This window comes from Onychostruthus taczanowskii, unplaced genomic scaffold (genome assembly GCF_017590055.1).
Source record: "Onychostruthus taczanowskii isolate IOZ18803 unplaced genomic scaffold, ASM1759005v1 scaffold84, whole genome shotgun sequence".
NCBI classification, from domain to species: Eukaryota; Metazoa; Chordata; class Aves; order Passeriformes; family Passeridae; genus Onychostruthus; species Onychostruthus taczanowskii.
Genome location: NW_024506332.1, coordinates 2,860,371 through 2,993,095, shown reverse-complemented (window position 1 = coordinate 2,993,095; position 132,725 = coordinate 2,860,371). Strand labels below are relative to the sequence as shown.

Genomic DNA, 132,725 nt, shown 5'->3' with positions numbered 1-132,725 from the left:
CCAACCCCTCCCCAGGCAAAACACCCGGGAGAGGTCGGGGAGGGACAAAATCACCCCCCTGCTTCCCCCAAGGGCACCTTGAAGCCCCCCCAGTGTCAGCAGCATCACGCGGGGGTGGATTTTGCTACGGGGGACACACAGAAGGCCACCCCGGAGGGCAGCAGCAGCCCCGGGGCCTGGGGACAGCGGGGTGTCCCCGTGGGCGGCCGGGGGGCCGGGGGGGGGGCCCGGTGTGCGCATCGGCACCGGGAGATGCCGGCACCGGTGCAGGGGGAGAGGGGTGGGCGACACCTCGGGGGTGGTATCCCCGGAGCACCCACCCTACGAAAGCCAGCCAGCTTTGGGGATCCCGTGCGCAGCCCCCTGCCCCAAGGACACAGAAATGCAGTACCTCTCCCCAGGGATCTCATACCACACCCCAAGGACTCCAAAATCTAGCCCCCCACCCTGGGATTCCACATTCCAGCATCCCCACACCCAAGGAACCCATAAACCCGGCCCTCCCCGGGGTATCCTATACCTAGCCCCTCCCAGGGATCTCAAAACTCACGCCCTCCACCCCCAGGAATCCTACATCCACACCCTGAAGGACCCCCAAATTCTACTCTCCCCATATGCACCACAACACCCACCCCGGTGTTGGAGCCCGTGCTGGCAGACACAGACAGACAGACACCCCAGGCACGGTGTCCCTGTCCTTGTCCCCTAAGCAAGGTGACGATGGAGAATGGGGCACACTCAATCCCCTGGGTGGCACCGAATCACTCACAAGCCCCACGGTGACATGTGTTTATTGCAGACAGGGGTGGGGGGTGGGCAACCGGACAAGGCGATGGCCGGGGACCCCCAGCCCGCACACCCCAGGGTGGGGGGCTGGTGGGAAGCTGTGAGAGCCAGGCTGGGCTTGCTGGGGCCTCCCCTCCCAGGCAGTCCCCACTCTCAGACCCCTAAGTACCATGCCAGGGAAACCCGTATGTTTCAGGGGCTCATGCCCAGCTGCTGGCCATGAGGGGTGGGCCTGCAGCCCCCCCAAATGCCAGGGCTATGGGGAGCACCCCTGCTGCTCCCTGACACAGGGGGTGCAAACCCCAGGGGATGGCTGTGGTCTCTGCCCGCTCCCAGGTGTCCTCACAACCCCCCAGTGAGGAGGTGAAGGAGGGGGAAGCCAGGAAACCCCCCCTCCAAGGGCTGGGCAGAGGGCAGGGGCAGCACAGCCCCCTGGGGATACCCTGGAGTGGGGCTGGTGAGAGGATTTGGGGGTGCCAGGTGGGCAGGGTGCTGGCAGAGGCAGGCAGGGGCAGGCTTCCCCATCCCCACTGCCCATCCCCAGCACCCATCTCCACCTGTGAGGGGCAAAGCTGCCCAGTGCTAGGGCAGGGAGAGCTCCACATCCCCAGAAACCCCAGAAGCAGTATCCTCCTCCACCAAAAACAGTAATTATGTCACCCAACGCGACCCAACACGCTCCCTCTATTCCAGAAAAACACGGAGCACCGGCAGCTCGAGGTGAGGGGAGGGGAGAGGAGGGGAGGAGAGGGGTCCTGGTGCCCGGGTTGCCGTGGTGACAGGATGTAAATCTGCCCACTTCCTCAGGCTTCCCCACACAGCACGGATGGGTGCCGGCAGCGTGGATCACTGAGTCCCGGGCACTGGCGCTGGCTGTGAGGATCCTGGTGGGCATCCAGGGGCCGGGAGGTCGCCTCTCCCTGCTTTATTTTTCAGTTGTTTTTGCCACTGTCAAAACTGGACGGCGCCGGGGGAGATGTTGAACATGGAGGGGTCGAATTTCTGGCCGCGGAATGGCGAGCCCTCGGTGTCCCAGCCCTTCTTTAACATCTCATGCACCTTCTGCAAAGAGGCCGCAGCTTCTGTCAGCCCGGGGTGAGGCCACGCTGCTCCCCACACCCCTGCTCTGCCCTGCAGCTCATCCCACGGGCCTTGGGGCTGCATGGCCACCTGACCCATGGGAAGGGGTGTGGGCAGCAGTCCCCCTTCCTCCCTGGCTGGCAGTGGTCATTGCTAAGGGCACACAGCACTTCTGTGCCTGGGAAAGGGCAGACAGCACCCAGGGCAGCACCAGGCAGCGCCATGTGGGTCCAGCCCTGAGCAGGGCCAGCTTGGGAGAAGGGCAGGGATGTGGGGCCCATCCCTGGTACAGGGGGTCTGGGCTTACAGGCACCTGCCAGGGTGCCAGGAAGGGGAAGACAGGAGTGCATGGCAAAAGACTGACCAGCAGAACCTCACCCCCCAAATGTTAGTGTGGGGGGACACGTGAGGAGGAGCTCTGAGATGGAGCAGAGCCATGGGGCTCCTTCTCCTGGGGATGGGACTCTTGAAAGGCAGGTGGGTGGGCCAGGCTGGGCTGGTGGCACAAGGTAGCCAGCACCTACCAGCTCATGGCTCTGGGGCTTGCCCTGCAGCTTCTGGTGGTAGTCAAAGGTGAGGCGATCCAGCACGGCATGCTCCTCCTCGTCCACCGTGGCCATGGAGCGCTCCTTGTTGATCTTGTCAATGTCGATCTGCTCCTCACCCTCCAGGATGGCATTCCACCAGTACTCATCCCCCTTGTTCAGGCTGATCTGGGGACAAGGTGTGGGTCAGCGAAGGGGGAGAGGAGCCCCTGTCCTGCCCAGGAGGTGGTACCCCTGCCCACCTCACAGCTCCGTGGCAGGGATGCAGAGCTCTGACAGCAGCGTGGCGCTTGCCCACGAGTGGAAGTCAAGCTCATACTAAGCCTCACAGCTGGCAGAGGGGGAGGGATGCTTGTGCCTCCCTCCCTCAGCAGCCAAAGGCTTTGCACAACCCTGCTGTGGGCCCCCACAGCCCCAGCTCAAGCCCTGAGGAGGAAATCTCAGCCCACGCTACGGCTCTAAGACAGGACCAGTGTCCCCAGCAGTGCCTGCCTGGGGGTGACACTGGCCTGGGGCCACACGGCTGACACAGCAGCAGTGACAGAGGCCAGGACTGTCGGATGAGGAGGCTGTGTCCAGTGCAGTGTGGGGCCAGGGCTCCTGCTGTGGCAGTGCAGCCATCTTGCCTTTCCCTAACCTAGAGGGAACCTCGGCCTCCCCTGGCTCTGGCTGGGTGGGTGACAAAGGAGGCAAGGACATCACCTGCTGCCCTGTGCCACCCCTGCTGACTGCCAGCACCTGCTTCCCGTGGTGCCACAGCTCAGCAGCAGTCCTGGAGGGACAAGGACAGGGATGTCTCCCTGCTCCAGCCAACATCCTCACTGGGAAAAGCCTCCTGCTGTAGTCACAGGCATCCTGATGGCAGTGCCATGGACAGAGCTGGCTGGGCAGCAGGGCTGTGCTGGGCCAGCATGGGGCATCCTGCAACGGGAACTCCAACTTGCTTTTAGCTTTTCCAGGAAGAGTGGGCTGCTTCCTCCCATGTTATTTTAGCACTAATCCCAGCAGCAGGGCAGATTTATGGCATTCGTCGGCCCCTGCAAAATCATCAATAAAGGCAGACAATACAATTTGCTCAAACCTCCCAGGAAGCTCAATAGCTCCGGAGGGGAGAACACGGACAGCCATTCCTGTTACGGAGCCAAGCTTCTCTGTGGTGTGAAGAAAAGGAACCAATTAATACAGGAGGGGGTGGCTGGGGTTTAATCCTTCTGGGAGAGCAGAGCCGGTAAAATATTCCAGCTTGGGGAAGGCGTTAGTTTTTCCAGCTAGACAGGCATGCTTGTTCTCTTTTTAATTGCACAGTTCCACTTTGGAGGGGAGGGAGAGCCACCACCGAGGGTTTGCTCCTGGGCTTCCCAACCCTGGGTGGGCAGGTGGGGGAGTGGAGGAGCCCCCAGAACATCACCCTAAGGCAGAAAGCAAAGGGAGGGGTGGCAGTCCCAACTGTCCACCCTTGCAGCAGGAGCACCCTTCAGGCTCCTCAGGTTTGGAACATGAGGGATGACCCTGTGGTGCTGCTGGCAATCTGTGAACTTCCCCAGCTCTGCCTGGTGGGTCCCAATGGGGTAAAAGCCCAGCTGGGTCTTTTGGGGTACACAAGGAGGCAGGAACAGCCTCTGCAACAGTGGCCTGAGGAGAGGGAGGCTTGCAGGAGGCATACCCCCCTGCTGTATCTGAGGCAGTGTCCTCGTGCCACAGCCAGTGCCCAAGATATGAGCTCTCAGCCACTCCAGGATGGGCCGTTCCCTGGAAAAACACCAGGGTAATGATGGAGTGCAAGGAGGATTGCTGCAGGAACAATGGGACACTCGGCAGGAGAGACCCTCCAGCAGGTGACAGGCATCACTGGCATGGACACAGCGTCACGTCCCATCTGCACACCCCACTGGGAAGGTCACACCCCTCATTGTCAGTGCTGGGCTTCACAGTAGCACAAGGTTTCCTCTTTGATGCCAAATACCTTGTCAAACCTGGAGAGATGCTGCCAAGGGGTGTAAGTAGGTCTTGGGAGGACAACCTCTACCTGCTGGCTTTCCTGTTGGAACCACAGCAGCCAAAGTCACCTCCAAAGTCACTGTGAGGTGTTTAGGGGGACAGAGGAGGCAGCAATGCCATTCTCAGCAGTGGGGAAGGGCAGGGCTGAGCACCACTGAACTGCATCCCCTCAGCCTCATGGCTCACACGATGGCAAGCAAGACTGCAATAAATGTTCAAGGCAGGACTTGCTGACAAAAGCCCAAGCGTGGAAAACAAAGGCTGAGAGGAAGAGAAAAAGAGAAGGAATGGGAGAAAAATCCTCCACAACGAAAATAATACCAAAAGGAGTTGTGCACAACACCCAGTGGGGATTGCTAAAAACAGCGAGGTTATTTTAATCTCACTTTCAACAAGCAAGCGGGTGTGACAGAGAAGGGAGAGCACAGGGATGACACCCAGGACCAGGGTAGCGTGCAGCATGCCACAGGCAGGGACACGATCCTGGGACAAAATCCTGAGCAGGAGGAATGGACAGGCCCCCACCCCACGTCACCAGAGCACTGAGGAACAATGCCAGCTGGATTCTGCCGCCGTGCACACGGGTGTGCCAAAGGATGAGATGAGAAACATGTTGGTGTCAGGCTGGGCTCCAGCTGGGAGAGCTCCATGGAGCAGGAGGCGGAAGGCAGAGTGGTCTCTGAATGCTGGTGAGGGGAGTTCTGGGGCTGCTGGAGTGCCAGTGACATAATGAAGATGATATATGAATAAGAACACCGGGCAGGATGGGGGAAGCAGAACTAGGATGGGTTGTAAGGCAAAAAAATCTTCCCAGGATAAGAGCTGGAGGAGAAGGGAGTCTGCTCGTGGCACGCCCATGGATGGCATCCCAGAAGGGAGCCGGGAGGAGGCCAGGGAGGTTGAGGACAGTGAAAAAGCTGTTACTGCAGCCACCTAAATAATCTGGGGATCTTGAAAGTCCCTGACATGTGCTGCAAGAGGACACAGGACTCAACAGCCTCTCTGCATGGAACTGAGACCTTTTCAGACAGACAGGACCAAGAAAGAGAGATTCCACCTCCTTGGCACCAAGACCCAAGTTCTGCTGCAGGGATCACCTCAATTCACAGACCATGAACATGCAGCACGGACAGGGCCACCAAGGTGTCCCAAGAAGTCCCCAAGGCAGGCAGGATCTCCTTGGACGCCAGCACTGGTAATGGGTGAGTTCAGCTTTGGCTACTACATCCACACCCTGCCAGAGAATGCCACCCCTGGTCCCACAGGGAGGGCAGGTGGCACCTTGCAGCATCTTGCAGGAGGGGGACAGCCCAACTGCTGCATTTGGAGCTCACGGAGAGCAATGCACAAACTGGGGCACAGACAGGGTCCATACACCCCATAAGCTCCAAATAAACCCCAATGGCCCCATCCAGGCACTGAATGAAGCAATGCATTGCCACAGGGTGGGTGTCCCCTGATGAATGAATCGGGAGGAGGCGCAAACCACTCCTGGCTACTCAGCACACGGAAAAAGGAGATGCTCTTGGGCGAGGATTACTCACTCTGCTCCAGTTACCTTACAATTCTTCAAGCGAGATCTCATCCCACCATCAATATGCTGGCAGCCAGCTGGAGATCCTCACAAGCCTGGGCTCGTGCTATTCGAGGCAAGACCCAGCTCTGGGCTTGGGGGTGAAGGGAGCACTCTGCTCCCCACGCTGCCCGCGGCCACTCCAGGAGGTACCCAGCCTCGCTCCACCCGCGCCGTTCCCAGCCTCTGACGGGTGCTGCAGAGACACTGCCTCCCTTGCTGATGCTGGGAACACCCACCAGGGACTTCCAGACTTCCATCCACACCGTGGAGCAGCCACCCATTGGGCCACCTCCTCTTCAACGGGTTTATGCCTTTCCCGGATTGTTTCTTTGTCCCAGATAAGTTAATTTTCAAGATTTTTATGAATATTTACAAAATGCAGGTTAAGGATGTCACTATCACATCCCTTCAATGGCCTAGCAGCATTGGAGAAGCTCCTCTCCCTTGCAGGGACCTCACTCAACCCTTTGGCACCAGCCTGTTAGTCAAGGTACATCCCTGCGGATCAGCAGGGGTCGAGTGGCACTGTGCAGCCTCCCCATGCACAGGATTCCTGACTGACAGCACATTTCCACTCCATTTCCACTGTCAGGGCTTGGATTTGGGTGCTCATCTGCTGCCACTCTTGTGCCATAGGGAGAAAGGCTTAGAGCCAGCTCACTCCCTCCCAGGAGCCAGCATGCGTCCCCTCCTGGGTCTCACAACAGCTTTGGGACTCCTGAAATTCTGCTGGAAAAGTCTCTGGGTGGAAAAGAATAGGGCAAAGATGGTCACAGGCAGCAAAATCCTGCTCCTAGCACAATCCTGGCCCCCAAAGTGGCACATAAACTTTGGAAACTGTTTGACTCTCAAGATCCCAGGGTGAAGAGCAGAACTCCTGCAGCAGCTCCAGCTGTGAACACAGCTGAACTCACACCCTCAGCCTGAACATCTGGAGCGCTTCAGAAATGAGGCTTGGGGCTGGGAACCCACCAATAATACACAGCTGGGCATCAGCTGCCCTGAGACCTCCTCAACAGGGATGATTTGGGACAACAGGCACACAGCAAACCACAGGCCTGCTGTGGCAGTGGAGCCACAGTGTCCACCTCAAACAGGGCAAGTAGGAATCCCATGACAGGACAGGAAGGAATGGTGGGGAACAGGCACCTGCCAAGATGGTCAGAGTGGGGCCAGGAGAATTGGCAAGCAGAGTCAGCAAGGGCAGGTGTGCAGGACCAGCCCTGCAGTGCAGGGCCCCGTGCTGGGACTGAGGACAGGGACAACCCTCAAGTGACAGCTGTGCTGTCCCCTCAGCTGGAGCTGGGGACCCCTTTGCCCAGCCTGACAGTCATGCTGACAGGCAAGTCAGGAGCAGGAGGCAAGGGCACCTCAGCTGGAGCTGGGGACCCCTTTGCCCAGCCTGACAGTCGTGCTGCCCAGCCCACACCCTGAAAGGCAAGTCAGAAGCAGAAGGCAAGGGCGGCATGAGCCAGACGTTGGACAGGCAAAGGCAGACACATCTAGAGCTGCCTCAAACTTCCAGCTGCTCCAGTTTCCTAGGTTAAGCATGGCAGAGCTGCGAGCCAAGGAGACACAGCTGGTGTGGACCACCCTTACCAAAATACACTTGCCAGGCTCCAGGCTCCACAGGGAACTCTCCGTGTTGATCTTGTGGGTGAGTTTCCCTTCCATGAGGACGCGTTGGCTGCTTCCATCCAGCACTGCTACACGAATTGCACCACTGCTGATATCCACAGACACCTGGAAACAAAGACAGACACAATAACCCCAAAGGCTCCTGCTTCCCTTCTCACTCTGCAAGCTGGGGTCTGGGGTCAAGTGCACTTGCAGGGGATGAGAGAGAGAAGAGCTTCCAGCCCTGCCTGTAGCAGCAGGGTGAGAATCCTGCTGTTCTCTCATAGCAAAAAGCGACAGTTTGGAGGAGAGAGGGAACCTCTTCAGGGAAGGAAAAGCAGTACAGCCCTGCAACTGGGGGGACCCCTGAAGGTTCAAGGCAGCTGGTTCTACCCCATGCCTCAGTTTCCCCTCAAAGAAGACCAGTAATGCTACAGGCCTCCAAACAGCATTCAAAGGCTGGACATCTACTCGCTGTGAGAGAGCTCTTTAGGGGTGTGCTGTCACTGTGACAAGCTGGGCACGAGTGTGTGTGATCCTGGTAGCTGAGCAGGGGCTGACAGAGTATGGGTTCCTACCCTAGGGCTGCAGCAGGTCATCCCCTGTTTGCTGCACCATGCTGAAATTCGCTCCTTGGCTCTGCTTCTGCTGCTGGAGCCAGCACTGGGCTCAGCCCAGGCCTCCCATCGGGTGTGTGAGGAGGGGCCTCCTGTGTGCAGGAGGAATGCTGCAGCACGCTTTCCTGGCTCCCTGCTACAGGGGCAGCTCCGTCCCCAGGAACGGGGCCAGCTCCCGCCCACAGCAGCCATATGGGGAACCCTGCTCCGACCTGCCATGCAGGTGACACGGCTGTCCCCTGGGGAGACAGAGGCAGGCTGTGAGAGGCACGCAGTACCCTTGGTCTCTGTAGAGACCATATGTTCTCTCTTGTCCCCTCCAGCCCTGAGGTGCCGCCAGCAGAGCCCGTGCCAAGCCAGGGGATGTAGGGAGGACCTGGCTGGGAAGGGGCAGGTTTGTGGCCCCCAGCGCTGGCCCGAGAGGAGGAGACTGCAGTGAGATTTGCCTGCATTCTCTCCCAGAGTTCCCCCAGATCTTCCTCCTGCTCTGCAGATCTCATTTGAAATGTTATTACATTATCCATTACCTAGGAGACTTCCAGCAGCTCACTAGCTCCACGCAGGCAGAAGGCAGGCAGAGCTGCTCCAGCCAGGCAGGGCACGGCGGCTGTGTGTGACTGATGTCACCAGGGCACAGCCCCCTGCCTGCTGTGTGCTCCGGCAGGAGCAGGGCAGGCCCAGCACACACTGCACAGCCTGACGTGGGACTGAGCTCCAGTGGGAGCTGGGAGCAGGACCCTGCTCACAGGGGATCGGGGAAGGGACGTGAGGATGGCACAGGACAGCAGGCTGTCAGCTGGCATGTGGCTGTGGCCAGCCTCTGCAAGAGCAGCTGCCCTGGGATGAAGACACCTCCAGAGGAGGTGCTCCCTCCATGGAGCAGCTCCCTCCAGCCCAGTGCTGAACCTCACTGCAGAGAGGAGCCATGGGGATGAGGCTCTGCCCTCCACCACCACCATCTGCTCAGGTTCTGGGGAGCAGGGACAGAGCTACTGAAGCTGGGCTCTCAGCACGGTACAGAGCCTGCCCAGAAAGCACCAAGGGGAAAAAGGCAAGGTGACTCCTAAGCTGGAGACCTGGAAAGCACAGGTCTGTGCCAGGCATCGTGTCTGTGGGTTCTGCATGGACAAGAACAACCAAATGTGAGAGGGTTTTATTCACAGGTGGCTGCACAGGGTATCTGGTGGGGCCAAGGGACACCTTTTATGTATGCTCTGGGACCAGCAATGCATTGGGAGAGGGAGCAGAGAAACCCAAACAGAAGAGATACAGTCTGGAAAGACTTCACCTGGCCACTTTGCTGTGCAAGTAGACAACACGAGAAGCAATTGCAACACCTGCTTCTACCTGCACCTAGCAAGAAGGTCCCACCCAGCACACCAGCCTCCCAGGAGTAGGGACAGGGACAGCACATGCCCTGCTGGAGAGCCCTGCCCCTCTGTGCATGGAGGGACATGTCTGAGGAGACTCACATGTGCACAAGGACCATGGACAGCCCACACCTCAGGGAAGGCCAAGAGCAACCCACAGTGCTCTGGCAGCTCTGAAGCTTCTTGTCCCTCCCCCTGTGCTCCCTGTGAGCACCTCTGCTCCCCAGATCACCTGGCTGCCCACAGGGAAAGCTGGCTCTCGTTTGTGTGCTGTGGCCTTCTCACCACAGTGATTTCTGTGCACTCTGCACACCCACGCAGCTCAAACAAGCAAATACAAACTCAGAGAGGAATCGAGCTTGTCTCCTTTTGAGTTCAGCAGAGAGAGGCCTGGAGTCATCATCTCCATCTGAGTGCTCAGATCCTCGGGCCTCTGTTGTGCCCACAGCACATCAGAGAGGGGGGGAGCATGGAGGAAGATGCTCTCACCCAATCAATCACCCATTCCTGCTCCAAGGACACCTGAGCTCCATACAAGGAAACCTTAAGCTTACCAGAGCAAAATGTGCCATAGCAACAGCCTGAAACCCAAAAAGTGTCATAAGGAAGACTGTGAGCAGTATTAGAGTTGGGTGCACTCTAAGCCCAGGGACCAAATGGGGAAATTTTTAATCTTGCCTTGGCAGGCAGAAGCCAAAAACCTGGTAATTTTTTCAAAATATGAAGTTGTCTGAATGCAAGAGAATGTTGCTCTTGTGCAAGTACCCATGAACAACGTGTCCAAAGTACATGGAGCTTCTAAATTGCTCTGAGTCCTTCTGCTCTGGCCCAAGACCCAGCTTGTCTGTTCTCATTCCCCCAAGGCTGGGAATACACAGAATCATTTGGAAATGGAAACTCAGCTGCCAACAGGAGCCCCAAGATGGACAGATGAACAAAACACCAAGAAAAAGAGTGCAAGGAGAAGGGAAGTCCAGCATGTGAACAACCAATTGCTTCAAGAGGCAGCGTGGGCAAGTACTGGGCAAGGGTAGGCAGAGCCATGCCATGGGCACTGCCATGGGCAGGGGGTGTCTTGAAGCCCCTTTGCCCCCTCTGAGGGGCAGGGACTCTTCCACAGTGATGGCACCTTCTTGAACCAAGGAAAGGTCAGGAAACCATATCCTGTCTCCACTGCTGTGAGCTCCTGCAGGCTCCTGAACCTCTCATGGCCAAGGATGGAGCAGACAGAGCCCTGTGCGGGGTTTTTGGCAAGAACACAACTTCCCTGGCATGGAGGAAACTTCCCTAGTCAGGGAGAGGAATCGTGATCAAAGTTTGAGGCGGAGGGATGGAATATCCATCTGGACACCCCAGAATCCTTTCAAGAAACAGTCTGGGTTTGCTTTAGAGACCCACTGGGAGAGATGCATCTTCCTGGCGCCCTGCTGTGCCTGTGACAGCCGTGTGCCCCCTCACCCCTCTGGCCCGGGCTGCTGCTGCTGCTGCCAGTGACATTCCTTGGCATGCTGAGGAGCTGTGTAGGCTGAAGCCAGTGACAAACTCCAGCGTGCTCCTTTCAGCCATCCTGGAAGCAGAGGAGAGCAGGAGGTGGGGGAGCACAGGCTTCCCAAATGGAAAAGTACAGAGGGAAGGGCAGCACTTGGGAAAGAGCTCTCAGTCCAACCAAGGCCAGCCATGGGCACACTCCTTCTGGGTCCCTGACCAGGAGGGAACAGAAATGGTGCAGGAAAAACAATGTGACCACAAGCAGAAAAGGGAAGTTCCTGCCTGAGCCAAAGAGAGAGGCAGACCTCTCTGTGCAGGAAGGCAGCCAGGGGGAGGGGCTGGCCCGCAGCCTCCACCCCAGGCCGGCTCCCTTCCATCTAGAGCAGGTCAAGCCACACAGGGGCTGTGCCTGATCCAGCTCCCCAGTGCCAGAGGAGCCGTTCCAGCAGCTCCTGTTCCAAACAGAAGGCAGAAGACACTCAGAGCCAGAGGAACAACTGAGGAAGGGCATCCATCCCCAGCCAGGCTCCGAAACACACGTGTGAGCATGCAGGTAGTGGAAGCAGAAAGAAAAAGCACAGAAAGGGTGAGGCAGTGGCAGGAAACCTAGCTGAGATGCAGCAGAGGACACTGCAGCACAACAGGAACACGGACACGCTGTGATCTCAGTCCTCACTAGACTCACACTGTGGAATAAGGCACAACCACATCTTGGTCCTTCAATACAAAACACAGCCTCCCAGGAAAGCTGTGCACCCCAATGGAAATGCTAAAGAGATGCCACTCACATCACTTTACCTGTTTGCCTTTGACAATGTGCTTGGGCACAGGCACTTTAATTTCCAGGTCACTGTAATCTTGGGACCAGGTGTAATTCTCTCGCACAGCTCCATTGTAGCTGTCAGGGTTGGTCTGGAACTGCTCCTGTCTCCTGGTGGGGGGAGAAAGGGGAGACAGGTTAAATGTCAGGAAGATCAGAGCCTGGAGAGAGCAGGAAGCCTGAGAACAGGATGCAAGAAACCACAAGGGAGGGCATAGCCTCTGCTTGGTCCTCCTACAGCATCTCAAGGGTGGGTTCCTGCCCAGTCTCTCCTCCACTGCTGGCTCTGTGGAAGGCAGCAGGTCCAAGTAAGCAGCCACAGGACAGAGGGACCCCAGCCACCCTGCCCACTGTGGGTGATCCATAGTTCCATCTCCACAGTCTGCTGCAGCAACAGTCAGGAGGCTGAAAGGACAACTGGGTGAGACACACGATGGTTTGGCTGCCCAAAGGGTGCAGAGTCGGCCCCCAGTGGGCCCAAGGTGCCTTCCTGGCCACCTCTGCTCCAGGGCAGAGTTCCTCGTTCCCTCCACTTCCCATCACAGCTGGAGCAGGGACACTGGCACGTGTTGGGTGTGAGCTGTCCCACAAGCCACTGTCATGGCTGCAGAGGTGGTGGCCTGTGGTTGTAACCTGAAAACACAGCACTGGTTCTCCTCACCCTGATTTTAACATTTGGGAAAAGCACCAGCTGTTATGAGCAGGGCAACTGTTCACATGGAGGTGATGGAGGTGATGGAGCTGGGGCCCAGGATGCCTCAAGAGCCATCCCAGAGTGCCTGGACATCACTCTGAGCACAACACTGCCCCTCCCACCTGTGGAAATGCCAGAAAAGCTGAGGAGATGCCTGCAGGGGTAAGAAGGAGTTTATCAGATCAATAAGCAATAATCAATACAGTGTTTCCAGCCAAGGAAGGAGATCACCTATAGCCCTTTAAACTGCTGGGCTGGGGAGCTATTCCACCGAACCCTCACAGAGAGGGCTTTCAAACAAAATCAAATCTCTTCTAAAGATAGCTGTGGTGCTAACAAAAGGCAGAGTTATTTTAAAATGTTTTGATACCCACCTAGGCTTCAATGTAGAGCTGGATAAACATGGGGCTCAGGGACTTACATAAAGGGGGGGCTGGAGAAGAGCAGCCCCAGGGCACAGAGAGCCCTGGGGAGCCTATGTTCCTGTGCCCCACTGCCTTCCTGGCACCCCCACTCCGGGGGGCCCTCACTAGTATGGGGTGGGGCTGGCTCCAGCAGCACAGTGCCCTGAGGGTTATGTAAGAGCCATCTATTTAAATTAAATTAGGCTGTAAGACAGCCGGAGGGGGCTGTCGACGTGGCTGCGCGCACCTCCCCATTTTTTTTCTCCGTGTTTTTTTTTTTTGCTCCGGGGGCACCAAGGGCTCCACCTGCCCAGCTCCACCTGTGCACCGGGTGCTTCTGATCCGCTCCCAGGCACCCAAGGCTCTGCTGGGACTGGCGGCGTTCACAGGCTCCCAGCCTCCAGCTGGCCATTTCAGGGGGCATCGCATCATTTTTCGGGCATGTTGGCCTTGCCTGGCAGTCGCCCATTGGGTGCCCATTGCCATGGAAACAGGGTTGGCATGGCAGCAGCACCGGGCTGGTGCGTTGGCTCCAGCTGTCGCTTCCCAGCCGCCCCCGGATTGTAGGAGTCAGGCAGGCTGGAGGGCGAGAAGCCGATGGTGCAGCGACCAGGGGCTGTGCCGACAGGGTCTGCAGGGCCAGGGCTCACCCCCGTGGGAAGCCAACGTGCAGGGGCACGGCCCCAGGCACCGTCTCATGTGTCCCCTGGTCCCCACCTAGGAACAGCCCCGTGGGGGCACCCAGCTCGGCTCTCAAGGCACAGCTGTCTCAGAGACCACCCTGCATCAGCCCCTGGCAGGGAGGAGGCTCTGTGTGCAGCCCGGGACAGCCTGGCTGGTTAAATGCCCTCACTAGATGTTTACCCATGCTGTGGCATCTGCCCAGGCACGGCACAGCTTCGTGGGACTCCTTCCCTCCAGCCCAGCTTGGCCACAAGGCCACACGGTGAACCAGAGGACAAATCTGACCAGATTTTAAACCCAGCTGGGTTTTTTTTTCCTTCTAAGAAAGTGTTTCCTTCTAAGCAGTGTGGGCCACTTTCTGTTCTTCTGTGACCTTCAGGGGCAGCAGCATGGAGGGGGTTTTGACACCCCACAGTCCTTCCTGCACCACCCTTCAGTTCCCTGCAGCCTCTCTCCATGAGAAGCCCAGTTTTCTGGCCAAGGCAGAGCTCCTCCCAAACCTGCCAGCAAGTCACCTGGAGGAAGCTGGGAATTTCCATTCCAGCAATCACAAAAGAACCAGACAAGAACCATCAAACACCTGTTTCCCCTGGCCTGTTCCCCTCCCAGCCTCTCCTGGGAAAAACTCAACAGGGAGCAGGAGGAGGCAGTGGCCTTGTGCCCAGCCAAGGCTCATGAGACCAGATGCAGATCATCAAAGATGGGAGAAATCCACTGGTACAAAGGCACACACGGTGAGATGCCAGCTGCAAACGCCACACAGGCTCAGCATGGATAAATACAGCAATCCCTCACTGCCACAAAGCCACCAGGTCTGCCCTGGATGTGCCTTTTCCTCCTCAGGAGGAGAGCACCAGGGCAGGGCAGATCCCATCCAGGCAGTTCTGGATGTTTTAGCCCCACTCAGAGATTACCAAACACAATCTCACTGCCTGTGAGGGCACGAGTGGACTCACCAGCCCCACAGCCAGTGTTAGCTGTGCAACAGGGAAACTGAGGCAGGCCTTGCTCTGCAGGGACTTTGCCCAATGTCTCTCTGCACAGCACAGGGACTGCACAGGTGACAGCAGCCTTACTCCCAGCCCAAGTGTCTGTCCTTCTCCAGAGCTGCTACTGTGCCAAAACTGGAGCACAGCCAGTTGAAGGAGGGACGTGTCACTGCCACCTCTGCCACCACGTGCAGCTCACTGGACAAGCTCAGCCCCACTGCCTCGGCCCTGCAGCCCCTCATCCAGCTTTAGGGGGAGAAGTTCCCCCTTGTGCCCAAACCTCCCTCCAGCCATGGCTGCTCATCCTGGGGATGTGAGTTCCAGTGTCATCACTTCTCCACTCCTCTCCTCCCCAACAAACAGTCCAAATCCCTCCAGATGTTTGCCAAGACACCACCAACCTCTGCTTCAGCTCTGTTTCCAATGTCAAAATTCCATGCAATGGGCTTTGTACCCCTGAACAGGATCACTGGAGGACTCACGAAGCCTGGATAATTTCACTGCCAGTGTAACTGCCAGCTCTGGAGCCATGGAGGATCCAGGGTGGTGAAGGCAGGCCGCAGCCTTGTTAGGCACTGCTGACAAATGGCTGACAGCTCTACCACCTCCTGGAGCAACTCTTCCTTTCCTGGACGTTTTCCAACCAGATCTCTGCCTGGTCCAACTGTGCTTAGCACACACCAGTGGCACTCCAGAATTGGACCCTGCTCCTTGGCTGGGAGGCAGCTTCCCTCACCATTCACAGGAGACAGCTCTGGCTCACAGCAGGCTGGGCCAAGCCATGCCACCACGCTGGAGGTGGCTCTCCTGGCCAAAGGCATCTGTCACGTTGTCTCAAGAGCACTCTGTGCAGAGGGTGAGAGAACCTCTGCACCAACATCACAGTTCCTGCTCCCATCCCCAGACCCAGCAGCTGAAGAGAAAGGTCAGGTGCAGCCCACAGCGTGGGTTGGGTGGTGATTGTCCCAGCAGAATGGCTGCTCCTGGTGTGATGGTCACTCACCAGACTGCCTGGGGCAGCTGGTGGCAGGACTGAGGGAAGGGAGGGTGACAAAGCACCAGCTTTTAAACCCAAGGGTTTGGCACTGCGTGCACTTGGCTGCCGGGTGGTGGGGATGGTGGGGGTGGGTCTATGTGTTCTGTCTTGTTCTATTTTTGCTCGCAATGTGTCATTTTGGGGGAGGTGAAACCTTTAACAATGCACCGTCGAGAAGCAGCCGATCTGTTTCCCACTCCTCAGAGCCACATGGCGCAGCCGCTGCGCTGTCCCTGGAGCCACTCCCTCCCTACACACGGCGAGACCCTCGGCAGCCACGCAAGGGGACAAGGCTCCCTGAGAGGTGGTGGTGCTGTCCCCGTGGGCATGCTGGATGGCTGAGGATTGAGCTGTATGTCAAACCCCATACAGAGATTTCTGGGCATTTCTTACTCCGGGATTCCCAGCTCCGTGGGTTGGTGACGCACGATGGATGAGCTGAGCAATGTGGAAATGGCAGCAGCAATCCTCGCTCTGTGGACAGTCAGCTGAACACGTTTCTGTCCTTGGAGCTCAACAGCTGCAGCACCAACTCTGTCAACACAGTGCTGGACACAAACGAAGAGCAGGAACCAAACACACCAAAGGATCTGTGGTTGAGCTGAGAAGAAGCAGGGCAGCTCACCGAGTTCCTCTTCACTGAGGAGTTTTGGTGCAAGCACGCAAAAGTTGAGGAAAAGACACCCAAAGTGCCTCAAGCACCAGGAAGGTCTGTGCACCCCAAAAAGCTGCTACCAAGCTTCAGCCAAAGCTAAAAAAAAACAGCTTCTAAGATGATTTTGAAGAGGGTAAAGTGTACCCTCTGCTCCTCAGGGCTCCAATGTGGGTGCTGTAGCAACAAGTAGGGAAGCCAGAGGTTTAACCGCATCAGAAAGCTGCATTCCCAAAGCTGCAGGGACCGTGTGCACGGAAAATCCCAGCTTTGCACTCCTTCTGCAAGCAAGCTGCAAAGGAGCCTCCCCCCCCAACCTCCAGATTTAACATCTTTTGGCATCAAAACATCAGGACAGTTGCACTTTCTGTCTCTGGGTTCTGCCTGGGAAGTGCCAGGGTTGGAAAACGTAGACTGCAGCTCCCAGACCTTCGCTGGGGTCCAGGAGGCACCCAGGGCTCCACAAAGGCTTCTTTGTACCAGCACTTCAACTAATGAGGGTTCTGGCACAGCACTAAGCAAGCTGAATGCCAAATCCCTTCCTTTACAGTTCAAGTCACACTGCAGTCAATAAGCTTCAGGATCCACTCTGATCCCCTGTGATCCATCTCTGACACTCCCTGTCCAGCAGCAAGCTCCAGCCCTGAGCAGCAGTGGTCCAGGGCCCTCCCAGAGTCACACTGCAGTCAATAAGCTTCAGGATCCACTCTGATCCCCTGTGATCCATCTCTGACACTCCTTGTCCAGCAGCAAGCCCTCCCAATCCTCAGGATTTCTTCCAATCCAAGTGTGTTTGGTCTGCTGGAGAACCACCCAAATCCCGTTTTGGAAAGTCTTCTTCACCCCCAAAGTGGGTAGAAGTCTGCCAACAGTTGCCCATAGCCCATTATCCCTGGGGTCCTCAGCACACACCTCCAGGACTGCACTGTGCAGTTTGGTGATCCTGCTCTCAAAAACAGAAAGTGAAAAATGCAAACCAGTGCATTCCCCCTCACTTTGAAACCTGAGGCACAGCCCAGCCAGGAAGTGCAGCCCAGGCTCAAGCCTGCAGTGCCCACCATCAGCCTTACAAGGATCACAGAACCATGGAATTATTTCAGTTGGAAAAACCCTCTGAGACCATCAAGTCCAATTGTGTCCCCAGACCGTCAAGGCCACCACTAACTCACGTACACAAGTGTCAAATCTGCACGTTTGTTAAACTCCCCAGGGATAAGTACTCCATCATTGCCCTGGGCAGCCTGTGCCAGGGCTAGACAGCCCTTTCCATGAAAGAATCTTTCCAATATCCAGCCTAAACCTCCCCTGGCACAACTTGAGGCTGTTTCCTGTTGTGCAGTCCCTTGTTGTCTAGGAGCAGAGCCAGATCCCCACCTGGCTCCTCGCTCCTGTCAGACAGCTGTCAAGAGTAAGAAGGTTCCCCCTGAGCCTCCTTTTCTCCAGGATAAGCCCCTCCAGCTCTCTCAGCTGCTCCTCATATGACTGGTACTCCACAGAGTACAGTTCCTTCAGGAAGCCTCAGAGCTTCAACTTACCACCAGGATGGGACTAACAACCAAAATTCAAGCCCATCAAGACACATTCCCCTAGATGCCATTGTGTCACCAAGCTCGGGTGACACAGTGGGAAGGGGTCAAGGCTCCTGGGTGCCAGGTGCCCCAGACACCACCCACATGATGCCTTTGCTGCTGTACCCAGCAGCCAACCAACAAATCCACCCACCTCCTCTGCATGTGGAGCCCCCACCAGCCCCACCGAGATGCTCTGCCCCCCTCCCTGCTGGGGGACAGCCTTGCTCTTTTCCAAGCTCGCTCACTCCAGGAGAGCTTTTAGCCTTCCCTTTTGCGTCCCGAGTTATTTACAGAGCTGTTCCACAGCGCCAGCTTACTGACATCAGGCAAGTGGAAATGCCACCACCGGCTCGCACAAGAGTGCTGGAGTGCCAGCACCAGGGGGCTAAATTTCACTGCTGCTGGGATATTTAGGTCAAGGACAGCAGGACATGCCACTGTCTGGAAAAGACCCCTGGGATCTTCATTGTTTGCACAGAGCTTATACAACCTTGGGCTTCGGAGATCTCCTGAGAGAGAGACCTACACGCAGCCAGCCAGGCTGCCCTGGGAAACGGGGAGAAGGCCAAAGGAAGCCAGTGGGACTGAGCTGTGGGAATGGAGGACAAGGTGGCCTCTCAGACCCCTGCACCACCAACATAACCTGGCCCAATCCAGGTAGTTTCCCACGTTAGGCCCCTTTTGGTGAACACTGCAATATTAAACCAAGCATACAGTGATTGCTTTTTTACCTAAGAATTGGGCACATGCTGTCCCTTGGTTTCCAGCCCTGGGATTTTCTGCTTGTTGAGAGAAAAATTTATAGGTTTTAATTTAGTTATTTTTGGTCCCAGGACCTAATTTTGGAGCTCAGTACCTTGGTAGGGCAACCAAAAGCCTTGGCAGTTCAGTGCAGCACAGGGAAGCTGGCACTCTGCTGCTGATCTCAGCTACCCAACCGGAGGGGCCTGGTGCTCCAGGAGAACACTGGAAAATTGGACCCTGACTGTTCCTCATCATCTGTAAAAGGCCTGAGTGACAAGGGCTGCGCCAGAAAGGGCTAAGGGATTTCACCCTCAGCTCAAGTGTTTCAGCCCTTTGAAAGGAGGCTTCCTGAGCAGTTAAGTTCCCACCACCATGGGAGAAAGCATATGGATTAAAATAATTCTCCCAGCAGGAATGGCTTCTCTCCATTGCAAGAAAGACTCCACTTAGCAAAGATGACTTAAGTTACATTTCCCTGCTTCCCTCAGCATTACTTGGATACATTCCTCCCAGAAACCAAACACAAGAGCACTGTGAGTGCAGTGCTGCAGACCCTGAGGGCCAAAGACAAGGACACACTGGGGTGTGTCAGCAGAAGAAGTCTCACCAACACAGAGCTCCTGTGAAGCTGTTGCTCCCACCTGAGAACACTGCCAGCATTGGAGAGAGCTGGGAAGGGAGGAAAAGGGGTTGGAGTGATGTCACTTTACTGTGAGAGGTACCATGTGGCTGGGAGAGGATTTCCTGGCCTCGCTGCAAAAGCAGAACAGGCAAGGAGAAAAGAAACACCAGTGGGTCCACATACAAGCATGGGGATGGCCCTCAGAACACTGGAGAATCGTGTAGGAGCACAAGGATGCTCAAGTGAGAAACAAGCATGGAAATGATGACCCTTCAGCCCAAAAACAGACTAAAAGGGGGAAATGGACATGATAGAAAAACCCCACAGAGGGCAGAGAAGGGGACTGGGGACCCACTCAATGCCACTTCATCTGCACAGAGAAAACAGCCCCACATGGCAGTGCTGCACAGCAGGGACCTGCTGCAGGATGCTGTTGCAGAGTCCCCCAACATGGGAGGGCTGAAATTCAGAAAGAAAAGGGAAAATAATCCCCCCAAAGGGCTGAAGGACCAAGTGCTTAGAAAGCCGCTGAGCCACTATGTATCAGGGTAGGGTGAAAGCACAGAGAAAGTATCACTGCACTGCTCATTCTGTTCTTCTCCTCTTCCCCCAGCATCTGCTGCTGATGGAGACAGGATATGGGGCCAGATGGAGCTCGGCTGTATCAGGTCAGGCCGTTCTCCGAGCTCTGTCTGACTCCTGCTCGTGACAGGCCTTGGCCGTGCTGGAGGAATTCCCTGTGCACAGCCCCACGTGCATAAGAGGAATCGGAACCAGGACAGATTCTCCTTAAATATGGATCAAGATCAACTCCTTTCTAGGTCAGGCTGGAAAAACAGCACGGACTCCGAGGTGAGCTCATCAGGAAAGTCCATAGGGGCAGTGGGGAAGGAAACCAGTTTAACTGGCTTCTGGTCTGGACAGTCCCAGACAAAACTGCTGAGCACCTAAGGGTTCCCCTCCCTTCTGAATGGAAAAGGCTTGAGAGGGGAAACCTTGGGACAACACAGTCTCTGAGTCAAACAAAACCAGCCTTGACTTCAGCAGCAACAGCTCCTCTTCATAGCCCTGCTCCTCCACAGAGGGTGACCAGCAGTGAAATTCCTGTCCTCGGCACCTCAAGGAGGATGCAGCCATGCCAGGAAGCCCATCCTGCAGGCACCTCACAACAAAATGCCATCTGGGCTTCCAGCAAAGCCAAGCCGTTGCTAAGTTGAGTTAGATTCACACAGGCGCCTCATGGAAATTTCCCAGAGCACTGCTGTGTCATCCCAGGGATGCTCCCAGCGCGGCTCACAAAGGGTTAACTCCAGGTCGCCAGGGGCTCTGGGAATGGGAGTGCTGGGTCTCAGGAGAGAGCTGGAATGTTAAGAGTCAGCTCACCAGTTCAATCCAGCCAGCAAGCCAGGGAGTACCCCAGGGATTTTTGTAGGTCACTGCTGAGCCCCATCACCACAGGGATGGCAGAGCAGTGCCAGGGACACCAGACTGGTGGGGGCTCACCTGGACCAGGTGAGTGGGGCACTCGGCGTGGCCAGGCCCTGCTGCTCAGCAGCAGCCTGTCTGCCCCTTCCTTGGCACACTGTGTGCATGGGGTGAGTGGAGCCCCTTCCCCAGTCACAGAGTCCAGAACACTTGAAGGGTCTCCTTCAAGGCCCCACAAAGTGAGGAGCCATGAAGAGCCCCCTCCTCACCTCAGCCCACTCCTCTTTCCTCTCCACAGCACAGAAGGTGAATGGCTGAGGCCACAGAGACCCCAGGGTTTCATTCTGCCCTGCATGTTGCTGTGTCCAGCAGCAGCCAAAGGCTTCCTCAGGAACGAGGCACTGGCATATCCTGCTGGGCCCACCTGGCACGGTGTTCCGTGCCCCAGTGGCCCTGCTTCCAGCCCTGGCTGTGCTGTCCACACCCAAAGATCCTCCTCTCAGAGACATCAGTTGCCCAGATGATCTCCAAGGTACAGACCAGAACTGCCCCATCCTGAGCACACCTGGCTGGAGCATCTGGGAGAGACACAAAAGCTGGAGGGAGAAACACATGAAGGTGAGACATTCACCATCATGCACAGGCTTCCAGGACTGCCCTTCCCAGCCTCCTGCACTACCTCCTGCCCATACACAGAGTAAGAGAAGGGACTCACAGGACAGGGGGATGAGAGCTTCTCCCCCAGTTCACACTGGGAGAAAGCAAGGAGCAGAGGGAAGCCAGGAACCAAAGTCATAAAGCACAAGCACAGGCCGGGCTGCGCAGTGCCACACGTGGGCTGCCAGGCTCTATTTTAAATGCTGTGTGGCAAATATATGCAGGATGGAATCCAAGCTGGGGGAAGGGGAGGGTGCTGGGCAGCAGAGGTGTTCAAAATTAGGAGCTGAGCTCAGGCAAGGATGGCTTCTGGGAGCAGATGGGGGAAGAGCCAGAGCTGGGACTGTGCAGCTGCAACGCGAGGAAGAACAGCCCCGTGGTGAGGTGTGAGGAAGGCTGTGCCCTGCTACCCTCCTGGCAAGGCAGGGACTGCAAGAGAGCTGCAACAACTGGGGTAGCTGCAAGAAGAGCCTGGCTTCTTCTGTGGCACAGAGACCTCTGTCCCAGCTCCTGGCACGAGAGTCACCCCAAAGACACCTCAGTGCTCAGTGTATTTACAGCAGCTGCTGCTGGCTGATCTGGCACAGCAACAAAGAGGAATTGATTCACCTGCCTTTCCCAAGTGGGGAAGGTGAGGGAGTTGGGGAGACCTGGCAGAGCCCCAGGCTGAGCCCTGAAAACCTCCACACCTGTAAAACAGGCTTGATTCATCTGGATCGACCCTGAAAAAGCTGCTACCATCTCCCTGTGCTTCGTAAGATGTTCCCAACCAACACCCCAGCATGCGGGCGCAGCGCGAGGCTCTGATGGGAGCTGGCAGATCTGGGATGGTACCTGCCCTACATTTCCAGAGCCGTCAGGTTGACAGAATGAGCAAGTTTTTATATAGATTCTAGTGGCAGCGGTTTTCTTCACCAGCGGCTGGAGGGGCGGGGGGAAGGAAAGGAGATGGAAAATATTTTTGTTTAAGCTCTTTTCTGCATTCCTGCTGCCAGAGTTGTGCATTACTCATGCGCCCCTCGTACCCAGGCTGGTAGCTCTGGGTTTTGCTCAGAAGGAAGGGGCTGTGGAGAATTAAGCAGTTGGTTAAATTATTAATAGTCTGTCGGGGGGTGCCCGCCCGGCCCCCACTGCCTTTCCGGGGGCTCCAGTGCCCCCCAGAGGCATTGAAACCAACTACAGCGCCCTGACAGACCCGCGGGCTCCTCTGCCCTACTTCAAGCCCGCAGACACCCCACTCTCCTGGCCTGGAAACCACCAGACTCCTGCCACTGGGACGGGGCCTGCAGCACCTGGCCTCACCCACCACGAGTCTGAACTGGGCAGGCACTGGGGGCTGCAGGTGTTCCACCCCACCAGCGAGTGTGGGGTGGTGGGAGCAGTAAGAGAAGAGGGAGAAGAGCCCATTGGGGAGGGCAGAAGTTGCAGTGGCAGCTCTGTGCAGCAGAAGGCACCTTCTATTCGTGGCAGCACCCAGGGGAGAGCTGCCACGCATGGCTTGGTGCTCAATGCCAAGGCTGCAGGCTGTGAAACAGCACCTGAGTGTCTGAGGTCTGACAGGGGCCAAGCTGCAGCAGTGCCAGGACACACTCAGAGGGTGGCGCATGCAAGGGTTGAGTTTTAACCAGGCTCTCACCAGACACAGCAGAAACCATCCCTCTTGGCTCCACCACACTTGCTGTCAGACCAATCCTGCTCTCACACGAGCTCCCACCTTCCTTCCTGATCCCTCCAGTTTCCTCCCTGCAGCCCTGACGTTTGTTTCAAGCAGCTGAACTCTCCTCACATCAGCTGCTGCCCCACAACCAAAGTCCTGAGGTGAAACTCCTCGGGGCAAACCACAGCAAACGTGGCCTGCACAGGGACATGAGCAGCTGGCACTCAGCCCAGCCCAGCTCCCTCTGCTCACAGCTTCATCTCCAACCTCTCCCTCTCTTCTCCACTGGGAGAGAGCTGGGCTGGACACACCCAGGCCTCTCTGTGCACTCTGGCACTTGCAATTTTGCTTGCTAATTTTGACTTGCTAATTTTGCTCAGGGATCGGGGTCAGACTGGCAGCCCCAGAGACAATCCACCTTTACCAAGGGAGCTCCACCACACACATTGCAGATTATTTCATTTTTGCCTTCTGGCTTATCTTTATCCCGTGGGATACACATCAGTTACACATAAGTCCTTTCTCCTCCTCCCACTGGGCCATGTGACTCCCCAGGCACCTTGCTGGTCCCGTTTCCCCCTCCCCTAATGGTGCCCACCCCAAGGCTCTTCCCCAACACAGAGCTCAGGCTCTCCTCCAACACGGCCTCCAGCCAAGGCTGCAGACCCTGACTCCACCATTGTCCTAGAATAATGGAATCGTGGAATACCCTGAGCTGGAAGGCACCCACGAGGATCACTGAGTCCAGCTCCTGCCCTTGCACAGGACAACCTCAACAATGCCACCATTTGCCCGAGAGCATTGTCCAAATGCTCCTTGAGCTCTGGCAGCCTTGAAGCCGTGACCATGGAGCCTGTTTGAGTGCCCAACCACCTCCTGGGAGAAGAACCAAACCTCTCCACTCCTGCCACTTATCATTCCACTGTTCCCAAGATTTTGTTCACCACACTGTCCTTTCCATATGCCAAGGCATATGGAATATGCCCCAAAGTCTGAGCTCTGAATTCTCTCTGCCCCTCAGGGGCATCAGCCATCCCAGTCCTTACAGGATTTGGGGTTCTTCCAGTGGTCCACTTCTTCTGGCAGCTTGCTCTTCCCAAAGACATGTCCAAAACTGGCTGGGAGGAGGGATCACCAGCCCAAGCTTCCCTCTCACCAAGCAGTGGGACAGCAGGACAAGGCACAGCAAAGCCCCACGTATGGTCAGGATTGTGGTGGTGATCAGAGAGGGTCAGCACAGCCATCACAAGGCTCTGACCACAAAACACACCAGGGAGGGGAGCAGGAGATGGGATCTGCACAGCCAGCTCACAGCATCGCTCCCCCGACCTGGTCAGCAAAGAAACACAGGAGTTTGAGCCTCAGTGAGGCATCAGGACCCTGAGTAAGGGCTGGGCAGCTCTGACTTGGCTCAGGTCAAGGTGATGCCAGGGAAGGATGAGTGAAGCCTGTCCAGGACCTGCATTCAGGTACACGGTTCAGAGAGGCCATGCTGGCCCTCCACAGCTCACACCTTGCTGCTCAGCAGAGCCAGACTGCAAGTGTCCCAGGAGCTGTGGAAGGACTTTGACACAAAGACATCACTGCACAAATGGAGGCTGCTTGGCACTGCTGGAAAGCCACCAAGCCCAGCTAAAGAGAAAACTCTGCAGCACTTGCTTGTTCTTCAAAGCTGGCCCTGCTCTGAGCCAAGGGCTGGGCCAGAGAGCTCCAGAGGGCTCCAAACTCCTTTGGCTGCTGCAGGCCCCTGTCACACAGGCAGTTCTGCCAGCACCACCTCACAGGTACTGCAGGTACCTGTGCACACTCCCAGGTGTTGCAGGTACCTATGCACACTCCCAGCACCAACTCCCAGGTGTTGCAGGTACCTGTGCACACTCCCAGCACCAAATCACAGGTACTGCAGGTACCTGTGCACACTCCCAGGTGTTGCAGGTACCTGTGCACACTCCCATACAGCTTCTGGGATGTCTCCCAGCATGCCAGGGAGTCCAGCACTAACAAAAAGGTTGCAGGCTGGTGCCAGGACTTCCTCGTGAGCTTTAGCAGGTGCCAGAAAAGGGACAGTGCACACCATAACCAGTTTGTGGAGGAGCTGCATGGCCCAGCCCCGCTCTGTTGGGCCACATACAGGATATGTCACTTCCCCTGCTCAGAGCAGAGTGGGAAACCCTGAACCACCCACAGGACAACAACTGCTGCCCTCCTGTGGGGAGCCACACAACGCCTGCAAGGGAAATCCTCACAGCCTCCTGAAGGAAGTGCCTGCAGAGGAAGGCCAAAACCCAAAAAGGGCTGTGCAGGGAACAGTGGATACCCTGCCCACGGCTTTGCCTCCCCTCCCCAGGAGCACGAAGAAAGTGAGAGACCCTTACGTGGGCAGCTCTGCGGGGGCAGCAGCCCCTGGAGGCTCCACTGACTCTGGGCTGGGGGCTGCAGCACCGGGGGCTGCAGCAGATTCCTGCGTGCCCGCAGCTTCCCCGGCATCTGCGGCTGGGATGTGCTCCGTTGTCTCCACCTCAATCTCCTGAGCTGCAGGACACAGCTTCACCCTCTCAGCGGCTGCGGCTGCCTCCTCCTCCTCCTCCTTCTTCCTCAGCTTGGCCTCCAGCTCGCGGCGCCTCTTCTCGTCGTCCTGCCTGGCCATGCGTTCGAACACCCGGAATGCCTGCCAGGGAAAGAGCACGGCCAGTCAGTGTTGTGGTGCAGGATTCATTTGGTGTGTTCTGTTACCCCCTAAAGCTATAATGGTTCGGTCCTGGGATCCCCCTCTCCCCCTCCCCTGGAACCTCTCTCTCTGAGGGTGTCAATTCGTTCTCTCCTCCCCTGTTTCCCTGGTTACCTTCTGTCAATCCCTCCCCAAGTTCCTGTCCATCACCCACTATCTCCTTCCCTTATTCCAGAAAGGTCTCCTTTCTTCGGTGGGTGATTGGATCGGGAACAAGGGTCCCTCCCTGTCACATTCCCTACTGGCTAGCCGGCATGTTTCTCACGAGTTTGTTCACTCCCCAATTCTCTTTCATTGGTCGATGTGTTGTGTTCCCACCCCCTTTATAAGCTGCTGTTTTCCCTGACTCGTGGTCCCTGCTCGGCTGGTGCACTGGAGTAATAAAAGGCTCTGGATTTTACCCCCATGGAGGGACCCTCCCTTCTTTCTTCTACTTCGCCTGCCTGCTGCTCCCTGCTGCCCCTTGCTGAGGCGCTCCCGGGACGCCCCGGCGCATCTAGGGAGTGCCCCCCCCGGCTGTCGGCTGCCGTGCCTTCAGCTCAGCCGGTGCGCCCGCCTCCCTGCCCGGGGGAGGAGAGAAACTCGGACAGCAGCACAGCAAGTCAGCAGCACCCCAGCTCTGCCACAGCAGCAAAGGAGCAGCACAGCACCCTTGGGCACCTGCTGCTTCCTGCCCTTCCTCTCTGCGCCACGCAGCTGCCCCGAGCTGCTCCAGTCACCGCAAAAACAGCTGATGACTCCCAACGGCTGCGTCAGGCGCACCTCAGAAACGCCTGGGAGCACTTTGGAATTGTTTCTAGCATTGTGTTCTCAGAGCCAACCTCAGCCCAGCCTGGGAAGAGGGCTGGTTACTCCAGGGAAAAGCAGAGTGGTGAGATTCAGCTCTTGGCTGGGAGGGGGTTCTGAGACAGCCCCTCCTTACCCCACATTGCGCAGGGCTCACCCAGGGACCATCCGCAAGCCTGGACTCAGACAAAGCCTCCAGCAGGCAAGCAGGATGAGCTGCCCCAGGAGAAGCTGCAGGACAGCTGAGCTGGCACTGGCTGTGCCCAAAGAGACAGGTGCAGGAGAAGATGTGATCCCAGGAGATGCAATCCTACCCCTCACCTTGGCCTCCAGCCAAGCCTGTCCAGTGCAGGCTGCAGGTCAGGCGTGAAGCCCACAGCTGCAGCGAGGGGTGATGGCCACTCACACCCTGCATCCTCTTCCTCAACGGGCTGCCACCCCACTGCCAGGCTCTGGCACTCCAAACATGCTCCAAAAAGTGTGCAAGCAGCCAACACAGCCCTCCTTCACTTCCCAGGAATGTTTTGGAGGCAGATTTAGTGCTTCCAGCAGTGGACTGGCACAGCTGCCCCATTTGAGTCTTGCCCAGGGTCCAGGAAGGGCAGGACAAAGGACATGGCCCAGGGAGGGCTCCTGCCAGCACAGCCACAACAGGACAGGAGCCACTCACCCCACTGTCCTCCCCACGCAGTGAGCACAGGGCAGGGCGTGGCAGAGGTGAGTACCTGCGTGGATCACACAAAACAACACCTCACAACTGTGTCAGCTGCAGCTGAGCGAGGATGAGGAGGAAAGAGCCCCTTCCACACCGTCCCCACCCTCTGGGTGCCTCCGGTGGCAGCCACGAGGCCGCCCTAACGCCTTCCCATGGCAGGAACGCTGCGCCTCCTGCACTGTGCCCAGCGCCAAAGCTCTCGAGGGGACACCGGACAGGAACCCGAGCTCGGGCAAGCTCCGAGCGGATGTCACAGCCCGGCTCTTCCCTCTCCTCATCTCCTTACGCGGGTGGCGCTTTCCCCCGCTTCAAGGGACCTCTCCTGCCTTCCTCTGCGCTCCTCCAGGCAGCGCCGGTGCCCCGGGGGCTGCTGCGCTGCCCCCCCGCTCCGCCCGGTGCTAACCCCGCCGCCGGCGCCACACGAACACCGCCCAGCCGGGGAGACACGGCCCGTGCGGCTCGGCCCCGCGGCAGCGACAGCCCGGGCCGCCGGCGAGGCCAGGCCGCGCCATCCCCCCGGGCGCCGCAGGGCCATGGCCTGCGCCGCGCCGGGCGGGAAGCCCAGGCGGTCCCCGGGCCGCAGAAGGAGCCGATAGAAGTCGGTCTTGCGGTAGAGGAAGCCGAAGAGGATGCGCAGGAACTCCTCCACGTTGCCGACATGCTGCAGGATGCCCAGCAGCGCCTGGTCGTACATGTCAGTGAGCGCGGCCTCCATGGCGGCCCGGGGCCCGCTGTCACGGCAACGGGTTCGACCGCACTTCCGGTCCGCCCGGAACCCGCCTCGCGCACTTCTATTCCGGCCGCCCGGGAGGCCCCTCCCGCCCGCCGAGCGTTCCAAGGCCCTCCCGGCCCCCCGGTGGCTCCGCTGCGGCCTCCAGGCGCCTCCCGGCAGCAGCAGCGCACGCCCAGACCCCGCGCCCGCGCGTCCCCGGTGTCCCACTGCCCGGACCCTCCGTGTCCCCCGTGCCCCGGCCTCCCCCTCCCCTCGCCATTCCCCGCTCTGCCCCGCGGGGGGCGGCTGCCGCTCCCGCTCCGCGCCTGCAGGTGGCGCCCGAGCCACGCCGCCGCCGCTCGGGGGCGGGGACAGGACCGGGCGCGGCACCGGAAGCGGCACCGGAAGCGGAAGCGGCCCCGGCGGCTCTCGGGCGCTGCGTTCGGGGCTGGGGGAGCTCCCGAGTCGTCCTCGCTCCGGCCCCGCTCTCTGGCGCGGTGACCCCGGCCGCTGTGCCCCCCGGGCCGCTCCTCGGCTGTGCACGCAGCTCCTGGGGCGCACCGTGCCGGAGCTCCCCGCGCCAGCAGCGATCCCATCGGCTGCGCCCCGTGGCCGGCTCGGTCGGGGCTGCGGCCCTGCAGTGACCCCGCGCTGCAGCGTCCCCCGCCAGTCCCCTCTCGGTGCCGTGCCCGGATGGTGCCAGCCCTTTGTCGCCGGTCGCACGAGGTCGGTCAGGCAGGAGCTGCCCCGGTGAAGCTGTCCCGGGTCACTGGTGCCCTGCCGGGCCCTCAGCAGAGCTCCCGGGAGCTGTTCCCTCATCTCCCCAGGCCTGGGGCTGAGCTGGCAGTTCCCAGAGCCAGAAAAGAAATCCCGGTCATTCAGTCGTTATTTTTCAGCCATAGATCCTGTTCACGAACATTTTAATGTCTGTAGTAACGCTGGAACAGCATACTTTGCTATGTGCTGCAGATGATTTTCAGGTTATTTACAAGTTTAGCAGAGGGTAGCCCTCAGCAGAGCTCCCAGGAGGAGCTGTTCCCTCATCTCCCCAGGTGAGGGGCTGAGCTGGCAGTTCCCAGAGCCTAGACATTTATTTTCAGTCACAGAAAAGAAATCCCAGTCATTCTTCTTCAGGCATAGATCCTGCCGTGAACATTTTAATATCTGTAGTAACGCTGCAACAGCATACTTTGTGCTGCGTTTACAACCCTGCAGGCGATTTTCAGGTTGTTTATAAGTTCAGCAGAGGGTAGCCCAGGGCAGTGGCACGGTGGGCAGCAAAGGTGGGTGGTGAAGGAGCAGCTGCACGGTGCCCCCAGCCCTGGGGGTGGGTCTGTGCTGGGCAGGGGGAGCTCGGGGGTCCCCACAGAGCTGGCCTGCACTGCAGACCTGTAGCCATGATATTTTATGAAAAATCCTTTGCTGGGATTTTTCCCCTCCTGAGGAGCTGAGGGCCTCAGGAAAGAAATGAAAACAATAACTGTCTGCTGCTGTGGAATGCAACAGGTGCAGCTGTGTTTGGTGCATATTGGTTGTTTCTAATTAAGAGCCAACCACAGATGCAGCTGCATCGGACTCTGAGAGTCACAAGATTTTGTTATGCATTCTATTCTTGTTCTTTCTAGCCTTCTGATCAATCTTTTCTCTCTGTTCTTTTAGTAGAATTTTAATGTAGTATTTTAATATAATATAATAATAAACCAACTTTCTGAGAATGGAGTCAAGCCTGGTGTCTGCACACGTGGGGTGTTCTCAGCACAGACCCCCAGCCCTGTGCCAGCCTGGGGTGCTGGGCCAGGCACGGCTGCCGTGGGTGCTGCTGGGCCGGGGGGTGGGCAGCACATCAGGCAGGACACCAGGGCAGAGGCAGCCCCAGGGAATTCTCTGTGCCTGCAGGGAGGAGGTGCACTAAAATCTGGGAGGGGGAATGGCTGTGCCAGCTGAGCTGGCCAAGGGGACACTCTGTGCCATGAGCCTCGTGCCCAGTGTGGGGAGTCACCCAGGGCTCTGGGGGCTGGCTTGGCATTGGTGCTGAGCAGCTGTAAGGTGCATCACTTGTTTTCTTTGTGTTCTCTCCCTCTCACCAAGTCCTTTATTATTATCATCATTATTATCATAATCATCATTATTATTATTAAATAATAATATTGTTAATATTTGTTGGTTATTATTATTGGTTGTTATTAATGGGGGGGTTGTTTTGGGGTTTTTTTTCGTTTTTTTTGGGTTTTTTTTTGTTTTGGTTTTTTGGGGTTTTTGTTTTGTTTTGTTTTTTATTTTTTGGGTGTTTTTGTTTGTTTTTTGGTTTTTGGGTTTGGTTTTTTTTTTGTTTTGGTTTGGGTTTTTTTTTTTTTTTTTTGTTGTTTTTTTTTTTTTTTTTGTTTGTTTGGTTTGGGTTTTTTTTACTGTATTTCAATTATTAAACTGTGTTAATCTCAGCCCACAAGTTCTGTTTCCTTTGTTTTCCTGGCTGTGCTCCTTACTCCACGAGGGGCAAAGTGAGCGAACAGCTTCACGTGCCAGCTGTCAGTCCTTTCTGATGACTGCTGTGGGGCACCAGGGGTTTGAGATGATTCCCAGCTGCCGGCTCCTGACTCCTCCAAGGGAACTCTGGAAGCCTTTGGTCCATGCTCAGGGCAGGTCCACACCAGCCTGATACCCTCAGGAGCACTGGGATTTGCTCTGGGCACAGGTGAAGTCCTAGGGAATCTCTGCAGAGTTTTCCAAACCCTGCCTGTGCTGGGGAATCCTGAATCTGGTGGCTCTGCCTGGCAGCTGGGGAGCATTCGTGCCCGCCGTGGAGATGGCAGAATGTGCTGGCAGAAGCCCCATGAGGTCACAAAGACCCTGTGGAGCTGCAGAGGCAGGCCCTGCAGCGCTGCAGTGCAGCTTGCTGTCACGGCTGCAGCATGGGCCAGGCGCGCTGGGCCCTGACTCTCGCCCTGCTCCTGGCGGCCCTGCCAGCCCGGCGCGCTGGGGCTGCTCCGTGGCACGCACAGGCCCTGGGTGGGTGGCAGCTGGATCTGTGGAGCCCCACGAGCAGCAGTGGCACAGAATGGCCCTGGCACTGTCAGGCCACAGCTGTCTGCCAGTGGCTCAGAATTCTCCTGCCTCTCCCTCAGGCCACAGCTGCTCTGCCAGTGGCTCAGAATTCTCCTGACTCTCCCTCAGGCCACAGCTGCTCTGCCAGTGCTCAGAATTCTCCTGACTCTCCTTCAAGTCACAGCTGCTCTGTGGAGCCCCATGAGCAGCAGTGGCTCAGAATTGCCCTGGCACTGTCAGGCCACAGCTGCTCTGCCAGTGGCTCAGGATTCTCCTGACTCTCCCTCAGGCCACAGCTGTCTGCCAGTGGCTCAGAATTCTCTTGACTCTCCTTCAAGTCACAGCTGCTCTGTGGAGCCCCATGAGCCGCAGTGGCTCAGAATTGCCCTGGCACTGTCAGGCCACAGCTGCTCTGCCAGTGGCTCAGGATTCTCCTGACTCTCCTTCAGGCCACAGCTGCTCTGTGGAACCCCATGAGGCCACAGCTGCTCTGCCAGTGGCTCAGGATTCTCCTGACTCTCCTGCTCTGCCAGTGGCTCAGGATTCTCCTGACTCTCCCTCAGGCCACAGCTGCTCTGTGGATCCCCATGAGTAGCAGTGGCTCAGGGTTCCACTTACACTCCCTCAGGCCACAGCTGCTCTGCCAGAGGCTCAGGATTCTCCTGACTCTTCCTCAGGCCACAGCTGCTCTGCCAGAGGCTCAGGATTCTCCTGACTCTTCCTCAGGCCACAGCTGCTCTGCCAGAGGCTCAGGATTCTCCTGACTCTCCTTCAGGCCACAGCTGGTCTGTGGAACCCCATGAGCAGTACGGGCTCAGGGTTCCACTTACACACCCTCAGGCCACAGCTGCTCTGTGGAGGACCACGAGCAGCAGTGGCTCAGAATTGCCCGGGCACTGTCAGGCCACAGCTGCTATGCCAGTGGCTCGGGGTTCCCCTGACTCTCCCTCAGGCCACAGCTGCTCTGTGGAGCCCCACAAGCAGCAGAGGTTCAGAATTCCCCTGACTCTCTGTCTGTCTCTCTGTCTGTCTCTCTGTCTCTCTCTCTGTCTCCGCAGCGCCGGAGCACCAGGCCGCGCAGGAGGAGGAGGAGGAGGCGCCTCAGGAAGGCCATGAGGCAGTGCCAGGCCCCGGGGAGAGCACCAGGGCCTTCCCCCCCGCAGGTGTGTGGGTGATCACCGTCCTTTGGCCGATCAGCACCGCTGGCTGCCAGCCCTGCCCCGTGCCACGCTGCCAGGGTGGCTCTGGGGGACTGTCACCTCGGGCTGTGGCTGTCACTATCCCAAGGACGAGCGCTCGGACGCTCTGTGGGTGCAGCAAGATGCTCTCCACCTCTCACACTCCGTTTTCAGGGATTTCAGAACTTTGCTCTGTTGGGAATGAGGCCACCTGGACACCCCGCAGCAAATGATGGGAAATGTGGCTCTGGATTTAATGTCCCTGCATCCCAGGCCTTGCTGTGAGACCCCAGGGGCCCTAACTCAACAGAGGTGGATCCCTCCTCAGAACTGGGACCCAAAGGGGTTTTGTCCCTCTCACTCCAAGGGTGGATTGGTCAGACAGCTGTGCTCCCCCCATGCTCCCTGTGCAGCCCCCTGAGTCCTGTCCATGGGGCCAGCTGTATCCTTCAGCAAAGATGGACAAGTGCAAGAGGAGTTGTGGGCAAATGTGAAGGATCCTCAGGAACAGGGAGCACGGCCTGGGCGTGCTGTGTTCTTCCATGATCCTCTTCCCTGTCCTGTGGTTCCCTCAGGACAGATGGTGCTCCAGGGTATGAGGGGAGCTCCTTGGGGGAGTCTGCTTGCAGCTGTGGGCACAGGCAGGGCTATCCTAGCTTCTGTATCCTAGCTGGACCCTGCACTGGAGCTCCCCTGGCACTGCAGGAGTCATTCATCAGTCCTGACCGACTGCACAGCCTGAGGGCTGCTCCCAGGTTTGCTGGGGGCAAAATGCAACTTTGTTCTTTGCATTAAGGTCCAGAGTATCAAGATGGAGGGGCACAATCTTCTGTGGAGACGTCCAAAGTGCTGCATGAAATCCTGGGGGAGCTGAAGATGATTCTAGGAGGTGGGTACAGGTCACTCCTGAGCAGCACAACCGGGCAGCTGAGGTTTCAGGTGCATGTGGACCCCCCACCCACACTCAGACCTTCACTGAGGGACCCTCCATGGGGTACTGGTGAGCTGCAAGGGTGGTCCAGAGTCTGTACTGCCAGCTGAGTCCCTGGGACTGTGTTTGCCCCAGCCAGATCATCCCTGGCCAGAGCACAAGAGAAATTGGGAGCACATTGGAAGAATCCCCAGGAACAAGGAGTAAAGGCAGACACTGGAAGAACTGGATTAAGGCCACTCCAAAGTGTTAGCAAAGCTGAGAGGAGAGAGAGGGTCCAGGGAGTGGGGACTTGCAAGGCCTTTGGGAGCTCTCTTGGTTTCTACTGAAGCCGTGGAAACGTTCCCTTGTTCAGAGCTGCTAGTGAAGTGGGAAAGAACATCTGCTGGCGATGTCAGCCCTCTGGTGAGATGGCCAGAGGTGTGCAGGACACGCTGAGGTGCACAATTGGTCCTGCAGGTGTGAAGAGCCTGAGCCTGAGCAGTGCTGTCAGCAGGAGATCGGCCGGGAGCAGCGGGGCAGAGCCGGGCGCGGCGGACGGCGGGGCAGACCCCGACGTCGTGCTGGGCAGGGCAGACACAAATGCTGTGGATGCCAATTCTTTCCAGACATACTGCATCGAAGGCGTTGTGGCCATCCTTGGCTCAGTGCTGCTGGGAATGGTGCTGTGTTGTGTGCTCCATGTGTGGAGGAAGAGGAGGAAGTGAGCTGGTGGGGCGGAGGGGAGCTGCTGAGGCAGCTGGGGGTGTTTCGAGCTCTGAGTGCCCAGTAAGTCACTGTGGATACTGGTGCTGTGGGCTGGCGCTCCGTGCTCTGCCCAGAGCTCTCTCTGTGCCCACGGGGGGTGCCCACGACCCGTGGGGTGCCCAGGCTGCTCCGCACCCTCACACCCACCCAGCAATGCCTCAGCAGCTTCCTCTGTCCACAGGTGCCTTGCAGCTGCCTGAACCAGCTCAGAGGGTTCAGGAGCCAGCAGAATGTTTGCAGAATATTTATGTTTATAAATAAAGAGCAGCAGCACAATCAGTTGTGTTGTACTGACAGCAAACCCACATGGGTGCCACTGCAGGGCCTGGGGGTCCCCTGGGTGCTGAGGGGCTGTGGGGAGCCCTACAATGCCACTGATTCTAATTGATTCTAATTTGGTTTTCACTGTATGTATTATCCATGCTGTAAGCAATACAGTGACCCTGGACATGACCCTTTGTTGTGTTTTTGCAAATTCATATTAATTCCACCCAAACGTGAGGAAGAACTCTATGCAGGTGACCAATACACACTGGAACAGACTGCCCAGGTTGTGGAGCCTCTCCCACTTGTGATATTCCAGTTCTGTGCAATGTGCTCTGGCTGACCTCGCTTGAGGAGGGAGGTGGGACCAGATGATCCCACTGTTGTCGCTTTCAACCTTATCCACAATGTGACTCAAGTTTGTTTTCACTAATACCTTTGCCAGTGATCCACCAGCACGCAGTGAGTGGAAGGGGTCTCCCCTGCAGGTGAGACTGTTCCATATGCTTGGGCACCATCTCCTGGAGAAATTCCTGGCAAGGAAAGGAGCTGGATGGGTGAGCTGGGGCTGACCTTGGCAGGGCTTTTCCCATCCCAGCTTACTGGAACACCAGGAAAAGGTGGGCTGCCTGTGGAGCTCTGCCTGCCAGCTGAGTCCCTGGGACTGTGTTTGCCCCAGCCAGATCATCCCTGGCCAGAGCACAAGAGAAATTGGGAGCACATTGGAAGAATCCCGAGGAACAAGGAGCAAAGGCAGACGCTGGAAGAACTGGATGAAGGCCACTCCAAAGTGTTAGCAAAGCTGAGAGGAGAGAGAGGGTCCAGGGAGTGGGGACTTGCAAGGCCTTTGGGAGTTCCCTTGGTGCACTGAGTGTCTCCCAGCCTCCAGAAACTCATAGACCCGGGAATATTTTATATCTACTCTGTTCTATACCTTTTGTCACGACATATTTACACTCTGTGGTTCATGCATTTATTCTGAACCTGCTTTCCTGTTGCTCCAACAAACCAAACTGTTCATGAATCTGGACTGTGTGGGTTCTCATGGAGCACAAGCACACTTACAGTGCCCAGCTGGTGACACAGGGAGGGGCCATGGAGGCACATGTGGCAGGGGTGAGAGCAGTGGAACAACTTTCAGGGTGAGGTAAGGAGAGAAAGATCATTCAACAGTTAAGTCATGGGCAAAACACTTGACTCAGGAAAATTAATTTATTACCAATTAACAACCGAGTAGGACAAGATGAAGTAAGAGGATCAGTCAGGAGTGGAGCCCAGGTAGGCAGGGATGCCAAGAGCTGCAGTGCTGGGGGTTTTGGAGACTGCTGGTGACACTTAAGAGGTCCAGAGGTGCCAATGAGTGTTGGGATGCCCAGTGATGCTGTTGAACACCAGGGCACATGCAGGGACCTGCAGGTCAAAGCCAGCACCAGGACTGGCAGTGGTGATGCCAAGCAGGTGGACTTCAGGGCGCACTCAGCGTCCATCAAAGGCTCCCAGCGCAGGAGTTACAGACTTACTGGTGTTACTGGGGCGGGGGGATGTAGCCCCTGGCTCTGCAGGTGAGATGGCCACAGGCTGGAGTTACAGACTTACTGGTGTTACTGGGGCGGGGGGATGTAGCCCCTGGCTCTGCTGGAACGTTTCCCAGGGCGTTTCCCAGCAGCTCCCGGAGCGCTGCCTCACTGCTTTAATTGCCTCCATTGTCACAGTCCCGCTGCTCAGGGGTGGGGCTCACTGTGTGACTGAAGCTGACAAAGGTCTGAGGATCCCCTCCCAGTGCTGGGAACCCTCAGGGCATGGTCCTGGAGCCACCCAGCCTGCTCCTTCCCAGCACAACCTTGGCCCTGCGCCCCTCTGTTCAGCTCTGTGATCAACGCTGCTCCCCGGTGCAAGGCTCTGTACCCCTCTGTACCCCCTCAAGGCTCAGGGCTACACCCTTCCTTCCACCTGCACGCTCTGTGCCGTGCCCCATGTTTGGTGCTGCACCCCATGTGCCTGTGGCTGCCCTGTGTGCCCAGAACTGCTCCCCAGACCTGCCTCTACCCCTGCAGGGGTGTAGGCACACCTGGATCCCTTCTCAGCTTTGGGGGTACAGGGTTATGGGGTCTGAGGGCCCAGAACATGGATCCTACCAAGCTTCATCCAGGGACTCCTGCCACCGTTTCATCCCCAGCTCACGCACCTAGGGCAGATGGGGACACCCAGAGGTTACAGGAATGTGGAGTGGGCACGGGGGAAAGGTGTGGGGTCACCCCTGCTCATGCTTTGGCGAGCTGAGAGTGGCCAGGGGTGCCCAGGTGCCCGTCCCTCCCTACCCTGCCAGGCCCAGCCTGGGCTGTGCGGCGGCTCTGTGCACCCAGGGCTGCACGTGGCCCGGGACACAGGGCCCGTGGGGACACAGGACGGACTCTGCCCGGTGACGCAGGGGCAGCCATGCAGCAGGGCTGGGGCACCCTGGCCACTTCCCCCCGTGCCCGGAGCCACCCGCAGCCCCTTGTCACCGGTGTCCCCACGGATGGCGCGCGCTGCCCGGCCTGGCCAGCCCCAGCCGCTGACCCGTGCGGTGGCACCAGCCCTGCCACACACCCCAGCTTCCTGCGAGGCTGCCCCGGGGCTGCCTCTGGCCACTGAGCCGTGCTTCCTGCTGGGCAATGATCACCCCAGGCTGGCAACGGGCGCTGGGCTGCCCCTGCTCGGGGCACACGTGTGGGGCTGTGTGTGCACACGTATCCACAGACACTGCACGCTGAGGGGCTCAGCCCTGCCTGTGCCACCCGGGCTGGGGGGACCCTGCAGGACCTCCTGGGACCTTGCAGGATCCCCTGAGCTGCTGCCACTCAGCTGTGGGTGATCCTGGTGGGAGCTGGTTCAGTCCCCACGTGTGGTCCCCGCTGAGGCTGTGGGTGCCCCTGGGCTGGTGCTGCTCTCACCCAGGGCAGGCACCAGGCCCGTGCGTGATGCCAGTTCAGAGCTGCAGAGGGACTGAGCCTCGCTGGAGTGCCAGCCCAGTGCCAGCAGCTCAGTACCTGCCTGTTTTTGTGCCTGGCACAGGCTGGTCATGCTGGAGCTGAGCAGAGCTGTGCCACATGTGGGCCAGACCCACGCCCACGCCAAACCGTGTCGGGCTGTGCTGGAGCCCAGCCTGGGCCCTCGCCCACGCCAGGCTGTGCCCGTGCCTCACCAGAGGCAAGCCGTGCCAGATGTGCCCGAGCCCAGCCAAGGCCACACCCGTGCAGGGCTGAGCCAGACAATGCCAGGGCAGAGCACACATCTGTGTCACGACGTGCCACACCAGTGCTGGGCCGTGCCAGAGTCGAGTCAGCCCAATGTCGGGCTGGGCTGTGCAGGGGCCAGGCCGGGCCATGCCATTCTCGTGCCAGTGCTGTGCCAGTGCCGATGACGGACCGGGCCGAGCCATGCCGTACCGGTGCCGGTAGCGGTGCCGGGCCGGGCCATGCGGAGTGAGTGCCGGTGCCGGGCCATGCCGTACCGGTACCGGTAGCGGTGCCGGGCCGGGCCATGCGGAGTGGGTGCCGGTGCCAGTGCTGTACTATGCCATACCGGTACCGGTGCCGGTGCCAGTGCTGTACCATGCCATACCAGTACCGGTGCCGGGCCGGGCCATGCCGTACCGGTACCGGTGCCGGTGCCAGTGCTGTACCATGCCATACCGGTACCGGTGCCGGGCCGGGCCATGCCGCACGGATACGGGTGTGGGTGTTGGTGTTGGTGCCGGTGCCGGTGCCAGTGCTGTACCATGCCATACCGGTACCGGTGCCGGGCCGGGCCATGCCGCACGGGCACGGGTGTTGGTGTTGGTGCCGGCGCCGGTGCCGTCGCTCCGCCCGGCGCACACCGGGCGCGCACGTGGTTCTCAGGCGCGCTGCCCGCGCGGGAGGGCGGGGCCGGCCCGGGCTCCGTGCTCGGCGCTACCCAATGGCGGCGCGGCCCCGCCCTTCCCCTCTGCGAGCGGACCAATGGGCAGCGAGGGCGGGCCCGGGCCGGCTTGGGGCGGGGCTGCGGTCACGTGGGGGCGGAGGGCGGCGTTAAAGGCGCCGGGCGCTGTGGCCGCGTCAGTCGGGGCGGCGGGCACCGGGCACGGGCCGGGAGGGCACCGGCACCGCGGGGCCGAGCGGCAGCGAGGCGGCACCGCACCGTACCTGGGGCTTCCCGGTTAGCGCGGCCCGGCGCGGCGGTGAGCGGCGGTGACGGGCAGGGGCGGGCGCGCACACGCATGGCGGCGGGAGGGGGCGGTGGCGCGCGGGAGCGGCCGTTACCGGCGGCGGGAAGGGCCGGTTCCGGTGCTCGCCCTGCTGAGTGAGCTCTGTCCTTCCCGCAGGATGAAGAGCGGCGCGGACCATGGCGCGGCAGCCGGCCCCCAGCCCCTGCCACCCGCGGGCCCCTAGGACGCCGCGGTCCCCCCGAGCCCTATAGCGACCCCTCTATTTAATTTTGTACCTAATTTATTAACCCATCGCCCCGCCCCCGCCATGGAGCCGACCCCCGCCGTGCTCACCGCCCCCATGGCTGACTTCCTCTGGATGCTGGTCCTGGGTTTCATCATTGCCTTCGTCCTGGCCTTCTCCGTCGGTGCAAACGACGTGGCCAACTCGTTCGGCACGGCCGTGGGCTCGGGGGTGGTGACCCTGCGGCAGGCCTGCATCCTGGCCAGCATCTTTGAGACCGTGGGCTCTGTGCTGCTGGGAGCCAAGGTCAGCGAGACCATCCGCAAGGGTCTGATCGACGTGGAGATGTACAACTCCACGCAGGAGCTGCTGATGGCAGGCTCGATCAGCGCCATGTCCGGTGAGGAGCAGGGAGGTCACAGCAGGGGCACTGTGTCCCTGGTGCTCTGGTGATGGCTTTCTTAGTAGGCTGCTTCTCCTCCAGGATCTGCTGTGTGGCAGCTGATGGCTTCATTCTTGAAGCTCCCCATTTCTGGCACCCACTGCATCGTTGGAGCGACCATTGGCTTCTCGCTGGTGGCCCAAGGGCAAGAAGGTGTCAAGTGGTCTGAGTTGCTGAAGATTGGTAAGTCCAGCTGGCAGGACCACCCCAGCCGTGCAGCCCGTGTGTCCCTGGGCTTCCTTTCCCAGCAGCAGGATGCTGATTGTGCCTCCCGCTTTCTAGTGTTGTCCTGGTTCATCTCACCCCTTCTGTCGGGCATCATGTCTGCTATCCTGTTCTTCCTCGTCCAGAGGTTCATCCTCTGTAAGGTAAGGGCTGTCTGCCCTGTTTTTTGATGCTTTGGGGCTCTGGGCTGCTCTCAGTGGACTCGTTGGTTGGCTTATGGTCACCAGGGCTTCTCCTGGCACATCCTGGAGTGTTGGCATCAGGGGGCCCTTTGGGAGCTGAAGATGTGGGAAAATGGAGCCTGTGGCCACTCCACAGAGTGGGCTTGGAGGGTTTTGGGGCATCACCTCTCCTCTGAAACACGGGAGTTGTCTTGCCTGGCTTCAGCAGGAACAGCCTGTTTCCCAGTAATGCAGCAGCTCAGAATTGATAAGAGCAGAGCTGTCAGCTGGGCTTTTCCAAAATCCTGGTGTAAGGATTTTTTTTGTTCCATGAAGTAGGCTGCAGGTGAAGGTAGTTATCCAAAGCCATGGCATTCCTCAGCTAGGAGGGACAGAATTGTTCCTGAGGCTGGGGAAACCACATTCCTGAGACCCCAGCTATGCAGAGAAACTCCAGCATTTTCTTCTGCCTATCTGAGGTTAAATTCCTTTGAGTTTTACCTCTAGTGATTGAAGAGATGTTAAGATCTTATCGCTGGCAGCCCTTAAAACAGCTCAGCGGCAGCATTGTCACAGTAACCTTGTGTAACCAGCCTCCCAAAGCGTGGCTGGCCCTGTCACACTCCGTCTTGAATGCTGCTTGGCATTCAGGAAGGCTTGGTGTGCCTGTCCTGATGCCAAATCCCAATCGCTGGGCAGCAGTGGGGATTAAACGCCCCTGCTGCTGGGGTGAGGGCCTTGCTGCCAGGTATGTGGTCAAATAATCTCCTTTGTGACTAATGGACTTTTTATTTTGTTCAAGTCAGCTGGGAAGGGGTAAAAGCTTTGAAAGTTCTTGGGGAGTTGAAAGAAAAATGTAAGTGGAGGTGGCACTTTGGGGAGCCAGGGAAAGGGTTCAGAAGGCAGATGGAGATGAGTTCTTCCAGGCTTGGGAGTGCTGGAACCCTTGGCTGGGGTTCCATGTGGGAGGGATCCAGGAGTTCTGCTGCCTCCTGCCCTCCCAGCCGGGGCCATCTGACTGGGGCTTGTTCCCTAAAGGCTTTTGGGAGCTGTCATCTGCAGGTGACTGAGGCCACAAACCCCTTCTGGAAAGAATCTGTTGCTGGGCTGCTCCGTGGCTGCTGCACAGCCCCCAGTCAGCCTCTGTGCAGCTCTGGTGTGTGTTTTTCCAGGCAGATCCTGTTCCCAACGGCCTGCGAGCTTTGCCCGTCTTCTACGCCTGCACTGTGGGCATCAACCTCTTCTCCATCATGTACACTGGGGCGCCCTGTAAGTGCACAGCAGAACGCTTCAACCTGAATTTTGAGATGCTTTCTAAAGCCTCCATTAAATGCACGATTTACCCCTTTTTTGCTTTACAGGGCTGAGATCTCCTAGAAGGCGGCTGGCCTGTGCCGGTTACGGAAGGCGGCAGGCTAGCCTGCACTGTCTGGGCTAGGTAGTTGCCCATCCAAAGAGACCTGCTCAAACTAAACTCCTCCAGGCCTTTCTCCTTAGACTTCCCAGGATTGGCCAATAACGTGGCTTCCCCTCCCCTTCTCTTACCTGTGCTAAAACTCAGGTATCTGCTGGCTGCCCAAGAGGCTCTTCAGTGCAGTGGGGCTAGGAGCAGGAGTGGGGCTGCGCCTCCTGGTTCATCCTGTCCCTAAAAACAGCCCAGTTACTCTTGTGCAGAAGAGCTGGCCCGTGTGCTGCAGAGTCTGAGCTTCAGGTGGAGAAGCCAAGCTAGGATGCTGTGTTGCAGGGGGCAGGGCTGAGAGAGGGCTCAGCAGGGATGGTGGATTTGCCCGTGGAGCCGGAGGCTCTGTCACCTCCGTTGTTTGCTGGGATGACTCGGCCTGAGCTGTTTTCTGGTGTGAGCGTGGGTTTCCTGTTGTGGAGGAGCCTCTGGAGGTGGGATGCGGGCAGGCAGTGCTGGCTCTGGCAGGGTTTGCTCTGTAAACAGTGGCTGGAAAATTTTTTGGAGGGGTGTCAGCTTCCCCTTCCCAGCATAGGGGAGAGGAGGAGAGAGGCCTGCAGTGGTGCTGCTAGGGGCACTTGGCATGTCCAAAGTGGATCTGTGTTTATCCTGAGCCCTGAACTGCTGAGTGAGCTCTAGGTTGCTTAAGCACAGGGTTTGCAGGCAGACCTGTGCCTGGATGAGGTGTCTGGGCTGCTTCAGGAGCAGCAAGGCACTGCCTGCAGCAGCAAATGCAGGGTTTGGACAGTCACAAGCACCTGATGCCCTGCCTGGCCCTGTGTGATGCCAGTCCTCTGCTCAAAGTCAGGCTGCCTGTGAGAATGCTCCTAAGTGGGTCATGTATCACCTCAGATGCCGTGAAGCCTAAATTCCCATTGACTCCTGGAGCAGAAGAGCTGCCCTCCCCAGCAGCTGCAGGGGCTGGAGAGCTCAAGGGGGAGCAACCCAGGCATCCGTGTCCTCTCCAGAGCAGGGAAGCAGCACTGGTGCTGCAGCAGCCACACTGGGAGGTGCTTTTTCCTTTGACACTGCAGCAAATGAGGAGACAGGAGCTGTGTGGAGCATGCACCACTCTGCACAGGGTTTGGCTGGGGGAAGGGGCCTGAAGGGTCAGCTGCTGATGGGGATGTGGCCTGTGGGGCTGAGAGCATAGCTGGGCTCTCAGCATGGTCAGTGGTGCCTTCCCAGCAGTGTTTCTCCCTGGCAGGTGCATTAGCTCAGGGCTGCTGCAGGTGATGGAGTCCCTGTGCCTGGGAAAACCAAAGTCATGTATCGAGGAGGGTTTTGCCCAGAGGTTTTCAAAGATCCGTTGTTTTATTTCCTAGTGCTGGGCTTTGACAAACTTCCTCTGTGGGGTATCCTCCTAATTTCGGCGGGGAGTGCTGTTGTCTGTGCTCTCGTCGTCTGGTTCTTTGTATGTCCCAGAATGAAGAAGAAAATCGACCGTAAGTACCACGTCCCTCTGCCATCCTCGGGGAAGGGCTCGCTCTGGCTAACCCACTTCTCTTCCCAGTGGGAGATCCCATTAGCTGCGGGGCTGTTATTAACAGAATCCTCCTCTTCGCTCGGGGATTAACCTGCTCTGAGTCACCGGGGCACTCGCCACGCTGGGCTCTGCCTGCTCCCAGCCAGGCACCCAAACCCCCCCAGGAGCAGCTGCTGTGCTGCTGGGCAGGGTCTGGGGCTGACTGATCTGCAGGGTGATCTCTCCTGGAGCTGTGGGCAGTGTCAGACAGCTTGTCCTGCTCTAATAGAGGAGAAGAGAAGAGGCAACGTGGCTGCTGTAACCTTTAATCTTCTCATACCTGCTGAGCAATCCTTGGCCTGGCTGATGCAGATCACAAGTTTAAAGCTGACGAAATCCTTGCCCTGTAGCAAAAACACCCAAAACACTCTATTGAAAGGCATCCAAAGGATCAGCCTGGAGCTCTGCCTCTGGAGCAGTGCTTGGAGCTGCATGTGGTCCAGAATATCAATGATGTGTGCAAGCTGGGGCCTTGGGAGTTGGTGATGAGGGGATGTCCTTGCTGTGCTGGTGTAATTGGGGTGTGACTAACAGCTTTATGGCTGCTCTTGACAATCCTCCAGCTGTTTAACTTAATTCCTGCCTGTGAGCTGAGGTGAGCTGGGCTCTTGTGCCTGTCAGACATGCTCCCTGCCTGCCCACAGCATCCCTGGGAGGAGGTGGGCATGCAGGGGGAGACAGTTCAGCTGGGATGCCAGGATGAAGTGTTGATGCCACAACCCAGCCCTTGAGGCAAACAAAGTGACAGGGAAATGGTCGTGTTTGTGACAAGAAGGTGGTTTTAGTTGTTGTCTGAAGGAGCTGACCTCATGTTTTCACCTGGAGAAAACATGCTTTTACTGTTAGAGGCGGAGGAACAGCCTCAGGTTCCACAGCTTGGTGCTGCTGGTTTGGCTGCCCAGGGTGGACAGGAAACCAGGCTGCCTTTTTGGGATGGAGACCAGCTCCTGTTTGGGTTTGTCATCCACCAGTGGAAGCTGGAGAGGAGCCCAGGCTGGAGCTGCTGGGCTGGTAGAGGAGCTGGGCTCTTCTGGGCGCCTCTGTGTCAGCTTCAGGGGTCATAGCCTCTCCAGAAGTGAGTCCAGAGCATCCCACTGCCCACAGGGACGGGACAAACATGGCCCAAAGAGGAACCTCTGCACTAGACATTACGGACATAAAAGCCCCATAATGGTGTTCACCACACCCCGTGTGGGTGGGGGTGTCTAAAAATAGGGGATGAGCTGGCTTAGATGGTTTGGCTGTTGTGCCCGGGACAAGGTGTGACTGTCCAGCAGTTTCCAAAGTTCAGGATGTGGAGGAGCTGTAAATTTTATTTGGCTGCCATAAATCTGAGTGGCAAGGGGTGTGGGCATGCTGCTGGCATTGGGTGCCTTGGTGGAAAGGGGTTTGATGGGCTGCCCCTCTTTGCAGGAGAGATAAAATCAAGTCCTTCTGAGAGCCCCTTGATGGAGAAGAACGTTTGCCCAAAGGAAGAGCAAGAGGAGGCCAAGATGCCCTTGGGGGATGCCAAGGGCCCCGCTGCTGAGGCAGGGTCAGCCGTGTCCCCCCGGGCAGCCGGGGAGGAGAGGATGGTCTCCTTCAACCTGGGGGAGCTGGAGGAGGCCCCGGAGCAGGAGAGGCTTCCCAGCCTCGACCTGAAGGAAACGAGCATTGACAGTGGTGAGTAGCAGGGGGTGATTCGGGCCGGTAAGACTCCCCCAGCCCAGGCTAACCCTGTCACCTGCTGTCCCCACCGGCAGGAGCTGTGCGGCTGCCCAACGGCAACCTGGTCCCCCTGAGCCAGGCCGTGGGCCACCAGCTGGGCTCGGGGGGGCAGTACCAGTACCACACCGTGCACAAGGACTCCGGCCTCTACAAGGAGCTGCTGCACAAGCTGCACCTAGCCAAGATGGGGGACTGCATGGGGGACTCGGGGGACAAGCCCCTGCGGCGCAATAACAGCTATACCTCCTACACCATGGCCATCTGTGGCATGCCTCTGGACTCCCTGCGTGCCAGGGACGCCGAGGAGGGGGAGAAGCTCAGCTGGTCTGTGGTGGACACTAAGAAGAGGGTCCGCATGGACAGCTACACGAGCTACTGCAACGCGGTGGCGGACGCGCACCCGGCTGCAGACGTGGACCTGAACACAGCCCAAGTGGAGCTGGGCACCGCGGAACGCAAGGGCAGCAGCGGCTCCCTGGAGGAGTGGCACGAGCAGGACAAGCCTGAGGTGTCTCTGCTCTTCCAGTTCTTGCAGATCCTCACGGCCTGTTTCGGCTCCTTCGCTCACGGTGGCAATGATGTCAGGTCAGTGGGGTTTAGTGGGAGCCAGGGAGGCTGCTAGCTGGGGGGTAGTGCTCGTAGAATCACGGAATCACAAAATAGTTTGGGGTGGAAGGGACCTTAAATACTTTGTTCCAACCCCTGCCATGGACGTGTTCCTCTTGACCGGGTTGCTCCACGTGCCGTCCAACCTGGCCTTGAACACTTCCAGGGATATTCTGTCTTGCCAAGAGCCTCTGGCCCTCTAGACCAGATCCTCTTTCTCTTCCAGCAATGCCATTGGGCCCCTGGTTGCACTCTTCCTGGTCTATCAGACGGGCGATGTGGCTACCAAGGTGGCAACTCCCATCTGGCTGCTTCTCTATGGGGGTGCAGGGATTTGCATTGGCTTGTGGGTCTGGGGAAGGAGAGTCATCCAGACCATGGGGAAGGACCTGACTCCCATCACACCATCCAGGTAAGGGCTACCATGGAGCAGAGGGGAGGTTCCAAGCAGCCTGAGAGCCGCGTTCTGCTCCAGGAGCCCCTCTCCGTTCTCTCTTGGGGGTGTGGCTGGTGGAGCTGGGGTGTGTGTGGCTGGGGGGTTCATCCGGGGGGCTGGAGAGCCAAACTGTGCTGCCTTGAGCTGAGCCCACGGTGTTTTGGGGTGTGCAGTGCCCCTGTTCTGATCTGCTCTCTGTCCCTACAGCGGCTTCAGCATTGAGCTGGCGTCAGCGCTGACGGTGGTCATTGCCTCCAACGTCGGCCTCCCAATCAGCACAACCCACTGCAAGGTAGGAGGGCTAGCAGGGCATGGCTTTGGCTCAGTGTGAGGGCAGCGTTCCCAAATCTTGGTGCCCAGAGGGCTGAGCTGTGCGGGAGGCCCCGCTCTGGGCCACCGGCCACTGTCAGCTCCCAGCTCCGCCGCCTGCATGTCAATGTGAGGTGGCAGCGGCTGCCCAGCCTCGGGGTGGGTCCCTGGGGCACTCGGGAGATGATGGGAGAACAAAACCCCTTTCATGGTGCCCTAGGCTCTGCCAAGAGGCCATGGGAACCCAAGTGCTGCGGGATGCTGGTCCTGTCACCCCTCTGGGCTGGCAGCTCCTTGCCCTGCGCTGTGTGAGGTGCCCACAGGCCGGAGCAGGAGCCAGGGCTCTGGCTGGGGGTGCTCTGGTGCTGAGCCATGCCCCGACTCCTCGTGCAGGTGGGCTCGGTGGTCTCGGTGGGCTGGCTGCGCTCCAGGAAGGCCGTGGACTGGCGCCTCTTCCGGAACATCTTCATGGCGTGGTTTGTCACTGTCCCCATCTCCGGCCTCATCAGCGCTGCCATCATGGCTGTCTTCAAGTTCGCTGTCCTGAAGGTGTGAGGGCACCAGGGCTCCCACTGCTCCTGCTTCCCACTGCTGTCCTCCCTGGAGGAGCCACCGAGGCTGCCTGCTGTGGGGTGGCGGCTGCGCCCATCTGCGCGTAGTGCTGTCACTGAAGTATATATATTTTTTTTTTTAAATATAACTGTCTTGGCGCTAACATTGTGGGGGTGCACTGCCAGGGCTGTACGTGCCCCCAGGTGACCCCCCTGATCTGCTGTAGCTGTAGATAAGCAGTTACTGGGGGGCCACTTTCTCACTTGTACCGATCCCCTGGCAGTGATTTCTTGGGGGAAGGATGGAGGTTGGTCCTTGCCTGCCCTGGAACAAAGGGCTGGGGAGTCGTGGGGTGCCCCTCTCGCAGGCTCTGCAGTGTTCAGCTTCGCCTCCATTGCGTAGTGCTGTGGACACCATCCTGCTCGGGGGCCCTGGGGGCTGCCCTCTGGCCCCCTGTCACTGCTGCTACCTCGGACTTAATAAAGATTTCCTTCGTACGCCAGCGCTGCCTGTGGTTCTGGGGATTTGGGATACGCTGGGGGCCCCAAACGCTGCCACACAGCCCTCCCTGCCTTGTCCCTGTGCCCCAGGAGGGAGCTGGGGACAAAGATAAGAGCCCCACGTGCCCCGTGTATCACGGGAGCGGCTGCAAACAGCGCTGCGCTGGGGTTATCGGGGTCCCGCACCTGGGGGCGGCTCCTGCCAGCCCCGTCCCGCTGTGGGGAGCGCTGTGGCTGCGTGCCCGGCCCTTATCCGGCCCTCCGCAGCCCCTCCGTGTGCCGCGGGTCAAGGCCGGCCCGGGGCCCCGCGTCACCGTCCCGGGGGTGTCGCAAGAGCCTCGGCGGGGGCACCGGGGAGGGGTCGCTCCCTCGGGGCCGCACTCGCGCTTTCGAGCGCTGCTTTTGTGCTCGGGGGGCAGCCCCGCGGGCGGGGGTCGCTGTGTCCCCCGGGGGCTCCATCCTCCCGCTCTCCCCGGGGCGGCTCCGCGGTGCCCGGCGGGGCCGCTCCCGGTCCCTGACCCCGGTTAATGATTCGCCGCCGGGCGCTGCCCGCTGCCAGCGGGGCCGCTGGGCAAACAGCAGCCCGGGGCGGCGGGGGCAGCACCGGGAGCCCCAGCCCCGCTCGGGGGGCGCGGGGAGCGCTCCCCGTGTGCGGGGAACGGGCGGGAGGAGGTGTCCGAGCCCCGGGGGGAGCTCGGGGGTGGCTGCCCCGTTCGGGGGTGACTGTCCCGTTCGGGGGTGGCTGTCCCGTCCGGGGGTCACCGGCACGGGGTGCCCCGGCTCCGTGCAGCCCGAGGCGGGGCCGGGGGGCGGTTCCGCGGGGCCCCGTTAAAGCGGCGGCGGCCGGCGGCGGCCGGAGGCGGTGGCGATGGGCAGCGAGGGCCAGCGGGGCCCGGCGGCGGCCCGGGGCCCGGGGCACGGCGACCCCCGGGCCCTGCGGAGGGACTGCCAGCACCGGTGGGCTGGGGACCGCGGGGACGGGCGAGCAGTGGGGGCAGCAGGAGCTGGGGGCTGGGGCGGGGGAGCGGGACCCCCAGGAAGGCCCCGGGGGTCAGGTACGGGAGGGGACCCTTGTCGCACCGGGAGGGGGCAAGGTCCTGGGTGCCATGTGGACATGCCGGGGGGGACAGGTCCAGACACGGGTTTACTGTCCCCCCTCCCTCTTGCAGCTCCATTTCCAGCTCCACAGCCCATTTTTCTGCTCCAGTAACTTGCTGTGGGGGCCCTGGGCTGGGATGAGCACACAGCCCTTCCAGAGCGCTGACCAGGGACTGGGATGGGGAAACACGACCCCGTCTCTTCCTCTGTGCCACCCCCAGCCCTAAACCTCTCCTCACCCCATAACTCCCCCCGTGGTCACCCCCAGGATCTTCGTCAACCGGAGCCTGGCGCTGGAGAAGATCAAGTGCTTTGGCTTTGACATGGACTACACCTTGGCCAGTGCGTTTTGGGGGGGCCCTAAGGCAGGGTGGGGGTCCCCCAGCCCCTGCCCACATCCCCCTTTCCCCCTGCAGTGTACAAGTCCCCTGACTACGAGGAGCTGGCCTTTGCTCTGCTGCTGGAGCACCTTGTTGCCATTGGGTACCCTCCTGAGATCCTTGCCTACAAATATGACCCCACCTTCCCCACCCGGTCAGTTTGAGGGGTCCCAGGGACGGGAGGGAAGGGGAAGGGAGCCCCCCAGGCACTGACAGCTGTGTGGTGCAGGGGGCTGGTGTTTGATGCCCTGTACGGGAACCTGCTGAAGGTGGATTCCCACGGGAACCTGCTGGTCTGTGCCCATGGCTTCCGCTTCCTCAAGGGGTGAGTCTGGGAATTCACCACCCCTGGGGCAGGGGGAACTTGGAGGTCCCTCAGGATGGAGTGCAGCTCCATGCTCCCTCCCCAGAGCCGAAATCCTCCACTATTACCCCAACAAGTTCATCCAGCGGGATGACATGAAACGCTTCCACATCCTCAACACCCTCTTCAACCTCACGGGTGAGTGAGAACCCCCATTGCCCTCCCACCACCCTGGGGTGCCGTCCCGCCCTGCACCCCCTCTCACAGCCCCCTCCCTCACAGAGGCCCACCTCTACGCCTGCCTCGTGGACTTCTTCACCAACTGCTCCAGATATGTCAAGTAAGAGCGAGGTGCTGGGCGGGGGCTCTCTGTTGGATCAGACAGGTGTAAATCCTGGGGGGGAGCTTCCCTCAGCAGGGCAGCCCTTTCACCCCTCCACTCCTGCCTGTTGCAGCTGTGACACCGGCTACAAGCACGGGAACCTCTTCATGTCCTTCCGCAGCATGTTCCAGGACGTGCGCGAGGCCATGGACCACGTCCACCTCTCTGTGGGTGCCCTGGGCAGGGGGCTGGGCTGGGGGGTGCTGGCAGTGCTGGCCTTTCCCCACACGCATGCCCTGGGAGGTTTTGGCCAGCCCCACCCCGTTCCTCCTGCAGGGCTGCCTCAAGGAGAAGACGCTGGAGAACCTGGAGAAATACGTGGTGAAGGATGTGAGTCGTACAACCCCAGGGACCCCTCCCCGCTCTGCTCCCCTCCCTTGTGGCCCCCCCTGTGCTCCCCCCACTGACTTGCCCCTCTCTAGCCCCGTGTGCCGCTGCTGCTGAGCCGCATGAAGGAGGTGGGGAAGGTGTTCCTGGCCACCAACAGTGACTACACCTACACTGACGTGAGTAGGGGTGTCCCTGTCCCCACCACCACGTCCAGCCTGCCCTGCACGGGGGGCAGAGGGGCTGTGTGGAAGCCCAAGCAGGGTCTGCCTTCCCTGGGGGCAGCAGTGGTGATGCCATGTGTCCTTGCAGGCCATCATGTCCTACCTGTTTGACTTCAGCAATGAGGACAAGGTGAGTCTGTCCCCAGTGTGGGCTGGGTGGGTGTCGCAGCAGCAGGCCCCTGAACGGGGTCATAATTAGCATTGGCTCCAGGATTCCAGAAGGCTGATCAATCACTTTATTATACTATACTATAGGAATTATAGTATAGGTATTATTCCTACACTATTAGGAAACCCATCGCCCTTCCAGACAGCCCAGACAGTCCGATACAGCTTTTTCCAGATCAGTTTGAATCCAAACACCATCACCACTGGCCAGTTAAGAAACCACCCCTTGGTAAACACATCTCCATAACACATTCCACACGTTCACAACAACAGGTGCAGCAAGCCAAGAAAAGAATTGTTTCTCGTTCTTTTCCCTGATCTCCTCACAGCCTTCCCCAGCACAAGGGAAAGCTGTGCCTGCTGCTCTCTGTGGGAGAGCTGCGGCCTCAGGTGGGGGGCTCAGGGTGCCATCAGCCTCCTCCTGCTGACCCCCTCCCCGGCACCCTCAGGCTGACGTCCCACGGCGCCCCTGGAGATCCTATTTCGACCTGATTGTGGTGGACACCCGCAAGCCCCTCTTCTTTGCTGAGGGCACCGTCCTGCGCCAAGTGGACACGGTGGGCACCTCTCCCCTGCTGCAGGGCTGGTTGGGGTGGTGGGCACTGTTTAGGCACGGAGGAGGCTCCTGTGGGCACAGAGAGGTGGGTTCATGGCTGACTGGACACCAGGTAACCCCCGTCCTGGGGTCCTCTTGTCCTGCAGGACACGGGGAAGCTGCGCATCGGGACGTACACGGGCCCCCTCCAGCACTGTGCTGTGTACTCCGGTGGTAAGCGCCCAGCTGGGCTGGCTGGCCTCTGTGGGCAGCAGGGGGGACGTGCCCACCCCCCACACCTCGACCCCCGGCTGTCACAGGCTCCTCAGATGTGGTGTGTGACCTGCTGGGTGTGAAGGGCAAAGACATCCTCTACATGGGGGACCACATCTTTGGGGACATCCTCAAGTCCAAGAAGCGGCAGGGCTGGCGCACCTTCCTGGTGGTGCCCGAGCTGGCCCGTGAGCTGCAGGTCTGGACAGAGAAGAGCGGTGAGCAGTGCTGGGTTGGGGACACAGACTTTACCGTGCAAGGGGAGGTGGCCTGGAGCCTCCTACACCCCTTGATGGCAGAACTGCCTCAGTGGGCCATGCCCTGACCCGCTTTGTGGGTCGTGCTGGGCAGTGGGAGATGCTCCCACACTGAGCTGGCCCTGTCGCCCTTGCAGAGCTGTTTGAGGAGCTGCGGAGCCTGGATCTCTTCCTGGCCGAGCTGTACCAGTGAGTTGGTTGGGGTGGGAGACCAGCAGGGTGGGAGCACCTGTGGGGAGCCCTCCAGGTGAGCCCTTAGCTGGGTCTGTTCCGTTCCAGGCACTTGGACAGTGGCAGTAGCGAGCGCCCAGACATCAGCTCCATCAAGCGTCGGATCCAGGTGACACCCAGGGTGCTGTGCCTGCTGGCACACAGCTCAGCTCACCCCCCGTGCCACAGCTTCCTCTGTGGAAAGCCCCCGAGGAGCTGCTGTGTGCCCTGACTGTGCTGCTGCACCCACAGAAAGTCACACACGAGATGGACATGTGCTACGGGAAGATGGGCAGCCTGTTCCGCTGTGGCTCACGTCAGACACTCTTTGCCAACCAGCTGATGCGCTACGCAGACCTCTACGCTGCCTCCTTCATCAACTTCCTCTATTACCCCTTCAGCTACCTCTTCCGGGCACCTCCTGTCCTGGTACGCAACCCCCAGGCCCTGCTGGTCACCCACTGTGCCTCAGTTTCCCTCCTTGCCTGAGGGGCACGGGGCTGGTGCCAGCCTCTCTCTGGGAGCCTTGTCCACCCCTGCAGATGGCCCATGAGTCAACGGTGGAGCACTCTCGCCGGGACTCAGGGGACGTGGCCACTGCCCTTCCTCCCTGGCTGGCCCAGCATGGTGACCCCCACCAGGTGGGTGGCAGGAGCAGAGGGGCAGAAGGACATGGGCATCCTGACACGCTGATGCCCTTGGGGTCCTGTGCCCGCTGAGCCCTTTCTGCACTGCCTCAGGTCCCTCAGGACTCAAGTGGGGAGGAGGAAGATGATGGAGAAGCCTGAGCACGCCCCAAGTGCTGCCGTGCTGCCCACGGGAGGATTCAGTGGCCCTGGACCGCTTGCACTCATGGCCAGCTACCACCTCTGGTGGCCACAGGATGGCTGGTGGCCCTGACTCATGGTCCCTGTCACGCCTGTCCCTGGGCAGCTGGGACCTTCTCCTGACTCTGCCCTGAGCCAGGAGAGGCTCCCCCCAAGTCTGCCAGCTCCTGCCCCTTTAATTCAGATCTGCCTGGTGCCCCTTTAGCTCATCGCTCTCCCACCAGCTCAGTGCCAGCCTGGGGGCATGCAGCAGCAGGGTGAAGAGGCAGTGCCACTGCTGCAGCATCCCTGGCAGCCCCACTGCAGCAGCTGGGGTCCCAGCAGCTAAAAGCCCCTGTCCCTTTAGCCTCTGGGCCTGGCCATGAGCACTGCAATGCTGGGTGGATGGGGTGGGGCTCTGCAGGTGACACCTGCTCCAGTGGAACCCCCTGCACCTGCTGTTCCTCTTTTTTTTCTTTCTACCCTTTTCTATTTATAAAAGAGACACAAAACTCCTGGCACCGCAGAGACATAAAATTGGTTTTAAAGGAAAACTGCTTTGTCCCTGCACCTGGGAGCTGGGGGAAAGGGCAGTCCCCAAATCCTTGTCCAGCAGCTGGGGCAAGCACAAGCTGCTAGGGAGAAAGTGGAGCTCCAAGTTATCCCCAGCTCTGTGGTAATCACATATCCTCTGAGCACAGAGAGACATAGCCCTCCTAGGATTCTCCTGGGAAGCTGTGAGAAGCTATGAGAAAGCTCAGAGAAAGAATTAAAACAATGATCATCTCAATCTCTGCCCTTGGCAGGCAATCTCTGTCAAAGATGTTTACAAGAAGGAGTTGTCCCTTCTTGACTAGTAGGTACGAGAAGATTCCTAAAGGCCAATCAGGTCTTAGGTCCACCATTGTTTCTATAAGAATTATGGATTTCTAATAATAAAGTGCTTTTTCATGCCTTCTGGTGATGGAGTCTCTGTATCTCCTTTGTCTGTCCCCAGTATCCCTTCGGTGATACACCTCTGCTCTGGGGCTGGGAGAATCGGTGGGAGAGGTGTGCTAATCACATATAATCTAAACAGAGAGAGACACAAATAGACATAACTCCCCAGTATTTACCTGGGAAGCTGTGAGGAACTGTGAGAAAACTTAGATAAAAGAATTAAAACAATTATCACCTCTCCTTCCGCACCTGTTGTTTACAGAAACGATTTTCCAGAGCGCGCTATTCTCAATTCACCAATAGCGTGAGAGGTTTTTTTTACTCTAAAACAAATCAATCTGGGCTTAGCGAGTGGGGTTATAAAAGCCACCGAGAGCCTCTGCCCGGCCGAGCGGAGCCGCTGCTGCCGCCCCCGGTCACCGGCGACCCCTGCAGGCCCCGGCGCCCTCCGGAGCGAGGTAACGCTGACTGTGCCCGGCTTGTCCCCTTCCTGGGAAGGCATCGTCCCCTTCCTGGGAAGGCATCGTCCCCGGGAGGCCGAGAACTGAGTAAAGGACGGGTTTTCCCAGCACAGCAGACTGTCTGTCTCTTGGAGTGGCAGCCTGCCGAGCGACGGGTTTTCCTTAAAAATGAGGAACCAACATTCCGCAGATGAACAAAAGATTGTTTCCGTGTGGAGGAACCTGATAACTCCCACGAAACCCCCTGTCTCTGATCAAGCACTTCGCGATCTTTTATTTCGGGCCAAAAATCACGGACTCGCCGTGGATGCGAGCGATGCCTTTGATCCAGAGACTTGGGAGGACCTCGGTGATTATTTCCTAAGTGCACTCCCAAGGGCTTTACTGGAGACGCATTTCTAAAGCCTTTCAAGGCAAGACCCCGGGCAACAGAAAAGTGACAAAGCCAACGTGTTTTTCGCCTGCGATGGCTCCGACAACCGTGTCCCGATCGACCGGGACGGAGCATCCCGTTCCATGTCCGCCGGCTCTCCCCGCACCGGGAGCGGCGGCGGGGGTGCCTTTGCTCACCATTTCCAGCATTCCTGCCCGCAGGGACCGGTGGGCTCGCCCCCTCTCCGGACGGAACAGCCGGTGTTCCTTCGTTTCGGCCGGTCCCGAGCCCACCGCCGCTGCCGCCGGGGTGCCTTTGGCGAGCCCGGCTCCGCCCGGCTCCGCTGTTCCGGGCTTGGCCGCGCCTGCTTGGCCGGCAGCGGCTCCGCCGCCTCTCCGGAGAGAAACTACCGCGGCGCTGCTTCGAGAGAGCCCCAAAGCCAGGGTGCAAGTCCATATTCCCGGGAAAACCTCTCCTTTCCCTTTGCCAACACGGACCAGCGGTCCTGGAGAGAGAGGGGGGAGGAGGAGGAGGCGTTCTGTCCCTCCAGCCATCCTTCCAGCCGCTCCTGCAATCCTCCCTCTGCCCGTTTGGCAGAGACCTTCCAAGGACTGGAGTTTTTTGTTCCCGTCCCGGACTCAATGGCAACAGGAGAGGAACACAGGATGCCCCTTAAAATCATCCCCAACCCTTTCTTTTTCAGGGCATCAACCTCCCCTCAAGCTTACACTCATAAAAGACTTTGACTCCATTTTCAGCAGGGTGCTGCTGGCTCACCCAGAGCTGACACTTACCTACGATCTGCAGCTGATGGGGTCCTTGCAACACGCCTAGCCTGCATGCCAATTGCCTTCAGCATCTCTGGTCCAGGCTGATCTCTCCTGCTTCTCAAATCATCCTCAGGAACACGAGTTTTGGAGTTGTGTATGCTGTGAGACTGGTTTTTGTGACCTGTCCCTTGGGATGCTGCTGTGTGTCCAGGAGCCACCACCTTCATGTCCTTCCTGTCCATCACCTCTTTGACCATGGGCCTTGGCCATGGCAAAGTGACTCCTGAGTTCAGGCTGGATTTCAGGTTTGTGATGACCTGGGACTTGCCCAAGGTGGGAGGCTTGGTGGGAAATCTTCTCACTCGGGGGAGACTGGCTGTGCTTGAGGCTTCCCCCTGGAGCTGTGCCAGGTTGCCTCACAGTAATACTTTCTCCTTGCTTTGTCCCTGGGTTTTTATGTATCAAATTAGCAGAAGCAGGAAGGAACTGAGATGGCTGCAATGGCTGAGTTGTGTTACTTGTTTTGTGACATGCTCCTTGATTCTGGCAGGGCTTTCCTGAATTTCGCTTGCACTCGTGGCCAGCTACCACCTCTGGTGGCCACAGGATGGCTGGTGGCCCTGACTCATGGTCCCTGTCACGCCTGTCCCTGGGCAGCTGGGACCTTCTCCTGACTCTGCCCTGAGCCAGGAGAGGCTCCCCCCAAGTCTGCCAGCTCCTGCCCCTTTAATTCAGATCTGCCTGGTGCCCCTTTAGCTCATCGCTCTCCCACCAGCTCAGTGCCAGCCTGGGGGCATGCAGCAGCAGGGTGAAGAGGCAGTGCCACTGCTGCAGCAGCATCCCTGGCAGCCCCACTGCAGCAGCTGGGGTCCCAGAGTGTGTGTGATGGCCACAATCCCAGGAGACACAGCTGCTGTCTCCACACCACTCACTAGCCCGCACACATCTCCAATGCAAAGTTTAATATTTAAAACTGCATTTAGATATTTAAAACAACATTGAGATATTCATTTGATCCATGCTTATTCTGTGCCAACCCCTCCCCTCTACATCTGAGGGGCAGCAAGAGTTTGATACATAAAAGCTAGAGACAAAGCAAGGAGAAAGTACTACTGTGAGGCAACCAGGAAGCCTCAAGCACTCAGGAGAGTGTGTACAAGGCAGCACTGTGAGCAGGCAGCCTGCTCCTGCTGGGAACCCCTCAGGAGCTCTTGGGGGGATATGGACTTAAGCCCTCCAGCTCTGCCACTTCTGGCAAAGCCTTGTTTTTTCGGAAGAAGAAGCGAGTGTCCTCCTCAGCATCCAGGATTTCACTGAGGGATGACACCACGGGGTCGTGGTCCTTCAGCATCTCTGGGTAGCGACTCTGAGCCCTCTCGGTCCGCAGGGAGCGCCGCACGGGAGTTACAAATTTCAGTTCTAGGCCTTCCAGGAATTCCTTTCCTCTGTGGAGAGAAGAAGAGCATTGGGTGATATTGAAACAGGGCACCCCTGATGAGGGAGGGGAATGATGCATCTGACTCCATGGATATCAGAAGGCTAATTAATTACTTTATTATACAGTCAGATTTTATATATTATTACACTATATTACATTACATCTGAACTGAATGTGCCAAGCACTCAGCTCTGCACACAACTGCACTCATCCCATGACTGTCAGCCCACAGTCCCAACACACACACACTCTTGGCTCTGATAGGCCAAGGAAACAAAACACCATCACTCTGGGTACCCAATCTCCATATTGCATTCTACTTTTGCACAAACACAGGCACAGCAAATAAGAATTGTTTTTCCTTTCACTGAGGTTCAGAGAATGTGAACCTTAGAAATCCTTGGGAAGAATTGTGCCTTGCTTTTCTCTGTGAAGACAAATGCAGCCACAGGGTAAACCCTGCAGAGGACCACTGGCGTGGAAGGGTGTGTGCTGCCAGGAGCAGGAGGTTCAGCCTTACCTGGATGCAGATGTAACCTGCAGCTTGACTGAGGGGGGGAGGGAGGTCATGGGCCTCCCCACCAGGCCTGGAGTCGATGCTATGGGCTGCCTCTCAGCTGGACAAGGTGTGGTAGGCTCCCAAGGAATGGGTTCCTCTGCCTTTTCTCCTGGCAGGAAAGGAAAAGGGCAACACAGCTGCAGTGCAGGCTAGGGATCACACCTTGGCACTCTGCTGCCTGCAGAGGCTTGCAGGGCCAAGACTCTCCCTAGCCCAGGCAGAGTAACAGTCTCCCATTTTTCAGATCAGGATTCCAGACTTTCACAACACTCCTCTGTTGTGAACTCTCCATGTGTGCAGATGCGAGGCTTGACTCCATGTTTCAGAAGGCTGGTTTATTATCTTATGATATATATTATATTAAAATGCTACATTAAAACTATACTAAAAGAACAGAGAGAAAAGGTTGATCAGAAGGCTAGAAAGAACAAGAACAGAATGCATAACAAAATCTTGTGACTCTCAGAGTCCGATGCAGCTGCACCTGTGGTTGGCTCTTAATTAGAAACAACCAACATGCACCAAACACAGCTGCACCTGTTGCATTCCACAGCAGCAGACAGTTATTGCTTTCATTTCTTTCCTGAGGCCCTCAGCTCCTCAGGAGGGGAAAAATCCTAGCAAAGGATTTTTCATAAAATATCATGGCTACACTCCTCAGGAGGGACATGAGGTGTTGGGACAGACTGTGAAGAGTGTTGCCTCCAGGCTGGCAACACCAGGGAGCCCCTGCCTGCCCATGCTCACCAAGCCCACAATGCTCAGGTTACCTTCCAGTTTTTGGCCTGCATCCTTCAAAATCTTGAGAGCAGTTTGTCTGAGCTCTTCAACTGGCTGCAGGAAAAGCAGAACATGGGTCAGGGCAGGTCTGGCATGGGAATGGAGACCAGAGCTAGAGCTGAATGGGAGGAAAGGCTTTTGCTGCTCAGCCTGTGCTGAGGACAGCAGGAAGAGGCTGCAGTATTCCCCTTTGCCCAGTGGGATCCCTCAGCACCCAGCACAGCTGGCCAGGTGCCCACCCTGCATGGGCACATCCTGCAGCATGGAATGGGACTGGCAGCTCTAAAAGACTTTTTCACTTTTAATGCTGCTAAACTCATTCCAAATCCTGGCCCCTTGATCTCGAGGAAGCCCTCCAGAGCAGAGGAAGGGAACACAGGGAGGTGGCATGCCCCACTCACCTCAGCCCCAGCACTGACTGCTTCTCTGTACAGCTGCAACACATCAAAGGGGCCGCTCCGGGCCAGCAGCATTGCTTGGCAGATCCAGAATTTGGCAAATTTCTCTGCCCGTGGCACAAGGGACAGCACTGCTGAGATCTCCTCTGCATGGACACCCTGCAAGGGGAAGGGTAAGGGCCTGAAAAAGGTGTCCATGGCATGGATGAATGTGTGCTCCAAGAAGCAGATCGTGCCTGACCACAGCTCCCATCAGTCTCCAGGAGGAGGCCCTCAAAAGTCTGGCTTTGCAAGTCTCCTACATAACCATGGCAGATAAAAACCACAAGTCTTTTTTGACAGGGTACCTCTCTGTTGCAGTTTGTTTGAGTGGGGGAAAGCTCCCTCTCCATTCTCCCAGTCTAGAGGCAGGCTCCCACCTTCAAGCTCTGGTCTGCCTCTGCATGCCTTTGGCCTACCCAAAACTTTATGAGGACTTTTATTTTCCTATGTTTCCCCTCTTGCCACTGAACGGACATGGCCCTCATTCCCTGCCATCTTCAGGAGAGGAAAAGCTCATTCAAGCAGCTCCTTTCCTATTCTCACCTCCTCAATGAGCTTCAGGCACTCAGTAAATATGTTGTTGATCTTTGCTTGGCAGCGCTGCTCTGGATTCTCTTGCTTCTCTGCTGCCTTGACCTTTCTGCAGGACGCTTTCACCGCCTGCTTCTGAAGCAGCATCATTGGTGGCCGCTTGTATGTCTTGCCTTTGGATGCCAACCACTCCTCCAGCTGTTTCCTGTCCAAGGACAGAGAAATCACAGTTACCACAGCAGACAGTAACTTGACAAGAGCTTGCTGTTTTTCCTTGGACTCTTCCTTTAGCCAACCTGAACCCAGGTGTCACTTTGCCATGGCCAAGGCCCATGGTTAAAGAGGCGATGGACAGGAAGGACACAAAGGTGGTGGCTTCAGCTGCTTAAAAAGAATCAGTATATCTATCTCAGAAACACACCTGAGCTCTAGACTGGGAAAGGAAATCACTCCCAAGCATAAGCCTTGAGGCTAAAGCAGGAGAGTGGCCACACACTTTCCTTCCACTTACTGAATTGGTGGGAGAGAAACCCAGGGTGCCTCCCAACAGACCTTCTTGATTCTGGCAGGGCTTTCCTGAATTTGTCCAGATCTGTCTCTTCCTTATCCTGGTGGTTGCCCATACTTCCTTTCTGACCCAGAACAGACCTTGATGTTCCAGATTTTCCTTGCCTGTGGGCCAAGACTCTCTCCTTCCTGAGACTGTTTTTATTGGAGTGGATAGTTCTGATCAGCTCTGAGGATGTGGAAGCTTGTGGGCCAAGGTTTTCCTTATTGCAGACCAGCCTGTCCTGCAGCCCCACATTCAGGGAGTGCAGAGAGTGGTCATTTCCCACCTGCAGTGCTGCTGCAGTGACAGTCTCCTGTGCAGGCTTCTGGCTCCTTTCTGGATTTAGGTGACCAGAGCTTGAAGGTGGGAGCCTGCCTCTAGCCAGTGCAGAAGCAGGAAACGTCACATTGTTCCCTGGCTGCACTGGGCACACCCCTCCTGCTCTCTGGCATCTATTTGAAGCCTTCTTCAGAGCAGTGTGGCCAGTGTCCTGCGTGGCTTTGGCTCCAAGCTTGCCATCCTCTTGTGCACCCTCCATCACAGTGCCAAGAACATCCTTCTTGTTGCTGTTAACCTAGAAAGACAAAGCAGCTCTCAGCTCCAAGGAGAATGCAGCTGGGTCAGACCCTGCCAGCTTGCCCAGGGGACAGTCATGTGACAAAGCAGCTGTCAACAGGACAAAAACACAACACCCACCAGGACATGGGCAAAGGAGCAGTCTCCCAAACTGAAACTCCTAACTAAGCTAAACTCCTTTGAAAAACAGCTAGTTGACTCATTGCCAGCTATTTAGCAATCTGTGGTATGTCCCCCATTTGCAGTCAGGAACTCATGACCCTGACTTGGGGATGTGGTTTTCAAAGTAAGTTGTCTGAATTGCAGCCAGGATGAAAAATTATTATGACTAAAGTAAATTCTCTTGTGACCCTATAAGCAGGGATCCTGATGAGCTCTCTTGGACTGCTGAGAGCTGTGACCAGCATCTCCCACTGAGTGGGGCTTCTCAGAGCCAGCAAACTCTCACATTTAATGATGTCAACAGAGCCTGGGCTGATATCTGTTATTATCTTACTATAAAACTTCCATACCCTCTCTGTGAGTTTCTCATGGGCAGCTCCTTGCAACACTGACTCCTTCCTGTCCCTTGCAAGACCACCTCACCCTTCCTCCTCACAGCACAGCTAACAAACTCCATCTCTCCTCTCAACTAGCTAACCCACTCTTTACAACACCCATCCTTGCTGGCTATAGTGAAGGGCAGGCCTGTTCCTAATCCTTGGTAGTTAGTACAGCTGCAGCTCAGGGGTGAGATTGCCTTCAGTACTGTCTCTATTCTCCTACAATCCATCTTCCCACAGATATCCCCTTTCCCCAAGGCTCAACCCTTCTGCCTGTTGAGAAGATACAAAGGTGTGGAAGGGGCTCACAGCTGGCCTGTGAGTCAGAAAAGGTTAGTGTCTAGATTTCAAGGAAATATGTATTCTATTTGCCATCTATTAGAGGTGTGGCAGTTGTCTTCTGTTAATTGGGCTGTTTTCTTTATCTCTTCCACAAACTAATCCTCCTTCAGGGGAGACATCTGCTGTTAATGGGCCACTGAGTGTCACTGCATGACTGATAAAATTACATCATCCCATTGACAGATGCTCTGCCCAGAGGGAGGAGCCAAGCATTCCTGCCTGGATTTGGTCTGAGATTTTGGGACAGCAGAACAACTGGATTCCCAGAGGAACAGTTGCCTCTTCCACTGGATCTTCACAGGCAGACCAGGCCCATCTACACCACCCTTCTACAGGATGCCTGCTCCAACAGAGCCACAGCTGACACTGCAGGAGGGCTGCAGCCACCACTCCAATTGGACTGCTACCAATGCCCTGCCCAACAGGGTGTCAGGGTGTATTCTGACTTTGTCAGTGTTGTTTTGTTTTACTGCATTGTGGTGGGCTTTTTTTTTTTATTTTTATTTTCTCCCCTAAGAAAGAGCTGATTCCTGCTCCCATATCTTTGCCTGAGAGCCCCCCTTAGTTTCAAATTTATAACAATTCAGAGGGAGGGGGTTTACATTTCCCATTTTAGGGGAGGCTCCTAGTATAGAGAAGCCTTCTTAAGTCTGTTATGTCTGTCTCAACAGTGACACAAAGGCACCAACATGAGTCCTTCACTGAATCCAAGGGGAATTTTTCACAGATATATACCTCATACAAACTCCTTAGGTCTATGTATGTTTAAGTATGCTAGAGCAAATGTTCCATGAATGTGGCTTTCCTTGGTTCTTAAGTACTTTAGAGTTTAAGTCAGGCCTGTTGAGCAAGTTATTAATGTGATACAGTAAATTCTATACGAATCCTTTGTTAAATTATGTCATTTAACCTATTAATTAAGTGCTGTTAAGTTTAAGCAGTGTTAGCACTGTTAAAACCTTCAGGCCTAAACTGTTGGTCAAGCCCAGTGCTCAGATCAGCAAGGCAGTCTGCTCTAAATCTTGTGACTCAATCAACCTTCCTTATTCCCTTATATCATTACCCTTCCCTTTCCCTACCCCACTCCCCCAGCTTCCACACAGATAATTTTTGGGTTGGTTTTGTTTTCAGATTGATTGATTTTAGATTTTAGCTTGCTTTTTCTCCATGTGCTTTAACCATCCAGTAAGCAGAGTGAAGCTTGACAATGAACTTTGTTGTGCTTTCAGTTCAATATTAAACCTGCTTTTGCCCTTGCCAGTGATTCTTTAAGCAACCATAAAACACTCATTTGTGACAGGGGACCCCGTTCTGCCCAGACTCACTGAAAGCATGAAAGACTCAAAAGCTTCCTACTTACATGCTTGAGTTTAGAAACTGGTTCTAAGGGTGGATTCAGGTGATTAGTCCAGTCCTTTAAAAAGGGTCTGTAAAAGTCCAAAAAGTTATCAGGTTATTTAACAAATTATCAGGTTATTTATCAGCCATAAGAAAAGCAGAAAGAGTTAGGCATCTAACCCACTGCTGGTTGTCCCAGACACAGGAGATTAGGAATAGCTTTCAGAAATCAAAAACTTGTTGAGGAATACTGCCACATACTATTAATTCTTTTTCTTTTGTGTGGCAACAGAAAAGCAACACAAGCCATTAACATCCAAGGCTGTCACAAAACTTCCATGGACAACAAAACTAACCAAAATGATTCCTGCAGGCAGTGGTCTGCAGGTAGCAGGTTTGGAGCTCCTGGCTCTGGCAGTCTCAGGAGCTGAGATGAGGAAGTTTCACAGAGTCTCATAAAACATGCAGAAGAGACACCATCAGCCATTGGGAAACAGCAGCACTCAAACCATTCCTTTGCTCCTGGTGCCAGTAACTACAGACTGGTGCCAGGGTGCTGTGGGGGCAGAGCACAGACAGCAAGGCCCTGACAGGAGCTGGTTCTTTGTACACAGGCCAGAGAAGGTAGACACTGCCCAGTGGGGAGAGCCAGCTATACCCCAGACCTTTACATATCATCTCATCCAAGCCCAGCATCCTCCTAACTTACTTGGCACTTGTGCATTTCAGCCTTTCCTTGGCTGCTTGGCAGTTCTGCAGCTGGCTCCTCCATTGTGCTGCAGAGAGATGACAGGAAATGCAGTGCACACAGGTCTCAGTACTCAAAGACTGAGTACTCATGACAATGAATTTCTCTTACTCTCAAACACTACATTGCACACCTCTCAACCTCCCTGCCTGGGAGCCTGGCAGTGCTATTCCCATAAAGTCCCTTTTGCACATGATATTGCCCAGAGGCTCCCTGGCACTTACTCTTCCTGACCTCCACAGCGTGATGCCACTCAACACCTCAACTGTGCACGGCTCAGTTTGCAGAAGGAAAGGCTTCCACTGAGCCCTGAGAGCAGCACGACCCCCCCAACACACTCCCACACCTCCGCGTCCCTGCGCCCGTTTTGTGGGCGCCTCCCGCGGGTTCACACACCGTCAGGCACTCCGCTGCCCCTCACGCTCCCTCCCAAGGCCTCAGCAGCCCCCGGCACCCTCCCCACAGTCCCATAGTGCCACACCGTCAGGCACACCGCTGCCCCTCACGCTCCCTCCCAAGGCCTCAGCAGCCCCCAGGCGGCCCCCGGCACCCTCCCCATAGTCCCATCAGTGCCACACCGTCAGGCACTCCGCTGCCCCCTCACGCTCCCTCCCAAGGCCTCAGCAGCCCCCAGGCGGCCCCTGGCACCCTCCCCACAGGCCCATCCGTGCTCCCTCCAGTCCAGCACTCCCGCAGAACTCGGGCCTCCCCACAAGACACCCGCCCCAGAGGGTCCGCGGCTCCCCCGCATCACAGAGCCTCTCAGCTCCGTTCTCCTCCGCCCCCTCCCCGGTACCGGGACCCCTCAGACCCAGCTCCGAAGCTCCCGCCCGCTCCATCCCGGGCGCTGTCGCCGATCGACCACCGGCGATCCCCACAACGGCCGCGCCGTCGCTATTGGCCACCGCCTTCTTCAAAGCGACCAATAGGGAGAGCCAAACGCCGGCCTTGGCTCTGTTATTGGCTGAGAGGGCAGGGGGCGGGGCCGGCCTCTCAGTGACAGCTTGCTGTGCCGTGAGGAGCCGTGCTGCGCCGAGCCAGGCCGCGCCGTGCTGTTAGAAACGGGACACGCTCCCGAGAGTACAGTGATTTCAGCGTTTATTATCATTAAAAAAAAGGCCTAAAGCATGAGGGCCTGCGGGCCGAGCAGGAGCGTTCCCGTCGAGGATGCTGCAGCGCCGGCGCTGGGTTTTCTTGAGCAGCGATGCCCCCGATGTTCCAGGTGGGGCGGCACGGATTCATTGGGGCAGATGCCCCCTTTTTCTCCTGCTTTTTATCTGTTTGGATTGGTTTCTTTTTGGATCCTTAATTTGCATGAAGAGTTTGATTGGCCCGTGACAGTTCTGTCCAGGCTCATTTCGCTTGGGGGTGGTGCCCTTTACTGAGGTGTGTTATGGTACGTTGAGTACCATATTTCTTATAATTACCCTTTTAACCCCTCTTACAATAAAACAACCAAGCTAACAGTACATGCTTAACAATCTATCAACTATTTTACAAGTTTCTAACCTATTTTTGACAGTGCCACAGCACAGTTGTGCCATGCCATGCCATGCCATGCCATGCCATGCCACTCATTGTCCTGCTGCACTGTGGCCCACCATGCCATGTGCTGGCCACAGCTGGGGCAGAGGTGACAGTTTCAGGCAGCTGCTGGGGATCCACCATGGCATGCCCACCTCAGTCACCTCCCAGCTGTGGTGTGGGCATGGAGACAGAGTGGTGGAGGGTCCTGCATGGGTCAGGGTGGTCCCTGGGCTGTGGGGTGGCCCCCCACGCCCTGGATTTTCACCCAAAAAGCAGCCAAAGCAGAAGGATTTTCCTATCCGTAACCCCATTCCCCATGAGCAATGAGCTAAGCAATGCTGTTCTAGAAAACTTTTTATTTCCGCCTCCATCCACATACAAGTTAAAAGCAAAAATAAATAAGGGGGCACAATAAATAAGTACCAAAGCAATGGGCAGACACAATAAATAAATAAATATAGACTGGGATGGCTCGAGCCCATGGGGCCCAGAGCTGCTATTTCACATGAAATAGATGGCGAGGGGGGGTCGTGTCCCAGGGGTTGTACTTAGTACATACAGCCTGAAAACCGGTGACTGCCGGTTGGGTTGGTGCAGGGTCTTCAGCGCCCACTCAGCTCGTAGGTAGCGATGTTCACCTGGTCTGGGGTGTTGGTGATGCCCACGGGCTGGCGGGGCTGCAGCGATGTGCAAACGAACCAGCCGGGGAAGGCGGCCGACTCGAAGCGGGTGGTGCCCTCAGCTGGGCTGTCCAGGCGGTAGAAGATGAAGCGGGTCAGCTCCACGCTCTCAATATCCCTCCTGATGTCAGCTTCCTACAGCCACGGGGGGTGAAATGGTGGTCAAGGTGGAGTGGAGCCCCCAGCCCCACAGAGAACAGACTGGTGGGACCCCCTGCTCACCTCCAGCTGCAGCACGGGCTTGGTGCCACTCATCACACATGACATGTAGAGCTGGTAGCCCTTGATGCCCAATGCCACCGGCATCTTTCCAGACCCTGGAGTGCCCTGAGATGACCGAGGGCGGTACAGAGCAATGTTGAGCTTCACTGCAGAGAGAAGGGATAGGTAAATGGGTGGTCTTGGGTTTGTGGGGTGGCTCCTGGGTGGTCATGGGTTTGGGGACAGGGACATTGAGATGGGAGCATATGCTCTCACCTTTCTGTCCAGCAGAGGGTCCCTGCAGGTGCAGGGCCACCAGCTGGGTGGGTGACTCCAGTACGAAGCACTTGTGGTCGATGTCCAGGATGTCGAAGGACTGGGAGCGAGTGTAGCGGAAAACGGGTGCCCTGGTGTAAGTGCCTCTGATGTGCTGGAAGGAGATGGGCTCTGTGGGGAGTGACACAGTCAGGAGGATGCTGCTCCCAGGTCCAAGAATGCCCCCCAAGAATATCCTCTGGCTGGGGTGCCACCCCTGGCATCACCCTCATACCGAAAATATCATCCAAGAAGCTGCCAAGGTCACTGTCAGCAAAGTCCTTGGTTGTCAGCTGCTTTTGGAGCTTGGTCACAGCAACCACCAGGATGGCAGCCTGGCGAAAGGTCCTGGAAAGGGGTCCTTTTGTCACCGTCACCTGGATGTCCACCCCAGGCGATGTCCCCTCCAAATCCAGTCGGGGCTTCTGGGGAAGAAGGAGGATCTAGGGTGAGAGCCTGGCTTCCACAGGACATGGACCCCACCACTCCCACCACCACCACAGCGTTACCTTCTGCAGGCACAGACAGCTGGGGCCATACAACGTCTCCTCGTTCAGGCTGAAAGGAGAAGGGAGATGGTGAAGTCAGGGTCAGGAATGCAGCATCACATCCCCAAAGTCCTCTCCAGCATGTCTGTTCTTACCTGCTGCTCTCCAGTGTGTCCAAATCAGGGACGAATGCCATTGCCGCCACTGACTGCAGAGTCCTGGGCAGAGACTTCTCAGCACCTGCAAACTTCCGAGGCGCTTGGCTGCCTGCTGCTGCCTGTCCTGCCTGCAGTGCTGCTTGGCTGCTCTCTGAGCCCGCTGTCAGCGTGGCTGGTTTTCAAGAGCCTCTAGAAGGAAGCGCCGTCAGAGTGGGATTTCCAGGTTTCGCAACGCTCGGTTTTGCCCAATTACTCTGTTGAGACTGGAGGGCTTGGGAAGGTGGGGGTTGATTGCCCCAAGCAGTGCAGTGGGGAGGCAGAGCATGGAGCAGAGCAGGGAATATTCCAGATATGGGTCAGAGCAGGGGATGACCTGGAGCTGGGCTGTGGGGCAGAGCACAAGGATGCTCCAGGGCTGGCGTGTGGGGCAGAGAGCAGAGGGGATGTTCGGGGTTGATGTGTGGGGCCTGTGACCGTGTGCCAGTCTGCCATTTGGTTGACCCAGCAGGGAGCTGGACTCACTCAGAGCCAGCTCTGACCCCAGACCCAAAGCCAGCCCCAGCCCAGCTGTGGTGACACCCATCGGTGTCAGGGCCGGGGGTTGTGGGTGCCCGGAAGTGGCCAGTGGTGCAAGTGCTGCCACTCCACCATTTCCCCACAGCTTCCTCCCGTACTGCCCAGACCCCTGGTGCCATGGCCAGCTGTGCCTCCTCTGTCACCCCTCTTGTCCTCACTGCCCCAACACCAGTGGGTGCAGGACCCCGCTGTCTGCTCAGTTTCTTGTGCCCACTCGTGCCACCATGGGGACATGGCCTTCAGAGACATGGCCTTTAGGGGCTCTTCTCATCCTCGTGTCCATCCGGTGTGCTGGAGATTGCACCACACTGGGAGGGCCAGGGGATGTGCGTGGCCGGGCTTGCGTGGACTTGGGCTGTTGGGGTGTTTTCCTGGCACCCGTTTCACTTCCTGAAAGTACCATCCAGCCCTGCACAGCTGCTGTGGCCGAGAGTGGCACCACCATGACTCACTGTCAGGAAATTGCCAGAAAAAAGAGTTCCCAGAGCACCTCCTGTGCCCTGCTGGGCATCCGCTGGCTGTCACACATGGCGGGATATCCCCAAAAGCCCGAGGTGCCCCAGAGCAAGGAATTCTCCATGACACAGTGGAGATCCCTAGGCCATGGCAGAGCCCCCAGGCCACGGTTGGGATCCTGAAGCCTTGGTGAGAGTCACCAAGGCACAAATGAGGGCTGAGAGCCATGAATCACAGTGGGTGTCCCCAGGCCACACAAGGTGTCCAGGTTGTGGTGAGAGTTCCCCGGCCATAGCGGGGTCCCCAGGCCGCGGTGACAGTTCTGCGGCCATGGCGCGGTCCCCAGGCAGCGGTGAGAGCTCCCCGGCCATGGTGGGGTCCCCCGGCCATGGCGGGGTCCACAGGCCGCGGTGAGAGCTCCCCGGCCATGGCGCGGTCCCCAGGCCGCGGTGACAGTTCTCCGGCCATGGTGGGGTCCCCGGGCCATGGCGGGGTCCCCAGGCCGCGGTGACGGTTCTCCGGCCATGGCGGGGTCCCCAGGCCGCGGTGACAGTTCTCCGGCCATGGCGCGGTCCCCAGGCCCCTCCTGCGCCTCAGCCTTGCCGAGCCCCGCGGCCCGGCCCCACCACTGCACGCCCAGTTCTCCGGCCATGGCGCGGTCCCCAGGCCCCTCCTGCGCCTCAGCCTTGCCGGGCCCGGCCCCGCCCCACCACTGCACGCTGGGCGGCGCAGACGCATTGGGCCGGGATCGAAGGGCGTGGTGACGCGACGTAGTGACGCAAGGGAGAGGCGGGGCGGGGCGGGACCGGTGGTCGGGGCCGCTGTCAGAGCCGGGACCACGAGCGGGGTGTACGGACACGCCGGTGGGTTCCGCGCCAGGGCCGGACGGTGAGGCCGGGCCCAGCTGGGCGGGAGGGCCGGGGGCAGGGGTCGGGGCTGGAGCCGGAGCGGGAGCGGGGCGGGGGTCGCGCTGGTGGCCGCGAGGGGCCGGTAGCCCGCGGTCGCGCCCCGGTGTCCTTGGCGCCGCCCGGGCGCCTGGGAGGAGGGGAGCGGAGGGGGGGGCGGGACTGTGGCGAGATGGGCAGCCCTGCGGCCAATGGGAAGGCTCAGCTGCTCGCTTCGGGCCTATAGGCAGCGAGGGACGCCAATCCCGGGCGGCGGCGGCGGGCGGTGATTGGGGGGCGCGGGCGGGGGCGGGCCTGGCGCGCTCTCAGGGCGGGGCGGGGGTCCCGCTGCCCCTTCCCGCTCGCCTCACGGCTCTCCCGCGCCCGCCCGGGCCCTCCGCCGGCCCGCTCCGTCCCGTGTGCCCGCTCGGGGAACGCCGTGCGAGCCCGCGGCGCCTCGCGGACATCTCTGGAGCGCTCTGGTGGGCTGGGGTCGGCCTTGCAGCGCACACCGAGGGTCTGCCCCGGCCCGCGCCCGCTCTGAGGCCCTCGCCTGCCGCGGGCCCGAAGGTGCCCGGTGCTGGATCAGCTGTGGTTGCAGCCCGTGGCTCTGGCCCCGGCGCTTCCTGGAAGGTGGAATTTGTGCTGTTTTTAACCTAGAAGGTATTGCTAAGCCGCAGGTCCTTACCAAGTACCTGCCATCTAGGCCGACGTCCCCGTCCCGGCTGCGGGTGGGTCACATTTAGCTTTAATTTGTTTCTTGGCGCGCTCCGGGCCGTCATCTGTTGTGGGCATTCCTGAGGTGACCTTTCGGTGAGGTTTGGGCTGTGGCTGGCTGCCCCTCTGCACACTCCTCAGTCGTCACTCCTCGTGTGACCTTTGCGTTCCTCTGTGACCCTGATATCCCTTATCACAGACTTGGTTTCCTACGTCCTTGCTCCTGGTTCTCTATTTTGATCCAACTTGCAATCATCCCAGCTCCAGCTGGGATTGCCTGTCTCTGTCCAGGCTCCTAGCTAACCTTTCCTGCAAGAGATCTTCTGAGAGCAGCTAGTTCTGCTCACTTTGGGTCAAACTCTGGCATTAACCTCACTGTTTTCCAGAGAGGTCACTGGATGCTGCTGAGTGACAGCACCAAAACTGGATATGAAACTGGAGATGATGATGCTACTTGTGTGCTAAAGCTTTTTCCCTGCCATATGCATGCCTGTGCTCTGGCACCGGATTCAGTTGGCTCTCTGAAATATCACGGAATCATGGAACGCTTTGAGTGGGGAAGGATCATCCAGTTCCACCCCCCCATAATCAGGGACACCTTATACTAGCTGAGGTTGCTTCAAACCCCATCCACCCTGGCCTTGGACACTTCCAGGGATCCAGGGCAACCTGTTCCAGGGTCTCACCACCCTCACAGGGAATAACTTCCTCCCAGCAGCCCATCTCACCTGCTCTCTGGCAGTGGGAAGCTATTCCCCCTTGTCCTGTCATTCCAGGCCCTTGTCTGAAGTCCCTCCTCAGCTCTCTTGGAGCCCCTTTAGCGGCTGTGAGGGTCTCTAAGGACTCCCTGGAGCCTTCTTTTCTCTAGGCTGAACATCCCTGACTTTCTTAGCCTTTCAGAAAAATAACAGTGTGTGTTTTGCTGTGTAGATCTGATGAGGGTGAACTGGGAGAATCCCCAGTGCTGTGGCACTTGTGGTCCTGCACCTGCTGGCCTTTCTTGCCAGGTGTTATTGTGGGCAGGGTGGAAACAAGTGGTTCCCTTTTTCCTGTGGGAAAAATTTGTCTGAATTCAGGTGACTCTGGGTCTTCCTCAGGCTCTTTGAACCAAAACCTTAGAGTTTGCAATGGGAAGTGTAGCCCCTGTCATGCCGGGCAGCCAGAACTACAGAATCAGAATATGCTCAGTTGGAAGGGACCCACAAGGATCACCAAGTCCAGCTCCTGACCCTGCACAGGACCATCCCCAAGAGCCACACCCTGTGCCTGAGAGCACAATCTAAGTGCTTTTTGAACTCTCAGGCTTTGTGCTTTGACCACTCCCCTGGGGGGGCTGTTCCAGTGTCCAAACACCCTCTGGGTGAAGAGCCTTTTTCTAATATCTAACCTAAACCTCTCCTGATGCAGCCCTTGTGTCCTGTCATTGGTCACTGCAGGGGACAGATCAGTGTCTGAACTAGATTCAGCTGGAAGGCTGGCTAGCACCATGCTGGCTGTGAAGGTGTGTTGTTCTTTCTAGTCCCTTGTGAAATTTCATTTTAATCTGGCGAAGGCGTGGTGACTGCTTTGCCTTTGGGCTGCTGCTCGTTGGACTGGTCTGGGATATGGAAAGCAGCCAGCTGGGTCACCTCTAGCCTTGGCTCCTGCCTCTTGCGGGAGGAGCTGGGTGGAAAGGGCAGCTCCAAGTGCCTGCACTTCCTTCAGGATGATTTCCAGTGCTTTCCTTGGGCTGTGGTGCTAGGTTGGATGTGTGTAAAACCCCATGGCTGACCCCAGGCTTCCTAGTACATGCCCTGCTGAAAGCTGCAGGGTGGGAGCTCTCAAAGGTCCCACACTGGCTCCAGGTTACTTTTCTGGGTTCTCTGAGCAGGGGAGAGCCCCTCTCTGGGTCTTTCAGCTGCACTGATATTCTTGAGTCTGGGCTTTTTAGGAGCAGCAGTCTTTCCTGGAGCCCACTTCTCAAGTGCTTTGCACTGCTATAGCCCTGCTTTGCAAGCAGTTCTCCCTGTAGACAGCTTCTTCCCAGCTTTATCCTGGTGCACATCACAACAAAGTAAGAAGAAAACCTCAGCCAAGCAGAGTGGTCATAGAAATGGAAGCCCAGACCAGCCTGGAAAGGAGAGTGATGGAAGAAACTGAAATCAAGGGATGTGGGTGGCTTTGGTGTGCAGTGGCTCATTCGAGGCCGGTGTTGGGTGCCCTCCAAGCAGATTTACTGTGCACTGTTGTGACAGGGGTGATGATGATGCCATGCTGCCAGGGATAGGAGAGGCAGACCATGCCAAGTGTACTGAGTGAAAACTGCCTTTCCAAGCCATGAGGACCCTGGCTGTGGGACAGGGTGGATGGATTAATCCAAATTAAGAGCTCATCCTAAGCTCGGTTCTCCGTGCTCGGCGAGGGGGTGGTCTCTGTTCAGTGCTCTCCTGCAGTAATTCGTAACCCACTTTTCTGTTCTTCCTCAACAGGACCTTGGTGTGAGGAAACAGGACAAAAATGCTTAACTTAAGGACTTGTGCAGCAAAACTGAGGCCGTTGACGGCCTCACAGACTGTAAAGACACTTTCCCAACACAGACCGGCAGCACCCAGGACGTTCCAACAGCTCAGGTGCTACAGTGCACCGGTGGCTGCCGAGCCATTTCTGAGTGGGACTAGTTCAAACTATGTGGAGGAAATGTATTATGCTTGGCTGGAAAATCCCAAAAGTGTACATAAGGTAAGGACCAACCTTGCCAGGACGTCACCTTCACTTCTCTGTGTGTCTGAACAGTAGGTGCAGGTAAGTGCCACCTCTTGAGGAGGAGTGAATTCGTCAGTAGGAGCTGGATGTTTGTGGATGGTCCTTCTGCCTCGCTTTGCCCAAAAAGAAACAGCAGTGATTCCTTGAGCAAGAAGCAAGAGGAGCTTTTTCTGTTCAAGAGGAAACGCCGTGGGCTTGGGACATGGGCGACATCCTGGATCACAAGCGGATACAAGGAATGCTTCTGGGAGTCCACTTGTAGCAAGCTCCCAATGCTGTATTTTTTCCATCTCTGGTGGCTCATGAAGAGGATTGATTCTGGAATGGAGGATGGGGAAAAGGGGCAAGGAGGGTGTTCTCCACATTGTAACTGGTTTCCTTTTTGTCTCGGGCATGGGTGGTATTCTGTGTTGGGGCAGATGTAGCTGAGCTTGGCTTTGAGCTTGTGTGTGTAAAGCCAAATTGCTGATCTACAGACTTGGCCTCATTCTGGCCTTGTCTTTTGTGTGGACTCCACCTTGTTCCAGTGACCTGTTTACCAAGATTCCATCCCAGCTCCTCTCTGCACTCCTCTGTCCCCTCTGCACTTTTTCATGGGTCCCCTGATGCTGAGCTGCTGTGCTCGGGCTGGGCTTGCAGCTGTCTCTGGTCGTGTTGGCTTGCAGGCTTCATCAGCCTGTGTGCCCTGCCCAGGGGAGGAAAGTGCCACTGCTGTCCCTGATAAGCATTGGCCTCTGTCCTGCCAGATGGAAGGTCAGATCCTAGGGTGGAGCTCTTGGAAGGAGTCAGGCTGTCACGGGGACCTGGCTGAGGTTTTTCTCTCCCTGTGTAACACAGAGACCAGCTGCTCCTTGCTGTGCTGTGTCCCACCAGGGAGGAGGGACACGTTCAACTGGGAAGAGCTGGAGCGTCTTTATGTTGTCACCAAAAACCTCTGAGGCTTCCTGCTGGTGTGATGGTGCCAGCTGAGCACACTGAATACATTTCCTCCTTGTAGACACCAAGGGTTTAAACTGCAGAACAAGCTTTAGTGCTTGCTTAAAATAGGGAAGGTAAAAAATAGATTATTTTAGAGCATTTTCTGCATGGAATCCTTTAGCTGAGCTCTAGTTTTCAAGTCCAAATAGCAGAGTTGGATAATAATAACAGTAGAATAATAAAAATTAGAGAAGAGTGGGAGAAGGAGGAGGTGAAGGCATGATGGATGGATGCCAGTGGAGTACCACGGGGGCAGTCAGTGCTGCTTGCTCCTGGGACTGCATCCCCTTAAAAGTGGGGACACCATCCTCCTGCCCTCCATTTGACCAGCTTGGCTGCTTGGTACAGCCCACACTGTCTCCCCATACCCTAAGCAAACATCATGGGTGCTTCAAGGAAGGTGGCCAAACAGCTGTGGGTGCAGGTGGTACCTGCATGTACATCTCAGGTAGGTTCAGCCTCCCTAAGCAGCAGCACTGGAGTTTGGGTTGAACTGGGTGACAGGGACACAGCTCTCCCCATGGATCTGTACATGAAACAGCCCTTAACACAGACCCCTTAACTTGCCAGTGTTTGGCATTCCCTTTTTTAAATTGAAAGGAGTTTGATGACCCCATCACCTTCAGAAAACTGAAGGTCCTTGTCTAGATTGATAAAGGACACAGCAATGAACCCACTGGTTGCTACTTCACTGCCTGCTCTTAGCAAAGATTAAATTTGCCTTAAATTTGGTTCAGGCTACTCCTCCTCCTGCAGCCTTAAGTTCTGATGTTCATCATCTTCTCCCTGCTGGAGCAGGACCTCCTGCAGCCTTAAGTTCTGATGTTCATCATCTCCCTGCTGGAGCAGGGGGTGCTGCCAGGCCTGCAGACCATGCCAAGCAGGGTTGATGCTTCTGGAGCCCGTGGCAGGGGAAGGAGCAGGAAGCAGCCTGAGCTGGAGGTGGAAGCAGTGTGTCCCAGCCTGAAGCACCCTCAGTGCCTGTTGTGGATGGACCCCTCTTGCTCTCCATGCCTGACCTCCAAGCTGAGAAACTGGGACATGACAGCATGAGCCCACACCTTTCTTCAGAAGTTGAATTTGGTAGAAGGTGCTGGTTTGGCTTGGTGAGCTGGTTTGGGACTGTTCTCAGTAGAGGAGTCTGCCCTGAGCTCCACTCACAGAACTGAGCCTAGGATCCCTCTAAAGCCTGAACTGTCCTGGTGTGTGGCAGGCAGCTGGTTCACCAATTCCACTTTTCCAGTGCATGGAGGAGCACTGGGAAAGCCAGTCCAGGCTAATGCTTTGTGTTGCAGCTGTGGGGCGTCTAAAAACGCCCTGGATCTGAGCTCTCTTGTACCCAAAATGTATATCTATGTATCTTATATCCTGTATGCATCTATACAGGGTATAAAAGCAAGTGGAGCACTCACAGAGCTGCCACGGGCATGGAAAAGTCAGAGGACAATAACCCCATGAGTTTATTACTGCTGTTACCTTTGGCAGGTGCTGGATTAAGTCCAAAGTTCTCCTTCCCATGATAAAGCAGGATAACTCTGATGGGGCAGCCTCTCCCCTGGGAGATGGGAGCTCCAGAGGCACCTCTGTGCTCCTCAGAAACCCATGGGATAGCCCTTGGATTCTCTTGAATTCAAAACCACATCAGCAGGTTGAAAGCTGATGTCTTTATGGCCCTTATCTCTGCCCTAGCCTGCCCTGTGCCATCCAGGTGTCATTCTGTGGAGCAATAAAGCACTCAGTGAAAGTGCCACACCTTGTTTGCAGAGCTTAGGGTTAGAAAAAGTGAACTTTTACTTCCAAAACAGAAGCTAATTGCAACTCCAAGAGAAATTAATGGCAGAAGGGAGAAGATTATAAAATCAACACCCCTGGCTCCGTCCCTGTCCCCATCACCCCCCTCTCAGGTTGACAGGTGCTCCTTTTCTCTTGCCTGTCTTTATTTGCCAGTACATGAACCAAGATTAAACCGTGGAGCAAAGTATCCAGCCAGGTTCCTCTCCATCCCAAGGGCACAGAGCCCATCCCTGGGTGCTTGTCCCTCTGTTTGCAGGAGCTGATGGCTTTGGGGGCACCCAGGAGCTCTGAGCCTATGGAAGGGAAGGGCTGAGATGGAACAAAAAGCAGCTCTCCCTGTTTTCCCACTGAAATTTCCTTTAGCAGTCAGAGCAATGTTGGGTATTTTCTGTCTTCCCTTTTTTTTCCCTTGAGGGAGTGATTGTTTATCAGTTACAGTGTCAAAATGTTCCAGATCTTATTTATGTTCCTTTAGCGTGACCTGTTTCTAAATTTACTCACCTTCTGCAGTCATGTGATGGGACAATGGGCTGTTTGGGTAAATTGGGTCTGGAAATACCTTCCTGGGGCATGTGATGGGTGCTGCAACCGGAGGAGCTCGGGGGGGAACAGCTGACCTGGGGTGACTCCAGCAAAGGGCAGATTTTCAGTCCTTTCCACCCTGCTTCCAGGGGACAAAAGCTGTTTTCTGCCTCAAACAACCCCTGCTTTGAGGGCACTTTTCTACTTGATTTAAACACTCTGGGGATGGCTGGGCTTGGCCTATCTCCCATTGCCAAGGCTGCATTTGGTGCTCTCCAAGGTGCAGGATGCCAAGCTCCCCAGCGGTGGAGAGACCCTTGGGCTGAAGCCAGCATGCAAATCCCAGGGGATTTGTTTGCTTTAGCAGCTTCCTGGGTCTGTGCTGGCACACAGCTGTTGTTCTGCTGTGCCCTCACATCCTTTGCCATTATTTGGTGACACATGAGATGAGGCAGACACGTCATGGGAGGATGTGGATTGGATTTTGTTTGGCCAGGCTCTCTCCTTCCCCAAATCTGTTGGTGCTTCTACAAGGAGACTGGTTAACTTGGGTTTGGCCTGGGACACTTCCAGGCTTTTCAGACAGTGCTGGAAAGGTATGACAGTGCACCAAGTCTGTCCAGGGCTTTTTCCCAGTGTTTTGATTTGTTTTCTTAACACCTAGAAATGCCCATCTGCAAAGGGAACAGGAGCAGAGGAGGCAGCTGCCTTGTTCTGGGCATGGGAGAGCTGGTATGGGAGTTCCTCTGTAGTGCTGTCATTGGTGTCACCAAAAGGATGGGGGAAAATTGAAGAAGAGATAGAAAAATAAAAACTTTGCTGGTTGAGGGCTGAACAATACAGCTTATGCTGGGATTTAGGTCTCTGGCCATTCAGACCATGGAAAGAGGAAGAGGTGTATTTGATTACAGGGCAGAAATATTTTTCAGAAAATATTGGGGAATTTATTGAGCAGTGGCCTCCCCAGGGGAGAAGGAAATGAGCTATAAGTCCGGGCTAGGGCTTATTGCTCAGAGCAGTGGTTCCAGGAGCAGAGCCAAGGGATGGGGTATCACTCTGTCCTGTTCTGATGCCACTGCTAAGGGAGGGGTGGCTCTGGTGTTGGTCTCATGCCAAAAGAAGCAATCCAGATGGATGGGAAGTGGGATGGTGATGCAGCTGGAATAGTGGGAGAGCTTTGTTGCTCTTTTGTTCAAGGCAGGTGGGTGCTTTCAGCAGCAGCTGCATGGAGCTGATGTGCAGTGGAGGAGGCAGTTCTGTCCTCTGCTTTGGCAGTAGAGACCTCTGTAGCCTTGCCTGGAGGAGGTGTTTGGACTGCAAATGAAGACCCTGCTCACCTCTCTTCTTTCTTTTTTCCTAGTCATGGGACATCTTTTTTCGCAACGCCAATGCTGGAGCTGCTCCAGGCACTGCTTACCAAAGCCCCCCACCACTGACTACCAGCCTCTCCACCCTGTCCCAAGCCCAGTCCCTGGTTCAGGCACAGCCTAACGTGGATAAACTGGTGGAGGACCATCTTGCAGTGCAATCTCTCATCAGGGCATATCAGGTAAGGGGACTTTGTGCCGAGGAGGGTCACGTCCTTTGTAGAGGGGCTTGCAGGGGCTGAGGTGGGCTGGAGTTAGTGTGAATGATGCACATGTTTGCATGGAGGATAGGAGCTGGGCTGCCTCCTTAGGAATAGGAGCAGCTGATCTGTTGGGACAGAAGCTCAGCTGATGCTTTGCTGGGCAGTAGGAAGAATAAAGCTGTTGTCATCCAAACAGGGTGGCAGGGAGGGGGAGGTCTTCTCCACACTGGGTGGTTTGCTGCTGTCTGGAATGCTGCCATGCTTGGCAGTGGCATGGAGCACCCATCCTGCTTCCCCCTGTTGCTGATGGAACTTCCCAGGAATGGAATGTCTCTTCAGTTAACTTGTTTTAATGACTAATCTGTGTTGTTGCTTCCAGGTCAGGGGTCACCACATTGCAAAGCTTGATCCTCTCGGCATTAGTTGTGTAAATTTTGATGATGCGCCAGTAACTGTTTCTCCAAACGTCGGTGAGAATTACTCTGCAAATTAATTCTAATGTAATTTAACTTTTTTACCCCTCCCCTCTTTTGTTTTTCTCTCCCTTTTGGTTCCTGCTCTCCTTTCCATTCCTGATGCATTTCATAGATTCGAGGGCATCATGTAGCACAACTCGATCCACTGGGCATCTTGGATGCAGATCTGGACTCCTCCCTTCCAGCCGATATTGTCACATCCACAGACAAACTGGGTGAGGGCTTTGAGAGCAGTTGGTGCTGCATTGCTTGAGCTCCCCTCTCTTTCACAGCTTCGTAGGTAGATTGCTTCACAGGCCAGGGGTCTGAAGTTTCCTTAGTAATGATCACTCTAAAATTGTAGTTGCCGGTAGCAGCAGCAGCGCAGTCCTGCCACCCTCCGGCTGCCACTCCAGTACTCAGCTCATGTTTCTTCAACCAGTACCAATCAGTGTTATCACTGATCTTGCTCAGCCAGAAGCAAGATCCCAGAAGGGCTGGAAGCAATTGCATCTTCTAGAAATGCAAAGCAGAGAGGTTTTTTGTTGGTGAGAGCTGGAGGTCTGTTCTCTCAGCTCCTCTTGCTGCCCTTGGGGACCCTCAGAGCTGGGGGTGAATGTGCTGGCTTCATCTCTGCAGGGCTGGGGCTGCCCTCCTGAACTTCCAGCTTGCCACAGCATCTGTAAATCCTTTAATTGCCCTTTGTCCAAGACAGAGCTGTGAGTCCCTACTGGTGATCATAACAAGGAAGCTTTGGGATGCATTCCTGTCCAAGTATAGAGGTGGAAATTCCAATGCGTTTGAGTGAGAGCTGCATGAGTGTTGTACAGAAGTGTGTGTGCTTCCCAGGACTTGAAATCCTGATCTGAAAGTGCTTAAACCCAGCACCTCTCCATGTGCTTTAGAGCTGATTTCTGTAGTTTGCTACCATTCTCCTAGCCAGGATGAGGTTGCTGAACTCTGTCACCTCACTGGTGCTTCCCAGGGTAGTTCCCTGGCACTCCAGAGGCATGCTCATGCTCCTAACGTAGAGTAGAGCAGCAGTGATGATTACTAACCTTGCCAATTGACACAGCCAATCAGAATGCACGGTGCATGTAACCCTCCTTGATTCCTTATTCATCTGCCAGCACAGGGACACCAGCCCTGGACCTGCTGGACCTTCGGACAGGATTACATGTACCAGGAGCGGTAGGGAAGGGAGTAGGTTTTGGTTGGACCAGTTCACTGGATGATGAGGAAATTGCTTCATCCCATAGTCTGGATTCTGACATGCTTCTCTGGAAGACCAACCCTTGGATGAACCTCAGGAGCCATCCAGCTCCAGCTAGGAGTGTGTCCTGTGCTGAGATATTTTGATGGCAAGAGGTGGGGGGATGATGGCTGTGAACCCAGCTGTGGGAGAAGGCACACGTGCTCATAGTCAGCATTGTGAGGGAAGCAGGAAGACTTTTTAGGTGAATTTAAAGCCACTCACCATGGCTGGGTAGTGGAGAGGATGAGGAAAGGCTTTTCCAACTCGGGGTTTTTAGCCTCTGCTGTGGGCACTACAGTTCTGCAGAAGAGTAGGAGAGGAGAGCCCTGAAGCTTTATGCCTGGAGGATGTGTATCCCTTTTGAGAGTAGAGCAGGGTCTGGGTGAAACCCAGAGCAAGTCAGCTGTGAGTGGTGGCAGTGACAGCTTTCCCTCAGCAGGAAAGGGAGCCTGGTGTGGGCAGCAGAGTTATTGTGCTGCTCAGGAAGTCCTAAACTCAGAGTGGTCTGGGTTGGAAGGGAGCTTAGGAGGTCAGCTAGTCTAACCACGCTGCCACAGGCAGGGACACCTTCCACCAGACCAGGTTGCTCCAAGCCCTGTCCAACCTGTCCTTGAACATTTCCAGGAATGGGGAATCCACAGCTACTCTGGGAAGCCTGTGCTAGGGCCTCACCACCCTCACAGGGAAGAATTTCTTCCTTATGTCTAGTCACTGACATGCCCTTTGTCAGTGTGCAACCCTTGTCCCTGTCCTGGCACTGCAGACCCTGGTAAAAAGACTCTCTGCTCCTTTCCCATAAGTCCATTTATAGACTGAAAGGTCACAACAGGATCTCCTGGGGCTTTCTCTCCTCCAAACTTGACACTCCTGGCTTTCCCAGCCTATTTCCATAGCAGAGGGGCTTTTGCTTTGAAGGAATGTGTAGCACTTGACAGGGTGGTTAATAACAGGAGTGGTTTTGAAACTTGGAAACAATCTTGTTTCTTCTTTCTGAGCAGCAAAGTCCTTTAAAGGTTAGCTTTTGTGGTGTGATCACAGTTGCCAACAGTTTAAGTGGCAGTGCTGTGATTCAAATAAGTTGGATTCAAATGGTTGATCTCAGAAATTGATCCTTCTCCATTGCCTTTTGTTTAGCAACTGGTTTGGCTCTGGTTTGGAAGCTGTCTTTGGATTAAGCAGTGTGATCTTTGGGGAAAATGTCAGAGGCAGAAAACTTGCCCAGGGCTACTCAATCTGAGGAGTGGTGGGGCTGGAGCCACCCAATTCCCCTTTCTCTTGTCTTTTCTATTTAAAAAAAAAAACAAGAAATCTCATCCTGGTCTTCCACTGCAGCTGGTCTGGCATGGTAAGTGTGTAAAACAAGGACAGGATGACTACAGGAACTCAGTATGACCCTGAAAATAGAAAGGAAGAAATAGTACCTTAGCACACTGACTTCTGGGTGGTGTATGGAAGGCTGTGTGTGTCTAAGTCTCTGTCTGTCTGTCTTTCTCCCCGTGGAAGGCAGCTGCCAAGGGGAATTGATGGAAATCCTCCTCCAGCTCAGGAAGAGCCAGGCGAGCCCCTGCAGGGACCTGGGCTTGAGGTGCTCCCACCTTCCTTTTCCCCTCTTTGGGGAAGTGTCTGATTTTCCCTGCTGACCCAAACGACAAGTGTTTCCAAGGCCTTTTTGTAACCTAGGTGAGATTGAGGCACTTGGGTCACCTAACCTAGCTGGGCAGGAGCTCTGGTGCTGCATGCTTGCCCATGTTGCAGTGTGCTGGCACTCCTGCCTGCACCAAGCATGCTCCAGAGAGGCAGCTGTGCATGCCTGCTGTGCTGCCATCTTCGCTGTCTTCCTCATGAACTGCCTGCTTGTCAACACCCCAGTCCTCCTCCTCTGTGCTAAGGCAGCACCCTTACCTCCGTGGGTTGACCTTGAAATCCTCCCAGTAGCACGAGCAGAGCAGACCCTCTGGAGCAGGTGTTGGTGGGAGGCAGCTCCCAGCTTGTGCAGAGGGTCCCACTCCCTGTGATGCAGCTTGGCAGGATGCTTTTGGTCGTGGCAAATGAAGATGCCAGGCCACCCTCTCTCCCATCAAGGTGCAAGAGGAGATCTCAAACCATGCAGCTCAACTGCTCCCCAGTGTCTGATGCCCCCTTCCCCTCCTGCTCCTCCCTCCTCTCACCAGACTTCCCACCAGGATTCCTCCTCTGCCTAGTGTATAGTCATCCTCCATCCCTGCCCTTTTGCCTCTGATGGATTTTGCCTGTATTTTAAATACTGTATTTTTTTGACTTGTGCTTTCCATGACTAGTTTTCACAGTTTCAGATGTTTTTACTAACTTTGACTGCATCTCTCTGTCTTCTCCCTTTCTGCATCCCCCTCCCTGCCCTCCCCAGACCTCGCAGTGTTCAAGGAGCGGCTGAGAGTGTTAACAGTAGGAGGTATGCAATTAATGAGCCCTTAACCCTCTGGAGTGCAGGACTCTCTTTGAATAGGTTATTCTGGGCATGAACTGAGCTGGTAAAGTGGACCCCTCCCATCTCCCACCACTCCTGAGTTTTGTGACACGTTTTATTTTTAATTTCTACTCAAAGTCTTGACGTAGGTGTGTGGTTAGTGACACTTTGCCTTGTATAAATCCTCAGTTTGAGCGTTGCTGGCCTTTTCTATACTGTGTTTGCATGCCTGGCTTGCTAGAGTACATGTTTTGTTGTGAATATTAATTTTACAAGGCCTCAATCTCCCTCATTGGTTCAAGACTCCTAAAAATCCAAGCTGTCTTCTGCTGGTTTTGTCGCAGGGAAAATTTGGCAGCTTGTCCCTTGTCTTCCTCCATCCGATGGTGTTGCTGCCTATAAATACCAAGTGTTGTCAGAGCTGTCAGGCTGCAGCAAAGAAGAAGCAAAGATGCATAGATGTCCTAAAACTCCTTGTAAAATCTGATACTCCCCAAAGTGTGCCAGAGTGTATTCAAAGCATCACAGCAGAACAAGCCAAAGCCCTGTGCTGCAGGTCTGCAAGCTTCACCAAATTACTGAGGATTCCCTGAAGCCCTTCAGCAGGCAGTTTGTGTGGGATGCTCCCTGCTGCCTCTCTCTGGGATTTCTGTTTGAATGGGAACCAAAGAGAAGCCCCAGAGACATGGGGCTAAACTCTCAACTCCTGTCTGGTTCAGTGTTCCTAGGCATAGCTCTGGAGCAGAGCTGCTGGGGCCTGGCTTCATTCCCTCTCCTGGGACTCTGGTGTCCCAGGAGCAGAGGGGATGAACAGCAGTGGCAGCCAGGAATGTGTTCCAGTTCCTGGACTTGCCCCTCAAGGCTGCACAGGAATGAGCCATGACCAGCCCTGTCATCATGGAATCCCAGGCTGGCTTAGGCTGGAAGGGGCCTTTCATATCACTCAGTCCACTAGACCAGGTTGCTCCAAGCCTGGCATTGAGCACGTCCAGGGATTGGGCTGTCTGCAGCTCATTGTCCATTCCTGACCAAACAGCAAGGGACAGACTTTAACAAGGAAGGGGCTAGCTCAGGAGGGGCCAGTTTTTGCCTCCCATCCCCCTGAGGAAGGTGGGTTACACTGCCCTGCCATGCTTAGATGGTGTTCCCATCTCCTCTCTAAAATAACAGGTCCTCTATGGGTTACACTGCCCTGCCATGCTTAGATGGTGTTCCTCATCCCCTCTCTAAAATAATAGGTCCTCTGAAAGCTCCCTCTCTAAAATCTGGGGTCCTGGGATGGTTTGGAGGAAGCTGGGAGGAGTAGTGGTGTGTTTGTCTACTGCAGCTCCTGCCCTGGGTTAGGAAACACCTTGGGACCAGGCCCTGTTGGGAGTGCAGGAGGTATGAGCAGGAGCCTGAAAAAGGTGCCAGGGCTGTAGACTCCTTCATCCAAGCTCCTGCTTCAGAAGGGTCATGGGACTCTCCAGTTCCTGGACCTGCTTCTGCCTTTCTGCATTGGTTTAGCGAGGTCAGCACTGTCCCTCCTCCTCCGTGCCTCAGTTTCCCCAGAGACAACCATGAGCTTCAGCAGGTAGTGAGGCACCTCGGATGGCTTTGGGGTACAGTCTGCACCTGCAGCCCTAAATCCCAACCTCCAGCTCTTGAGGCCTGCTTGGCCCCTCTCCAGGCCCAGCTCAGCTCCCCACAGCCCCATACCACGAGTAGGAAGGAGCTGTCTCCAAATCGTCAGCTGCCAGCACCAGAGGGTGGAGGTTTGCTGAGAAGAGCTAGGCAAAAGCTCTAATTAAAAAGCTGTTGATTGGGGTGAAAGAGTACCTGGGCAGCCACCCCTGAGTGGCTGCTGGCCACCCTGCTCCCGGGCTGAGCTATTCAGGAGAGTCCATCAGAGCCCTGTTGCCTTTTCTCTTTTGTGCTTCTCTGTCTCTCCCTCCTTGGGGTTTCATCTGTTTGGTTGTGTCTGTTTTAACTGTTTCCTTCTCTGCTTTGACTCTCCATTTTTAATTCCCACCACGTGCCGACACCTCTGACGTGCTCGGTGACTCCTCAATTCCTGTTTCTTTTCTCTCCCCTTTGTTATAATTTGTTGCGTGTTTTTTGTGTTCTTGGGGCTCCAAACTCCCTGACTCACCCTGGATTTTAATTGCCCATTTCCATGCATATACATTGCTTTGTGGTTCATTTCCTGCGGTGCCTTCCATAATGACTCATTGTTCTGTGCTTGATGTCTTTTTGTTTAATTATGGCTTGGTTTTTATCCATATAAACCTCCTTCATGCTTATTATTTTTTTATGCTGCTTTTTTTTTGTCCCTTCCCCACTTCTCCCAAACGTACCTGGTCCCTGTGTGACGGTATCCACGTCCCTCTTCCTTCCTTCTTTCTCTTGCTTCTCCCACCCATGACAAATCCTGCAGGCTTTTATGGTCTGGATGAATCTGACCTCGACAAAGTTTTCCACTTGCCCACAACCACTTTCATCGGCGGAAATGAATCGGCTCTGCCACTCCGGGAAATCATCCGGCGGCTGGAGGTGAGGAGGGCAGGGGTCTCACCAGACCAGGGGCAGGGGCAGAGCACTTGTCTTTGGAAAGTCCTGGGTCAACCTACACATTTTAAGATTTTCACCTTGGGAACTGCTTCTCAGCACTCTTCCCCCCTCACAAGAGTCACCTCGAGTAACCTGCTCAGCTCTGATTGTCTCCAGCTTTCTGCTGCATTGCAGCAACACACTAGGTTTGCCCAAGGTGGAGCAAACCCCAGGCAGCTGGATATTGCCTTTTTTGAAACCTCTCCAGCTATGCTTTCCAGTTTGAAGCAGCAGCTGGTACTTGCAGAGCACAGGAGTGGGCTGGAGGCCAGTGATCTCCTCTTCAGGCACTTGCAGCAGTGTTGCTGTCCTGCATGGGCGTCCATCAGAGGGTCTTGGTGCAGGTTTGAGACCCCTGGGGCTGGGGCTTCCAACTCATATAGGCAGTTCCCCTTTTCTGCCAAATTTCATCCCCTCCTGTGCTTGGACTGGTCTCAAGCAGCTCTCAGGCACGCTGCAGGCTGCTCAGATGATCTCTGCTGAGACTAGTTGACCTTTGGAAGGAGCAAAACTCTGCCAACATCTTAGCCCATCTGCAGGAATGGGTTCCTCATTGTGAGAGGAGCTTCTTCTGATTCTCCCCTGCCCTGTGATGTGGGATTTTGGACTGCTCACAGGTGATGCCATGAAGAGGGAAAATCTCTCCTCTGAGGTGGATGTAAAGGATTTGAGGGACTGATTGTGGGCCCCTCAGAGAAGGGGAATTAAACAGCTTGATGCTGGGTCATGTGCACGGTCCAAGCTGGCCTGCAACGTCCTGGAACATGTCCTGCAGCATCCCTTTTCCTGGGAATACAACTCAAACAAGGCTCCTAAAGTGGGGCTGTTGCAGGGCTGGCAGCTGGGTTCCCCCAGGATCCCCCTCCAGCTGCCAGGCATGAAGATCAAAGTCTCTGCTGGCATAAAAGGGCTCCTTGGCTGAAAGGGTAAAGGGGGAAATGAAGAGCCCCTGGCCCTGAGCTCCAATGGAGCGCTTTGGGGGTTTGAGGTGCTGAAGCCCTGGCTGTTGCCTGATGGCCCCTCATTTCCTTGGAGCAGATGGCATACTGCCAGCACATTGGCGTGGAGTTCATGTTCATCAATGACCTGGAGCAGTGCCAGTGGATCCGGCAGAAGTTTGAGACCCCAGGCATCATGCAGTTCACCAACGAGGAGAAGCGCACGCTGCTGGCCAGGCTGGTCCGCTCCACCAGGTACCCTGGGGGGGCTTCACCCTCTCCTTATCTTCCCCAGGAGGTTTGCTCCCAGCCAGAGTGATGCAGCCACCAGCTGAGTCACATCTTGACGTCATCTGTCGCCGTCAGCTTAATGAGCAGGTTGATGCCACTGTCTGGCAGGCTCAGGTGCTGGCAAACAGCCTGAAATGTTGATGATCCTGAAAGAAAAGGTCTAAAAATAAGGATTAAGCGCAGCGTGGTGTTGGAGTGGGGGAAAATGGCCAGCTGAGCTCTGTGGGAAGGCACTGAAGTGACTGTTGAGCACTGCATGGTACCAGCTAGAGCATCAGGCAGTGCTGTGGCTCTGAAGGCACTGAAGTGACTGTTGAGCACTGCATCAGGCAGTGCTGTGGCTCCCTTGGTGCAGTCCCTGCCCCTTCTCTGGTTTCTGCCCTCATTGATCCCTCCCTGCCTTTGCCTCCTAGGTTTGAGGAGTTCCTCCATCGGAAATGGTCTTCAGAGAAGCGTTTTGGTCTGGAGGGATGTGAAGTGCTGATCCCAGCCTTAAAGACCATTATTGATAAGTCAAGTGAGAAGGGAGTGGATTATGTGATCATGGGAATGCCCCACAGGTAACCTTGCCTCTTAGCCATGGTGCTGCCTGGTGCGGGTAGAAGGTGGGAGGATGCTGCTGGGGTTTGGTAATGGAGGCCACACTGGTTTCTACCATCACCAAATTGATCTTGGTTGGTGATGAATCTCAGCTGGAGAGGTCAGGCCTTGGCTGCTCTCTGGCCATCAGGATTTTTCCAGCTTCTTTGTAAATTCGTCTGGAGAGGGGTGGTGGCTTGAGGTCAGAGCTGGAATCATGCTGGAATCCCAGCACCTACCCACTCTGGGGCATCTCAGCAAGTACGTAGGATGTGGTGTTGGCCAAACCATCCCTGTGCTGAGGGATCTTCAGACTCCTCCTGGGGAGTCTCCGTATCTGGGTGACCCCACAGCCATGTCAGGAGGTGTGGCCTGTGGCAGTGGGGGTTGTAGATCACCATCAGCACTCAATGGCTGTCAGCAGTGGCCTTGCTTTTGCAGGGGACGCCTGAATGTTCTTGCCAACGTGATCAGGAAGGAGCTGGAGCAGATCTTCTGCCAGTTTGACTCCAAGCTGGAGGCTGCTGATGAGGTGAGCTTCTCTCCTGCCTGCAGCAGGCTGCTGCTGCCTGTCCCTGAGCAGTCCCCAAGGGCTGTGGCTGGATTGTGCCACTGCTTCTGGTGTCAGTGGCACCAGTGTTGCACGGATTTTCATGTTGCAAGCACACGTGGGTGATGGGAGCCTTTGTAGTGGTGCCAGTGCTAGTCTGGCCCTGCCTGTGCTGGGGGTGACATGTGCCATTGTCTCCAGCACAAACCTGGCTGTTTTCAGCTCTCTAGGGTGGTTGCTGAGAGGTGGCCAGGAGCAGAAGTTTATTTGTCCCCCTGGTCCCCAGGGGTTCTAAAGCAGCTCGAAAAGCAGCTCTGTCACTGCAATAAACTCATGCTCCAAAGCTTCAGCATCATAAGCTGGGATGATTTGGCTTTTGGGAAGCTGGGCTGGGCTGGTTTGATCCTGCCATGACCTTCAGTGGGATTTCAAGGTGAGAAAGCAGCAGCCTGGGGCCTCGAGGTGCCCTGATGGGCTACCTGGCAGCATATTGGGAATGGTGCCATGGATGGCCATGCTGCTGCAGTGTGGGTAGAGCTCAGGCAAATGTTACCTCTTATTCAGGGTCTTTGCCCAACCCACCACACTTGCTTCATCCCCCACACCTTCAGCTGTGTTTAGATGGGCTGAGTGCATGTCTGAAGTTGGTGGTGGTTTGGCACCTGGAACAGGCTTTCCTGGGTGCCAGTTCAGCTCCTGCAGCGAGTGCCTGCTGTGCTGTGGCAGTGCCTCCAAAAAATGCCCCCCTCTTCCAGCCTTGGGGTCAGCACTCCTGTGTCTCCTTCCACGCCCCAAAAGCCGCTCCTGCTCCTGGGGTGACTCTCTTGTCCCCTCCACCAGGGCTCTGGTGACGTGAAGTACCACCTGGGAATGTACCACCGGCGGATTAACCGCGTCACTGACAGGAACATCACCCTTTCCTTGGTGGCAAATCCTTCTCACTTGGAAGCAGCTGATCCCGTTGTTCAAGGCAAGACTAAGGCAGAGCAGTTTTACTGTGGGGACACGGAGGGGAAGAAGGTGAGTACTGCTCAGGTGTGTGTAGTGACGTGGTCTAGGCTGGATGGATTTTGGTGGAGATAGGCTGGTGGGAAAGTGAAGTAACTTATCTGCTTTCTGTATGATGTGCCCCTTCCCCTGCTGTCACCCTGACTTTGCTCCCCTATCCTTCCCTTTTGTTTTTGGAGATAACTTTGGGAGGGGCTTGCCCACCCTAGGCTCCTACTGCTGCTTTCTTCATCTCTGAACTGAGCTGGGCTGTGGGCACAGCAAATGCACAACCCCTGACTGGAAGACAGGGAATGAGGGGAACCCCAAGGCAATCCAAGCACCACACCTTGGAGGGCTTGGCAGCAGGATCTCAGTGTGACTAGAGATAACCATTCCTGGGACTGGGAAAGCTGGAACTGGCAACAGAAGGCAGTTCTCCACACCCCGGTGGGAAGGGGCTGTGGGGAGCTGTTTGCTGTGTGATTCATTGCAGACCTGTCTCCAATCCCAAGAAGTGGAAGAGTGAGATCCAAAGTGCTTCCCTCCCTCCTACACCCCAAGCGCTGGATATAAATAGACTGATCCTGTCCTCGCCTGGCAGGCGCTGTCCTTAGCCAGCCCCTGGGATGGTGACAAAATAACGTCAGTGGCTGTGAAGCTCCTGGGCCTGCTGCTGCCCCTGGGGCTTCTGGGCTGAAAGTGTGAAAGAGCAGGGTTTCTTCTCTTCTTCCCCCAGTGAGAAAAAGGCTTTGCTTTGGGGTGTATGTGTTTGGGAATGGGACTTGTTGCCTAGCTGGGGCATACCAGGTGTTTTGCTGTCTGCTCAGGGTGCCCCAAGTGTGCTGCCCTTGCTGCAGGGGCCTGGTGGCCACAGTCTCTCCCCAGTGGTGTGTCAGCCATGGCTGACTCCCCTCCCATCCCCTGGGAAAGCACTGGATGTGTTGATGAGCTGCTCTGTGTCCTTTCTGGGATGCTGAAAGCTCCCCATGGGGAGGAGAGCTGGGCCCTTTCCTGGTGGTGCCCTGCTCTCTGTCCCTGATGACCGCCACGGCTTCCCCTCTCCCAGGTGATGTCCATCCTCCTGCATGGAGATGCTGCATTTGCAGGGCAGGGCATTGTGTACGAGACGTTTCACCTGAGCGACCTTCCCTCCTACACCACCCACGGCACTGTCCACGTTGTGGTCAACAACCAGGTGAGGAGCAAATACCCTCTGCCTGTGGGTCCCTGGCAGAGCTGTCACTGCAGGCTCTGGGGCAGGGAGTAGCTGGAGCCAGCAGCACCAGTGTTCATGGCAGGAGCCCTAACCTGGGGTCAGCAGGGGGTATTTCTCATCCAGCTGCTCAACAGCAGCAGCTTTTGAGCCCACTCTGGTGCAGAGGTGATACAACCTGATGCTCAATGTGCGAGGTCTGACAGGGCCGATCCTGTCTACTGCCACAGGAACCAGAGGTGTTTCACTGGGACCAGCCTGTCCCCCACAGCTGCAGCAGGTATCAGGATGTGCCACTGTGTCCAGACACAGGAGACAGGCAGGTTATGCATCCGCAGCCCAGCTGCAGCAGCTGAAACTGTGCGGACAGTTTCCCGGGACAGCAAAGCGCAGCTGCCTCACGCTGAGCCAGCTGTGCTATCAGTGTCCGAAGAAGGAGCTGCATAGCCAAGCTGTATCCCAAATGCAGTTGGTAACGCTGTGCTTGTCCTGTCTGCCCTCACTACAGATTGGCTTCACAACAGACCCGCGGATGGCGCGCTCCTCGCCGTACCCGACCGACGTCGCCCGCGTGGTCAACGCGCCCATCTTCCACGTCAACGCAGACGACCCCGAGGCCGTTGTCTACGTGTGCAATGTGGCAGCAGAGTGGCGAAGCACCTTCCACAAGGACGTGGTGGTGGATTTGGTGAGGAATGTGGGACTGGGACTCTGCCCAGGGGTGTGCTTGGGTCCCTCCTGGGCTGTTTAGGACCCTCCCTCACATGACCCAGGTAGCTCCCAAGTGCTTTTGGAGTGGTGGGTCACAAGCAGGCGTCTTTCCTCTCCTGGCAGGTTTGCTACAGGCGCAACGGGCACAATGAGATGGATGAACCTATGTTCACACAACCCCTGATGTACAAACAGATCCGGAAACAGAAGCCAGTGTTGCAGAAATACGCAGAGCTGCTGATTTCCCAGGGGGTGGTAAATCAGCCGGAGTATGAGGTACCGTCTGCGGGGCCTGAAAGGGGAAAACTGCTGGTGGCATCTCCAGGGAAAACTACTTATGTGGTTCAGACCTGGGTGTGAACCGTATGCAGGGCCCACATGGGCCTACAAGAAGCACGTTCTTGTGCTTGTAACCTAAAGGTGGCAGAGCTGTGCTGGGGCTGGGTGTGCGCTGCAGACCTGGCAGTGGTGGAGTTCAGAGCCAAGGTTCATCCTTGAACTGTGCCAGCTCTGAAAAGTGCAGGAACATCTAGTTCAAGGATCACCCTGTGATCAGTGTGGAGCAGGCCATGCAGCTCTGGGCCACTGCAGCACAGGCAGATCCCACTATGCTCAGGATTGCTGTGGCCACGCAGCTCTGGGCCACTGCAGCACAGGCATTGCTGTGGCCATGGGTATCTGGGGCAGATCCTGTCCCAGTTCTGCTGCTTTGGCAGCTCACGACGCAGAGGTTCCGCCAGCTCTGCCTGCCCTGGCACCACCTTTCAGCATCAGTAGGGTTGGACATAAGATGTCAGCTCTGAGCATAGCAGAGCCATGCCCTGAGGCACAGGGGTCGCAGCTGTGGCTGTGCTCTCTGAGGCTGGACTGTACAGCTTTGGGACTTCCTGTGGTGGGGACCACCTCTGCCCTCCAGCACTCTTGCAAGCTTACCAAGGTCCTCAGGCTCAACACCCTCATTTGGAGATCCCCGTTAATGTTCTTCTGCCTCTTGGTTCTGCCTTTCAGGAGGAAATTGCCAAGTACGATAAGATTTGTGAGGAGGCCCATGCCAGATCCAAGGATGAGAAGATCTTGCACATCAAGCACTGGCTGGACTCACCCTGGCCAGGTAAGGCACTAGCAGTGATTTGGAGGCCACAGCAAGGCACCCAGCCTCTCTAGATCCATGGCAGAGATTTTCAAGCAAGTCACCACACAGGGGAAGTTAGTGGTGCTCTTCCTGTTCCTGGTGTCCCTGCCTTTGCTTGAGGGTGTCCGTGATCTGAGGTCTTCCCACGGATCTGGCACATCTCCTGCAGCATGGTGTTTCTCCTTCTGACAGGTTTCTTCACTTTGGATGGGCAGCCCCGGAGCATGACCTGCCCTTCCACTGGCCTCAACGAAGAGGACCTGACACACATTGGCCAAGTGGCCAGCTCGGTGCCAGTGGAGGATTTCACTATCCATGGAGGTAGGAGCTTGTGAAAGCTGTGCCAGACTGGGCATTTGTTCCAGAGAGATGTGAGACAGAGCTGGGATTTTTAAGGTTCCTTCTCACCCAAACTCTTATGAGAACTTGTTCACGAGGGAGCTGTGGGTAAGGGAAGTGAACCAAGGAACAGCTCTCCTTTGGAGCTGATCCTTCCCTGCAGTCCTGATTTCCTCATCCATGATTCATCCCTCCAGAAGAGCTGTATCCATTCCTCTGCCCATGGCACTTGCAGTCTGTCAGTCCGTGGGCTGCTTGTGGAGCAAACCTGGTGTCACTGGAGCTCTGTCCCGTGCTGGCTGTGACCCAGCTCCTGTCCCGGCAGGTTTGAGCCGCATTCTGAAAACGCGCGGGGAGATGGTGAAGAACCGGACAGTGGACTGGGCCCTAGCAGAGTACATGGCATTTGGCTCCCTGCTCAAAGAGGGCATCCACATCCGCCTGAGCGGCCAGGACGTTGAGAGGGGGACATTTAGGTAAACACCTGATTTTGGAGGCTTTAAAGGCAGTTCTGGCCCTTCTGGAAGGGATCCAAAGGCTGACAATGAAGTTACTCTTCTCCTTTTCCAGCCATCGCCACCATGTCCTGCATGATCAGAACGTGGACAAGAGGACCTGTATCCCCATGAACCACCTCTGGCCCAACCAGGCTCCCTACACTGTCTGCAACAGTTCCCTGTCAGAGTACGGTGTCTTGGGTGAGTGAGTAGGCCTGTGCTCACTGCCCAGGGTGAGGCTGCTCTGGAAGGGTAACCCAACCCTCTCACTGCTCTTCCGTTCCTCAGGATTTGAGCTGGGCTTTGCCATGGCCAGTCCCAATGCCCTGGTGCTTTGGGAAGCCCAGTTTGGGGATTTCCACAACACTGCTCAATGCATCATCGACCAGTTCATCTGTCCCGGGCAGGCCAAGTGGGTCAGGCAGAATGGCATTGTCCTGCTGCTTCCCCACGGCATGGAGGGCATGGTAAGGACTCCCCTGGCTCAGCCTGGAGGTGGAACCCTGGACAGCAGTGCCACTGCTCATGATGTGGCAGTGCCTGACTTTTGAGTTCTCGTGCTTGCCTTGGCCTGCAATGACCATCCCCCTTCTTGGTGCCTGTAGGGTCCTGAGCACTCCTCTGCCCGCCCAGAGCGATTCCTGCAGATGTGCAACGATGATCCTGATGTCTTCCCTGTGAGTGGTGGCCCCCATGGTGTGGTGCTCAGCCTGGCCCTCCTTTGCTCTGGATTTGGCTCGGTGGAGGGCAGCAACACCTGTGTGGGCTTAGCACATTGGGAGCTGATGGCCTGGAGGAGGAAGGGGGCATGGGATGCCTTGGTCTCATGCTGGCCAGAGAATTTGGGGAAAGGGCCTGAACCTGGTGCCCAGGCTGCACCTCCACGGAACCTGGGGCCATGGCATAGTCCAAGGGAGAGGTGACCCTGAAAGTGGCATTAGAGGGGGTTGCTGGCCACCCCCATGGCCAGACTAAGGTGGAGGGCACAACTGTGGAGCCTCTCCCAGATCTCTGTGGGTCTCTGTGTGCTTTGGAGAGTGAGGGGAGGGAGGGAGGGGAGGGAGGACTGGGGATTACTCCTCTGCCTGCTGCTGGAGCCACAAGGCCAAGAGGTACCTTGTGTTTCCTGAAATCCCCTCACCCGTGCTGGCCAAGGCAGAAGCTGGATGACTTTGATGTGCGTCAGCTCTATGAGTGCAACTGGATCGTCGTGAACTGCTCCACTCCAGCCAACTTCTTCCACGTCCTGCGGCGCCAGATCCTCCTGCCCTTCCGCAAACCGGTCAGTGCCAGCAGCTCCGTGCCCAGCTTGGTGCCCAGGCGGGGCGCTGTGTTCCTCTGGGTGTTTCCCTGGGCTGGGATCGGGTTGGGGGCAGCTTCTTCCTGCACCTCGGACCAGTTGGCTGCTGCCCGGCCATGGTGCTCAGGACTGGCTTGGCACTTCATGTGCAGCTGCTGTCTCGTGTGGGCTGCAAGGGCTGTGACCCCTTCCCAAACTCCACGGGGAGGTCAGGGCTGTTGGAGCCAACTGCTACATAACTTCAGCCAGTTCCAGTCAGCTCCAGCCATGGGAGAGGCAGGTCCCTGGTAGCCCCTCCACCTCTTCCCCAGGGGATGTCCCAACTGGGGTGGTTGGTGCTGTCAGGAACGGGTGCCCAATCTGGCAGAGCACTGCAGCTGAGTGAGAAGCAAATCCCTGGCAGCTGCTCCCTTGCTCAGGCAGGATGGGCAGGGGAGGGCAGGCAGGTGGCTGCTCCAGCACTGGCTTGCAGGGGAGGTGTTTCTGGCAGTGCTGATTGCCTTGCTCTGCCTCTTCTCCCCCACTCCAGCTGATAATCTTCACTCCAAAGTCGCTGCTGCGCCACCCCGAAGCCCGCTCCAGCTTTGATGACATGCTGCCAGGTACAAGTAGCACGGAGCTGCCTGTGTTCCCCCCTCACCACTCCGCAGGGTGAAGGGCAGGAGCCTGTGGCCTTGGGTGAAGTCTGCCTGGCAGCAGCCTCCCCACGCTGGAGGCTGGCTGAGTGAGGCCAGGGCCTTCTCCTTGGCACACCAGAGCCTCTTTAGGGCTGAGCCTGCACCCTCAGGAAACTTGGCTCCATGATGCTTCCCCCATCAGCAGCCACTTGCGCTGGGATTTAGCAGCCCCAAGTGGCACGTGATGGTTTGCAGTGGGAGCTGTGCCTGTACCTGGGGTCACCTGGCTCTGCCTCTCAGGGTCCTGGAAGGGGCTGGCGTGGGACGTGGGTGCAGTGGCTGCTGGCACAGTGCTGTGAACTGCTGTGGCTCAGGGTGCTCTTCTCTTCCTTGGCAGGCACCCACTTCCTCCGTGTGATCCCTGACAGTGGCCCTGCAGCCCAGAACCCCGAGCAGGTGAAGCGGGTGCTGTTCTGCACTGGCAAGGTGTACTACGACCTGACCCGCGAGCGCAAGGCCCGGCAGATGGAGGCCGACGTGGCCATCACCAGGGTGGAGCAGGTGAGCAGGGTCCTGCCACGGCCATGCTGGGCTGGGGGTTCTGCAGCCCCTGAGGCCCTGCCCTGTGTCTCCTGTGACACCACTCTCTGTCCCCCGCAGCTCTCCCCGTTCCCCTTCGACCTCCTCCAGCGGGAAGCCCAGAAATACCCGGCTGCCGAGCTGGTGTGGTGCCAGGAGGAGCACAAGAACCAGGGCTACTACGACTACGTCAAACCCCGGCTTCGCACCACCATCAACCGCGCAAAGCCTGTCTGGTAAGGATGCCAGGGGTGCCGGGGAGGTTGGGAGGGGATTGGTGGCTACAGACCCTTCTCACGGCCCACCTTGTCCCTGGCAGGTATGCAGGGCGGGAGCCAGCAGCTGCCCCTGCCACTGGCAATAAGAAAACCCACCTGACAGAGCTGCAGCGGCTCCTCGACACGGCCTTCAACCTGGATGCCTTCAAGGACCTGGCCTGAGCGCCGGCGCGGCGCAGCATGCTCCTCCGTCTGTCTGTCCGTCTGTCTGTCCTTCGCTCGCCTCCCCCCCCCCCACTCAACTACAGATCTTGTCAACCCCACACTGGTGCCTGGAGTCCTTGTCTGCCTCGTGCCAGGGTGGCTCCGGTGCAGCCACCCTGGGAGCATGAGGGTCTGGGGGCTGCCTGCTGCCATGGTGGGTAAGACCCATGGCCCCCCAGACCCCTGGAATGTCTGCTCCCTGGGGCTCTTCTCTGGGGGTGTCCATACCCCCCAAGGGGGCCCAGACCCCCGGGGCTGGTCCCCACAGCCCTTCTGTGGGGGTGTCCAGCAATGAGTCGGGTTCTTCCCAGTTCCTCTCAGTCTTGGACTGTCCCGTGCAGCCCCTGCCTCTTGGAGGAGGAGCCAGGGCATCTGCAGGTGTGAGTGCTGTGCCCGTGTCTCAGCTTTGCCCGTCCTCGGGGAGCATGTTTTCCCCCTGTGTCTGCACCATCCCCCAGCTCTGAGCCCAGGGGCACACACAGGGCTGTGCTGGGTGGCGTGTCCTCTCGCTGGAGCCCCTAAGTGGGGGTCGAGGGAGGTGATCTCCCGAGCCCACCGCGTCCTCCCACAGGACGGCCTTGGGGACTGGGGGCGACGGGGCAGCCCCAGCTGGGCCTCGCTGTCGGTGTCCCCAGAGCCCACCGCCGCTTTCCGCAGCAGGTCTCTCCCGGCTGCAGGAGGGTACGGCTGCCACACCCCGCCGCACGCCCGTGCCTGCGCTGTCACGCACCGGGTCACGCACGGTGGCACCGTCCGTGCGCGCCAGCCGGTGACCGGTGCCCGCGCGTCTGGCGGTGCCGCCCGCGCGCTGCCCCCGGCGCCCCGCACGCGGGGGCGCGCATTGCCCCGCTACCCTCACCTCGCACGCGGGGGCGCGCACTCCCCGCTACCCTCACCCTGTACGCGGCTGCGCGCACTCCCCGCTACCCTCACCCTGTACACGGGGGCGCGCACTCCACGCTACCCTCACCCTGTACACGGTGGCGCCCCCTCCCCGCTACCCTCACCCTGTATACGGGGGCGCGCACTCCCCGCTACCCTCACCTCGCACGCGGGGGCGCGCATTCCCCCCCCTGCCCTCGCTCCGCACGCGGGGGCGCGCACTCCCCCGCAGCCCCGACCCTTCTTCGGCGCTCGGCTACCCGCGCCTGGCCGGGCGGGGGCGGGGCCTGCATACTGATGAGCGCGCGGCCCCATTGTGCGCGGCGGCGGCCCGGCCCCGCCCCCTCCCCGGCCGACGGGGCGGGAGACGGGCGGGGCTGGCGGTGCCCCCGCGGGCCCCCCCCGCCGTGCCGGGGGGGGGGGGGGGGGTTGCCATGGCAATGGGGGGGCCCGGCCCCGGGGCCTGTCCCTGCGGTGCCGCCGGGGAAGGAGCGGAGGGGGCTGTCACCACCGGCGAGCGGCGCCGGGGGCCGGTGGTTCCGCGGTGGCGGCTCCGGGAGCCGGGGCAGGCCCGCCGCGGGTGTTCCCCTCTCCGTGTCTTTCCTCGCGGCGACCCCGTCTCCGCCGCCCTCCCGCGGCGCCGGGAGGAACCGAAAGCGCCGGTGACCCCGCGGCCCCCTGCTGCCGGGCCCGGCTGGAAATACCCCGGGCGGCGGGGCGCGATGCCGGGCCGGGGGCCGCGTCCCTTCCCCGGGAAGTCCCCGTGGTTGCCCCCGCCCGCAGCCTCGGGGGAAGCCCCCGGCGCCCGCCGCCCCGGGGAGGTCTGAGCCGCGGTGGCCTGGTGTGGTGCGGGCCGGCCGGCGCCCCGTGCCCCCCGCGGGCCGGGCGCCGAGTGCCGGCCGCGGAGGCTGGGGGGTCGCGAAAGCCTTCGGGCTGTCCCCCCCCGCCCCGGCCTCTCCGGGGGCGGCCGCCCCTCACCCGCCGCTCCACTGCTTCCCGCAGCCCCGGTGACAGACGGTGCCGCCGTCCCGCAGTGCCCGCCGCGGCCTCGGAAGACCCAGCCCACACCCGCTGATGAGCTCCATGAACCCCATGAAACCCTCGCTGCCGCCTGCGCCCCACGGGTGGGCGCCGGGGCAGCGTCCCTCCATCCACCCATGCATCCATCGCTCCATCCGTCCATCCATCCATCCATCCATCCATCCATCCATCCATCCATCCATCCCCCCATCCCTCCCTCCATCCATCCTTCCGTCCATGCATCCATCCCCTTGTCTGTCCCTCCATCCCTTCCATTCTTCATCTCTCCATTTCCTCAATCCCTCCATCCCTCTGTCCCTCCATCCCTCTGTCCTTCATCTTCATTAATTTGTTTTTCTTTCTAGTGATGGTTCATTTGCATACGAGGCTGTTCCTTGGCAACCAAGCACCAATCAGCCGCCGGGATCCCTCTCCGTGGTAACCACTGTCTGGGGTGTCAGCAACCCCTCCCAGAGCCAGGTACCAGCAGCACCCCCGCCCCAGGCATCCCCCGCACCTGGATGCCACTGCCCCTGCCTGACCCACTGCCTCCCACTGCACCCTCCAGGTTTTTGGCAGCCCCATGGGCCCTGGGGGAAGCAGCTCCAGCACCCCACTGCTGCCTGGCATGGCAGGCACCAGCTCGGGCATGAGCTCCCCGCCATTCCTGCCACAGCAGCCCTTTGCTGAGGGGGCACCGGGGAAGGGCTATGTGCAGCCAAGTGTCTATGGGCGCAACACCTACCCCAGTGGGCCAGGCTTCGCTGCCAGGTAAGGCCAGCCCTGTGCTTTGTGGCCTGGCATGTGCCCTGCTGCAGGGCCACTGCATTGCCCTTCCTGCTTCTCTGTTCTCCAGCTACAACGGTGGCCCGAGTGGCCCCGGAGGGATGGGGCTCCCCTCGCACGCCAGCCGGGCCACTGCTGATTTCACCCAGGCAGCAGCGGCTGCTGCAGTGGCTGCTGCTGCTGCCACAGCCACGGCCACGGCCACGGCGACGGTGGCTGCGCTGCAGGAGAAACAGAGCCAGGAGCTGAGCCAGTACGGTGCGGTAAGAGCCTGGCTGTGGCAGAACTGGGGAGCTGACAGCCCCCCTGGCCTGCTGTGACCCTTGTCTCTTCGTTGCTGCAGATGGGCACAGGGCAGTCTTTCAGCAGCCAGTTCCTGCCCCATGCTGGACCCCGTGGCCCCAACAGCATGAGCCCAGCTGGCATGGCAGGTGTTGTGGCCCCTTCTGGTGTCTCCCCTGTGAGCATGAGCCCAGTGCGGGCGCCCGGGACTGGCCCCCTCTATGGTGGGCAGCGAGTGCCTCAGCACACGTACCCTGGACCTCCCCAGAGCCAGCAGCTGCCCCGCCAGGGCCTCAAGCGGGCATACTCCAACGAGGTGAGTGCTGCCTTGGGGAAGGCTAGGGCACCCCTTTTCCCGCTGGTGCTGACTCCCTGGCCCCACAGGGGTACCCAACACAGCAGTACCTCCAGGGCGGGCAGTACGCTGCAGCTGGTGCCCAGTATGCCCCCAGCGCCCCCCAGTCCTCCGCTCCGTCCCCCTCATACCCTGGCCACAGGCTGCAGCAGAGCGTGGGCCAGTACCTCTCCGCTTCAGGCAGTGCTGGACCCTATTACAAGGTACCACAGGGGAACGTGGGCAAGGGGTGGAGGTCTGGGTGTCCACCATGCCCCGGTGCCAGCCCCTGGAGACCCTCCTCCTCCCATAGCCAGCTGACCAGTTCAATGGGCAGAGCGCCAGCTTCGGCACCTACAGCCAAGCAGCCATCAACGGGGTGAGTCTGGCAGCGGGTGGGGTGGGGCTCTGCTGGCCTGGCTGGACGCTGAGGGCACATGCTGCCTCTACAGCCGGGCCGGTCACTGCCGGGGTACCCCAGCTCGCCGCTGGCCGGGAACCCCACGCCGCCCATGACACCAGGCAGCGGCATCCCCGCCTACGCATCCCCCGGTCAGGATGTCAAGTCGCCCTTCCTGGCAGACATGAAGCCCAGCGTTGCCCCCGTGCACCCGTCCCCTTCAGGTGGGTGTCCGTGATGCGGGTGAGGGGGGCACTTCGCGGAGATCGCCCCCGTGCCTCGAGCAGTACGGGGCAGGCCTCGCTTCTGACAGCTCCGTGGCCTTTGCCCCTTTAAACGGAGGGTGGGAGGGAATTCAGGGAAGAGGGCGTGACCGCTGCCGGGGTTTGGGGGCTGATTGAGCCGGGGGTGGGCTGCCTGTGACTAGGGGGAGGGGCTTGCTAAAAGGGTGTGGCCTCGGGGGCGGGGCTTTATCAGGAGCGCTGGTTTGGTGGGGGGGCTTCTGCTTTTAGGGTGGGGCTTGGGCAGGATGTGGTGTCCTGGAGGAATCTGCGGTGGGTGGGCTTCCTCCACAGGGGTGGGAGGGGGGTGGCCGCAGGGGTNNNGGTCAGCTGGGGGGGTGGCCGCAGGGGTGGGGCCCCTTCGGGTGGGAGGGGTCTCCTGCATTACACGGGGGTGGGCAGGGTCGCGCTGTGGAGGTTGGGCTCCCTGCGAGGTGGGGCATGGCCGGGGGGAAGGTGTCGGTTTCCCTGATGGCGGCGTCCCGCAGGGCCGGCCCCCGGCGAGGAGCTGCGACTGACCTTCCCGGTGCGGGACGGCGTGGTGTTGGAGCCCTTCCGCCTGCAGCACAACCTGGCTGTCAGCAACCACGTCTTCCAGCTCCGTGACTCTGTCTACAAGACCCTCATGATGAGGTGGGGATGCTGGGGGGCACCTTCTGTAGTGTCACACGGTGCTGCTCAGGGGGTGCTCTACGGCACCGTGTGCTGTGGAGTGGGGTCGTGCTGGGCAGCACAGCTGGGCGCTGCATGGCGCCGTGTGGCACGGGGGTGTGTGGCCTGGCATGGCTCGGCACGGCGCCGTCCTGCATGGCGGTGCCAAGTGTGGCTTGGCACAGCTGCACGTGCCGTGGTTCAGCGTGGTGTCACGGTGTTCGGCACGCCGTGTCACAGCGTGGTGCTGTGGGGTTGGCACGGCACGGCATGGTGGGACGTGGCGTGGCCTGGCACAGTGCTGTGGGGTTGGCGTGGCACGGCACGGTGGGACGTGGTGTGTCCTGGCACAGTGCTGTGGGGTTGGCATGGCACGGCACGGTGGGACGTGGTGTGGCCTGGCACAGTGCTGTGGGGTTGGCGTGGCACGGCACGGTGGGACGTGGCGTGGCCTGGCACGGTGCTGTGCTGCTGTTGGGGTTTGTCACAGTGCCGTGTGACTCAGTGTAACATGGACTGGCTTAGCACCGCACGGCTCTGCGTGGCTTGGAGCAGCATGGTGTGATGACACGTGGTGCTCACGTGTGGACACACCTCCTGCCCACACCCTGCCTGTCCCCAGGCCTGACCTGGAGCTGCAGTTCAAGTGCTACCACCACGAGGACCGGCAGATGAACACCAACTGGCCGGCCTCCGTGCAGGTGAGCGTCAACGCCACGCCGCTCACCATCGAGCGCGGTGACAACAAGACCTCCCACAAGCCACTCTACCTGAAGCACGTCTGCCAGCCCGGCAGAAACACTATCCAGATCACTGTCACCGCCTGCTGCTGTGTGAGTCACCAGGAGGGTACCAGGAGAGGGAGGGTGGTGGCTGGGGCCACAGCTCAGCCTCCCATCTCTCCACAGTCCCACCTGTTCGTCCTGCAGCTGGTGCATCGGCCCTCGGTGCGCTCCGTGCTGCAGGGGCTCATCAAGAAGCGCCTGCTCCCCGCCGAGCACTGCATCACCAAAAGTGAGCACTGGGGGGTTGGGAGGATGCGCTGTGGCAGGGAGGCCACAGCAGGATGGGGCGACGGTGCGGTATCGCCCAGGTGCCACCACGGTGCCACCCCCATCCCAGGGTGCTGGTTCTGACCCTTGGTGCCCCTCGCCCCCACCTTCCCAGTCAAGCGCAACTTCAGCAGTGGGACCATCCCGGGGACACCGGGGCCCAATGGTGAGGATGGCGTGGAGCAGACGGCCATCAAGGTGTCCCTCAAGTGCCCTATCACCTTCCGGAGGATCCAGCTTCCAGCCAGGGGTCACGACTGCCGGCACATACAGGTAGGGCATGGTGATGACAGAGTGCTGGGGGTATCCCCCACTCACTATCCTGCCTCCTCCCTCTCAGCTGCTGCTCTCCCCACAGTGCTTTGACCTGGAGTCATACCTGCAGCTCAACTGCGAGAGGGGCACATGGCGGTGTCCTGTCTGCAAGTGAGTGGGGTCTGCAGTGGGGCCATGCCCTGTTGTCCCTGCCTGCAGGGCATGAGTGTGGGTTTCACTCCCTGTGGGGGATGTGTTTCCTGCCCTGGGAGAGGAGTAGTTCTTTCCTTAGAGGGAGGTTCCTGTCTGGTGGGGGTTCCCTTACCTCACTCTGTTCTCACTCTGCCTGCAGTAAGACGGCCCTGCTGGAGGGGCTGGAGGTTGACCAGTACATGCTGGGCATCCTGATCTACATCCAGAAGTAAGTGCCTTCCCTTTGGCTGTCTGTCCATCCATGCCTGGTCCTGTGCCACCCCTGGAGGGCTGTGCAACCAGCTCCCCCGACCTCACCTCCCCTGTGCTCCTGCTGCCCCCAGTTCAGAGCATGAGGAGATCACCATTGACCCGACCTGCAGCTGGAAACCCGTCCCTGTCAAACCTGATGTCCACATCAAGGAGGAGCCGGAGGGGCCAGCCCTGAAGCGCTGCCGGACACTCAGTCCTGCACACATGGTGCTGCCCAACATCATGGAGATGATTGCGGCCCTGGGGCCTGGCTCTGTGCCCTTCCCGGCGTTGTCACAACCTCCAGCGGGGGCTGCCACCGACTACGGCACCCCGGGTACGGAGGGGACCCATGGGGGACAGGACTGAACCCCATCCCTGCGTGTGTGTCCCCCAATTGCCCCATTTCCTCTCACAGGTTCCAGCTTTCTGGGTCCTGGGGGCTTCCCAGAGCCTTTTGCTGCCCCTGGTGTCCCTGGCCCCTCAACGCTGAGTGACTTCACACCAGGCCCCTCCTCCATCTCCTACCAGCCCAACATCCCCGGCAGCCTTCTGGCCCCTGAGAAGCCTCCTGTGCCCCCTCTGCCTGCACAGGTCAGCTGGGCTATAGGTGGAGGGACTCCCCCCAAGCCCTCCTGTCTCACTGTGGGCGGCCGGGGGGTCCCGGGGGAGGGAGGATCTCATGGCTATGCTCTTTCCCCGCGCTCCCCAGCTTCCCCCAGCGGGACGAATGGAGCCGTCGCACCCCGCGGTGCAGACGGGGCTGCACAACACTCCCTCGGGCAGCCACCCCCGCAGCGCAGTGCTGCGGCAGCCCCTGCCGCCCCCGGCCCACGCTGCCGACCTCGTCTTCCCCCCCGCACCCAGCATGGCCGCGGCGGGCGACGGCTCCGAGGCTGCCCTCGACGTGAGTACTCGGGGGGGTGGACGAGGGTGCTGCCGCTGGCTCGGGACCCCAGCCGCTGCAGGGGGGTGGGCAGAAGCTGCGGGGAGCCGATCATCACACACTGCCGCCCCCAGCTCCTGCCCGAGCTGACGAATCCTGACGAGCTGCTCTCCTACCTGGGGCCCCCCGACCTCCCCAGCAGCAGCAACGATGACCTCCTGTCTCTCTTCGAGAATAACTGAGCCATCCTCGCCCCCCTCCCGGGGCTGGGGGGCAGCACTGTGTGCCCCTGCCCGCTGCAGAGCTGGGACCCCCCCCACAGCGGGGGCTTTCTCAAAGGGCTGCGATGGGACAGAGGGGCTGAGCCCCCCCAGAAGCACAAGGCTGTACATAGTGTAGAAACACTACTGCTCCCCCGAGACTCCCCATATTTAAAGGCAAGTGCGTCACTGCGGGGCTGCCCGTGCTCCCCTATCAATGTGCAAATGCTGCTGCCCCTTATACCGCACGGGCCTGGTGCGGGGTGCGGAGCTCAGCTCCCAGTGCCCCGCGCCGAGCTGCCCTGTCCGTCCCCGATGGCTATTAAAGGATCCTTCTGCAGGGCCACGTGTGTCCCCATCTTTTGTCATCCCGCTCTGGGGCTGGCCCCGCTGAGCAAGCAGGGGAGGTCCTCGGGTGGCGGGAGGATCCAGAGGGGGGGAGGGTGTGACCCGAGTAGCGAGGGAATCCTGCCCTATCCCCGAGCAGCGGCGGCGGGGCCGGGCGGTGAACCGGACCTGTGGCGTCAATCATTAACCGCGGCCGGCTGGGCGGTGCTGCAGTCGGACGGCGGAGGAGGAGAATCGGCTGTCTCCCCACGTCGGGCGATGGGCTGCCAGGGCTGGGCCGCAGCTCCAGGCCGCAGAGGCCCCGGTGCCGCCGCATCCCCGGCCCGTCCCCTCACGGCGCCCGGCACCGGCACCGGCCTGCTCCGCGCCGCTCCCGCCCCATCCCGCCGCTCCTCGCTCTCCGCACGGCGCATGCGCGCCGCGCCCTGCCCAGCGCCGGCCCGCGGCCCCCCCCCCGCCCGCGCTTTTTCCCCCCTTCCCCCCACTTTCAAACTCGGCGCCGCCGATTGGTTGCCTGCTCTGCCACTCCGCCACTGCGCCAGCGGCCGTTGGCCGGCGCTGCTGGGGAGGCGGGCCCTCCTCCACCCTATATAAGGGGCTGTGGGGCACTGCGCTCCTTCTGCTGCGCCGCGCCCGCCGCACGGACGAGTGTCTGCTGCTGTGCTCGTGTCTCGCCATGGCCAACCCCGTCGTCTTCTTCGACATCGCCGCTAATGGCGAGCCCCTGGGTCGCGTCACCTTCGAGGTGGGCGCGGGAGGCGGCCGGGGAGGGGCGGGGGGCGCCGTTGCCGTTTCCTTGCCGGGCGCGGGGCCGGCCGCGCCGCGCTCGGGCGGCTCCGGGAGCGGCGGCGCGATGCCAGCCCAGGGCGCGCCATCGCCCGAGGGAGTCCGTCCGCACCTGGTCCGGTACCGCTGGTTCCCCGGTACCGCTGGCCGCGCCACCGCCGCCTTCCCGCCGCGCCTCCGCTCCGCCCCGGGGCCGGGGGGGCGCGGCAGTTCCCCCCCACTGCGGGTCGCGGCCGTGGCGGCTTCGCCGCCATTTTATCGCAAGGCCCCCGGAGCATCGGGATGAGCCGCGTCGAGCTCCCGGGCAGTGCTGCCCGAGTCTGGGGATGCCGGCGGGGAGTGCCGGCAACCCGATCACCGCGGGATTGTCGCTGGAGGGCGAGGCATTTGTCACCCCGCCCGGGGCGCAGAGCATCCCTGGCACGGCTGGGCCTGCTCCCGGCGCCGCGCTCCCGCACGGGCGGCGCATCCAGCCCAAAACCCTCCTGAAGCGCTGGGAGGCGGCGCGCGCGCCCCGCCCAGGAAGGCTTCAGGCACATTAATGTTTAATTTAATCCAGGCCAGCGGAACGAGCGCTTCTCTGCCCCGCTGGTGAGATGAGCGATGCCGCAGCTGTTAGTTCAGAGCTTGCGGATAACGGTGTGAGGCGGGGAGGAATCTAGAGCTGCTGGCACGGCTGAGAAGCCCCCACCGCTGGGGGTCCCTGGGCTCTGAGCAGTGTCTGGGGGCATTCCCGCGGTCCGGAGTGGCCTGGGGGAGTGGGGGGCAGTGGCCAGTCATCAGCCCGGATTTGACAAATGCCTTTCTGTCTTTACAGCTGTTCGCAGACAAGGTCCCGAAGACAGCAGGTTGGTAAAGCAACTTTGCCTCCACTGCAACTGCACCAAGCCCTAGTACTGTCCTGAACTCAACAAATACAGCTGTTCACGGTGGGGTTTTATTTCCTTTGCAGAAAACTTCCGTGCTCTGAGCACTGGTGAGAAGGGATTCGGCTACAAGGGGTCCTGCTTCCACAGAATCATTCCTGGGTTCATGTGCCAGGTGCGTGGTGCTCCTGCTGCAGCGGGTGGGTGGGTGGGTGAGGCAGTCTGGAACTCTGGTAGGTTTTGGAGTTGGATGCTGGCAGATTCGGGGTGCAGGTTGGTTCTGCCTTAAGCCTGCACCCACTTCCAGAGTGTTCTTCTGCACCCATGTCCTGAAATGCTGCCTTTTCACAGGGTGGTGACTTCACACGCCACAATGGCACTGGAGGCAAATCCATCTATGGGGAGAAGTTCCCAGATGAGAACTTCATCCTGAAGCACACGGGGCCTGGTATCCTGTCGATGGCCAACGCCGGCCCCAACACGAACGGTTCCCAGTTCTTCATCTGCACTGCCAAGACCGAGTGGTGAGTCGTGGGCCGTGGGAGGAGAATCTCGGGGGTCTCTGGGGATTTCCTCTGCTGGGGGATGTCAGGGACCGGCTGTGAGCGCTGCTTCTCCGGCAGGCTGGATGGCAAGCACGTCGTCTTCGGCCGCGTCAAGGAGGGCATGAACGTGGTGGAGGCCATGGAGCGCTGCGGCTCCAAAGACGGCAAAACAAGCAAGAAGATCACCATCACCGACTGCGGGCAGCTCTCGTAAACCCTGGTGTCACCGACTGACGATTCCCTGGGCAGCCTGGGCAGCACGGCCCCGCTGCAGCTCACCCGCTCCCACCCCGCTCCTGATGTACTGCTGCGTTTCTACTGGGTCACGGTCCCACTGGGCCGCAGTTACCTTCGAGTCTAAATAAAACGAGTTAAACTACGGACGCCGTGGCAGTTCCCTTCTGTGCCCACCTGGGGAGGGCGGGGTGTGGCGCTGGTAGGGGGAGGGAAAAGGTGTTGAGGGGGCAGGAGGAGACCTGTCAGTGGGGTGGTCACACCAGGCACCACAGTAGGATCCAGAGTGAAGGGAGTAAGCTGGTCTGGGCACTGGGGTTCTTGGTGTTTCAGACCCCTAGACCCCCAAAATCCACCCTGCACCCTCCAAATCAACCCCGGGATCATCACAAGCAATCCTTGGGATGCTCCAAATCCACTTAAGGACATCCTGACCCTTCAAATTCACCACAAGATTCCTCCCCCCTCAGACACCATTCCCTGGGACTCCTCTGGCAGCCTCTAAATGTAACCTGGAAACCTCTCCCTCCCAGGAATCCCCCAAACACTGGGACCCTCCAACCCCCTCCAGACCCCCTAAATTCACCCTAGTACACGTCAGAGTGGTTGGGAACCCCAACCCCTCCCCAGGGACCCTCCAATCCCCATTCAATGCCCCCAAACCCACCCCAGGATCCCCCCAAGGAGCCCCTGGGACCCTCCAACCCCTATTCAATGCCCCTGAATCCCTCCAAGGGCCCCCTGGAGTCCCTCACCACCCTCTGGATCCCCCAAATCCAGCCTGAGATGTGCAAACATCTGCTGAGAAGCCCCTGGGACCCCCCCTAAAGACTCCCTGGGACCACCCCTACGGAAAGCCCCCCCTGCACACTGTTCCAGCCCCACCACGTCCTTGCCTTCCCCCCACCACATGGCCTTGTCCTCCCCGGTGTCCTTGTGTGCCTCCTGATGTCCTTGTGTCCACCCATCCCCCAGAGGCGTCCCAGCCTGGATGTCCCCTGTGCCCCTTCCCCTGTGGTGGCACTGTCTCCCTGTCCCATTGGGGGTCCCTAGGGGGCTGTCTCCGTGCCCCCAGGCTATCATTGTGTCCCCTTTCCCCACAGTGGATGTCCCCAGGGGGGTGCCCTCCAAGTCTCCATGCCCAGGATATCCCCAAGATGTCACCCCCTTGTCCCCCCACCTGGGGTGTCCCCAAGGTGTCCCATCCAGTGTGTTCCTGTCCCTGGGGTGTCCCCACAGTCTCCCCAGGGTGACAACCACAGTCTTCCCATGCTCTCTGCATGTCCCCAGGGTGTCCCCAGGGTGATGGGCCCCAGCCCAGGATGTCCCCATGTCTCCCACAGCCCCCTCCATGTCCCCTGTGCCCATCCATCTCGTTCCCACTCCTGTGCCTTCCATGTCCCCCATATCCCCCTCATGTCCCCATGTCCCCCTGTCCCCCTGTGTCTGCTAAGGGTGGTCCAAGGGGGATCCTCCTGTGAGAGAGGGGGGCTGGAAGGGCTCTGTGGGTACTCGGGGGGTGGGGGTGTCCAGAGGGGCTGTGGCAGATCCTGTGGGTTCTGGGGGTGTCTCTAGAGGATTAGGGAGGGATCCCCACGTTGAGACATCCCCCCCCTTCTGCAGTACCCCTCTCGAGGGCCCCCACCATGGCACCCCACAAACTCCCCTAGTGACACATCCCAGGGTGGGGGTCCCCTTCCTGACTTCAGCACCCCTCAGATTATTGGGTCCCCACCTGTAATCATCCCAGGACCCACTCCCTGGAGGGATGTCACCCGCCAAGGGGACATCCCTAGGACTCACACTCTATTGGAGACCTCCCTCGCTACTGCTGGACCCCAATAAATGTCTCTGATCCTCAAATGCTGCTGCCAGAGTGAGGGAAATGGGGGGCAGGCACCCGTGAAGCAGGCTCTGGGTGCAGGGACTTAAGCGGGGGTGGGAGCACCCCCACGAGGGTTGGGATAGGGGATATTTGGGGAGGTGAGGATTTGAGGGGTGAGGCACCCCCAGGGTTGGTGGTTTTTGGGAAATTTCAGTCAGGGTCCCCAAGGGGGAGGAATGAGCGGGTGCACATGGAAAGTTGATGCTAAGAGTTCGGGGGTGAACCCCGTAATTGCAGACCGGGCCTCGGGAGGACAGAGCTTAAAACGTGCCCTTTATAAGGTGGTGTTTGGAGGGGCTTGAGGGGGCACTTTTATAGCGGTGGGGTCATTTTGGGGGTTAGGGATTAGAGGATTTATGGAGGAATCAATGCATCAGCAGGCAGGGATTCTGGGGCAGGGACTACGGGTCTGTTTTATAGAGGATGGGGGGCTGCCTCCAGGGGCGGGGGGGGCACGGCGCCCCTTTATAAAGGCAGAGCGGCCGGTGAGGTTTGATGAAAAACGGGGCTTTGAGCCTCCTGTAGAAGGGCAGAGCCTCACGGGGTGGGTTTTAAGGAGCCCTCTTTACGGGGCTGGCCTTAGGGGCCACTTTTATGCTTGCGGCGGGGGGGGTTGCGGTGGCGGGGCGCGGGCGCCACCTGCGAGGGGCAGGATTTTAGGGGTGGGGCTCCATGGGGCGTGGTTTGGGGGTTCCCCAATATAGGGGAATCCGGACCCCCCTCCCCCCCGCGGGCCATGGCGGTGCTGCTGCTGTGCCTGCTGCTGCTGCTGTCGCTGTCGCTGCTGTCGCGACTGTCGCGGCGCGGCGATGGGCGCGGCCCGCGCTGGGGCGCGCTGCACCTGCTGCACCCGCAGGGGGCGCTGCACCTGAGCCGGCTGGCGCGGCGGCACGGGCCCGTGCTGCGCATGCGCCTGGGGGGCCGCGGTGAGTGAGGGGCCTTAGGGGCCACCCCGAAACTGATCTGACCCTGACCGGACCCCCCAGCCTCCCAAACCCCCTCTCCTTCCTGCTTAGGGTGAGTGGGAACACCCCGAAACTGGCCTGACCCGAACCTACCCGGACCCCCCACCACCCCCCTCTCCCTGCTCCTTAGGGTGAGTGAGGGGACCCCAAAACCGACCCGACCCCAACCTGCCCGGACCCCCCAAACCCCCCTCTCCCTGCTCCTTAGGGGGCACCCCGAAACCGACCTGACTCGAACTTGCCGGACCCCCCAGCCCCCCAAACCCCCTCTCCCTGCTCCTTAGGGGGCACCCCGAAACCGACCTGACTCGAACTTGCCGGACCCCCCAGCCCCCCAAACCCCCTCTCCCTGCTCCTTAGGGACTCTCCGAACCCCCAGCCCTGCCCTTTCCCCCTCCTTGGGGACCTCCCCAACCTTCAGACCTCTCCTCAAACCCCCCAAACCTTTCCTGGGGTCCCGATGCTCCCCCCAAAATCCCACGCCAGGACTCTCCGCTTGCTTTGGGAGCTGCCCCAGTTTTGGAGCACCCCCCCAGCCCCTCCTCTTCCCTCCAGACGTGCTGGTGGCGAGCTCGGTGGCGACCATCCGTGAGGCGCTGGTCCGGCACTGGGGGGACTGGCTGGGGCGCCCCCCCAGTTATCTGGGTATGGGGCCAGGGGAGGCCGGGTGGGCTATGGGGGGGAGGTTGGAGGGGCTCCTGTGGGGTTTGGGGAGTATCCTGTGTGTAGTGAAGCCCTTCGGGGCATTGGGAGTCACTGTGGGGTTTTCTGTGGGGCTTGGGGGGGGTCACTAAGGGTTTGGGGGGGCCTGATGGGCATCCCTATGAGATGGAGGGGAGTGTTATGGGATTTGGAGGGGGTCCCTATGGGGTTGAACATCGGTACTGGAAGGGGTACTGGGGAGGGGGGTTGCCTGGAGGGGCTAGGGCAGTCCCTAGAGCTCTCTGCCCCACCAGCCACACCAGGGTTCCCAGTGGGATTAGGAGGGTCCTATGGAGGAGGCAGCTATGGGGCTGAAGGAGGCTTTACGAGCTAGAGGGGCCCTGTAGAACACCCCTGGTGTACTGGAGCTGGGTCCCTAGAGGGGCTGGGGGGGTTTCTGGGGGTCCCTGACTCCTCCTGCCCAACGCCAGGGTCGCTGGTGTCACGGGGGGGCCGGGACCTGGCACTGGGAGGCCCCTGCCCTGGCTGGCGGCGGCAGCGGGGAGCAGTGCGGGGGGCACTGGCCCGGGCTGGGGGGCGTCTCGGGCCCCTCCTTTGGCTGCAGGGCCGGGAGTTGTGTGAGGTGAGACCCTGAAACGGACTTCTCCCCAAACCGATCCTCCTGCAACCCTGACACCCCCGAAACTGATCCTCCCTGCATCCCAAAGCAGATCCCCACACGTCACTGACCAGCAAAACCCTGCCCCATGTGCCCCAAAACTGATACCTTAAACCCCACTCCCTTCACCCAAACCCCACCCATGCACTGTAACCATGTCCCCTGCATCTGAAAACTGTCCCCCAAACCCTGCCCCCTGCACTCAACCCCCAATCTCTGCATCCCAAACCCTGCACCCACACCACTGTCCCCCAAAACTGACCCACCCAAACCTCACCTTCTGCACCCCGAAAGGGCATTATTCCTGTGAGTCCCCAAAACTCCCTTAGAGCTCTGCACTTCTCTTGTGTGACCCCCTAAGGCAGCCTTAGACTCCCCCTTTATTTCCCCAGGGCTCCCTCTAACCTTCTCTTTCCCCCAGGAGCTGCGTTCCCATGGGGAGGCCCCCCTGGACCCCTTTGAGGTGTTCACCTTCCACACCTGCAGCACCATCGCACGCCTCCTCTTTGGGGACCTGGTGGGGATTTGGTGGGGGGGCAGGATGGAGACAGGGGTTTGGAGAGGACCCCAGCTTTTATGAGGGCCCAGGGGTTTGGGGGGGACCCCTGGGAGTTTGTGGAGGGAACATCCAGCTGTTTGGGGAGGTGGACTGAGCAATTTGCGGGTGGGTGGCAGGGGTTTGGGGGCACACAGGAGTTTGAGGGGACCCCAAGTGTCTGAAATTCTGTTGTGGGGGATCCAGAGAGAACTTGAGTACTGGACAGTACCCAGGTGTGTCCTCCTGCAGGTGCCCCCTCCAGGGGAGCTCCGGGCCTTCTCCCGCTGCCTGGGGGAGCTGCTGCAGGTCTGGGGGCACAGCAGTGTACGGGTGCTTGACCTGCTGCCCCTGCTGCGGGTGAGCCTGGCACCTCCTGTGGGTGGCCTCTGGGGCTGTGGCCTTTTTGCTGCATGAGGGTCTATGGAGCCCTGTAGGGGCAATGAGGGAATTGTGGGGGGCTGCAGGGGGGCTGTGGGCCCTTGGTGGGGGCTGTAGGGCCCTGGGAAGGGCTGTGAGTCTCATGGAGGTTATGTGGCCTGTGGGAGGGATATGGAGCTGGTGGGGTTATATGGGGTTGGGAGTGAGGTTTTAGGATCTGTGTGGGACTGGAGAAGAGTATGGGGGGCTGACAGGGAGCTTATAGGGTCCACAGAGGGCTTGGGTGGTGTCTATGGCACTGGGAAGGGACTGTATAATCCTGGGAGGGGAAGTATGGGGTCTCTATGGGGCTGGACAGGGATTATAGTGTCTGTGTGGGGCTAGGGGGAGTGTTACAGGGTCTGTATGGCGTTGGGGAGCTCTGTGGGCCTGGGAGGGGCAGTTGTGGGGGCTGAGGTGGGGTAAAGTGTCTCTGTGGAGCTGAGGGTGCCTGTAGGACATTGGAGGGGTCTGTATGGCCCGGGGGAGCAGCCATAGGGTTTCTCTGGGGCTCAGGAGACTTATGCAGCATCTCTGGGGGAGCGGAGGGGGTCTCTCTGAGGTCAAAGGTTTCTGGGGGTTGGGGTCCCTATGGAATCTCTGTGCCCAGGCCCTGCCCAACCCGGGATTGCAGAAGCTGCTGCAGCTTGTCCAGCAGCGAGATGCGTTTGTGGAGGCCCAGATCCAGCGGCACCAGGTGGGGAGCTGGGAGCAGCCGGGGGTCAGGGGAGAACTGGGGGTTTGGAAAATACATGGGGGTCTGGAAGGACCCAGGTTCTGGGTGGAAACCAGGAGTTTGGGGGGTACCCAGGGACTTGGGAGCACCCACATATCTTGGGGGAAACAGAGGTTTGGGGGGACCCAAGGGTTGGGAGGAGCTGGGGGTCTGGGGGGGGATGTGGGGTTGGGGAGATGTAAGGCTTGGGGGAGGAACCAGGGGTTTGGGGGTTTGGGAAGGGACTGCTGTGTTTGGGAGCAGCTGGGGATCAGGAGAAACCCCCAGCACGTGTCATCCCTTTGCCAGGCATGCCCCTCCCCTCTCCCGGACACAGTTTTGGGGGCGCTGCTGGGGCGCAGTTCTGGGGCACGGGGGGGCCCCCTGAGCCCCCCCCGGCTGCACATGGCGCTGGTCGACCTGTTCATTGGGGGCACCGAGACCACGGCAGCTGCTCTGGGCTGGGCTGTGGCCTTCCTGCTGCACCGCCCTGAGGTGAAACGCGGCTCCCTCCTGCAGCCCTGGAGGGTCCTGTGTCCCCCCAGGGGTCCCGTGTCCCCACCCACGTCCTATATGTGTTCTGCATGTCCCTCATGTTCCCCTCTCCATGGGGTTCCTGCTGCTGTGCCCCCAGATGATGTGTGGCACCCTGTGTCCCCTGTACAGTGCCAAGGCTCCATGTGGGGGTCCCATATCCCCCGCTGTGTCCTACATGTCCCCCATGTCCTCCTCCCCATGGCTGACACCGTGCCCTTGCACCACCCTGAGGCGCCAACATGGATGTCACAGACATTTCAGAGCTGTGTCTGTGTCCCCACGTGACTCCTTGGTTTGGGGTTGCCGTGGAGGGGTGGCTCAGGGTTAGAGGGTCCCAAGAGACAGATCTGGGGGCTCAGGGGTGTCCCCAAGGAGGCGGGAGGAGCAGGTTTGGGGCGGGGGGGAGTGGGTCCCAGGGCAGGTTTGGGGGTTTGGAGAGATCTGGGGGTTCAAGGGGGTCCTTAAGGGAGAGGCCCAGGCTTGGGGATGGTTTGGGGTCCCAGGGGCAGGTTTGTGAATTGGGGAGGGTCTGGGGTGTCCCCCTGTCATCCCATTGCCACGGCGTGCCCCCGGGATGGCCCCGCTCCCCTGACAGCCCACGGCAGACACACACCTGTGCTCCACCTGCGCAGCTGCAGGCGCGGCTGCGGGCGGAGCTGCAGGGGGCACAGGGACCACCCGGGCCGGGGGACACGGGGCGCCTGCCCCTTCTTCAGGCCACCGTCAGCGAGACCCTGCGGCTGCGACCCCCTGCGCCCCTGGCACTGCCACACTGCGCCCTGCGCCACAGCAGGTACGGGACAGAGCAGGGACAGGGGACAGCGCGGGGACAGGGGACAGAGCGGGGACAGGGGACAGTGCGGGGACAGGGGACAGAGCGGGGACAGGGGACAGAGGACAGAGCAGGGAGAGGGGACAGTGCAGGGACAGGGGACAGCACTGGGGGAGCCCCTGCCAGCCAGACCAGTGAGGGACATCTGAGAGCAACCACTGCAGACCAGTAAGGGTGTCATCAGCAGGGTCCAGGAGACCCCAAACCCCCAAGACCCCTTCAGGTGTCTGAACCCTCCTCAAACATGTGAATCCCCTCTGTCACCCTGGGGTCTCCCCCAAGCCTTGGGGTCCCTCTGAGCCCCTGGGTCACCCCAAACCCCCATGTCTCCCTTCTGAACCCCGAGGTCCAACCTGGGGAACCCCCAGGGAACCCCCAGGTTCCCTCCAAACTTGTGGAGGTCCGCCCCTCAGTCCTGGGTCCCCCATGGCGCCGGGTGCCCCCGAAGGCCTGTGGGTGCCCCCATGCCCCGGGACCCCCAGCGCTGACCCGTCGCCCCCAGAGCGGTTCCTGGCCCCGGGCGCTCCCTCCCGGTCTCTGCTGCCGTTCGGCTGCGGGGCGCGATCGTGCCCGGGGGAGGGGCTGGCGCGGGCCGAGCTCTTCGTGTTCCTGGGGCTGATCCTGCGGGAATTCCGTCTGGAGCCGGGCCCGGCGGGACTGCCGGGGCTGCGGGGGTCGCCGGGCACGGTGCTGCGCTGTCCCCCCTTTCTCGTGCGTATGGTGCCCTGCCAGCCCCCGGGCTCACCCTGACCCTGGCCTGACTCCACTGACCGCTTTATTACTTTTCTGAACACCCTGTGACTCACCTGAGTGTTTTTTTGACCATTGCTGAATACACCTGACTTCACCTGACACTGCCTGAACCTGGCTGACCGTGACCCCCTGACTGACCCCACCTGACCTCGGCCTCACCCCTGCCAACCCTGTGCCTCACCTTGACACCGGCTGTGACCCCAGCTGTGACCCTCCCTAACCCCACCCGACCCTGCTTGAACCCTGCGTGACTCCATCCCAACTCTCCTGCCTCCCCCTGATCCATGGGCGCCCCCATTCAACACCCCTGATGCCAGGCTCAGTGCAGTGTGGGAGGACCCCATTCACCTCTTCCTAATAAAATTTGTACTTTTGACCCCACCCCGCAAGTCCCGGCTCTTCCTGGGACCCCCAAAACCTCCGGAACGCCCGAAGCCCAGCCTTTCCCCCCACACCACAGCCGCAACCCTCGGACAGCATCAGGGGATACCGGTGTGGCTGGTTTGCCCTTCCCCGCCCCGCAAAGCCCCTGCCCGGAGAGGCTGCGGTCCGGTTCGGGCTCGCGGTCCGGTTCGGGCTCGCGGTCGGTTCGGGCTCGCGGTCGGTTCGGGCTCGCGGTCCGGTTCGGGCTCGCGGTCCGGTTCGGGCTCGCGGTCGGTTCGGGCTCGCGGTCCGGTTCGGGCTCGCAGCCCTGCGAGGCGCGGCCGCTGCCGCCGCTCTGCGCGGGGCGCTGGCTTCCGCCGGTCCGCCTGGCAACAGGTGACTCGAAGCGTGAAGCGCTCTGATTGGCCGAGGGCTGGCGTGCCTGGCAAGCGATACATCTGATTGGCTTGGAGCTGTTGAGGGCGGGAGGGGAGTGCGGCGCCGTGCCCTGAGGGCTGTGGGCGCTGCGCGGGGAGTGCCCGCTCCGAGCCTGCCGAGGAGCGCTCCCCCCGACCAAAAACGAGGGAGAGAACCGAGGAGGGGCAGGGAGGGGACGAGACCGCCCGCGCCCTCGAGTCCTATGCTCCAAATGGGGACAACAGCAAGGGAGGGGTAGGCACGGCAAGGGAACGGAAGGGTTGGTCGGTGAGGAAAGGCGAAGGACGGAGAGGCAATTCAAGGGGCCAGCAACATAAGGCAAGGCAAGCGTGAGGTAGGTAAGGCAAGGAAAGGGAAGGGTAAGAAACGCTAGGGTTAAACAAGGCAAAACAACAGAGGGGAAGGCAAGGCAAGGGAACGGAGGGTTGGTAAAGGCAACGCAAGCAAAGGGAGCGGCAGGCAAGGGAAAGCAAGGCAAGGCAAGGGGAGGCACTGGAAGCCAAGATAAAATGGAGGGGTAGGCCAGGTAAGGCAGTGCAAGGCAACGCAGGGGTTGTTACCTGAACTATCCAGCTGTAGGATAAATGTTCAAAAGAAACATTGGACCCTTAAGGGAAGAGTCTGTCACCCTCTGTAAAACTCAAGGGGAGAACAAGGCTCAAAAGACAGCTCTCCATGCTGCCGGCACCTGCTGCTGGAAACGGCGTCGCGGGGCGCGCTCCGGTGGACACGGGGATGCGCAGGGGCGGAACAGCAGCCCGCGGTGCCGCGCCTGTCCCGGGACCCCCACCCCGGCGGGTGCCGCCAGCAGCCCCCGCTCCATCATCCCTGCAGCACCGCCCCATCATCCCCACAGCCCCCGCTCCATCATCCCCGCAGCACCGCTCCATCATCCCCCACCGCTCCCGCTCCATCATCCCCGCAGCCCCCGCTCCATCATCCCCGCAGCCCCCGCTCCATCATCCCCACCATCCCTGCTCCATCATCCCCACCGCCCCTGCTCCATCATCCCCCATAGCTCCATCATCCCCGCAGCCCCCGCGTCCCGGTGACATAACTCAGGTTTCCCACAGGGTGATTTGCGGAACTATTCCACTTTTACTCCACAACTAGTAAAAGTCGTGAAGTAGATTTGTATCTTTATTCAGCGCCGAGGCACGCAGGATGGATCCTTAAAGAACATGTGTGCCCTCCGAGAGTCCAGCCCCCCCTTTGTCCCCCAGCCTGTTGCATACGCATTAAGTTTCGCAATAGGCTCATGCATATTCATGGAATTACAATTAGTTTGTATCAGTCCTTGAGCAGAGACCTCTGGTTGTCCATTGTCTCCTGCAGCCTCAGTTTTGGCTTGCTTCTTGTTTCAAGGTCCAAGGGGCCCCTCTTATCTTCCTCTAGCTTGGAAGTTCACATTTCTTTCACCTTGTTCGAGGCAGTTTTGTGAGGTACAGGCTTTTTCGAACACAGCAAACTTAACAGACTAAACAAGTTAATTCAAAACAACACACTCCACCTAAATCTGAAACGCATTTCTAACCCAAGTTAATTCCTAATGTCTCAGCAGGAGATGAGGGATTTTTTAGAACTATTGAGGGTAATTTTAGGACTTTTTTATGAGTATTTTTTGAGGGAATTTTTAGGGTTTTATCAGGGCATTTTAATTTTTGGGGTAGAAGGAAAGTCTAGCACCCCATTGTTTGAGAGGCAGACGAAGGGCAGTGTAGGGGAGGGAACCCCTCCCCACGGGACCTTTCTTCACCTCACCCCCCAATCCAAGGTCTGGCAGCCCCCCGTGTGAGCAGCTTGTCCAGAGGGGCTAACGGGGCCATCCCAAGTGTCCCTCCAGGAGATACGGATGCAGAATCCAGCAGGGGTTATTATTGCAAAACTCTTTTTAGCTAGAAGCAGAAAGTTCCTGTCAAACAGCAACATCCTTAAAGCTTTAATTCGAAGCTTTAAGGATGTCAAGCTTCTCATTTATAACATTCGTTACAAATATAGATACATATATTTTAACATTCCTTATATATATATTTATATATATATATATTTATATTAGCTATAAATATATATATTCGACGCAGCTGACGGCACCTGAAGCCCGTGACACTTGGCTACTGGGCAGATAGAGCCGCGATGATGCCAAGCCGTGAGGAGGGCCAGTGACACAGCACACTAACGCGGAGCAGCACCCCGGGCACACCGAGCGCCGCGGCTCCGCCCGCGCACCGCCACCGGACGCGGCGTGACGCCACTGCCGGGACCGCCTCCGTGCGACGGCCGCGTCCCTTCCGTGCGACCGCGTCCCTTCCGTTCGACCGCCGCTTCTTCCGTGCGACCGCCACTCCTTCCGTGCGATCGCCGCTCCCTCCGTGCGACCGCCGCGTCCCTTCCGTGCGACCGCCGCTCCTTCCGTGCGATCGCCGCTCCCTCCGTTCTACCGCCGCCTCCTTCCGTTAGACCTCCGCTCCTTCCGTGCGATCACCGCGTCCCTTCCGTGCGACCGCCGCCTCTCTCCGTGCGACCGCCGCTCCCTCCGTTCTACCGCCGCCTCCTTCCGTGTGACCGCCGCCTGCAGCTCCGGCGGGGCTCCGTGCCGGTGCCGGCCATGAGCAAGCGCAAAGCCCCCCAGGAGAGCCCCAACGAAGGCATCACCGACTTCCTCACCGGTAGGTGCGTGCGCTCGGTCGGCTCCGTGGGTGGGAAGGGCCGCGGCCCGGCCGCTCTCACCGCGGTTCTCCCGCAGAACTGGCCAACTACGAGCGCAACGTGAACCGGGCCATCCACAAGTACAACGCGTACAGGTACCGCTGCCCTCCCGCCGCGGCCCCGGCCCCGTGCCCGTGCCGGGCCCCTGCCCGTTCGGGCGCTGACCGGCCCTGTTCCGCAGGAAAGCGGCCTCGGTCATTTCTCGGTATCCGAGCAAGATCCAGAGCGGGGCTGAAGCCAAGAAGCTGGTAGGTGCTCGTGTCCGGGTGTGGGGCAGCCGGAGCGGGGGTGAGGTGCCGGGGAAACGTGGGGGCAGCCCCGGTTCTGCCAGCGCCTCCTTCCCTGCCCCAGTCAGAGTTCGGGGACACGGACTGGGGGGGTTTCAGAGCTGGAACTGGGCATCCCATCTGAGCCTCTGCCTGTAAAAATGTCTTTCCTCTTTGCTCTGTTATCCCTTTGTTAATTAAGAGATCTTGAGCAGTAAGAATCAAAGCCCTGTTCAAACTTAATGCTTCAGGGAAACTTGATCTAGCCCTATAGCCCTTGCATTACAGTGTTTATGCCTTGAATTCTTGTGCTCTTTTACGGTCTAATATTTTATTGTGGTCCTGGGTGCCCCACAGTTCTTTCTGGACTCTAAATTCTAGGGAGTTTTCCTTGCTGGTGCCTCCTTCCCTGCCCCAGTCAGAGTTCGGGGACACGGACTGGGGGGGTTTCAGAGCTGGAACTGGGCATCCCATCTGAGCCTCTGCCTGTAAAAATGTCTTTCCTCTTTGCTCTGTTATCCCTTTGTTAATTAAGAGATCTTGAGCAGTAAGAATCAAAGCTTTGTTCAAACCTATCAAACTTGATCTAGCCCTGTAGCCCTTGCATTACAGTGTTTATGCCGTTTATATTGTACCCTTGAATTCTTGTGCTCTAATATTTTATTGTGGTCTTGGGTGCCCCACAGTTCTTTCTGGACTCTAAATTCTAGGGAGTTTTCCTTGCTTCCCGCAGATAATGACTTTAAGTGATGTTTAAATTAACTTGTTTGTACTCGCCCCCAATATTTAGGATGGAGTGGGTGCAAAAATAGCTGAAAAGATAGATGAGTTCTTATCCACTGGAAAACTACGTAAATTGGAAAAGGTGGGTATCTTTCTCCTGTTCTGTATTTCTCAATAGCTGCTTTTACTGATAACTTGCAAAAAAGCTTGTTTGCTCTGCACATTTCTGTTGTTGTCCCTGGACAGTCTTAGGGGTGGTGAACAGAGGAGTGTAGGGTAAGTAGAAATCAGGGACTGAGAAGCTCAGCGTGCAGGTCTTCTGTCAGAAGTGGAAATCTGTTGCTGGAAGGCTGTGGAATTTTGTGCTTTGTGCCTGCTGTGCTCCTTAGCATGGCCAGTTGGGTGGTTTTCAGGCTGGGTACATGTGGCAATATTGTGATGCACCATACTGCCCTTGGTACTGTTCTGCAGTGACTTGTGCAAGCCAGAGTCTGACTAAGCTGTTTTGTCTTCTTAATGCTTCTTTTTGTTTGCTTATTGCAAATAGAGTAAAGAAATATTTGGGTTTTACTGTTTTGTTTTTGTAGATTCGACAAGATGATACAAGTGCTTCCATCAATTTCCTGACACGAGTCACTGGCATTGGGTAAAAGTTTCTTGGGGTGTTTTTAGGGCTTTTTTTCCCTTCTGTTAGTTTGATAGACTTATGAATAGAATTTGGATGATTGCACATAATGAAGAGAATGAGCCTGAGCTGCCCACACTGACACACTGTAGTCATGTTTATGAGATTGAATGAGACAAAAGGGTACAGAATGATGAATTACAGACTTCGTGGTAGAGGAGTGGAAGTGGGAAGTTTCCTGAGAGAGGAAGGAGAGAGGTGCAGGTCAAGAATGGAACTGTGGAAGTGAGACTCTGGCCTCAGGGTTTTTGTAAAAGGAGAAGCAGAGCCTTGAAGGAGGCAACAAAACAAAAACAAACAAATAAAAAAAACCCACAAGAACTCTGCTGCAATGTTATTGTGCATTTGGTATTACTGTCTGAAGCAATATTGCCTATTTGCTGTGACTTTTTAAATTTCTTACAATTATACATCACTGTATAGTTATAACAATGCTAAAAAAATGTGCAGGCCAGGCTTTGGATCTCTGCTGACCAAAAGCATAAACTGGTAATGAGTATGCTGAAAAAAAAGTAAGCATCACAAGCCACCTCAGTCTTAGGTTTAAGAACCTCCACAGCTGTAAATAATTCTGATATCCTGTTCAGTGTGGTAAGGTTCTTGCTGTTCCTGATGCCACATTGCCTTGTCTCTTTGCAGTCCTGCTGCTGCTAGGAAGTTTGTCGAGGAAGGAATTAAGACTTTGGAAGGTAAGTGTGAATAGTTCACACTCCAGTGATCTTTTTTTCTGTCAATCTGCCTCTTCTGCAGTGGTAGCATATATGCCCCAGGCTTTTAGGGGGGTGTGTAAGATGCTAAAGCTAGTAGAAAGGCTTAAGGTACTTCATACATATCCAGAGTAAAGTATGTGCAGGTTACATGGAAGGTAACAAAGATTTTGGTTGTTTGGTGGTCTGTTAATTCTTGTTGGAAGTGCTCTGTGCATTTGTGGTCGTCCTATCAGCTGCTGTGTAGGTAGTTTGAAATTCCCTCCTTTGAGGTTGTATTCTCCTTACATATCCTTTACATGCATCATCTTTGCCTTGATGGAAACTTACTCTAAGATTTTTAGTCCTCAGTTAACTATTTTGTTTGGACTTTTTTTCTAGATCTAAGAAAAATTGAGCACAAGCTGACCCATCACCAGCGAATTGGGTTGAAGTAAGCTTTCTTGGGTGCAAGTGCTTGGTGTTTCTAATCACTGCCTCAGACACCAGGATTAATGGAAGGTTACACAGGCTGAGTGAAGTTCTCTTCTCTCTGTGCTCTACCTGCCTTTCAGCAGTTATTTAGAGCTTTTGTTCCATTCAGAGGGAAGTTAATTTCAAGTGACTTCCTCAGTTAGCTCGTGGAGAATCACTTTAGTGAGGTTGTGGAGCTGTTTCTTCACAATCTGCAGAGAAGTGGCCCAGGCTGGTTTTTTATGTGCTGTGAACAAGGTAACCTTTGCATGTCTGAGCTTGAGAATGCTGCACAGAATGTGTGTCTGTCCCTCAGTATTCATCCTCAGTATTCAGGCCAGTAAGTTAGTATTCTTTCCTCTGATACATATTTAATTGACTAAAATTTTAAGATGCTGCCCCTGCCACTCTTTCGGACACTTCTATTTTTATATTTGCAGATACTTTGAAGATTTTGAGAAAAGAATCCCGAGGGAAGAAATGCTGCAAATGCAGGTAAAAATCTCATTGTTAAGGATGTGATGTACTGATGGCCAGTGGATGACTGGCCACCTCTAAACACACTTCTTTCCTTTTTACATAGGAAATTGTGCTCCAGGAGATAAAGAAACTGGACCCAAACTACATTGCTACAGTCTGTGGCAGTTTTAGGCGAGGTTGGTACTCTGTGATCTTACCTTTATTTTGGGATAACAAGCAATACAAGTCACTCTGTGTGTTGTTCTTGACAGACTTTGTGCTGGAGCCTGGCCTTTCCTGTTGGTGTTGTCTTGACTAGCTGGTTCAGGGATGAGACACCCACATAAATCCTTGCTTCTCCATCCTTCCCCCATAAAGAGTAGTATCTTGTAAGGTGGATTGTTTGCTCTGCTTTTATATTACCAACATTTGTGTTTCACTGCTGTGGAGTACAGCAAGAAATTCTTGGCTGTTTTCTTCTGTATGGAGAATATCAACTTCTGATGAAAGAACAAGATTGTTTCACTTTGTTTTTTGTTCTGCTAGTATCTCTGACAGTGACCATTCCCTGGCAGAAAACCATGTTTATGAGAAGATGTACATTCAGCAGCATTAGGATACTTTGCCACACACAGAAGGATTTTTCTTTGCTTCTTTCTTGCCTAGGTGCAGAGTCAAGTGGTGATATGGATGTTCTCCTAACCCATCCCAGTTTCACATCTGAATCATCCAAACAGGTGCCTTTCTCAGATGCCAGGGGTCAGAACTGTACATTGCACACAGTCTCAGGCTTGTATTGCAGCTTTTTGTGGTTCTGTATTTACTGTAATATTGAACTTCTCTCTTGGATCACCCTGTTTATTTTGAGGAGTTATAATTACTTCTCAGGTCCATATATTATGTTGTGTTTCTCTTGCAGAACTAGTCAATATATTTGTTTTTACCTTTCTCTCCTTCCTCTTCCTGTCATACATATTCCCCCACCCCCTTGAATTCATGTGCTTTAATAATGCAGAACTCTAAAGCTAGCTGGATTGAAGCTAGACTGACTATTTCTTTATGTAGCCATAATCATTTAGATGATAGGAAACTGTCCTGCTGCCCTTGTAATCTTTTGGGACTAACTCTGAAGTAGTATTAATAACACTGGTTTTTCTGTTGTTTTTTTTTTTTTTTTTTAGTTGTGTTCCTTCTATAGATTCATTGTTTAAAAGCTGAATTAGATTTGTCATTTCCAAGTAAAGGCTGTCTCACTTTGGGGGTATTGGTGGAAATTGTTTTTATCTTGCACAACTGTAATTTTATTAGCTTTTTCCCAGTATTATTGTTACATTTTTTTCCATTTGGGTCAAATTTAATGTAGAATACTACATATAATTATGATGATGTCCTGTACTTATAGAGCCTCTGTCTAGTAAATAGGTAAGATATTCTTGTTATTTGTGGAGTAATTTCTTCTTCTTTGTTACCATTGTTCCTAGTCAAAACTTCTGCATCAGGTTGTAGAGCAGCTGGAAAAAGTCCACTTTGTCACAGATATGCTGTCTAAAGGTGACACCAAATTCATGGTAAGAGCCTTTTTTGGTGGTGAAGGATGTCGTGGGGGGATTACTTTTCCTGACAGAAGCTAGGATGAATACAACTGCTTGGGCTGCTGGAGCTGGGGGTGATGTGTGTCTGTTTTTTTAATTGTTCTGCTTGCACCTCAAAAGAATTTCCTGCAGGTTTCTCTTAGGGAATACCTTATGGCAAGATTTCAGTATTAGAAGGTGTACAGATATTTGTGTAGTTCTGAACCTTGCTGACATAACCTTCATCACATCATGTCACTTGTGTCTGTATTGCTGGATGTTTCCTGGAACCTCAGCACAACATCACTTCTTCAGCTGTGCACCAGTGACCACTTCTGTAATTGTGTCCTCAGGATCTTGGAAACATTTAGCTTTGATCTCAGAACTACGTTTACCTGATTTTGTCTAATATATAATATACTTTTGTCTCCTTTTTTGCCTGTTTTGCTGCAGAACAGATTAAATAGATAAGCTACTAGATTTAGGATATAATAGGGATTATGTGGGATGCCTAAAGCAAGCAATGAATTACAAGAACAGTAATTTTTTAGATCCCATGCTGACAGTGCCAGGCTTTTTTTCTTTTCTTAACCTGCTGATATTCATGCTTACTGAAAAGCCTGATAATAATGAGGACAGGGAAATGAGGATCCTTCCTGGTGCAATAAAAATTCAAGAAGCAGTTCTGTGCCACACTGAACAACAGTTCTCACAACAGTGTAAGGTGGTGTTTCACTGTATTCTGATATCTGGATGTTCTAGCTCAGCAGGGATTTAACTTTGCTTTCCAGGATGGCTGAGGATTGTTTAGGGGTGGGGTGGTTCTCAGATCTGTTTAATTTCATCTGAATTTCTCGCTTGCCTTAATTCCTCCCAGGGTGTCTGTCAGCTGCCAGATAAAGAAGATGGAACAGCTTATCCACATCGCAGAATTGATATCCGGTACTGCCTAACCCCCAGCCCAAGCCCCTAGTTCAGCTCTCTGCTCCAATTTTTTCATTCTAATCTACTACCATGTTCAGAACATGGCATTTATTAGGTTTCTAAAGCCTTTGCAGTGTGGCAGCCACTGGACAAACTGCTGGTAGTTACAACAGGTTATTAGCAATAATTTGCTTCAAATCATGATATTCTGTTCAGATTCAGAATCGTGTCCTGTTTTATCATCCTGCTTTGACACTGGTTCTTGGCAGGAGTGCAAGCACCATAACCAGGTAGTGGCTGAACAGCAGTAATTTCTGGGTAAGGGTAGATGTGCTGAACCTTTCTTTCACGTGCATTTCCCTTCCCTTTGGCATCTGGCTTGTGGGAAAATTGAATGTATGGATTTGCAGGAATACAAAGTAAACCTACACGTGGCTGAACTAGTGAATTTTAAATGGCCTGCCCTTCCCTTTGGCATCTGGCTTGTGGGAAAATTGAATGTATGGATTTGCAGAATGTAGACACAGGAATACAAAGTAAACCTACACATGGCTGAACTACAGAATTTTAAATGGCCTATTACTTCTTTGTTGTGTATTTATTCCAAGTCTTCTCTTCTGCTTTTTGTTCTAGGCTCATCCCAAAAGATCAGTATTACTGTGGTGTGCTGTATTTCACAGGAAGTGATATATTCAACAAGAACATGAGAGCTCATGCTCTGGAAATGGGCTTCACAATCAATGAGTACTCAATACGCCGCTTGGGCGTTACTGGTCAGTCTGAGTTTTTGCACAGAGTGTTCTTTCTAGTTGTGTGATCACCTTCAGTTGGTTGCAGTTGTTTTGGAAGCACTTCTGATAAATGCTGTGGTTTGTGGAATTTTTCACAGTGCCCTTTTTGATGTTGGGCACTGTTGCAGCAAGGAGGGGGAGCTATTTACATACAGGCAGCTCTGTGGCACAGAGTTACCTCTTTGGGCCTCCTAATCTACTTAAAGTCTCAATGATTTAAAGATTTTTTTTTTTCTGTGCTGTGCACAGCACATATTTGGTTTCCTGCTCTTCACAGGGTCCTTCAGTTTCTTTGCTTTGGAGGAGAGGTGACTATATATACCCACACACAATTATAAATTTATTTAACTGCATAACCACATGGCCCCAAAGTTAATTCATGACCTTATTTCCTTTAACACTAATAAGAATCAGTATGTAAACACTATGAAAATTTTGCAGAGGGTGGGGAGATCATTCTGGGTGAGTTCTTCAGGTTTTTTAACTACAGCAATTTTGTTTTAATCTTGCCATGCATTTGGCATTTCTGAATGGTACAGACTTTCCACCTTTCAAACATCCTGTGTAATTTCCTTGCAGGAGTTGCTGGAGAGGCCCTGCCAGTAGAATGTGAAAAAGACATCTTTGACTACATCCAGTGGAAATACCGAGAGCCAAAGGACCGGAGTGAATAACTGACTGCTTGTCTGGGTTCATAGCCTACACAGATGTTTTTATAGCTTCTTACAAAGATCTGAAAGTGCACAGTCTTACTTTGAATGTTACTTGAAAAACTCTGTATTACTGATGTCTAAAGCAAGTCCATGGTGCTTGAACAGAACAGAATGTGTCGTGAACAATAAATCCTGTGAGATTCCATTTTCATACAGGCACAGAATAATTTGGGTCGGTGGGGACACCTAAATGTCATGTAGTCCAGTCCCCCTGCCACGAGCAGAGCCATCTTTAACTAGAGAAGATTGCTTAGAGCCACTCCAATGTGACCTTGAATGTTTGTGGGGATGGAGCATCCCACATCTCTCTCTGTGTATCTTACATATCTGTAGATCCCAGAATGAAAATGCACAGGCTATATCATGAAGAACTCCTGAAGAGCACTAATTTCCAGCTACTCTCTGTCTCCTCACACCTGTGTTAAGTGTGTTGGTGAAATGCTGAAGCTCATGAGTTGCTCCTGTGTACTTCCTTCTAAAATCTTTCAGTATGGGCTGTGTGCCAGGGTGGCCATTCTCCTGCTGCATGTGAATTTTGTTGCTGGCTGTGTTGTACTATTGATTGCAGTGCTCTGTGTTCCATTTGCCTTGCTCTGATTAATTGATGCATTGCTACTGCTCCTGTAGATTCAACCTGCCCTTTTTTTTGTGTGCAAACCTGTCAAATCTTATTTTGCACCTCCCCTCCAGTTGTTGGGAAAGGGAATGAGTACTTTGGTCTCTTCAAGAATGCATTACTAGTTGTACTTGGGACAGGGATTCTGATGGTTAGATTTTTTTTTTAAATATAATTTTCAAAGTAGTAAGCTACTAGCTTCCATGTGTTACAGAGCATGAGCATGGAATTTAGTGCTGCTGCTCTATTTGAATACTGTGTCTTATTTTCATCTCGCTTAAGCTTGCAGAACAACTCCATTTTCAACTTGTTATACAAGGAGAGTTGATCAATCTTAGTAATAGAGGTTACAGGCTGATGCTCTTACTTATCTATTTATTTTCTCCCATTTTTCTTGTTAGGAGTTTTAATTAATTTCTGGGAGTGTTCCCTGGTGCTAATGCATGCAGTAGTATGTAAGAAAACTAGAAGTTAACTTGGTACTATATGAAGTATTTTGATGCCTCATTGTAAAAATAGACACCCAGCTGATAAATATTTAGTATTTTCTTCTTCAGTAACCAGTAGGAATAAACAAATGGAATATTCCATCATGAATGTGTAGTGGCATTTGATTATTGTTTTATTTGCTGTCATTCCAGAAGATCAAAAAGCATTTACCACGTTTACAAATGTTTCCTGGGCAGCACAAAGCATTGCCCTGATGCATTCTCCATCCTCCTCAACAGGTAGGCCAGAAGACTGCTTTGTCTTTTGTCAACAAACAGAATTTGTTGGCTTTGCAGTCCTCTCTCCATAAAACTGCAAATTCTTCTATGTGCAAGAAACCAAAAGGGCTTCTTCAGAGAGCTTGATTGGTTTTTGTGAATTATATAAATATGCATTGTGTCTTTTTTTCCCTCTCTGCTTTCTCACCCCACTCCCTCTATCTCAGTTCAGTTCTTTTCTTATCTCAGTCTTTTCTTCTAGATTTGTACCAGCTACAAGATTTCTGGTAATTTTGGGAGGCAATAGCTGCGAACCTTGTCACGGGGAATCTGTAATTGGGCATGTACTGTCCTCTTATTTGGGTGCACAACCTTATTTATGTGCAGAATAACAGAATTTGTCAGCAATACTAGCTGCACCATTCCGTCAGCGCTTTTGCCCCAGATGAAGTATTAATTTAAGATTGGGTGGGCCCGTCCCCTTCCTTCCACTGGGGGCTGTAGTGGCCCTGAGGGGTTTGTCTGTGCAGAATTTCCGAATTCTGACACCGAGAGAAGGAGGTTGGTTGGTAAGGCAGGTGAAGGATTTGCAGAATTTCTGAATTCTGACACCGAGAGAAGGAGGTTTGTTGGTAAGGCAGGTGAAGGATTTGCAGAATTTCTGAGTTCTGACACTGAGTGAAGGAGGTTTGTTGGTAAGGCTGGTAAAGAGTTTGCAGAATTTCTGAATTCTCACACCGAGAGAAGGAGGTTTGTTGGTAAGACAGGTGAAGGATTTGGGGAGAACCTCCGGTGCCCGCTGCGGCCTCTGACAGGCCGGGTGATGCAGGGCCCCGCTGCAGCTCCGTGGGCGCGGGGCCTGCGGCACCGAACAGCCCCGCAGGCCGCTCCGCATGCGGACGTGGGGGCGCCGAGAGCCGTACCGGAGGCAGCGCGGGCGGCAGGTAGCGCCGGGCCCGCGGCGGGGGTCGGGGCCGGGCCGGGTGGGGCCGGGCCTCGCCGCGCTGTCCCGCTGGAGCCCGGTGCTGCCCTCTGGGCCTCGGCGAGGCGGGCGTCCCCCGAGTCACCTTGCGGCGGCGGGGCTGGACGTGAGGCCCGAGGGGGCGCCGGCCGCTGGCTCCGGCGGCAATTCCTCGCCCGCGGGCTGCCCTAAGGGCAGGCCCGGCCCGCGGGCCGCCTCTCTCTCCGAGACCGGGCGGTCTGGCTAAGTTGCTCCACTTTCTCGGCCGGGAGGCACGGACCCATGAGGCGGCTGCGGGCGAGCGTTCCCACGGCGCCGGTATTTCGGCAGGGAGGGGAAGCGGCGCGGAGCGCGCCCGCTCCGTTACCCGTTGCGTAACGCGGGCGGCGGCGGGGCGGGGGCCGCGCTCGCGCTCCCGGGGCCGCGCAGCCGCCGCCCCGCCGGCTCCGCCGCCAGAGGTGCGTGGCGGAGGTCGCGGGCAAGGCCGCGTCCCTCAGGAAACGCGGGACCGCCCTCACGGATGTTTCTTGTGCAAGGATATTTTATTTTATTTTATTTTATTTTATTTTATTTTATTTTATTTTATTTTTTTCGGTTGGTTTTGGTTTTTTTGCGTTTATTCCACGGACCGACGCGTGTATTCTTGTGGTTCTTTTCCCCGCTCCGTCAGCTGTTGCCATGGCATCTGGTTGATTGAAATTTAATGTTAAGAGCTGTGAAACCTCAATTGTTGTAGATAAGTGTGTTGTGCAAGTAGAGCTGCTTGTTGTTAGCAAGGAATTGGTGTGTTTCAGTATGAGAATCTCTTAATACTGTCTAAATGCTTGCATAAAATTTAATATAAACATTTAAACACTTAGAGGATACAGCTGCATAGTGTAAAGAGAGTGAACAGGCTTCTGATTTTCCAGATGTCTCATTAAAATGAGGTGTAAACACGAGAGATTGTCATCCAAAAAGGTGGCATTTAGGTTGAGAATATGCTGAACAGGATGGTGAGGTCCTCCTTTACTTCAGGTGTCTGCAGTGAAGCTGCTGTGGGGAGCCCCAAGAGTGCCAAGCACGGTTTTTGTCTCTCTAAAGCCAGAGTGTCCACAGACTTGAGCATGAAAGATAGAGGCATGGCATGTTTTCAGAAACTGGAGTGAGGGGTTATTATTTAAGCTCTTGTTTGATGTAAAAATCTCAGTGTAATTTTAGAGTTAGAATAGACTGATCTCTTTCAAGCTCTAAATCAGTCCCAGCTCCCAGGGTGGAACCATTATGAAGCTTTTGGGTTATGTGGTTTGGAGGCCAGCTACAAATCCATGATCATGGAGTGTTCTGTAATCATTCCATGGGCTCCAGATCTCCTAAACCACAGGTATGTATGGAACTATAGAATATCCAGAGTTGGAAGGAGCACACAAGGACCACCAAGCCTAGATACACCCTGCAGGTTAGTTATTAAATCACTGAACAAAGAGTGCTTGTAAGCTATGCTGTGTAAATTGCCCAAGTGCTTCATTTTAGGAAGGGCTGGCTGTCTGAAAAGCAGGACAGTAGTGTTGCATTTGCAGCAGGGAAACTGAGTACACCAGTAAGCAGCTAAAATGGTGGAAGACAAGTGATAGCTTAAGTACTTCCACATGTCTTGTTCACATCATTGCTTTTAAGATTAGTCTTTCAGTTTGGTATAAAAAAATGGGGGATCAGGGATTTCTGATGTTGGGTGTTGCAGAGAAAAATACAAACAAATGCATCAGCAGTAGGCATGGAAAGAGTTGTTCTTAAAATCTAATGAAAGGAGCATCTTTTATTCCTTTTATACCATCTTTTATACCTTTTCTCTTCTGGAGCAGGTGTGCCTTTACATTTATGCAAGCTTATTTTAGAGGAGGAAGACTAATTTTCCACTGGGGAAGAGTTTGCCTACCTCTTTACTGTGGGTTTTTTGATGCAAAATCCCTAAATTGTGGTGACTAATAAAATGTATCATCTGCACTGCACTATTACATGCCCATCCTTTTGAGCTGTGTTCTCCCCTGTAGTTGTAACAATATTAGGAAGTGTACCCCTATTAGCAAATTTAGTTTTTGCTCACTGATGGCTACTGGACAGTATACAGAGATCTCTTTCATATTTTCCACATCTCTGAAAAAGCTTTCTATGAAGTTACAAGTGCAGATGGAAGTGACATCTGTTTTCCTTTGGAATTGTTAAGTGTTGGCCTTGTTTGTCACTTGAGGTCCCTTTCAGAATGGGTCCAAAAAATGTGATACCATTGCTTTTGCTATCACAAAAGCAATGTTTCCTCATTATCAGAAGAGCAGTAAGGCTCCCATGAGTTATTTTTGCAGTGTAAGACTGTGAGGCCAGCATATGTAGTGGAGTGTAATAGCTGGGGTTCAGTGATTCTAAATAATGGATTGGCTTTCATAAATTCTTTGAATCAAAGCTTGTTTTGGACAAAGCAGCAATGATGCAAGGATGATTTTGATGAACATTCTTCAAAGATCTGGCAGTTCTGAATTGGTGATGTACTCAGAGACTACTAATCATAGATGTTTATTAATGCTTTGGCTGTAGTTTACATTTGATGCTGTTCCAGCTAAGGTTCTTAGAGCTTCCCTTGTGTTTCAGATCCAATGGCTGTTCCACCGTCATACTGTGACTTGGGAAAGTCTGCCAGGGATGTTTTCAACAAGGGATATGGTAAGTAAGATGAGGATGGTTTGATCACCTTTCATGGTTTTTCCTTAGGCATCTTGAAAATGCCTGTCAGGACACGAGTACCTCAGAGATTCCCTCATACAGCAGAGCCCTGGAGCATGTGTGGCAGTAAACAGGTTCCTGAGGAAGAGTGACCTTTATGTCAATCAGAATAGCCTGTTGTTAAAGCTGGAGTGCATATTTTCACAATATTTGCATTTGTCCCTTTTCTGGAAACAGTACTGAAAAATGTTGATTTTTTTTTTTTTTTTGGAATCTGAGTTTGTGTGCAGTAAAGATTTCATTTGTATCCCAAATCCATATGCTACATAAAACTAAAATGCACTGTGGTCTGCTCTCTCCCACCCTGGAGTTCAGGCTTTGCTAAAAATCACCTCAAGTTCCCTGCTTTAGAGTCAGTTACTTCAAGCTTTTCTACTTAGTGCAAGGGCCAGATATTTCCCTAGATTCAGAGCAGACAGAAAAGGAAGAAAGCAGTAGCACTTCTGTATATGGCACTGATTAAAGTAAGTTGAAACTTTTTTTTTGGAGTGGAGAAGAAGAAAAATTTCCTGCTCTGAAATCAGAAATAAAATGTAAACTAAATAAATCAGAATTGTATTGATGGGTCCCAGACTGCAGGTGGCTACAGAAGGTGGAGATACCTGATGGTTGGTGTCTGTTATGATTATAAATTATGAAGCAACATACTCTGAGTTGTCAGAAATCCTTCAATCATTCTTCTCATAACCCTCAATATGTTCAACAACTGTTTAAACATGAAAACTGTTTCAGGTCAGTGTACCCTACCTGGCATACTTTGAGTGTGTTGGAAATAAGCCTTGTTTGTATCTTTCAGTGAAACAGATGCTGTGTGCTATTTTATTTTCAGGATTTGGAATGGTCAAGTTAGAGTTGAAGACCAAGTCTTCCAGTGGGGTGGTAAGTATTGGGGACTTTAAACACCACCAGCATAGCAATGGAAGGACAAATTCCTGAGTTGGTAACAAGTGTTACAACTTGCTAGCAGGTGTTGCTTGTCTCTTTCATTTCTCGTTTTAAAATTCATAGCTGAGATATTTCTACAATAGTGTGAAGCTGATACGGTAAGTATTGGGGACTTTAAACACCACCAGCATAGCAATGGAAGGACAAATTCCTGAGTTGGTAACAAGTGTTACAACTTGCTAGCAGGTGTTGCTTGTCTCTTTTATTTCTTATTTTTAAACTCATAGCTGATATTTCTACAATAGTATGAAGCTGATATAGCAGTACTTTTTCTCCTGTGGCATGCAAGAATTTTCATTCACTTTTTTGTTACTTTTCTGCCTGTCCCAAACATGAGTCTCTTCACCTTACAAGCAGTACTTTTTCTCCTGTGGCATGCAAGAATTTTCATTCACTTTTTTGTTACTTTCCTGCCTGTTCCATTGACACATCCCAGACATGAGTCTCTTCACCTTACACAGCTCACATTTCTACTTATGAATGCAACTGACTTTTCCTGCAGTTGCTAGTTTTCAGAGGAATTTTAGTCCAGAGGGACTTCTATCCAAAGGTCAAGGGACAAGTAAGCACTGGAGTTTAATTAACTGTGTTTTCACTCATTTCCACTGTGCTTACAATTCAAGATTTAATTAAAACTGAAAACAGTCCTGCAGTATCCTGTATGTAGAATTTGAGAGCTTAAGTAGGCTTTAGCATTCCAAGTAACAAGAATAGCCAGTGATCCCCATTTTAATGATGGAGAAGTGAAGCTTCCTCACAATTTCACAGGAGGGCTGGCAAAACTAGGAATGGGTGTCATAATTTTGATCTTTAACCACAGGCATACATTATGTGCTAGATAACATTTTTCTTACACTGACTCTGAGTTCTGCCTGTCTTACCTACCACTCAGTGCTGTCTGATTGGTAAGACAGGTTGCTTCTCAGCCTGCTTTGTAACCATATTTGCCTGAGCTCCCTCCTTCTCTTGCATTCTTATCTTGCAAAAGGTGTAAGTCCTTACTTCTGTATTACTGTATTCTGCTCAGTTGGGCTTTTGCATTGTGCACCAGGAACTGGGTGCTCTCCATACTCTGGCTGCCATTGACATCTGACATCTCTTGATAGGCAGTTTTCCTAGCTGGAAACAAAATGCTAATAGTTAATTTTGCTGTCTTTTGATTGTGATGGAACATGAACAACTGTATTAAGTTCTAAAATGGGCTTTTTCTTTTCCATGCAATTTTCTTGGGATGTTTATCCAGTTGGTAAGAATGGTGGCTGTTTTGACATGTTGGCTCTTTATTGCTTTGTCTGACAAGGCTTTCTGTGCTGCATACTAAGTCATTTGTAAACTGTTGAGTTGTTTTTAGTTGTGTTGTTATTCATGTTATACAGTTTGTGTCCATAGCCCTAGGTCTGCTGTGTGATCCATGTATGTAAAGCCATTTGCAATCTTTGTCCAACAATCCACAGCAAGAACACTGTAAAAACAGCAAGAGGGGAAACAAGACAGATGTGGTATTGGTACAGTTGTCTCTTGCTGCAGGTTTTGAGCTTGGTAGTGATTCTGATGCAATAATAACAGAGTTTTGGGGATGGAGATGAATTTAGGAACAAAGCATGAGATCTAATTCATACATGGGTACTAATAGTGCCTCAGATTGTTACAACACAAATGTTTGGGTGTTTTTCCCATGGACTTAAAAAACCACAGTGATAGTGTGTGTTGATGGTATCTGTTTCATAGATTGCAAGTGGTTTTGCCTACTCAGTGCATGGCATTCCTGTAGATGCTGGGCACCATGAACTAGATGGACAATGAGAAGCTGTGCTTAACTGCTGATGCAGACTGGTGTGTGACAATGGAGTCAGAATGAGTTTGAGTTTTCAGCTACAAAAACTTCAAGAAATTATGGATTGGTGAGATGTTCTGGTTTCCACAGGTAAAGACTGATGGCAGCAGAGTTCTGTCTCTGTGGTGTCTGCTTCCAGAAGCAGATTGAGTTCTTGATGCCTGAAAACATGCTTTGGCTTTTGATCATAGGACAATGCAGGGGTTTTTATTTCCTTTGGCTTTGAGACTAATGTTCACAATCTGTCCTTTACTTGATCTGAGAAAGAAATCAAGCTTTTTTAATCAGTTTCCTGTTCAAAGATTAGAAGTTACTCCTGAATTCTGATGCAGGTTTGCCACGTCTTTACACTGAATTTGTGGAAATGACATTAAACACTGTATGGAAATTATGTCTTAAAGTAGTCTTAACACATCCTGGCTTCTGTCACATGTTTTGGTAGCTGGCTAGATGTGTTAGAATAACTGCTGTGCTGTTGCAGTAGTGCATTATGCTAAGTGTCTCCTCCTGCCCCAGCAGCATCCCTCACCACCCCAAACTGTGTGTAAGGAATGTGATCTGTCTCCCTAGCACTTCACAACCATTTAAAGACAGTCTTTGTATCCTTGTATGCTCTGCAAAGTCCAGAATTGTCAATGTAATATACATCCAGGAGCACAATCCTGGAATGAGAAGGATATGGAAAGTCAGGGTCCCAAAGCTTGGATATGTTGGAAATGGATCCTGCTGTCTCTTAAGCACTGTATCTTTCAATACTTAAACTTCCAGAGAGACAAAACTTGTAAATATAGTGACAGATTATTTATCTTCCTTCAAGGGAGATATTGGAGAGCTGAGGATAACAAATAAGAGCAGTTCTCAGACACTTCTTAAAGCCTAACTCATACATCTTGAGCTTACTACTGTGGCAATGTGCCTGTTCACTGCTTAATCCTCAGCTGTGCATGAAACACTGAGCAGACTGCCTCTTGAGCTATTCCAGGAGAGATGTGTATTGAGATTTCAAGTCCTCTAAAATAACAGGAAGCTCTGGTGTGTGAAGAATTGACTGAACAGCATATTACAAAATCCATGTTACACAAAATTCAAAGTGGTTGCTTGCATTGCACTGCTGAGTGAAGGAGCAGCCTGACAGAGAGATATCCAGGTGCTCAGGTCAGGTTACTTTCTGATAAAGGAGAAAAGGTCTGCAGTTTGAAGGTGCCTTGTGAAGGGTGACTTAACTTCTGAAGTGGAGTTACTGGCTGAAGGAATGAGAGAGAAGTTGTGGGGGGAGGTACTAAAGTCATCACCACAGTGTATGAAGAGTAAATGACAATAGCATAAATGGTAGGGGGAGCCACAATGTTAGGGTGCAACAGTCAAAAAGCATCAGTTCTCCAGAAAACATTGTCACTGCTGAAACATGGGGAGGGGGGAAATTATTAAAATGCAGAAACATACAAGATGTTCAGAGAAATGTGAGAAAAGACTTTGTTTCTTTTTCCTATTCACCTAACTTTATGTAGGATTGCTTTTCCTAAGGGGGAGCAGATTTCCAGGACTGCAGCAAGTGCTTTTTCATCCACAATTGGGACAGTTCTAGTAAGATGATAAAGGGAATTAGAGGTTATTGTGAAGAAAAATCCAGGAATATATACAGCTTTGTATCCCAAAGTCACGTGAAGGCACAGAACAAATTGTGGAGCATTGAAACAACTGCTACTTTGGCAGTGGAAGTCAGAAAAAGGACTTTCTGATGCATAAGCTTGGGAAAAAGTGTGGTAAAGTTAAGATGGGGGATAGCAAGTAATCAAACCCCCATGCTGAGAAGTGAGTGAAGGTGTCAGGTCTTTGTGTAACACTGCTTTTGCCAACCCAGGCAAGTTCCAAGGCTCTGTCAGTACACCTCAGTAAAAGAAATATTCAGAACAGAAATGCCAGAAGGAGTAGCATTTTGTGACACAAAAGAAATTGTTTTAGGTGGGGATAGGGAAGAGGAGGATGATGATTTTGAGGGTTCTGTCAAAAGGCCTAAGGGTGTGAGTGCTGGCACTTGACAAGTGGAAAAACTGAATGTAATTAAATATAAAGAATGCTAAAACATGACCCTGTGATTAGCTCAGTTGATTAGAGCACGGTGCCAGTAACACCAAGGTTGTGGCTTTGATCTCCATAAGAGTTGGACCCATGATCCTTGTGGCTCCCTCCCAGCTCAGACTCTTTGGTGATTCTGTGATATTTGCTCTTGACAGGAATTCACTGCAACCGGTTGTTCCAACACGGACACAGGCAAGGCTTCAGGCAGTCTAGAGACCAAATACAAGGAGAAATGCCATGGACTTACATTCACTCAGAAGTGGAACACAGACAACACATTGGGAACAGAAGTTTGTGTCGAGAATCAAGTAAGACCAAGTAGATACTTTGGAAATGTTTCTGCATCTGGTATGAGACAGTATTGAGATGAACAGAAAACACTGGAGAATGAAAATTGCACAAAAGTAGCTGGAGTGTTAAAAGAGGTTAGATGGATTTGCAGAACACACAGGCTGGGAGTGGGGGGTGCTAGGTAATGATTTGGGGGTGCAGTTACTGCAGTTACAGGTGTGTGGAGTTACCTAGCTAGTTGAATGAACCTAACTGTGTAGAACTGTCACTGCTGCAGCCAGGCAGAGAAACCAAAGGCAGGTCTCATAATTTTAAATGCTTTAATGTATAAGAATTCAAGTTTGGCTGCCTTGAGATTGAATATATTTTGTAAGGTTGAAGAGAAAGATGAATGTTTGCAGCTTGGCACTGCTTACACAAAGGGTTGCTAGCATGCAGCACTCTCAAAACACATTTTTGACATCAACAGTTTTATGCCTTTCACTTAATGCTTCAAGTATAAGGTAATGATGCCAAAGATAGTAAAAATTCTGTAGTGCCATCTGCCATGTATGGCCATTCATGTTTGTACTTTCACATGTGCTTTAAAATGGAAAGTGCTGTCTAGGTGGGGGAAAGTGAGATGGGTATGTGCTTTGCCTGGAAAGAAGGACTGTGTCTCAACAGAGTATCTGTGGATTATGAGAGAGATTTCTGAGCTGTTTTTGCTATAAAGAATAAGGAAACATGACTTGAGTAGTTTTCTTTCTGTCATTATTCTGTGAATAATTTTCTTGTTGTCAGCACTAGATCTGTCAACTTGCTGTATGTAAAAACAGGAAGTTTGTACAAAGTCTGTGCTGTTAAAGGGCACAGAAAAAGTCCTCTTTCCATCCTTCATCATGCAGCATCTTCTGATTTCATTGTAAATAATGAGGGAGACATTATAGTTCTATGTTGTTTTCTCTTTAGACAGGAATAGAGTTCTAGTAGTGGAATATAAGAAATTATATTTCAACTGATTTTTCAGCAGATGTGTGTTTTTCTTTGCAGTTGGCTGAAGGCTTGAAGGTGGTTCTTGACACTACATTTGTACCAAA

General features: G+C 56.1%; 11 protein-coding genes across 23 annotated transcripts in view; 8 read left to right on the top strand and 3 right to left on the bottom strand.

The window, feature by feature from the left end:
• Positions 1-775: 775 nt before the first annotated feature.
• Positions 776-28,276, bottom strand: NUDCD3 (NudC domain containing 3). Its single transcript, XM_041424864.1, has 6 exons — positions 27,789-28,276; positions 25,408-25,704; positions 11,876-12,008; positions 7,585-7,728; positions 2,391-2,579; positions 776-1,848 (listed from the first exon to the last, which is right to left on the bottom strand). Exons 1-6 carry the CDS (start codon positions 27,974-27,976, stop codon positions 1,738-1,740), a joined length of 1,062 nt encoding a protein of 353 aa, XP_041280798.1. The 5' UTR covers positions 27,977-28,276; the 3' UTR covers positions 776-1,737.
• A 9,883-nt stretch (positions 28,277-38,159) lies between these two features.
• On the top strand, positions 38,160-46,463 carry SLC20A1 (solute carrier family 20 member 1). Of its 2 annotated transcripts, XM_041424944.1 has the most exons (11): positions 38,160-38,333; positions 38,478-38,944; positions 39,029-39,169; positions 39,269-39,354; positions 40,545-40,641; positions 42,157-42,276; positions 43,770-44,018; positions 44,099-44,648; positions 44,896-45,081; positions 45,313-45,397; positions 45,808-46,463. In XM_041424944.1, exons 2-11 carry the CDS (start codon positions 38,629-38,631, stop codon positions 45,967-45,969), a joined length of 1,992 nt encoding a protein of 663 aa, XP_041280878.1. In that variant the 5' UTR covers positions 38,160-38,333; positions 38,478-38,628; the 3' UTR covers positions 45,970-46,463. The 2 variants fall into 2 exon arrangements, with proteins under 2 accessions (XP_041280878.1, XP_041280879.1); XM_041424945.1 differs by lacking the exon at positions 38,160-38,333 and having other exon boundaries at positions 38,340-38,944.
• Positions 46,464-46,613: 150 nt separating this feature from the next.
• Positions 46,614-52,391, top strand: LOC121346822 (cytosolic purine 5'-nucleotidase-like). 4 transcript variants are annotated; one of them, XM_041424948.1, is made up of 18 exons: positions 47,190-47,423; positions 47,833-47,906; positions 47,981-48,098; positions 48,174-48,269; positions 48,355-48,446; positions 48,531-48,588; positions 48,704-48,797; positions 48,907-48,960; positions 49,053-49,136; positions 49,270-49,311; positions 49,799-49,906; positions 50,052-50,118; positions 50,205-50,375; positions 50,552-50,603; positions 50,694-50,754; positions 50,877-51,053; positions 51,167-51,265; positions 51,365-52,391. In XM_041424948.1, the coding sequence occupies exons 1-18, from the start codon at positions 47,335-47,337 to the stop codon at positions 51,410-51,412; spliced, it is 1,584 nt and encodes a 527-aa protein (XP_041280882.1). In that variant the 5' UTR covers positions 47,190-47,334; the 3' UTR covers positions 51,413-52,391. The 4 variants fall into 4 exon arrangements, with proteins under 4 accessions (XP_041280880.1, XP_041280881.1, XP_041280882.1 ...); XM_041424946.1 differs by lacking the exon at positions 47,833-47,906 and having other exon boundaries at positions 46,614-47,423; XM_041424947.1 differs by lacking the exons at positions 47,833-47,906; positions 49,799-49,906 and having other exon boundaries at positions 46,614-47,423.
• Positions 52,392-54,971: 2,580 nt separating this feature from the next.
• Positions 54,972-62,238, bottom strand: CKAP2L (cytoskeleton associated protein 2 like). Its single transcript, XM_041424744.1, has 8 exons — positions 61,779-62,238; positions 61,092-61,158; positions 58,233-58,845; positions 57,734-58,017; positions 57,152-57,307; positions 56,741-56,804; positions 55,932-56,079; positions 54,972-55,418 (listed from the first exon to the last, which is right to left on the bottom strand). The coding sequence occupies exons 1-8, from the start codon at positions 61,907-61,909 to the stop codon at positions 55,175-55,177; spliced, it is 1,707 nt and encodes a 568-aa protein (XP_041280678.1). The 5' UTR covers positions 61,910-62,238; the 3' UTR covers positions 54,972-55,174.
• Positions 62,239-63,704: 1,466 nt separating this feature from the next.
• On the bottom strand, positions 63,705-66,533 carry IL1B (interleukin 1 beta). Its single transcript, XM_041424839.1, has 6 exons — positions 65,184-66,533; positions 65,050-65,098; positions 64,776-64,965; positions 64,502-64,672; positions 64,247-64,392; positions 63,705-64,159 (listed from the first exon to the last, which is right to left on the bottom strand). The coding sequence occupies exons 1-6, from the start codon at positions 65,222-65,224 to the stop codon at positions 63,947-63,949; spliced, it is 810 nt and encodes a 269-aa protein (XP_041280773.1). The 5' UTR covers positions 65,225-66,533; the 3' UTR covers positions 63,705-63,946.
• A 452-nt stretch (positions 66,534-66,985) lies between these two features.
• OGDH (oxoglutarate dehydrogenase) lies at positions 66,986-92,444 on the top strand. 2 transcript variants are annotated; one of them, XM_041424801.1, is made up of 23 exons: positions 66,986-67,106; positions 70,288-70,537; positions 75,216-75,404; positions 76,014-76,116; positions 81,995-82,110; positions 83,206-83,360; positions 83,810-83,956; positions 84,417-84,507; positions 85,366-85,545; positions 86,582-86,710; positions 87,237-87,416; positions 87,563-87,715; positions 88,448-88,550; positions 88,764-88,892; positions 89,236-89,386; positions 89,481-89,608; positions 89,696-89,874; positions 90,013-90,084; positions 90,567-90,689; positions 91,237-91,309; positions 91,722-91,885; positions 91,985-92,139; positions 92,223-92,444. In XM_041424801.1, exons 2-23 carry the CDS (start codon positions 70,316-70,318, stop codon positions 92,341-92,343), a joined length of 3,063 nt encoding a protein of 1,020 aa, XP_041280735.1. In that variant the 5' UTR covers positions 66,986-67,106; positions 70,288-70,315; the 3' UTR covers positions 92,344-92,444. The 2 variants fall into 2 exon arrangements, with proteins under 2 accessions (XP_041280735.1, XP_041280734.1); XM_041424800.1 differs by having other exon boundaries at positions 66,994-67,081.
• On the top strand, positions 92,362-100,260 carry ZMIZ2 (zinc finger MIZ-type containing 2). Of its 4 annotated transcripts, none has more exons than XM_041424804.1 (18): positions 92,362-92,543; positions 94,653-94,767; positions 94,856-95,058; positions 95,144-95,336; positions 95,417-95,671; positions 95,740-95,913; positions 96,003-96,068; positions 96,142-96,313; positions 96,859-97,003; positions 97,644-97,854; positions 97,951-98,035; positions 98,189-98,346; positions 98,432-98,499; positions 98,681-98,749; positions 98,865-99,109; positions 99,191-99,366; positions 99,485-99,679; positions 99,793-100,260. In XM_041424804.1, exons 1-18 carry the CDS (start codon positions 92,362-92,364, stop codon positions 99,898-99,900), a joined length of 2,820 nt encoding a protein of 939 aa, XP_041280738.1. In that variant the 3' UTR covers positions 99,901-100,260. The 4 variants fall into 4 exon arrangements, with proteins under 4 accessions (XP_041280738.1, XP_041280739.1, XP_041280736.1 ...); XM_041424805.1 differs by having other exon boundaries at positions 97,930-98,035; positions 99,224-99,366; XM_041424802.1 differs by having other exon boundaries at positions 97,930-98,035.
• Positions 100,261-100,865: 605 nt separating this feature from the next.
• PPIA (peptidylprolyl isomerase A) lies at positions 100,866-102,843 on the top strand. Its single transcript, XM_041424807.1, has 5 exons — positions 100,866-101,011; positions 101,870-101,900; positions 102,005-102,093; positions 102,270-102,442; positions 102,542-102,843. The coding sequence occupies exons 1-5, from the start codon at positions 100,943-100,945 to the stop codon at positions 102,675-102,677; spliced, it is 498 nt and encodes a 165-aa protein (XP_041280741.1). The 5' UTR covers positions 100,866-100,942; the 3' UTR covers positions 102,678-102,843.
• Positions 102,844-105,318: 2,475 nt separating this feature from the next.
• Positions 105,319-111,031, top strand: LOC121346758 (steroid 21-hydroxylase-like). The gene is made up of 9 exons (XM_041424838.1): positions 105,319-105,508; positions 106,103-106,192; positions 106,681-106,832; positions 107,290-107,385; positions 107,656-107,763; positions 108,434-108,520; positions 108,848-109,033; positions 109,708-109,864; positions 110,287-111,031. Exons 1-9 carry the CDS (start codon positions 105,319-105,321, stop codon positions 110,655-110,657), a joined length of 1,437 nt encoding a protein of 478 aa, XP_041280772.1. The 3' UTR covers positions 110,658-111,031.
• Positions 111,032-113,928: 2,897 nt separating this feature from the next.
• POLB (DNA polymerase beta) lies at positions 113,929-122,672 on the top strand. The gene is made up of 14 exons (XM_041424879.1): positions 113,929-114,127; positions 114,205-114,262; positions 114,349-114,415; positions 115,224-115,298; positions 115,744-115,802; positions 116,481-116,530; positions 116,930-116,981; positions 117,442-117,496; positions 117,585-117,657; positions 118,127-118,197; positions 118,942-119,028; positions 119,909-119,973; positions 120,589-120,728; positions 121,326-122,672. The coding sequence occupies exons 1-14, from the start codon at positions 114,067-114,069 to the stop codon at positions 121,418-121,420; spliced, it is 1,008 nt and encodes a 335-aa protein (XP_041280813.1). The 5' UTR covers positions 113,929-114,066; the 3' UTR covers positions 121,421-122,672.
• A 1,001-nt stretch (positions 122,673-123,673) lies between these two features.
• Positions 123,674-132,725, top strand: part of VDAC3 (voltage dependent anion channel 3) — a 13,724-nt gene continuing 4,672 nt past the window's right edge. Inside the window, exons 1-6 of one of the 5 annotated variants that reach the window (XM_041424872.1) lie at positions 123,674-123,726; positions 126,366-126,437; positions 127,327-127,376; positions 127,435-127,437; positions 131,511-131,663; positions 132,679-132,725. The exon at positions 132,679-132,725 is cut by the window's right edge and continues 6 nt beyond it. In XM_041424872.1, the coding sequence (XP_041280806.1) occupies positions 126,371-126,437; positions 127,327-127,376; positions 127,435-127,437; positions 131,511-131,663; positions 132,679-132,725 (320 nt within the window). In that variant the 5' untranslated portion in view covers positions 123,674-123,726; positions 126,366-126,370. The other 4 variants (XM_041424873.1, XM_041424874.1, XM_041424876.1 and 1 more) reach the window with 4 other exon arrangements.

Bases quoted from the DNA above. Each gene is read 5' to 3' on its own strand.
- NUDCD3 (XM_041424864.1), bottom strand. From the start codon at position 27,976: ATGGAGGCCGCGCTCACTGACATGTACGACCAGGCGCTGCTGGGCATC. The intron at 12,009-25,407 runs GTAAGGGTCTCT...TCCCCCCACCAG, and splicing joins GCCCCCGCAGAGCTGCCCAC to GAGACAGGAGCAGTTCCAGA. The intron at 7,729-11,875 runs GTAAAGTGATGT...CTTTGTTTCCAG, and splicing joins ACATTGTCAAAGGCAAACAG to GTGTCTGTGGATATCAGCAG.
- SLC20A1 (XM_041424944.1), top strand. From the start codon at position 38,629: ATGGAGCCGACCCCCGCCGTGCTCACCGCCCCCATGGCTGACTTCCTC. The intron at 39,170-39,268 runs GTAAGTCCAGCT...CCCGCTTTCTAG, and splicing joins GTCTGAGTTGCTGAAGATTG to TGTTGTCCTGGTTCATCTCA. The intron at 45,398-45,807 runs GTAGGAGGGCTA...CTCCTCGTGCAG, and splicing joins TCAGCACAACCCACTGCAAG to GTGGGCTCGGTGGTCTCGGT.
- LOC121346822 (XM_041424946.1), top strand. From the start codon at position 46,994: ATGATTCGCCGCCGGGCGCTGCCCGCTGCCAGCGGGGCCGCTGGGCAA. The intron at 49,137-49,269 runs GTGAGTAGGGGT...GTGTCCTTGCAG, and splicing joins GTGACTACACCTACACTGAC to GCCATCATGTCCTACCTGTT. The intron at 50,119-50,204 runs GTAAGCGCCCAG...CGGCTGTCACAG, and splicing joins CTGTGCTGTGTACTCCGGTG to GCTCCTCAGATGTGGTGTGT.
- CKAP2L (XM_041424744.1), bottom strand. From the start codon at position 61,909: ATGAGTACTCAGTCTTTGAGTACTGAGACCTGTGTGCACTGCATTTCC. The intron at 61,159-61,778 runs GTAAGTTAGGAG...GGACTTTTACAG, and splicing joins CTGAAATGCACAAGTGCCAA to ACCCTTTTTAAAGGACTGGA. The intron at 55,419-55,931 runs GTAAGGCTGAAC...TTCTCTCCACAG, and splicing joins CAGGTTACATCTGCATCCAG to AGGAAAGGAATTCCTGGAAG.
- IL1B (XM_041424839.1), bottom strand. From the start codon at position 65,224: ATGGCATTCGTCCCTGATTTGGACACACTGGAGAGCAGCAG. The intron at 64,966-65,049 runs GTAACGCTGTGG...CTTCTTCCCCAG, and splicing joins GCTGTCTGTGCCTGCAGAAG to AAGCCCCGACTGGATTTGGA. The intron at 64,393-64,501 runs GTGAGAGCATAT...TTCTCTCTGCAG, and splicing joins ACCCTCTGCTGGACAGAAAG to TGAAGCTCAACATTGCTCTG.
- OGDH (XM_041424801.1), top strand. From the start codon at position 70,316: ATGCTTAACTTAAGGACTTGTGCAGCAAAACTGAGGCCGTTGACGGCC. The intron at 76,117-81,994 runs GTGAGGGCTTTG...CAAATCCTGCAG, and splicing joins CACATCCACAGACAAACTGG to GCTTTTATGGTCTGGATGAA. The intron at 85,546-86,581 runs GTGAGTACTGCT...CCCCTCTCCCAG, and splicing joins GGGACACGGAGGGGAAGAAG to GTGATGTCCATCCTCCTGCA.
- ZMIZ2 (XM_041424802.1), top strand. From the start codon at position 92,362: ATGCTCCTCCGTCTGTCTGTCCGTCTGTCTGTCCTTCGCTCGCCTCCC. The intron at 92,544-94,652 runs GTAAGACCCATG...TTTTCTTTCTAG, and splicing joins GCTGCCTGCTGCCATGGTGG to TGATGGTTCATTTGCATACG. The intron at 95,914-96,002 runs GTACCACAGGGG...CTCCTCCCATAG, and splicing joins GTGCTGGACCCTATTACAAG to CCAGCTGACCAGTTCAATGG.
- PPIA (XM_041424807.1), top strand. From the start codon at position 100,943: ATGGCCAACCCCGTCGTCTTCTTCGACATCGCCGCTAATGGCGAGCCC. The intron at 101,012-101,869 runs GTGGGCGCGGGA...CTGTCTTTACAG, and splicing joins TGGGTCGCGTCACCTTCGAG to CTGTTCGCAGACAAGGTCCC. The intron at 101,901-102,004 runs GTTGGTAAAGCA...TTTCCTTTGCAG, and splicing joins CAAGGTCCCGAAGACAGCAG to AAAACTTCCGTGCTCTGAGC.
- LOC121346758 (XM_041424838.1), top strand. From the start codon at position 105,319: ATGGCGGTGCTGCTGCTGTGCCTGCTGCTGCTGCTGTCGCTGTCGCTG. The intron at 106,833-107,289 runs GTGAGACCCTGA...TCTTTCCCCCAG, and splicing joins AGGGCCGGGAGTTGTGTGAG to GAGCTGCGTTCCCATGGGGA. The intron at 107,764-108,433 runs GTGAGCCTGGCA...CTCTGTGCCCAG, and splicing joins ACCTGCTGCCCCTGCTGCGG to GCCCTGCCCAACCCGGGATT.
- POLB (XM_041424879.1), top strand. From the start codon at position 114,067: ATGAGCAAGCGCAAAGCCCCCCAGGAGAGCCCCAACGAAGGCATCACC. The intron at 115,299-115,743 runs GTGGGTATCTTT...TTGTTTTTGTAG, and splicing joins AACTACGTAAATTGGAAAAG to ATTCGACAAGATGATACAAG. The intron at 119,029-119,908 runs GTAAGAGCCTTT...AATTCCTCCCAG, and splicing joins AAGGTGACACCAAATTCATG to GGTGTCTGTCAGCTGCCAGA.